The sequence below is a fragment of the Plectropomus leopardus genome, chromosome 4 (assembly GCF_008729295.1).
Source record: "Plectropomus leopardus isolate mb chromosome 4, YSFRI_Pleo_2.0, whole genome shotgun sequence".
In the NCBI taxonomy this organism is placed as follows: Eukaryota; Metazoa; Chordata; class Actinopteri; order Perciformes; family Serranidae; genus Plectropomus; species Plectropomus leopardus.
The window spans coordinates 23,153,661-23,293,845 of NC_056466.1; the positions used below are offsets into that span (position 1 = coordinate 23,153,661).

A 140,185-nucleotide genomic window follows, 5' to 3' on the forward strand; every position below is an offset into this window, starting at 1 on the left:
TCAGGAACTCCTTACCAACGGAGCAGAGGATGAGATCAGCTTTCATATAACAGAAACTGTAAATGATTGTGATGTGTGTTATTGTTCAGAATGCGCTGCCAATGCATATATTATTTGTCACACTAGAGGCAGAGGTGTGTGTTACAAGTCATGCCGATCATGACTCCCTGATCACGTGATGTTGCGATGCGGTTTATAATCACACACTGGAGCAGAATGATGCCGCTGTCGTTTGGTTCTGTGTATAAAGGGGGTACTTTGTTGCAGCCCTGTAGTTCAATATCTGCGTAAAAGATGCTTATATTAACTGGTTGTTTTTCTCACTCAGGTCTCAAAGGCGGAGGCGCACCAGGTGGTGGTGGAGGTCCTGGCAACTTTAGCTACACCTTCCAGGGCGACCCGCATGTCATTTTTTCGGAGTTCTTTGGCGGACGCAACCCTTTTGAACAGTTCTTTGGCCGCAATGGAGGCATGGATGAGGACATGGACACTGACGACCCTTTTGCCCGCTTTGGGATGGGGGGCAGTGGAATAGGCGGGTTCCCTCGTTCCTTCAGCTCAGGCATGGGAGGAATGGGCCCTCACACTAGCGTTGTCAAGAAGCACCAGGACCCTCCTGTGGTTCGCGATCTTTATGTGACCTTGGAGGAAGTTCTGTCGGGTTGCACAAAGAAAATGAAGATCTCTCGCAAAAGGTTGAACCCCGGCGGGCAATCAGTTAGAATAGAGGATAAAATCCTGGAAGTGCAGATAAAGAAGGGATGGAAAGAGGGCACGAAAATCACATTTCCCAAAGAGGGCGACGAGACTCCCACAGTTATTCCAGCTGACATAGTCTTTGTGTTGAAGGACAAGGCACATCCAGTGTTCAAACGCGACGGCTCGGACATTGTTTACACAGCAAAGATTCCACTCAGAGATGTAAGTAAAGAGGAAATATAACTTCATTTTTGGTCACTTATTGTTCTTAAAAACACCTTGTAAGAGTGCTTGAAGACTGACAGCTGAAAATGAAAAGCAGAATGAATTTTCCTCAGTGCCTTTTCATGATCTTTTTTTCACTTTTATTGTCCTTCTGTTCCATCAGGCCTTATGTGGCTGCACAGTCAACGCACCCACACTGGACGGCAGATCTGTGACTGTGTCAACAACAGACATTGTACAGCCAGGGATGAAGCGACGAGTGAGTGGCGAGGGGCTGCCTTATCCCAAACGCCCTGATCGCAGAGGCGACCTATTAGTGGAGTATGAGGTCAAGTTCCCAGAACGGCTCAGCCAAAGCGCCCGGGACACCATCGCTCAGGTCCTCCCGCGATCTTAAACAAGACCAACAGACATCTGCCACTTTAGAAACATGACACTAAGCTGCCAACCATTGTTTGTGTCAATCATCACATGGACATTCATGTGGCGTTACAAATCACATCAGACAATAAGGCACAGACTTTTGAGACAGACTTGTGTACACTGTGTAAAACCCTCCTTGGAGAAGTGCTCATCATGAATGACTGCAGCATTTCACAGGGTAGAATGTAAATATGACCAATATTGTTTGGTGTTTGGGTTACTGAATAAGATTAGATTTTTATGAAAAGAGCATATTGTAAAATATATGTGCACTATTTTCTGAGAACTGTTTTGTTGGTATTAAAGGTTCTTCCCTCGGAGATATGTTTTCTTTTTTGTATTAAATTGCAACATGAAGATTAAATTGTTTACACTGTTAATATGGAGCACTTGTGAAGTGTATACTGATGGAGAAAAAGATGTGTGAGCTGCATTGCAGCAGTACTTATTGTTGGAATGAATCTTCGAGCGTTGTTATATATAGAACAATAAATAAATCAAAACTGCCTGGTGCTGTAAACAGTAACCCAAGTGACCTTACAGTTCTTCAGTAAGATTGTGTGACTTTTCCCTGCAGCCTCTGCTAACACCAGAGAGTCAGTGAGGCTCCGCAGGCTACATCTTCGGGATGATTTCACTTTACTGCGGAGGGGGCTAAAGGGGACAGAGTTGCCATCTGCAAGTATGGGGTTATACATACAGTAGCTCATGAGTTCTGCAGGGACTGATGACATATTTTGGAAACACTGGATGTTTCATGTTTCCACATCACACTTATGCAAGTTGTATATTGAACTGTGGTTGTGATGTATCAGAATAATGCTCTTAAGAACACGTTAATGGAACATTTCAATATTTTTGGAAATAGGCTTGTTAAACATGCTTCAGTGAAGAGTTGGAAAAAGCTGATACACAATGTGCGATTTTGTTAGACAAAAGTTTTTTGTGAACTTTAAATTAAATAATGTAAAATGTACAATCAGCAGTGGTGGAGGATGTTATTCAGATCTTCTACCTGAGTAAAAGTAGATGATGCAGGGCAGCCACAGCTCTAACCTGCTTAGTTTTAGCAAGGTGCTGGAAACATCACAAAGTCCAAACTTGTAGAAAAGATTTCTGCTCACTTACATATTTTCAGTGTCTCACTTTATCATGTGACATATTGATGAAGGTCTGACAGGCCGAAAGCTCAGAGAAAAAGCACTGACAGATGTAAGTGTGTGAAAATCTTTTCTACAAACTTGAGTAAATGCAGCAAATACTACAGTGTAAAAATACTGTTACAAGTAGAGGCCCTGTAATCAAAATTGTATCTTAAAGTATACAAATATTAGCATCAAAATATACTTAAAGTACCAGTTGAAAAAGTACTCTTAATGCAGAATGCCCCATCTGATATTCATATATCACAGTATATAATTGGATTATATTGATGCATTTATGTGTCGATCAATTTAATGGTGCAGCTGGTAAAGGTGGAGCACATTTTAATCACTTGAGGCTATATGCTGCTGATTGGATTAACCTATAATATTACGAACCAAACTGTGCAAATTTATATTACTGATTTTAAAAAATCGATGAGAAAAAGAGAATTCCTGCACATTGTCCTATTAATTGCAATAAACTGAGCATTAAACTTAAACAATAAAAAAATCAAAAAAAGTCAACAACATTTTGGTCACCAGACCCTTATTAGGTTGAATTTAAAAAAAAGTATAAAAAAACTATAGTTAGTCATTTGTAACCAAAGTTTTAAAATAAATGTAGTGGATTACACACACACACACACACACACACACACACACATATATATATAGTATGTACAGTACTTGAGTAAATACACTTTGTTACATTCTGCCACTGAAAATCAGGGTTTCACTGTACGTCGCTGGTTTACACATTTTTGTGAAGGAAGTGCCATCCCATGGTGGCACCCTGCGATTTGATAAACAGGTCTGTTCACAGTGGAATCAAAACATGCTCCAAAAGGAAACCGGAGGAGGAAAGGGCGGGGGAGAGGGCACTCACAGTGAATGGGAGTTGACCGGTAACTGTTTGGAAACTGACTGACAGCCAGCTGGCAGCCGAAAAGCGTTTGGTGGGGATGGGGAATTCTTGGTGGCTGCATCTGTACCAAGCAGCAACCTCTGAAGGCTGAAAAATGACTCCAACACAAAAGTGCCAAAAACTGCAGTTCCTCAAATGGGTACTTGAGTTTGGCCCCAACACAGAATCAATCCCCATAGACCCCGAGGTGGTGATTTTTTTTCTCACCTATTTACATTTTACCAAGGCTTAAAGTTACACATATCAATGGGGCGGGGCCACATGAGTGTCAGGCTGTCTGCCAATAGTGTCCTCAGCTTCTCAGATCCACCCCTTGCTCCTCCTTAGTTAGTTCCTACTTATTTATGGTTGCACCGAAAAAACAAGATGGCGATGACTGAAATTCAGTCTACAAACCAATGAGTGACATCACTGTAGCTGTTTCCATTGTTTATAGGCTAAAGTCTATGTACATCTTCTGTATATTTTCCAAGTTTATTTTACTCTCAGTCCCACCTTGTCTCATCTCCACACATCATGAATACATTTTTTTAAGTCAGTCAATAGTCTTATTGACAAACTGAATAATACAGTAAATGATTAATGATGATTCATCACATAGACCAGACTTTTGTCCATGACAGTAAGTCATCAGGGTATTGCAGTCAAGCGGAGCATCCACAGAAAATGTCAACAACACTATGGAGAGTCTTGGTTTTTAATTAAATGAGATGTAAAATTCAGCTCCCAAGTAAATGCTGTTTCTGACTGGTGCATTGTAACACTGCCTTTCTGCCTGAGGTCAAACTAAACCTTTAAAACTAGCCTGATTAGAGCAGTAGATTGGTAACTTAAAAACTTAAACCTGCTGTAAAAAAACAAATAATACGAGTGATTTGCTGAAGTTGCCCTGAGGTGGCTCTCTGAAAGCCATGACAGAGTCAGCAGATGCCCTCTAGCTTCATGAACCGAAGTACTCAGAGCAAGAGCCTGAATAGTAAATGTACACAGAAGAGTTCATGGTGTATCACAGTCATGAGCTGGCTCTTCAGATAAAAGGGGGATTGAGAACTACAGTGCAACTGCATATTCTCTGTTTAACAAATGTAGCTAAAGGGGCACTGTGAAACAGACAATTATAGCTGTACAAACACATCTTTGGACTAGTTTTTAATTTTACTTTTTTTTTTAATCCTGAAGGATGAGGATTCTCCGTGTCATCGTGTTTTGCTGCTTCTCAGGTGAGTTTTGATGCATTTTTAGATTAACATCAATATCAGTATAGTTTATATGTAAAAGCTGCATTCTGAGTTTATTTTTAACTTGCACATGACTGAAAGGATATCCTCGACCTTTCAGCAATAAATGACTTACTGCTGAATAAATTTGTGAAAGTGCACATTTGTTGCACGGATAATTCTTGGTATGCTGTTTTCTTAGGTGTCAACTGTCTTAATAATCCATGACAGTAACTTTAAAGGTGTACTAGTTTTCTCAAACAATTCCTTAACCATGTGAAATAGATTAGTCTGAATATGTGGTTACTGAATTGCTGTTTTTAGGCTAACTATGGTTAAGTGAAAAGGTAAGAATAACACAATCAGCCATGGCATCAAAATGTGGTCTGCAAACTACTGTACAGGTAACATACAGATGGACCCATCAGGATGGAAATATATTTTTATGACTTCTTATATTAAAAAAAAACAAAAAAAAAAAGCTGGAAACAGTCCAATCTAATTGCAGCTTTTTATACATATTACATATATTAATATATAAATATTACAGGTTCTGTCTTGGCTAAAACCAATACCAATTTCATGTTGCGGTCAGCGTGGTCTTGCTTTACGTGGAAAGTTTGACAGGGGGTAATTACATGCCCTGTACATCTTGTGATGCAGAAAAATGTCATATGAGCACACAAAATTCCTCACCAGTCATCGCTGATCCTGTTCTCTCAAAGCTTCCTCTGTTCCTCTCGGATCTCCTCCCTCAACCACCATTGCCACCACCGCGCTGCAGACTGAAGCAAATACTCTGCCCCGAGGCAGATTTACAGTCAGCACTGAACGGTCACCCAAAGAATCAACCCTCCCTGATACACAAGGCAAGACAAAGTCAGCAGCAGCTACCCTCACAGGTATTTCACAGCAGTGTTACAACACAGTTTGATCAGAATGGCTTGGGCAGCTTGGATAACAGCTGTCCCCCTCAACTAAAAGAACAAAATGCTTTTTCTGCTTATTTTTACTTCACTTAGATGTTTGACTGTCACTGTGCAGAATGACGTGAGACGACTGTTTCCCCAGTCACGTGCAGAAGGTGGAAAATGTGTCTGTGCTAACCTGAAATCAAAGTTTAACAAGTGTTTTGAACAAGATGACTCTATGGCATCACAGCGAGTCTGAAAGTCAAGTCGGGTTCCACTATGCAACTAGTGTGATGTGGAGACTTGTAGCATCCAGGTCACATACACTAAGGCCCCATGTGTCTACCAATACAGTTTTTTTATTTCCCTGAAAATGCAAAGCTCTCCTCAGGAAATTCGATATGGGAGCGCTTGAGAGCTCTTTGGAGGTGCAACGTTTTTTTTTAGCAAAGACACTTTCAATTGTTTGGTTGAAATGATACAGATTATTCATGGGAGTAAAAAAAAAAGATAGAGTATTTGCGCTGGACGCATCAGATCTGTGTGAGGTCACGAGAAAACATTAACTAATGTAGAATACGATCATATTTCTCCATCACCGTTGTTGCTCAGCATTCGTGCGTGTAAGATGTGACAGCTGGACTTTGGAATATCTGTCCTACTTCTCCACTGTGATTAAATGTCTGGGAAAAAAAGTGACAGTGACGAGGGGCTGCAGAAAAAATGACAAAAAAAGAAGAGCTAAGCACAGAATAGACGCTCAGTCACCCTGCCATAAATATGGCGGCGCCCGCATTGCAAAGAACTTTAAAAGTATGCTGGCCTCAGAAAAAAAAAAAAACTTTGATCTGTTAGATCTTTGTTTAAGGCCTTCATCTTTCACTGTTAGGAGGTTATTACTTTAGCTAACTACTTCATTTTTTAGTTAGTATGCATTGCATAGTATTAGAATGGTTTAGATGAGGTATTTACTATTGTAACATTTTGCTACCTAAAAGTGAAGTTATGAAAATGAACAGAACATTGTTAAATGTGTAAATGTTGTTGATCTTTTATTGGCGTTAAGTATTGCATCAGCATTGTTTCTATTTGTAGAATAAGGCAGAGTTTCCATAGAGTGCTGTTTCAGTAATAAAGTGACCAGACATGTGGGTTTTTTCAAAGTAGGGGCAAAGCAGTTGTTTTTTTTTCCTCCCACAGCTGGAAAAAAAGAAATGTCGCTTTTTTGCTCTTACCCTAATCCCCAGCTGAATGTTCAGACCTTGTATGTGAGTCAAAACGTCTGAATATGTGTCATGGACGGCTTTGTCATTTTGATTGACGGGCCTGTTGTTGTAAAGTTGGCTGTGTTGTCACCAGCAAAAACGAACGTCTGCCTCTTGTGTTTGCAGACACCACGGTGGTCATCATCGTTTCGGTGAGCCTAGCTGTTCTGGTCTGTGCCATCATACCTTAATATTCTACGGACACTGCCGGAGCAGTGCAGGTGAGGTGACACACGCACGCAGACATACATTCACATACACACTGCCTTCACTCTATAGTGGGATTTGAAATCAAAACAGCACAATTATGTGTTTTTATGAATCTTTTTTTTTGTTTCAGAAGGCCACAACAAGGGTGAGGGTGAGGTGATTTTGTCATTTACTAATTTTAATTTTGATTAAAATGTGCTAAAGCATTCAAGTTTAATGCTCAGATCATGTCATTCTTAATCATGATTCTTACTGATTTACAGCCTGATTACTGTGAGGAAAATGCAGATGTTTCTCAGGCTGCAGTCAGGCTGCAGTCTGTTGAACCTGACGCTGTTTCAGTGTCCAGCATTCATGATGCCTCCCAGTATGCTGCCGCATACCAGGCACTGGATCCAAAAAGCCTGGGACTAAGCAAGGTTTATTCTGTCTTTGAGCTGAAAGCTAGTCTCACACTCTTCTCTGTATTTTGAATCAAATAAAGGACATATATATATATGTATATACATATATGTCTGTGTGTGCATATTCTTTGCTCGATTTTGTAAATTTGCAAGTTGATTCTACTTTTCCTAAATTGATAATTATGACATCCTGGCTGTGCTGTTCATCTTCCAGAACAGCAGTAAGTAAGTCACATTTTAACATATTGACTAAGCCTCGTTAGACACATCTGGTGCTGCCTTATGACGGTGAATACAGTGTTGTTTATGGGGCCACTAGTTTTGCAGGATGAGGCTAAAAGTGTACATGGCACACACAGGTATGGAAGGTTGAAAATGCCAAAATTAAAAACAAACCAAACAAATGAGGTGAAATGCAAAGCATGTTGTAGTATGCTTTTCTTTTTCTATACATGCATTTATTGTAACATAAATAAAAACGTGAATGAATTGTTCGTCACTGTGTCATGCATTTTCTACGCCATTTTAAAATCAAACTCAGTTTGAGTGTTTTCTTCTGGAAAAAATGCAAAGCAAAAGTTTTCATGTCATTATGACACTGTAAATGCATTCTTAAAAAGGAAATGCATATAACACTATACACTGTATTTTGCTTTATTTCTTAGTTTGACTTATTTTAATTTAGACATTTTAAATCTTCCATACATATGATTTGGAGATATATTAGAGCTGTAATGATGAATAAGCTCATGTGAATAAGACGATGCTTTGTGTCCAGAACAGAATACAACAAATAATGCACAATGCACAGAAACGATTAATGGTAGCCCACACGTGCTGCTGGCAGAGTTTGTGATGCTGAGCGTCATTAAATTCAAAGTAGCATTGCGGTAAGACCTGCAGAGGGTGCTGTGTTATGATTTAACATGTCAATTCTTCCACCTCACAACCACTTCCTGACAGTTCATAACTTCAGAAAAATTACAATATGCAGTCTTAAGGCGACATTTAAAACATTTAAAAGGAATGTTGTCATCCATTTAATATCTGCCTTCCACTGTCGTTGCTACATTGTTGTTAGGGTGTTGCAGGTGTTTTTTTTTTTTGTTTGTTTGCTGCTTAAGCATGATTAAGATAATGAATTACCTGTAGCTCATTTTTGGAATTATGAAACACTTAAAAGCAAGAGAGCCATAAAAAACAAAATGAACAGCTGATGTTAATATCTTGATTTCATCAGATCCGCCAGAGTTTCTGTTTATAAATAGATTTTGTGTTTAAATGAAGGTAAAAAGTTTAATATACTGAGTTTCATGTACAAGTCTGCTAAAGTGTGTTCAGTGCTTCCTATCACTCTGAGTAAACTTTCCAGGGAGAGATGAGAGAGAAGTTTACACTGTCAATCTATCACTGCATTCAAAACCTATGGTTTTAACACCTCCGCCTTACGGTGGAGAACAAACCAGAAGCATTCACACTCATATATTATAACTACTGACAGGTTGCTTTCCACTTAAGTTCCCCTACGTCTGTCACCTCTTCTTTAAATGACATTAAGGCTATTTTTATGCCTTTCACGTTTACTCTGTGAGTGTTGGCCACAGCATCAGAAAACTGATGTGAGCACTAAAATTTAACATTGCAATCTTGTGTTATAATTTTGTTAACATTTGGATCAAGACTTGTTCTTATAGCCTAATTGTGTCTGTGAATGAACTACTGTTAAGGCGATTTTTTACATTTTGAAAAATATGCTCTTTGGCAGAAAGACGAAGGCAACATTCAGCAGCCTGTTAGGTCAGCATCAAGTCTAACTACCAGCACCTCACTTCACTAATTAATACATTTCATTTATACGGCTCATGACCATGATAAATGGTATGGAGCACAAACATATATAATAACAAAAACAATACAAAGCCATAGTGCACAGTATGGTCATAATACCAATATATATACACATATGTACATACAAATGCATATTATGTTTAATAAATGTAAGGCTGGTGTTGGTGATGTCTGCTATCTGATAAACAGTATGTTTGTGTGTGTGTGCGCATATATATATATATAATATATATATATATTAATACACACACATATATACACACATATAATAGTGCATGATTAAACATTTCACCACTGTGTAGGTTTTAGGATAGACGGATGTTCTTTGTCTTCGTACAGGGCCTATATATATGTGTGTGTGTGTGTGTGTGTATTACATACAATCATACCGACATTCAAATGTATTGCAAAATTCTCATAATGACACAATAAACTGACAGTAGTGAAACTAAGTGTGGGCATGCATCAGAGACAGCTCCTCTCACTCCTGAGTTGAGTGACGGCAGCCCTCGCCTTCTGCTCTCATACAGTAAGAACCACAGGAAGAGGGTTGACATCTTACCTAGGTGTCATTTCATTGCACGGTGCTATATAGTGCATGATTAAACATTTCACCACTGTGTAGGTTTTAGGATAGACGGATGTTCTTTGTCTTCGTACAGGGCCTGGAGGGACTACCTAGGAAAAGAAATATTACAAAACTGGCACCTTATCAATCAGAATGAAGACCATTTCTGTCTTCTATTGTCTTCTTTATGGTAAGTGGCTTAATGAAATACAGACATTAATTGATCTAAACAGCTTGTACATGCTTTAACTCTTGTCACATGATTTAATTTTGGCAGCTGTTGTGATAGAGGGAGCAGACATCTACGCAGAGGGATTGGAGGGGGGAGAAGTCTCGTTCCGGTGTTCACACAGACTTGCTTGGAAAAACGATAAATACCTCTGTAAGGATCTATGTAAAGGCAAACAGGATATATTGGTTACTGTGCAATCTGGTGGAAGAGCAGTGTCAGGGAGGATAACTCTAGTGGATACAGGGGACGGAGTCTTCACTGTGACCTTCAGTCAACTCCAGCTGTCGGACGTAGGGAGATACTGGTGCTCAGTGGACAGGCCTGGCTTGGATACATTCACTGCAGTGCACCTTACCGTAAAGGAAGGTAGGTGCATGATCTGATTACTCTTACCTCAAATAAGATCATTGAGGATTTTTTTTTCTTTTCTTATGTATGTTTTAGGGCTGTCAGCATTAACATGTTCATTGCAATGCAGCTAAGGTCCATAATCAATGCGTTCATTTCATTAAAAAAAACAAAAACATTTAACGTCCCTCACGTTTCTTCATAAATCAACTCCACCACACTTCTGACAGAAGTACTAAGGGCTACGTTTTACTCCACAACATTTATCTGATAGCTGGAGTAACTTTCTAATATTTTGCATACAAATACACTTTTGGATAATAAACCATTGGTCCCCTATATTTTCAACTGTGACACCTTAGAAAGAAAGCAGTGTTTGTTTGGGGCCTTTTGTGACATGCTTAACAAATCCATTAGTTCCACCAAGAAGAGATTTCCCCTTTAACCTTCTTGGATGACTTTCCTGACAAAACAGTTCGAGCTCAAAGATGTGAAACCTCTTCTATATTAATTCTATATTCTATATGAATTGCAACACAAGTGACTTCCTTGACGCCATTGTTTCTTTCTTTATCATTGCTCTAAATGTCACATAGTTCTTATTTGAGTAGGATTTTGAATCAAGGACTTTTGATTGGAAATTTTTTTTTTACTGTGTTGTATTGGTACTTGTCCCCCATACAGCTCTTCCAAATGAGACAACAACTGTCATATCTAACCTTGAATCTGGACTGCCCACGTTGACATATCAGAATATTTCCAACTCAACAGAATTACCATCTGAAGTGGATACCAGTGGGCCTGCAAACCTTTCAACTGGTAGGAAGAAAGTATCAATAAATTTAAATCAAATGTAAATCATAGAGGGAAAACCTTACAGTAATATTCCATCCAACTTTACAGCCTCAAACAGCACTAATGGAGGAGGACAGAACACCAGCACAGGTGCCTTTCTACACTCAGCGTGTGAAACTGGTGCATGAATGTCAGCTGCCGACTGACATCTGCGGATATGTAAAAATTATTGAGCAATCTCTCTTGTGTCTGCTCAGGGGCTGAATTGTACGCTACTATTGGGGTTGTTGCCGTACTGACTATCTTGATGCTGGCAGTGATTATCAGGAACTGCAGAGAAACCTTGAATTCTCAGCCACAAGTTTGCTCCAACAGCAAAGACCTCAGCAGTGCAGATGTGAAAGAGGTACGAAACACAAGCTGGAGCTCAGCACATCAGGTGTCTCTTCACAGCCCAACAAATGGCTACCTAGAAAAACATGACGATTGTCTTGACAGCAAATGAAGTAAAACTGACGATGATCAAGTTTCCTTTCCTTGTTTCAGTTTCCCAAAAGTCCACCAGTACCGTTATCTTGAATTGTGTGGACTTTTTGTGTGGTGATGCTTTAAAACCCACGACTAAGCAGAACTGTCAGTGACACCGGAGTTGTGTTATTGTCAAATGAAAAGACAGAAGTGCAACAGGGTTTTTTTTTTTTTTTCAGGGTTCATAATTTTGTTGTTTTTTGATACCTCAACAGGTTGACTGTGAGTACGATGACATTGGTGGGGAAGTGCAGTTACAAAAAAAAATATCAAAGAGGCTCTCTTGTACTCATCAGCCAAAGCAGGACCCGGCAACACCTGCCTCTTCAGCAGCTGAATGTAACGCCTCCCTGCATATCTATGAAAACATCAGCTGTGCCAAAGGTACAGCACATTCAAGATGCTCAGCCACAAACAACAGAGGCGAGCATGACCCAAGCTCTGGGATCTACATCAAACCTTTGCCTCCTTTATCTGAAAGAGCTGCTGAAGGCTGTCTTAAATCTACAGCAACTACAAGTGCGACAAGCCAAAACACAGAGAGCTGCACAAGCAAAGCTCTCCACTTCCCGTCTCGCAGTGATTCCACAGAAGTGAAGCCCAGATCACTTTGGTTTGGTTTGGATTTATCAGGAGTAGTGTGAGTTACTCTCACTGGACAGCTGAACTGTACCTCTGCTTCTCCAGTCATAACTAAAAACTGCATTTCAATTTGAACTAACTTTCTATCCTTTACAAAATATGCTGATAGACAGGTTTGGTCTTCTATGCACTGATTTAATTTATTACATGTCTGTGGGCTTACAGAGAGACAATCTTAACACATGAGTACTCTACCAAACTATACTAAACTGTGAGACTTAAAATGTGGATTTTGCTAAAACTGCTACTTTTGTCTTTTTTGTTTTCTTCTGACTTTAATTATAACATCACAATATTTTTGCATGGCCTTTTGTTTATCTTTATGCACAAATGTTTAATTAAATACATTTAAACGTGTAAATGCTTAACCATGTGAATTCCAGTCAGAGGCTACAGAGGAGGTGGTTACTGCATCTCCACTCTGCCAAGCCAGTTATCTTTTAGCAGTAAAAGCTGTCTTTTTCTTACTTATGATTATTTAGATTTAACTACTTCCTTATTTATGAAGTATCACAAACTCAATTACTTTAAAGTGTTTTTCAGTTACAGGGAACTATAAGTAATTTAGGTGTAGCTCAGGCCATCTCGCCAACTACCCTTAACTAGCCAGAGTGCTGTTACTGGATTTTGGTTTCCACTTCTGTTTTCTATTTCTTTCAAAATTTCAAATATTATTTAAGAGTAATAAAGTGTTTTTATACACTAAAACACATTTCTGGTCTCTGTTTCTACTAAATAAAATAGCATTTCAGCTCTGTAGGGAAATGGCAAAAGAGTTCTTTTGATTTAGTGTGTGTGTGTGTGTGTGTGTGTGTGGTTTGAACCACCATTGGTTTTTGTTTAAGGTCTGGCCAAGCGTTGGGGTAAGGTTATGGTTTGGTTGCTTCCCCTTGCAGATAAATGGTAGCCAAAGTTGTCATCCAATTACAAAACAAGTGCCCTTGGTGGGTGGGTGTGTGTGGTGTGTGTGGTGTGTGTGTTGTGTGTGTGTGTGTGTTGGTGTGTGTGTGTGTGTGTGTGTGTGTGTGTGTGTGTGGCTGATATGCAAATACATATTTGAATGTGTGTTTGCAGTAACAGAGAGCAGGTAAGTATGGAGAGGGAGCTTTAACCTTTAATAAGTCAGCAGCAGTAATAAGACAAGTCTGTCCCTTAACATACAAATATCACTTTTTGGGCTCATATTGATTATGTTGAGTAGGTTCTTATGAATTTGGTGACTCCTGCTGGTCATATAAGTGAAGACACTGACAAACAGCAGTGACCACTGCAAAAACCCACCAAATTATAATTTCCAGCACATTATGGTAAAACTGTAAACATTTTATCTTGTGTGCATAATGATGCAATATCCAATCTATGAATGAGCCATAATTAAGTGGAAAGCAAAGGATGTTTAAGGTGTACGTTCTTCGATAATGTAGATAACAAAAGACAAACATCCAGTGGAAGGCAAGTCTTGCAGCCTGTTGTTTCACAGAACTATGTTATTAATAATGACTGTTCATATACAGATGACAGGAAAGGATAACAGGTTTTTACTTTTTAAAAAGCATACTTTATAAGGCATTAACACAATGTAATCTTCATTTTTCGGGGGCGTATTGCAGAAAAACAAGCTAAATGGTGAAAACACTAGTGATGTATGAAGGGAAATGGATCCAGCGTTGGAGGCGGGGCCAATGAAAGTTCCTCAGTGACACTTGAAGCCAAAAAAGTTCAACTTCCAAGTATAAAACTACGCTGATCTTCTGTGTCTTTGGGCCCATAGAGCAGGTGCACTAGAGACTTCATCAGCTAAACAGCTAACTTTAGGTTCAGCCCTCCACTAAATTAATGGGGGTAAAATGATTTGCATGGCTATTTGTGTGAAAAAGCTGTATGTTGTTGCTCTGCTATTATTGTGTACTGATGTTCTCTGTTTGTTGTTGCTTCGCACTGACTTGTGGTCTGACTTGGGAGTTCCTGTTTGTTGTTGCTGTTGATGTCTTTATGGTGTCCTGCTGCAGTTGTTATGTGAAATTTATCATTTTAAAGGTTTCAGAACATCTTACTGAAGGACTCCAGTAGAAAATTAGCTTGCTGTCTAACACTGGTACATTTACAGAAATGTTGATTGTCTATTCTCCTTATAAATAAAAATCAATGAAATGAATTGTGCAACTCTTTTTTCTTTGAAATGTTATAAAAACCGAATGGTTCAAATCCCAGTGGTGAAATGAATCATTTTGTCAATGTTTTGATGTCTCCAATGTCTCCAATGGGTGCCTTATGTCAATGGGGGAAAGAAGTCTTTGTGGGCCCCATGGCATCAAGTGAAGGACCCAGAAGTTTTAGTTACATGGTTTGGACACTAGATGTCAAACTGGCTTTTAAGTCAGGTGCACTTGCTTGGGGTTTGGCAAACACAGAGCAGCACTTGCTTTCTTTTGTAGTTGTGTTTGTATCCACCTGCTAAATGCTCCACCATGTCCACCAGCTAGTAACCAGTGTTAGGAAGTAACTAGTTGAACAAAATTAAATTCCAAAATGAATATAACTGTTATCAGTTAGAGTTACAGAGAAAAAAAAAATGTAATTAAATTACTGTTACTGATCAAAATGTTGGAGATTTCAAGTGGGTTAGAGCTGAATATATTCACATTGATAAAAAGCTTTAACGTAGAATGCATAACATTCACTCTTTTGTCTTGCATCTTTTTGCCATGCAGGAATGCTTTCTTTAAGCATAGCATATTTCTTTAAGATTATTTTTTGGGCGGCATTTTTCTTTTATTTACAGGACAGTTTTAGATAGACGGGGAAGGTGGAATGACACATAGCAAAGGGCCACAGGCCAGACTCGAACCTGAGCCGCTGCAGAGGCCTCACGCGCTCACACACTACCTGGTGAGCTAAAGGTCGCCCCGGGCACAGCATATATCCAGACATTTTTAGCTTTATTGCCCAGTTTAAAACATTTTTTTAGAAAAGTAATCAGATGTAATATGCTATATTAGTTGAGGGAAGTAATTAAACAGTTATAGCACTTGTTACACTTTAACAGGGTAACTAGTAATCTGTAAGCAATTAAGTTTTCAAAGTGATCATCCCAGCACTGCTAATCACTGACTGTAACCATATCATATTATACAAAGTTATTCAATCCATTCTTTAAAAAAAACATAAATTAATTGGTGGTTCTTTAATTTTTAATAAATATTTATGAATGCTTTATAGATTAATAATAACAACATTGTAGTAAGCACACCAAAAAAAATTCTTTGACCAGTGTTAAACCTCTTCACATGTGCATGTTAGGAAGTGGTGCAAAACCAAGTTGCGGTTTGTGATGGCACAGATGAACTGCAGCGGAGGGGATTAATTGTCTTGAAGAATGCAGGGTATTAAATCTGCATCCTGTTCTGAACTTAAGAAAAAGAAACAGATTTATATGATCTGATTTACACACCCATAAAGGTTATTTTTAAGTCTCTTGAGCCATTAGGATTTCACTTTCATAGGTTGAAGGTCATGTGTGGACAGGTTTGTTTACGAAAGAGGAAGAGGTTTAAACACATGGACACGAAAGCATCTGGTTGAACACCCACACAACCTTTAGTCTAGTTCGCTGCTTCATTGCACAGCTGGGGAAGAATCGGAGTGTGTGGACTGAAGGTAAACTGGGAGTGATGGGAGCAACCTGGATCTCATGGAGAACAACTACAACTGTCATCGTTACTGTATTACAAATCCAAGGTGGGCTGCATGCTATGCATTACGATTTCTTTAACTTGCTGTTAAACTTCTTATTAAAATGCTGTTACATGATTACACATCTAACACAGCTTTTTCTGGCTGACAGCTCTGATCAGTGTCAAAACCAAAACTCTTACTGGTGTGGAAGGCCAGAGATTTGACTTCAGGTGTGAATATGGCAACGGCCGGCAGAACAATGCCAAATACTTCTGCTATGACAGTGATGACAATATGTCTTTCACCCACCTGATACGGACAGAAAAACATGACCAGTGGGAGAGAAATGGACGTTTCTCCCTGTACGACAACACCACCGGAGCCTTCTTCATCGTCAGGGTGGACAAACTCACCTCACAGGACAGCGGGATGTACAGATGTGGAGTGGACATAAGCCTTTACCCTGATGATATCAGCTTCATGCGACTGAACGTTTCCCAAGGTACAGTATGTCATACAGCACAGGATCAGTGCCTATGCATGGTCCTCAGTTACACACATTTACACATAATAAGATCTGGTTTCTGGTAAGTGCCTTAAAGCTTTCCATCTCTGTACTGTCTGTCCACCTGGTGGTTTCGATCTAAACATATCACTCATACCATGAATAAGAACCGAGAAGTGTTACTTTTCCCAACCCAAACATGTTCCTCTTTGTCTATGAATATATACATATATAGTGTGTTTTTTGTTCAACAACAGTAAACCCTCCAGAGGACCTAATCACTTATCAAAGTGAGTCAGATCTGTGAAACTGCACAATACTTGAGATAGGTCTGTGTGTTTATTCTATTTTTGTATATAAATACTTTGTGCTTTTATGTGTTTATGTTTTCCAGTAACTGGATCACCCAACCTTCCAAAAGACCTCCCAGTGGACAGTGAGTGACAACGTGTGTGTGTCTGTGTGTGTGTGTGTGTGTGTGTGTGTGTGTGTGTGCGCATGTGCGTGCATGCGTGTGTGTGTGCGTGCGTGCATATTCATAGTATACATAATTTGATGATTTTATGTTTGTGAATCCTTTTAAACTTCATATGTTCTCTCCTGCAGAGCTTCACCTACCGCTGTTCATGACTGCAGTGATGTGTATTTCAGCAATGCTGTTTATATGCCTGTTTACGCTTTGTCTGCTGCTGGCTGTTAAACAACGAAGACCCAGCCCACGCACAAATAGAGAGGTTTGTAAAAACTTCTAAACAAAGAAGCAGCATGGCTCCAGGGATAGCAATGCTGTTCTGCAGACATTTAATGTCTGTGTCTTAGATTTATAGTTGAGTGACTGATGTCACCTGTTGATGATCATATGGTCATATTCCATATTCTTTATATTTCTGCTGAACATAAACATGTTAGCATTGTCACTGCGAGCATGTTAGCATGCTGATGTTAGCATTTAGCTCTAAGTGGCAATGTGCCTAAGTATAGAGCTGCTAGCATGCAGCTGTAGACTCATAGGCTATTCGAAACCAACCAATACTAGTAGTACGTACTAATTCGGCCAAAATGTAGCGTGTAGGATGTAAACAACGGCAAAATCTACAGTGTTCCAAAAATACCAGGATGCTGTAATGATTTAGATAAAATCCAGTATGCATCAGTCTGGACTACTCCGCCTACTGCATGCCAAAATGTTAAGCACTGAAACGGTCACAAATAATGTTTGTGTTACGGTTTCAAATACAGCGTTATTGGCCTCCTGAAAACACTGAATAAGGTGCTAATAACAAGCAGTTCAGTCTCAGCAGGTCTCTGCTGTTCCCACAGATATCATCTGACTACGAGACAATGATGCCTGGTGTGGCAGCTGAACCTGGACTCCGCTGCAGCTGTTCGACTCTGGACTGCACCGATCTTTCAGCCTTACCACCGCCACCACCTGACCTCTGCTCCCACTTCACACCAAAGCAGCGGGAGTCTAGCGTCACGCTCTGCCTTGGTGAATATGTTGATGTGGATGCACCAAAACACACCTGTCCGTACCAACATCTGGATCTCAGCCGATTTGAGGAGCACGTCTATTACAGCCTGCATGGAAACAGCGATCCTAAACATGGACCCATGGGAGTCAAAGAGCAGATTAACTGTTAAAGCATTATTCCAGGTTAATTAATGACACGTTCCCAGATCTCACCAGTTCTCATCAATGATGAGATATGTTTTATTATTAGGAAGGTTGACCAAAACTGCAACATTAAAAGTATTTAAAAAAAAAACCAGAATGATTCTTTAATGTGTATGGATGGTAGTGCGTTAATTGTTGCTGTTTTTTGTTATTTCTTGAAGAAACTTTTTGCGACGGCACAGACAAAATTACAGAGTTAGCTAACAAAATCAATGAAGAAGAACTGACTGGCTGTTTTATCCAGTGATTCAATGTCTCTCTCTGCTTTTTGATATATTTCACCAAAATAAACCAAGTGCTAATATCTAATGGTTGTCCTTGTGTTACTGACCTGCAAGCATTACTGATCTCTTAACATTTAAACAAGCAGGAGACGGGAGAGTTGTTTTGGTATGCCTCTCACATGGTTTAAGTGGTTTGATGGGGAGATATCGAGAGAGGAAGCTGGCTAAAAATAGGAAATGCAACAACAAAGAGGAACCTAAGATAAGTGTAGAGTTGTCTTCAACCGAAGAAAATTACAAAGACATGAAATTATGGTGAGAAAAGAACGGGCAAAAGAAAGTGACAGACGTACGAATCATACAAGCAACATGACAATGATTTTCCTCATTTCGGCCTTTCTTCTGGGAGGTAAGTTTACAGAGATACTATTACTTATGTCTCGCTGTTTCTCTTGCTTCTATCTAAATGTTTTGTGTCTTTGTGTTTGTGAGCTTTCTCAGGCGAATGTTTTTTGTTTTCATTTTCTTAATTGACCTTCATGATTTTGTGAAAGGGTCATAGAAGCTGCCTCTGACTCCCAATCATTTCTTGCTGTTGCTTTTGAGCATATTTCACAAATTTCATTGACTTTTAAAACACTCTAAGTGAGCTGGAGTTTTTTGAGATCTGTCAGTGAGATTTGTTTGCTTCAAATGGGGACAATTTCATCTGTGCTCATGTCGGTATTGCTTGTCAGGAAGGAACGCTCCAAATTGAGGCCAAATTTTGGTGATCCCTTAAAATCTCACCTGGAGATATCCAATGATTTCCAATGTATTTTTGTCTCTCTCTTTTTTTTTTTTTATAAAAAGGACGACAGGTCTATTTTAAGAGCAATGACTTGCCCAACACACGCTTATACGGATACATAACACATTAAAACAGGATTGGTGTGAAACTCAAAATGTTGTACCAGTCACAGTCTATACACATTGGATAGTTAGTGATGTTAACTGTAAAATAAAAAAACAAAGTATATCTGGTTGCCACTTCTTAGCTCTTCATATTGACGAAGTTTTCAACTAGCGGATATATTTTTAACAGCTCCTGTTAAAAAGTTCCTGAGAATTCAGTTATGGCTTTTAGTTTTGGTGTGCCACGCTTTTCACTGGCCCCATCTGGCCATCCCTACGAAAATTTGTGGGGGTGCGACTGGCGTGCACTTCTAGGGGAGCCTTTCCCAAATCCCCAGGGGCGAATGAAATGGTGATCGAGGTTAAAAAAATACAAAATGTACAATCAAACAATCAAAACAGAATAAACTGCCTACAACTCACAGAAACCCTGTGTCAAGAGGCCAGGAGGCAAGAGGATCAAAAACCTCTAAAATTTGCAAACCACTGTTTTGAAGAACAGGATATGCCTGTTTTGTTAATTTAGTTAGTAGTTGGTAATATACAGTGTAATCTAACCTCTATTGCTGTGTGTGTGTGTTTTGTGCAGGATTATGGAAAACTGAGGCTGTGACAGTAACAGGCATGTTGGGAGGAGAGGTCACAATACATTGCTCCCACACATTCGCATTTTCCAACATCAAATATTTCTGCAAGGCAGCATGTGGAAATGAAGACGTCCTAATAAGGAGCAGCAATAATAAGAAGGATTCAAATGGGAAATACAGTATCAAAGATACAGGAAACACATTTCACGTGACCATCTCTCGTCTGACGGAAAATGACTCAGGAACTTACTGGTGTGGAATAGACAGAGTTGGTGTTGACACATACATTGAAGTGAGGCTCTCAGTCATACCGGGTGAGTTGATTGAGCGCTGTCTATGAATAGTGTTTATGGCGTTGCTATTTCATCACTTAAAAAATGAATACCTATGTCCCATTTCCTTTTCGCAAGAAAATGGCCGCTATTTCACAACATAGTCTGCCCGCACATCTTCTCTTTTTTGCAACACAGACAGTACAGAAATGAGACTCTGACACAGCAGATGAAACGTGACTGAGAGACAAGGAACAAAATTAACATAAGTTTTGTTTTTTTTTTTCAGGGAACAGGGACCCTCAGGATGATGCGCCAAAGTCAAATTTTAAAGCTTTATCCTCTAGTAAGCAACTGTGTGGTTGTGTGTAAATATGTATGTGTGTGTGACACACCATCACTGAGACAGGATGTTGTCTCTTTTTCAGAGAAGCTGGTGTACATTGGAGCAGGTCTCGGGGTGACAGTGCTGGCTCTGGCGATTATCCTTCTAATATTCTTCAGGCATCGAAAGGCTGCATCTTCTGGTATAACACTAAAAGATTCATATGATAATATTTTTAAAATACCTATCCTAAACAACCTTGAAGTGACCTGGCAACACTCGGACCTGAGCACTACAACAAGCACCTTGAAACAGCCTCATGATGATCTAACAACTGTCGAAAACACCCTAAGATCCACCACAAGCATCAACCCCATGGATTATTATTAAATACTGCGGCCGTCAGTTGAATAAAAAATTACAGAGTGCATTAGTCAATAAAGGTTGCCTCCACATTGTGCAGCCCAATGTACACATGTACTGTGTTGCGCATCATGTTACCACTCCACTCGTAGACATCACAATGATGTCACATACATAAAAATCTTTTCCCAGACTTTTTTTAATATTGATGTGCAGGTCAACCCACATCCCGTGGGTTATGTTAAGCTTACTAGAAAATATCAGCCGTTTGGTTAGGTGGGTCAAAAATTGGCAATGCACCATTTTAAGTAAGTTTTATATAAACACAATAAAATTGCATGCAGTAGTCCACCTTCCACCTCTCTTCATTATACCAGAAAGATTTATAGTTTTTCAGGAAGTGAAATTAAAAAAATGTTTTCATCTCACAGGGGTCTAAAATTTTGTCAATGTATCATCACAGGAAAAGACCATGACACAGCCTATGCAACAGTATCCAGTCAGAAACAAGATGAACACCATGTTACTACTTCTTCAACAGCCAATGAGGATCAAGACACAGACAGCAGGATTAACAGCTCACCGCCCGTTCAGCACCAAGATACCAGCAGAGACCACTCAGACGATGTTTACTCCAACGTGGCCGTTTCATCAGAGGCTCACATCCAACCTGACGGCCTCTTCTACTCCACTGTTAGCTTCAACAAACACACAGACTGCAGCACTGTCACACCTCGCACTGCAGCGTCTACATACTCCACTATCAAACACACAGCAACAGATGAATCAAAAATCTACCATAATGTCTGACCTGGGTGCTATTAATCTTCAGAGCCGTACCTTCCTCTGCTGTAGGAGTCTGTGTAATGCTAAACAGCAAATCCAATAGATATTTTAAAAATTTGGAATTTATTTATTCATTTTTTAACATTCATGCAGGACAGATATTCTTGGAAATATGTAGATAACTCCTCTGAAATTATATATTATTGTTATTATATAATTATAAATAATTATACATCATGTTCAATAGATTTTAGAATGTTTTAATGAAATCACATTGTATTTTATTTTACAATGTGTACTAGATTTTCTTTCTTGTTTTTTTTTTTGTATTTTCCATGTGTCTGTTTGCTGTTGACAAGATGGTAGAGAAGTGCAACACGTTCACACCCACAATATAGCACACACACACACACACACACACACATACACACACAGTTTTAAACAGACAGAAACTAAGAAGGTGATGTGAGCAAAGAGGCCATCGTGTGACTTTCCCACACTTTGTGATCAACTCCAACACTTCCTGGTTCACTGTGGTGTTTCAGTAGTGTCTCTTGAAAAGGATGAAATCCTCAGATTGGTTTTCAACTAAGTGAAGTGGTTTAAAAGTTGGTTAAGTGTGGAGAAACGAGTGGACTCCAGGGAAAAGCGAAGGTGAAGTAACAAGGAGTGAAATGAAGAAAATGCTTCTTCTTAGCGTCTGGCTGTTCTCTGGTGAGTACACACTCTAGCTGCAGATTTGAAATGATCTCCCTGCTATAGTGTTAAGTGTTAATATCCTTTATTATACTGCTGGGAATATTTTGTGCCATTTTAGATAGAGACGATTGTGGAATGTCAATAACGGCATCTAGTTAAAGGCTGACATTGTTTGAGAGACAAAGCAAAATCTTTCTGCACATGTAGCCATGACCAAAAATATAATAATAACAATAATCTCCTGTATTTATTTTTGTTTAAAGCAGTCAGATGCCAACAACCAAAGGTGCATCAATCAGCCCAGGAGGGAGGACCGGTTCACATCTCCTGTCCATATGACTCTGGGTATGAAAAATATCCCAAGTTTTTCTCGAAGGGTGATTACGGTAAAAGGAAGACTCTCCTACGAACCACTACGAAAATGTGCAAAGAGGGGATGCAGAAAGGGAAATATGAACTCTGTGATGATACAAAAAAAAGGATCCTGCACATCACAATCTATAAACTGACCCTGAAGGACGCTGGGACTTACTGGTGTGAAATAGATGCAAACTTTTTTGATCCAAAAACAGAAATCGAGCTCAGAGTCTACAAAGGTATGTCAAAGTTAGCTGTTCTTTCTTTCACTGAACTCATGTTCATTCTTCCTTCCTGAACATCTGTAATCTTTTGTTGACAGCTCCTGCAGCTCCTAAACCTCCACTGGTCAAATCAAGTCCTCCTGTTTCAACCACAGTTCAAACTATCACCAGGAACCAGCAACAATCAGAACGAACCCCAGGTTATTTAAATGCTGTGTAATATAGAAATGTCCAGCTTGATTTATATACTCTATATAGATCTTCACATGCTATTTATGTAAACAAAAAATATATGGCTTTTTTTTTACACAATGACAGCGATGGCCATCAATACAACACTATGGTCCACATCACCTGCAGATGTGCACACAGGTAAAATGTCACACACAGCACTTTATTCAGGAAAAAATCTGAAAATGTCTGAGGAGCATGCTAGTTTAAAAAAACAAAAAAGGTTATCTAATGAGCCAGTTTAAAAAAAGGACACAAAAAAAGTCACATTTTCTTTTTAAAAAATCTGGGCAAAGATGCTATCTGTTTTCTGTAAATCACCTTTAAAAAACAGAGCTTTACGTACATTTTAAAATAGGTTTTATATAAGGTTTAAGATCATCAGGAAGTGGGTTTCATCTGCGTGAAGCATAGTGACATGCTGAAATGTCACCTAGTTTCTTTTCAGAGATTTGTATTTTTGTAGGTTTTAAATAGTGAGAGTTTATGCTACTTTGCTATTCAAATACTAAATGTGATTTACATATGTTTTTACTGAATTAAAGCAAGAATCAGAAATCATAATAAATTAAAAAGCATTTTCGATTTTTTAAAAAAATTTAAATTTGGTCCTTTAAATAAAAATTTCTGTCAAACTGTTAAACTTAAATTGTTAATAGATATGAGATATATAACTATAGGCTCCACTCTTTATGTACATTTTCTATCTTTTTATAGTTTTTTGCTTTGAGCACGTGGTGTTTAATGTTTTATTTCCCCTCGCTCTATGGTCACCATTGGCAGGAAATGAGCTGTACCTGATTGCGGCAGCTGCTGCGGCTGCTGTTGCTGTTGCAGTGCTGGGTCTGTTGGTGTTTTGGTTCTTTAGACCAAGGAAACACAGACATGATACAGCAGAAGGTGAGTGACCTTGATTTAGCTTGTATGTCTCTGTCTACATTATTTGTTACCAAATGATTCTTTGACTGAAAATCAAGGGAACTGTACTTAATTTATTCTTTAAGCAGTCATGAAAATTCATATAGGTTGAGATCTAATGAATGTTTTCGATTAGAAGACGCTCCTGCAGCGACGAGGTACGAGGAGAACATCTGCAGCGTCAGCAGCCCCTCCGATGAGGCTGGAGACCAGCGCATCAACGAGAACGTACATCTGCTGTACTCCACAATCTGCTTCAGCACAGAGGCAATTGTTGAGCCCAGGAGACTGAGCACATCTGCCGCTGGACCCTCTGACGTGTACGCCACCATCACACACCCACAAACATAGTTCCTGCTGCTGTTATTATTGATTTTTATCCTCATTTGTTTGAGTTAGTAGCTTGTCAATCATTCATGCCTGCAATTAAATCATTGTAAATATGATCACAGTGGTATTTTATTCATTGACTGTATTGTTTCATTTCTTTTTACATATAGAATTAAAAATAAAAAAATATAACAGCTTGGGGGATTTTAAATTGAATTTCCTCCACCATTCATGCTGTACCACACTCTCTAAAACACTGACTACCCTTTATCAAGCAGTTTAAAAAGTGTCATAAAAGATCCAATTCATCCTCAAGCTTTTTTTCCAGTCATAAGACATTCGTTTTCTATTTCGCTTCTTAGCGCTCTCCAATGACAAATGAGGCGAGAATTTTTATGCACAAATTAACTCATAATGTCTTTTTGCATGTCTACCATGATGGATATTTTCACTGAAATGTCAAAAATAAGACTATGTTACTTATAATAAACAGCAGCCCCTGTGGCTTCACTTGTACAGGATAGTGATAAATGCTAAAATTAAAAGTCCACATATTGTCAATTCCACAGTAATATATCTCTAAAGTTTGCTAACATTAAAAGCTAATGGTCCCCAGGGGAGAGCCCCGAGATAAATATGTTTGTTTATTAACATCTAATTTGGTGAATTAGAGATTTATTTCAATCAAACCAGAGCTGGTGATTGTTGGAACAGTGGAGTTAGTAGCTAGATTACCAGCATGAGTAACCAAGATGGTTTGAATGAGTTATTTTTGTTTCTGTTGAGTTTGAATGAAGTTGGTAAAACGCCGTCAAGCGATAACTGAGCCTTGTTAGTCTTCTGTGAGAAAGTTGAATTCAAAAGGTGTACAATTTTATTTTTCTATTTAATATGATAAAAAGGTGTGAGAATATTACTTTTCTTTACATTTTGTTGGTTTCTATAGTGTATTTATTAGTTTGAAAAGCTGAAAGTAAGTAGTGCACTCACCGTTGGGGGTCGTAGGGGGGATGAGTATTAGCGACGCATACTGATACAAAGACATATAGTATACCCTGGTGGAAATTTAGGAAAGTATTAAATATTACATAACGCTCTAATGTCCATTACAATGGAGCCTGGGTCTGAATGGTTTGAATCAGTTGATTGCATGTGATGTTATGAGTTTTTACAATAATATACTGTATTGCCAGTTGCTTTAATGAAAATTAAGATGTAAGCGGAAAGGAGGCTCACTATAAAAGCACTTTTTGTAAATAGGAATTCAAGGAAATATCAAAGTGGATTTCTTTTGCTATCTTCCAGGTGCACACATGATACCGGCATACCTACAGTATGTTCACACAGGTTTTCAATTGTACCTCAGACCAAGTTTTGAATATTCCATTGCGCTGCGAACCCTCCCTCTGGGAACAATACACATTAGTGTATTAGGCACATACTGAGAATATCTGCAGTCTTCATATAAATATATGGTACTATAATTATTCTGATCAAATGATAAGAGAATCATTGTGGACGTTGCTCTGTGAAGTAAAGCCGTACTGGGTTTTACATCTAAACAGGTGATGGAGCAGAGGGGAAGACCATTCTCGCTCTGTTTCACTATCTCTCTCTTTACATCCTCATTTTAAAATGCAAATGCAAATTTCTAGTAATGTGCTAGAGAGCAGAGGCTGACACACTAATATTTGCACAGAGAAACAGAAGGTGCGACAGTGGTCCTGACAGTACAGCACTGACGTCGAGACAAATGAGAGAATTTTAGCTTTAGACAATGAGAATATCTCTAAAAGTCATCATTTACCCAAAAACAGGTAATTACAGTTTTCTCTGTTTGTGTTTACTTTTGATGAGTCTGAAAAAAATATTTTGATGTAAATTCGTAGACTGTGTTATGATGAATAACTTTTTTTTTGCTATTTTTCTAAAATCCAGTGAGTTTAGTGTCTTGTCAGGAAATGAAGGGGAACATTGCAACATTAACTGTAAGTATGTAAAACATCATGCAAAATAATTTTGTAGAGATGCGCTCGCTTGTTGGATGTTATAATAAAATAATGGCTAGAAAATCATACATTTGGCAGCTCAAACATCGGACATGCTCGAGTGCAGCACTGGAAAACAATTCTGAGATTTTTCTATTCATGCTAATTTATACTTAATTTATACTACAGCGTAGAAATGTACTTTTCACTCAATATTCATCTAAAAGATACAGTTATATGACTTTATATACAAATCATTTAATCAGTCTATTAAATATGAAGCATAAACTGTCCAGTTATATAAACTGTGTGGTTAAAATAAGCTTCATCATAACAAACTGCAACTGTTTCAGAATACTTGTAATTGTTAGAGGTCATGAAAAGATATTTTCTCAGTCCGCTATGAGTGACAGAGTTGTTATGCTGTATATACACACTATTCTCTATATTCTCTAAAGCACTGAAAACATCTGCAGGTGATGTCACAGGAGCAAGCTCACCTTTTTTCTCTGTTTCACTGGATGGTTTGAACTGGGCGTGGCTCAGTAATAACATGCCCTCACATGCACTGAGGATTTAACAATATTGAATCAGAATCTATTGACATTTGGTTGGTTGCTTCTTTACTGTTTATCAAATCTGATCAAACTACCCCGATACTGTGCTAACAAAGCAGGCTAAAGTCATCGTTATTTTTAATCTATTTTTTTCGAACTGTTGTTTTTATGTCGTGAGTGCTTTATTACGTATAGTGAATAATACATGTCGTTAAAGCGAGGTAATGTTTTTGTTTGGAATAAGCTCATTTTTCTGAGCTTTTGTGCCGTAAATAATCCACCGATCATGTTATACAAAATGAACATCACATCAGAGCATCATGATGGTAGCAGACCTGTTGCAGCTGTAGCATATTTGCATTACTGTAGGTATAAATCATTTTGATTCAAGCAAGTATTTTACATATTCATGTAATTTATTGGTCACCTCCATTGTGCATAGAGGCCTTAAGTTTTGAGTGTTGCTGACCTGAAGTATAATACAGTGTTTAGCACAGCTGTGCTTTTATCCACAAGAATACATAAGTTGTGTAATAGTAATAGTGCCAGAGGAAAGGAATTTCTGACAGTAAGGTAAAGAGATGAAAATATTCTCCATATAGCGTCCATTTAGATGGATAAAGACTGTTTTTGGTAAGCCTTTGTTTAAGTGCCTAAAGTATGTTGGTACCCCTGTCTGCTTCTTCAAACTGGGAGCATGCCACCTGCAATCTACTGTATGTAATGCACTATGTATAAGTACCTCATACAGCCCGACTTCAAAAAATCTCAACAATCCCTTTAAGTAAAATACTAGAATATATGTCCACCACCACGAAAAAGACAGATTCTGTGTGCATTCACCAGAAAACTGTGTGTGTGTGTGGTGGGGACAGGATTGGGTTGGACATGAACCTTCAGGTACTGAATCTGAGACCATGAGATTTACGTTTGCTGCCTCACGTGCAAAGATCAGGCTTCAGTTTCATAATCAGGCTTGTTTGAACTGTCTGGCAGGTTACAAACCTCCAGTGAGCCTGAATGCACTTCATGGAAGCTCTGTTACCATCAACTGCAACTATCCAACGGCAGAGGAAAGCAACGTCAAACAACCCTCACTGCAAAAATCTGACAGCATCTCACACTTCAAGTTACACAATACAAAACACGTTTTCTCTGAGAGACGGCAAACAGCAAAGAGTCTACGCTGTGATCATTTCCAAACTGACCCAGGATGATACTGGTGCATACTGGTGTGTTACAGAAAGAGCTGACAGTTCCACTGCATGTTTGACTGAGATCCACCTGCATATTTTGAGTGAGTATTTACTTCCTGACATATACTGGTGTGTGTGTGTGTGTGTGTGTGTGTGTGTGTGTGTGTGTGTGTGTGTTTTGCATACAGTAATCTTGTTTGTTCTTTTTGTCACACCTCTAACCCTCTGGTGTTTTTTAACCTTCTGACAGCTAAAACGTGAAATCAAAACAAAGACATCAGACCCAAAGAGAAATTGTGCAGGAAACAAAATGGACCACTTGAAAATGGGTGCCAACTTTGATTACTACTGTTCAAACCTCTGCAGATAATAAAACTCTGCTGAGAGCATGCATTTTTCAACAGCTTCATTTGTCGTCTCTTGGTTGCAGGAGAGCTTGTCGCTGTGGTCGTGTGTGTGGTATTGATCCTGATACTTGTGCTTGTACTTGTACTGTGCAGACACAAACTCCCCAGGAAAGGTGAGGCACATAGACACACACACACGCACATACACACAAAAGTGTTAATATGAATTTGTAATTTTATAAACATTCTTCTTGTGTTGAATCCTCTTTTCCAATGGCAAAAAGTTATCTTGGAAGTCATTAAAATATTTATTCACAAAACCTATCATTTGATTTTAATGGTGAATGACTGCATAAAAGTCCTCACTAAGAAAAAAGCAATTGAATTTTTTTTCTTTGCATTTTGTATGTTCTTGGGGCTATAAATTCATGTTTAGTTTCTAAACAGACCTCATAGTTTTTTAAATATAGGCCTCTACCAAACGGTTGAGATGACCATTTATGGTAATGCTAAAACAGAAAGAAAAAAATCAAAATTACAAATCATTTACTGTTAAAATGTTTGTAGTATGTTAGCATGCCAAAGTATATATAAATGTGTGACCATAGAATTATAAGTTACCAACACTAATGTTATTTCCAAGCATGTAGTCTAGATATTTACTATTACAGTACTTAAAATATCTCAGAAATTGTGAAAAAATAGTATTTCTTTCATCAAATATATAATGGACTAACATTAAATATATGGTAGTAACTTCAGTGAATATTGATCCTTTTTTCCTTAATTTCATAAAAAAAATTTAATTTATGATCTTTGCATCAGTGCCTTGGCATGGTTTTAGTTAAAAAGAAATCCTAATTACAAAAATATTTCATCATATAAGTAATGGATAATATCAAATGAGTCATGTAACAACAAATATGAATGATCAGAATGTTTTTTTTTTTATTTCTTAGCAAATAGTCTGTTTTGATTTCATCAGTTTAGCTTTACTGTTTTCACCATAAAAGGCCAAGTCAACTTTTTGGTAGAGCATATTTTGTTAGAAATTATATGAACTTTATTGTGTGTGCGAGATGCTATGACTAAAAATGTGCTCCACCAAACAGTTAAGCAGGATGTTTAAGGGTTAGGGACATAAATGAAAAGCTGCACATGATTCCAACTGTAATGACTTTAAATACAGACAGTTAAAAATAACTGTCAAATGTTTGTTACTTTCAGGGTGTTGCGCTGCAGATAACTTATCAGAGGAGACGACAAACGCTCACCATAATACAGAGGTGTGTGTGTGTGTGTGTTTATGGGTTTGCATATGAGTACAATGGCTGCATCTATCACACCGTTCCCCTTGTTCCACTGTAGGAAAATCATCACTATGAGGACATACAGATGCGGAACCAGCAGGTGAGCTCAGGAGACGCGCTGCCATCACTTTATGCAATCGTCAACCCTCCAGCAGAGCAGCTCCACTATGCCAGCGTCAATTTCCATATGGACTCTGTGGGTGTCTCAACAAACGGGAATGAACTCTCTGACATGGATAAAAGCGTTTCCTTCGCCTGTGACTACTCCTCTGTCAGTAGGTCTCAGGGTGCCAACCATCCTCCAGCAGCAGAGCAGACTCTCTATTCTATTGTCACAAAGCCTCGGGAAGCGTGAGTTAGATACCTGTTGAAGTCTCAGGGATAGTTCTGATTTTTGAAGTGGGACTGAATGAGGTCATAGTTATATCAAGAGATGTCAGTTGGCGCATTACCAGTTTGGAGAAGCAGGCTAAAGTCCGACACAGAAGCTAAGCAATGTACTGCTGTGGATGTAGGCAGTAGCAAAACTTTAGCCACTTAAAAAAAGTCCTGCCTACCACATTTATAACAGATGTCATTCTGTATTGAGAGTATTTTTCAGAGCTTTACCTTCCCATCAGACAGTCCGTTCCAACAGGGAAGCCATTAACCAGCTCATTTCCAGTTAGGTTTATGCCCTTTTCAAAGCCACCAGACTCCATTCATAAAAACAATTTAGCTTGTTGAACACAGGAGCTGCTGGTCTACTACTGCCTCGACAGTTACTACGTTTATGTAATTGTGTGACTTTGGTGAATCTGAAGTAACCCTTTTAAACACCAAAGTCACACAATAACACAAACTAACTAACTGACGGAGGCAGCAGCAGACAAAGTGCTCCTGTGTTCAGCAATGTTAAATCATTGTTTTTCTAGATGGCTTTGAAGAGGGCAGTTTAACAGCTTTAGTTCCAGGTCAAAAAGCACTAACGTTAAGGATTTTGATTATTTTAGGTGGCTAAAATACATTTTGTTGCTGACCCCATCCACTGCAGCACACTGCTTAGCTTCCTTGTCAGACTCCAGCTTTCTCCCCCAAAGTGTGGTGTGCCGACCACCATCTACTGTAGGTAAGGTGGATAAGTACCCCATACTACCCTACTTCAAAAAGTCCAACCTATCCATTTAACTGTGGAGTTTGAGGCAAACCTGCTGTGAGGGAATTTCATTTGTCCTGTACATACATATCATATAACTAGAATATAGAAAAGTAGTTTTGTAGCATTTTTCAGTGATGCACCCTAAAATCTGACACAATGTAGAGTTTACAAGTTAGCATTTATTATGTATTTTTAGCAAATAATTTGACTTATAAACATGAATATTAATGGGGATGTGTTCTGAATATCATGAATAAATCTTGTTTTCTTGTTGCTTTATTTAAGGGATTTTACACTGAAAGGACTGTAACTTAAATTATCGAGCAGATATTAATCATATAACTATATTACCTGATTAACTTATTCTGCTGAAGCTTCAGATAATCCTCTTAATGCAATCTTGCACAAAGCCATTGCTATTGATTTTGTCTCCCATCACTTGAATTTAACATGCTAATGGTAGAAGACCAAAGACTACTGGCATAGGTGCGACCAGGTCATTGCTTTGCAAGTCACAAGTCAATACTCTTAAGTCTGTGCCCTTCACCAAATGTAATGTCCATTTAACAACAGAGTAATGGTATACTGCATTTACAAAAATTATAAATACTTTTTAAAATTGTACTTATTTGTTCAAAAGTTTATCTGAACTTTTTTGCATCTTTGTATTTCACGTTTCGCATGCTGCAGTTTTTTGTCGACAACCATGTTTTTTGTACATGATGAAATTAACTTTGGTAACAATTTTTCAAACTGGCGCGTACGTTTGTTCAGTGCGTGCTTGGCTCTGGAGTTAAGTGAAAAGGATGTTAGGTTGAGGAACGGCTACGGAAGGAGGAAGACGCCAGTGCAGAAAAAAGGTGGTGGTTTTATTAACTAAAAATCACAACTGAAACAGAGGGGAAGAACTTAAAATTAACAAAAAATGAGGTGAGAAACCACAGAAAAAAATAACAGCCTCACAGCAGGTTGCTTCTGACAATCACTTCCCCACAGTCAATGCCCCACTGGCCTTGTATAACCCCTCCTGGCCCCACCCTAATCGAACTCAACCACTACACGGCAGTTGGTTAAACCAAAAAGGGAATTCTAACAAGCAAATATCGACATATAAATGGCAAAAATATTTATAGCAAAGTAAGAATTATGATGCATTTTATGCTCCCACATCCTCTATCAGTCACCAGTGTTTGATCTCACAGCCAGAGGAACTCAGACGGCTGAGCCCTCCCCCTCTCTCCTCAGCCCAGGCTGCCAGCAACTACAATGAGACTGCTGCACAAGGGGCAAAATCATCATTACCCTCAATAAACTAGGTAAATACCTGAAGCAAAGGCAAACACACAAACCTGTGTCATGAAAGACAAATTGTTCAATTTAGACTAACAAGGCACTGCTGACAGTGACCGCTGTTGGGAATTCACAATGTGGAAACACTTATAGATTAAGTCTTAATGTTATCCAGGATTAATTATAGATAAATGTAAGTAAGGTGTTGTTGCTATGTAAGAAGAAGGCTTTCTTTTGATCTAACATTATCGACTTTATCTTTAACTTTATCTTCTGGGTGGAGAACGTACCAGAAAATGATCAAAGACCAGCACAGAAATTTCAAAATGTAATATTTAGCACCTCACTAGTATTATCTGCTCTGCAAAGCAACACACTGATGTGAAAAATGCAAGTCTTCAAAATCCTTATTTTCTGAAAATAAAAATTACAGAATTTAAAGATGCTCTCTTAACTTAAACATGAATCAGCTTCTGCTGCCACCAAGTGTAGAGTCTTTGAACGGTGTATCAGTGTGGTCAGCCAATAGTATCTATCTGCGAAGCCAACAGAAAGGGTTCATCGCCCTCTTGTGGTGAAAACATTTAACATTCATCCAGCTCTATCAGTCCACCTTTCATGAGACCCTCTATGAGTGTCAGCATGAATACTATATGTGAGGTTATCTATATGGGCTGCATGACAAGGTAGGAAACAAAACAAGTGTGTGTGTATTTGTTGCCCTACCTGATGAGCTGGAGTTTGACGGAAAGTTTCACAGCTGTAGCAGGCTTGCTGGAGCCAGGAGGCAGCTCCGACAGTGAGGTAGGTCACAAATTATGAATATCTTAAGATTGGTATTTTTTAGATTATTTGTTAACTGTGGAATAGGGCAGAAAATATGTCTCAATTCTATACACTGTGCTTTATCACCCAAGATTCACATTTTATTCTGGTATACGAATATGATTTTAAAGGAATGTACCCCACCTATGTAGAAACAAAGAGGCAGAAAACCTTTGTTTGCATAAACTTGAATGCAGGATTTATTCTGCAGCGCTCGCATCCATAGACTTTACGTGAAGATGGATGTTCCCCCAAAGTGTAACTTTTCAATCTTGATCGCCCCCTGGTGTCTGACTGCAGTATAGGTCGTAGAACCAGCCGCTCCAGGACATAAGCCAAACTAAAAACTCAAAGTACACGCCAAATTGATGTTTCTCAAAGATTGTTTCTGTCACTTAATTTAGTTCTCATCCTGATGATTGTTCAAGTTTTTGTTTTTATGATAAGATCAGTTTCAATGAGTTATCAAATTATACAAAAGGGGTAGTTTCTGCCATGATTGACAGCTGTGACAGCCAATCCATGCACTTGCATTAAACGGAGCTGCTCATGATTGGCGGGAACTCCCCCAATATCGGCAAAGCCCAATGCCAATATCGCTACTACGCAGAATCCAGCTCTCAGTGATATCACCACTGCAGGAGGGCAACAACGCATCTCAGCAATTTTAACCTCATTTAAGCATAGCGGTGGTTAGTGGGGGCACGTCGCCCATCTTTATATAAAGTCTGTGCTCGCATCTTACAAACTCAGTGCACCATCTAGTGGCCTGTTTAAAAATAATACCAACATGGTAACAAGTAGAGTAGAATGACACTGGCATTAAATCATTAGGCCGTATAGGACATAATAAAATTTTAAAAACATATATAGAGGTATACCAAAAAATGCATTTGAAAAATTCAGCAACAATGTCTTTTTTCCAGTTGCTAAAGATTATTCTTGTAACCGGTTTCATGTTACTACTTTCTCTCTACCGAGCTACAACCACCATTTGCATCACCATGCAGAAGGTCGTAGGTCTACGCATGGACTAGAGGCTCGTGCTCGTGACAGTGTGAGACGTAAACATTAACGCCGTCCTCTTCGGCTGAGCTGTATTGTTAGTGCACTGGTGCTTACAGTACATACACGCTTCCCTCTGCTCTGTGATACTGTTGGCAGGTGCAGGCCTACTTCAGAAAGAAACGTTTTTCAAATGTATTTTTTGAGCACCACAAGCTGAGTGCCATCTAGTTCCATTATAGAGAAAGCAGACATCTATACGACCGATACCCGAAACACTCAGAAACTCACGTCAAAATAATTAAGACTGATACATAGCACTGCAAGTAAAAAGGAAAATATAAGTTTTCAGTTTAGGAAGCGAATGGTCCCTTTAATGTTAAATCTCAACAGCGCAACTGCTCACTTCTTACTCAAGCTGGTAACTACATCATTAGTCATATCGAGGAAACTGCCTGTTCTGACCTTCCCATTGCTAAATAACTGTGTAATAAAAGATCAAAAAGTATCAGAACACATTTCGCAAAATGATAAGGGAGAGATCATGGAAGATCTTTCAAAGAGGACAATATAAATAATAGAAATAACAGAAAAACCCGGAGCAACAAACTTCATTCAGACAGCACACATTAACAGCCTCTTAAATCATCTGAAAAAGCCTCAGTCCATATATTCAATTATTAACAACAGACAGTAAAACCTGGTCTGCACATTCAAAAAACAATCACACAACCATTAAATTTAAGCCTCATGCTGCTTATTGGGGGTTTAGATCTTAAACTGTACAACTGTGTGTCTCTGTAAATCCAGAGAGACACACAAATGATCCACTTCCTCTTAAATGACAAAGAAAATTCTGTCTACATTTGCAGCTACTAAAAGTCAGCAAAAAAAACATGTCTGCAGCCTCACTGGGAAACTGGCATTCAACAATACAAATCATAATCAAGTGGTGGAAATACTCAAGTTCTGTACTAAGTACGCCTACAAGAGACACCAAGTACAAATTCAAGGCACTTGTTAAAGTTGAGTATTTCCATATGATGCTATTTTATACTTCTACACCATTGCATCTTAGAGGAAAATGTTGTGCTTTTACAGCCATATATTTGTCTGACAGCATTAGTTGCTATTCAAATTAGTTTTCCATCTCCTTTGTCCAGTAAAACCCACGTCTTTCTAAATGTACTTATTTTGAATTGTTTGTTATGGAAAAAAATGAAGTATCCCTTTGTGATAAAGGAGTGTTTTTCTGACACCATGAAAAGATGTCTTTTTGATTCACTTTTCTTATGTGGTTCTGAGTCATGCTTCAAACATAAGGATCTTTACTCATTAATGCAGCAGTAACATTCATTTAAGAGCACTGCATACAATAGTAAAACACTATTTTTCATATAATTTAAGTACATCTTGCAGACAATAGTCACATACTTTTACTTAAAGTTTTGAATGCAGGACTTTTACTTGTAAGGGAGCATTTTTAAAGTGTGGTATTATAACTTCTACTTAATTGAAGGATCTGAATACTTCTTTCTTTTTTGAGAAGAACCTTTAAGCAAAGGCTATCCATACTTACTTATATCTTAAGCATTAATGTGAAATAACAGGATGATAACAAACATATGAATAGGGTTAATTTTACGCCGACAGCAAGCAAAACCCGTTTCAGTGTTTACAGGGGTTCATATGTTGTTGTTTGTTTAAATAAGCAAGTCATTCAGTTTTTTGCAACAAAAAAAAGAATATACCAACTCAAGTTTAATTGCTATACCTTTATGTGTGGGTTTTTTGTCTGGCTTTTTTTGGTTTTTGTTTTTTTTTTTGCAAATAAACCCCTAAATTGTCTCAAATACTTCCACTCCTGTTTCCCAAACTGCACTCTAAAAACGACGACGTACTGGTTTACATTGACAGACGCCCCAGCTGACCAATGACAGAGGAGAGTGACGCCGGAGGCGGAGCCACGATCTCCGGCGGAGGCTGGGTGTCGCCTGACCGGATGATGACAGAAGTTTTCGGTTTAATGTGGCTACTTTTATCATGCAATCATCCTGCTAATAACCTCTGTAGTGCTCTGACCGCAGTCGGGACTCATGACTCTAATCTGCCTGGCGTTTTAATGAAATAACCTCATAGAGACTGTGGCAGACTGCAGTGCCATCTGGAAACTTTTGCTTTGCTGGAAGACCGACCCTTTGGCTCTTATTTGATCGGGGAGCAGAGCAGGATAGAGCCCGCTGGGCTGACCGAGGTGCCGCTATGGGAAACCGGGGAATGGAAGACCTGATTCCCCTCATCAACAAGCTCCAGGACGCCTTCAGCTCCATCGGCCAGACATGCAACTTGGACCTGCCGCAGATAGCGGTTGTCGGCGGCCAGAGCGCAGGGAAGAGCTCCGTGCTGGAGAATTTCGTCGGGAGGTTGTACCGTTTATATGTAACTTTGGATTAGTATAGCTTTGTGAATGGTGTTTTTTCTACTTTCACGACTGTAGACTGTGGCTGCTGCTGTTCTTTTAAGACAAACTGTGCCGAGCTGTTGCGTAAAAGTCGCCAACTAAGCACTTGGGTACGCGCTCTGTGTCGGTGCCTCCCAGTTCATAACGTTTTTTCTCTCCAAAGGATTCTTTCCATTTTGGAGCTGAGCTATTCACAACGCATTATTACGCATTTTACGCACGAGAAAACAGCTGTTGAATGAGAGACAAAAAACTGAGGAGAAAAAAATTGAAGGGATTTATAAAAGTAATTTTTGTCTTAGAGCTCCTCAGCCTATACAAATTTGACTTCCTCAGCAGGAATATCAGCACTGATCTGCTACTGCTTCATATTCTACCCACTCTGTCAAACATTTACTGAGGTTGTTTTTTCCTTGAGATTGCTTGCGGGCTGTAAATACATCTTTATAGGCCTTACATTACATAGGTCAGGTCAATGGTTTACTTTCCAGGGTGAGGTGCAAACAGACTGTTGGCAGGTTTGATGTGGTCTTTGTCAGATAGATGAAGTGTTGGAGTTTGTACAAATACCGACAGTGCAAATGAAAATGCAATGCTGAATAAGCTTTTGAGGTCGATGAATGAGTGTAAAGGAATCTGAATTTTGGATCCCCCTTTGATGACAAATAGAAGCAAACCAACTGCTACATGAATGCCATATGTTAGATGTTGAATGTGGAAAATAAGCAGTTTGTTTTGCAGTTAGAACAAAGAGACACACGCCTTTGGAGAATATCTATTCATGAGGAAAGGGAAGGGGAAGAAGACATGTCTGTGTTGCTGCCGCAGAGGCCTAAACTGCTTGAGATATCCGTGGCGTCTTTGTGTTTTTATCTCCAAACGAAGGTGCCCAGAAAAGGGATCGTTTTACTCTTCGACATGTCAGAATGATTTCACTTGTTGTCCAAGAGATAGGGAATGTTGATTAGCCAGCCAAGTCTCCTTTTTTCCTGTTGCCTTTTGTCTCCGGGTCCCAAGCAGTGGCTGGGGGAGACAGTAGGGGCATTGATGTGTTTGTGCTGGGGTCATCAGTGATGTCACCAGCTGCACTGTCATGTGTATATGACACACTGGGTACCAGATACCCACAGGAGGCTACTTAGCTGTTTTCGTGTTTGTTAATTCGCTTACTGACGTGCACAGGTGTTATACTGGCTCTGTTCATTTATTTGTTTTTAGTTATTTGGAGTAGGTTTAAATCAGTCAGGATTCAACTAACAATCATTTTAGATTTTGAACAATCTTTTTATCATTTTCCACTCATTGGTTCCTTAACTTGGGGGTAGGGACCACTTGAACGGGGCACATGATTTTTCAGAGTCACAGTATGATTAATAGGATACAAAACTACATAAAAGGCATTGTGTTTTGGATTGTTTGTCATTTTATTGTTTTGTTTGTGAAATATTGGATGAATTTACCTCTCGGGGCCTCTTACAACTATTCAAGCATATCAGTCTGAGTTGTATTGAAGGGAGATCTCTCTTTTGTGCTCATATGTTAGCTCCTACACGGGGTAGCCAGTAGACAGCTTCATTTACAAGAGGTCAAAAGTCAGAGAGGGTGGGGAAAAGGTTTCAACTCATTATCTATGGCATTGATTAATTTGATTATATATTTTTTTTTATTAATTCAAATGTCTTCACCATGATTTGTTCAACCAACAGTCCAAAATGAAAACATTTCCAGTTTGCAATGAAGGAAAACATAAAGTACCAAATTCTAAGTCAAGAAACTGAATATAATATTTGACATTTTTGACATATTTCAATGACTGTAACAATAAATGAATACTCAAAATTCTTGTAGATGAATTTCATTACAAATTAGTTAATCAGACCAGGTGTTTCAGCTCTGGTTGGGAACCCCTGATTTATACCATTAAGTGTGAAAACATAGCCCAAAGAACCCAAATCCTTATGTTTGAGCAAATGTTTGGTTGGGATGTTTACTAGATAATTGGCACAACGTTGTAATTGATTAACTGTCTTGTTGGCAATCAAATGGGGTATAACGATACATCAACCTGAAAGAATATATTGATTCAATAATCAATAACCCAACATCACTGACACAAAGTGAAAACATTGATACATATCTTCTTCTTCTTCTTTAAGACTCAATTATACTCTGTTTTCATACAAAAATAGATAACTTTGATTTCAGTCATTGCAATTATGACTGCTCACATGACTTTCATGCCCCCTTTATGTTGGTGTAGATAAATCCATTAGACAGCATTAGAGTGCAGAGCCAAATGTTTCTGACAAAAGCAAACAGTGGAAGAGGCTGTAATAATGCGTTGCAGACATCTGTGGTCTGTGAGGCCATTAAATACTATGAAACATGTCGACAGAGAATTATTTTTACGATCTTACAAATTCGCCCCCTTTCGCCATTCTTAAAATGTCTTCGTTGTGACTTACAGTTGCATCTCGCTTGGGCGCCGCTACATTGCCCCCCTGATCTGTGGTAGTATTCTGTCTGTATCTGTAAGCTTTCAGAAAATGTGCACAAATTGTGATAAAATGAATACACAGTATGCACAGAGGGCTCTGTCTGTGGCCGTATACGTATCTAACGTTGAGCATAATTGTGCCATTAAGAGATCCACCTTTATTTTAAAATCCGCAAAGCATGTCTGTGTCACCATTTCCGTCCACGCACACCTCCCTCCTGAACAATCAAACAGTGCTTGCAACCCAGTGCCAGGCACCAGATACCAGGAAAAGACAACTGAATCAATATCGAATCTTATACAACTGTCACACGTAAGCAAGCATACAGTCTAGTCAAAATTTAACACAAGAACCAACTGAATACATAAGCGTGCAATTATTGTATTGTTGTCCAAAGAATCAATATAAAATCGCATAATGATTAAACTTGTGATTTACACCCCTGTACTTGAATTATTCATGTCGTGCTTTCATAAGTGACAGGAAGAGATGAGGAAAGAGGATGGGAATCACTGTTGTGTAACATCCTGACTGCTCTGTCAGCAGCGGACAGCAGGCACAGGGTGTATGTGTGTACGTATGTATGGCCTGCTTACCTTACGCTAAAACTCAACTCAGTCTTTGCTGCTGACCTGGCAAATACACAGACAGAAGGACGGACAGACACAGACATGCTCTCACAGCCTGCAGAGATGGGTAGTCGGTGACCTGGAAATAATCACAATTCTATTGAACAGTTTCCATTCTGATGAACGTTGTGTGTTTGAGAAGGGGAAACAGGGAGACATGTTTCTTTCCCTTTGCACTATTTATAATGAATAGGGTTGTAAGGCAATCTTTGCCTTGCATCAATAATGCACACATGTACATGGGTGGACACTGGGGATCAATTTTAGAGCTTGTACTCCTATTTTCATAGAAGCGGACACGTATTCAGGACACGATATTTGAAAATAAAATGCTTTCAGACTTTTTTCAGTTTGTATTTATTTACTGAGAAGAAGCATCACGTTGCTAAATTATTCAACTGGGATCAGCGAGAGCACACATTTGATATGATTTGATGTGACATTGTTGTTATTTGATTTGACGTTGTTACAAATGTCTGTTAGCCAAACAGCCATTTGCTTGTCAGTACTCATGTCACTACGTCGTCTGTGTGTATTAAACTTTGACTGTCTCTCAATCTTTCAGGGATTTTTTGCCCAGAGGATCTGGCATCGTCACTCGTCGTCCTCTCATTCTCCAGCTGGTTAACAATAAAGCAGGTAAGTTGTAAACACGAGTCACACAGTCTGGAAAGGGTCTGCGCTCTTAAATTCAGGCTTTACAAGTCCTGGTCAGGTGTGTGATACTTGACACCTCTTTTTAAACCATGACAAGAGGAAAATGGTGGGTTGGTTGCTGGAGAGAGAGATTACAGATCCATCTGTTTGTATAGCTTCAATACTTTTGAACAAGGGGCAACCTGAAGCTGAAAAAAAAAATTGTAGTTCTTTGAATGGCCACTTGAGGCTGGATCCAAAAGTGAGTTGATCCTTTTAGACCTCCATGTTAAAATGCTCAACTTTACAGCAGAAAAAAACATGATTATAGCCTGAGACAAAAAAACAAATTTGTTCTCTAGCTTATTTTATTATTCATTAACTGCACAGGGTTGAATTTTTATAGAATTCATCTGTTTACATTTCATTAATGATTAAAGTTGCACATAATAAGGGCGCAGCTGCCTGAGTGACAGACTGGGGTGCAAATAGATCCACCCGTCAGTCCTCCATAGCTTCACTCTCTCATCCAAATATGGTCATTTCTGGCTCCAAAAAACAGAAATGTTGAAAATGCCCAACTCAAGGCTTTAAAACAGGAGTCCACAAACCAATGGGTAATGTCACGGTAGCTACTACCATTATTTTATAGTCTATGCCTTCAATACAAAGTATCGATACTTTTGACAAACTTACTAGCTAACAGAGAATGAATAAGAATTAGTAAAAAGAGTCAACTCAAGCGCAAAAAGTAATAAAATGGGAAAAAGTGAAGGTCGATCATCAGCACAGCTGAGTGACCATGTAGTTGTACAGCTATCCAAATGTACATGTGAACGTCTGAGCAGCTGACAGACGTAGACGCGACCGTTCTAAAAAAAGAAAGTACAGTAAAATCCACATTATCGACATGTTCTATGCAGCTAACTTAGTTTCACTCCCTCTAATTTCCTACACTGTCCCTCTTTGTGCCATCTTCCCCTCTGTGCCCCCTTATCTTATTACATTTGTTTCTATATTCGTCTCCCATCAATCCATTGCGCTCCTTCCTGTCTAAATCTCTCATTTGCTCCATGCAGAGTATGCAGAGTTCCTCCACTGTAAGGGACGTAAGTTTGTGGACTTTGACGAGGTCCGTATGGAGATTGAAGCAGAGACTGACCGGATCACAGGATCCAACAAGGGCATCTCCCCCATCCCCATCAACCTCCGTGTCTACTCCCCCAACGGTAACACACACACATACAAACTCAGCTTTCTAGGTGCAATTTTTCAGCCTCTGACTGATTCCTTTCCTTCCTTCTACCTCATCAACATCTCTCAGTGCTGAACCTGACCCTGATCGACCTGCCAGGGATGACTAAAGTTGCTGTGGGAGACCAGCCTCCAGACATCGAGCACCAGATCAGGGACATGCTGTTGCAGTTCATCACCAAGGAGAGCTGTCTGATCCTGGCCGTCACCCCGGCTAACACAGACTTGGCCAACTCTGACGCCCTCAAGATTGCCAAGGAGGTGGACCCTCAGGGTAAGAGGACTTTTTGAGAGCTTGGAGAAAGTTTATGTGTAGGATGGTGCCAATATGTATGTCATTTGATACATTTTCTTCTGGATATTTTTATAAATGTAACCATTTTTGGCTCTAATTTGGTTAAAAACTAATTACTTTTGCTGTGTCTTGCAGCTATTATCACTCTTCTTTTTATAAATCTTTGCCTCAGTGCAGGAGCCTGCTCGTAAGAATAATTAACAGCTGCATTATTAAAACACTTCCTGGCAGCGTAGATGTGTTGAATAAGATTAGTAGAGATATAATTACATTTAATCAAACCCACCTTTGGCCTTATTTTGTTCAATTCAGATGTTTTTAAAGGTTCAGGGTTGTAGTAATGGTAAATGGACAGCATTTATATAGCGCTTTTCTAGTCTTAGCGACCGCTCAAAGCTCTATACACCCTATTTATGCACTGGTGGCCAAGGCAACCATGCACTTACTCCCTGCTCATCAGGTAATCATTCACACACACTTAGACAAGATACCGAACCCTAAACTGCTCATATGACTTTGCATCAGTGTCTAAGGACAGATGTAGACTGCAGGGATGAGAGCTCAAAACACCAACTTTCCGAATGGTAGACTACCGCGCCACCTCCTGAACCCCAGTCGCCCCAGTAGATGGTTAACTTTTTACCAGCCAAACATCATCATGTTTGCATTGGCCATTGTGAGTATGTTACATGCTGATGTTATATAACATGCATATAACATACTGTTGGGTCTAATATCAGCCTAACTGAGCTACTAGCATGGCTGCAGATGGTAGTCTTGTTTTGATTTTTGGAGCAGTGTGTGCTCTGTGTAAGTTTGTGTAAGTTTGTGATAGGCCAGCGCAGACAGTAGTGTTGTTTTTTCCATTGGATTTTGAATTACTACAGAAAATAAGTCCTGTAGTAAAGAAATGTTTATGATTCTTGCACGTTTTGTTCAGCAAGATCATCTTCAGAAATGAACATCACTGTTAGGATGTTTGAAGTGCAAATGAAATCACCAGAAGCAAAACGCATTATGCTATAAACAAACAACACCACGGTTACATGACGTAACATCAACACCACAAGACTGTAAAGCCAGTTCAGTACGATGACGTTCTGTAGTCTTATTTAGCCACTTGTTACCAACTGTCTGTTTTAACACACAACGGCTTTAAAGTTTGCAAGTAGGGTACTGTCTAGCTATTTTATGTTGTAGAACAAAATGTGAAAATCTCTTCAGCTTGTGTTAACCACAGACAACTCACTGACATAATGACAAGGGAAATGCTGACTCATTTCCAGGATTTAGGACTCATTCCTGAAGCACTCTTTAGATTGCAATATACTGCTAACACACTGTTCCACTGTAGTTTATTAGAATTTAACTGCCTAAATAAAAGCATTACATTTTCTGTGTAAATCCTAAACTCCCCGTTCCATGTGTAAGTCATATATGCTCAGTCTTAGCAATGACACCTTTGTCTTTAGGTCTTCGGACAATTGGTGTGATCACCAAGCTGGACCTGATGGATGAGGGGACAGATGCACGAGACATCCTTGAAAATAAACTACTGCCGCTCCGCAGAGGTGAGACCACACACGCACAAATACTAACACACAAAAGCGCCCACACATACACATTTTGCAATGAAATTCACCAATCTCATTGCAAATATCCAAATATTTGCAGATATACATTCAACTACACATTGGCTCTGAAATTAAACAATGACAATGATCTTAAATAGACTGAATGAAATATCATCATGTTTACATCCTCAGCAGATGAACAGCTTTTCTGAAACACAGTTCTTCAATATTAGCAGTCATCATAATTTAATATTTGGTTGCAAATCCTGTGCAAATCAATTAATGTATTTAGTTTACCACCCACAGAGAACAGCAGACATTTCTTCTGTCTTTAGGTTACATTGGGGTGGTGAACCGCAGTCAAAAGGACATTGATGGAAAGAAAGACATCCGTGCCGCTTTGGCTGCTGAGAGGAAGTTCTTCCTGTCGCACCCTGCATACAGACACATTGCAGAACGCATGGGCACACCACTGCTGCAGAAGACCCTCAATCAGGTAACACACACAAACACACATATAGACATGTGCTGCAGGTCTTTTGCAAAACTCACATAATTGTTGAGGATTAATTTGATGACTAATTTCCAGGGTTAAAAAAAATTATTTCTGGCTTGTGTTCATTTGTACTTTAAAGTTTTTGTCAAGAACATTTCTGTTTCAAGTGAGCCCTTACCAAAAGAGCACACATTAACAAAGTATAAATACAAATCTCCTCAGCATTTAAATACTTCTTTATGAAAAAATAAGCATTAAAATACTTCTAAGTAAAAAAGAAAAAAGAAGTGAATTATTTTTAAAAATACAATAATTTTGTGTCTCTCCAGCAACTGACCAACCACATCCGTGACACGTTGCCCGGGTTACGCAGTAAACTGCAAAGCCAGCTGTTATCACTGGAGAAAGAGGTTGAGGAGTACAAGAACTTCCGCCCTGACGACCCCACACGCAAGACCAAGGCCTTACTCCAGTCAGTACATGCACACGCCGTCGCACAAACAGATGCAGACAAACAAATACATCGTTTCAAAGCATTTCCTGTATTCTATGTACAATCTGTAGGATGGTGCAGCAATTTGGGGTGGACTTTGAGAAGTGCATCGAGGGGTCTGGGGATCAGGTGGACACCTCCAACTTGTCAGGTGGAGCAAAGATCAATCGCATCTTCCATGAGCGCTTTCCCTTCGAGCTGGTGAAGGTGACTAGTGATGTGAAGTTTTAATATGATTATCACCATTATGTTGAATGTTGATAAGTAGTTAGATTTAAGTCACATATTTGTGTATTTGTAATTTTACTTGACAGAGAACTCTATTTTTCAGTATTTTTTTTTAACTGTGTCAAAGGATTGTCTGGCTGAACAAGTGGCTCAGGCACTCATAGGTTAATAACGTGCTCCACGACTGGTTTTATATTTACACTAACTGATGTGGCAATCTTTATAAATACCAGTGTCATACTGTTACTATGTTGCCCAAGCTCTCATAAATGAAACATTAACAAAGGGTACACAAACCCACAGACTATCCCTCTTGTTCAGCATTCATTTTGCATTGGACAAATAAAGTCTAAGCTTTTGCACGGTATTCTTAGATGGAGTTTGATGAAAAGGAGCTGAGGAAAGAGATCAGTTACGCCATCAAGAACATCCACGGAGTCAGGCAAGTCTGCAAACAGCACACTGCTCCGCACACACATTCCCTGTCTGTATGTCAGCTATCATGTCTGCCAGCCTTTTCTCTATTTGTTTTTGTCCATTCGGCTTCACAAAGACCTACAGTCTTCTCTGTCTCGAAGTGTCACTTTCTGTCTTAGTTTTCTTGTCTCCATTTAATGTGCTGTCTCTTCAGTCCATCTTTGTTTTTCTGTAAGCAGTTTTTAGTTAGTCTCCCTGGCTGCTTGTTAGCCTTATGGCTGTCTTCCACTCCACTGCTCCTCATCTTATCTTCCTCATCATCTGTCTGCTGATCTCTTCCCTCATCAGTGTGCCTGTGTGTCCATCTATCCCCCTCTTGTGCCCCATGTCTCTATGTCTGTCTTGTCTGTATGTCCTTCAGGACAGGCCTGTTCACCCCAGACCTGGCGTTTGAGGCCATAGTGAAAAAGCAGATCATTAAGCTGAAAGAGCCCTGTCTGAAATGCATCGACCTGGTCATCCAGGAGCTCATCAACACAGTCAGACAGTGCACTAATAAGGTATCGCTGCATGGTCTCCTGCCTGGCTGCCACACCTGTACATACACACCACAGAGACCAGCCAACTTAAGAGCTGCCAGGGGCCATTTTGGTGCCAAACTGTTTTATAAAGCAGCCGTTTTGGTTATGTTTTTTTAAAAGCTACAGTATGTGCTTTCGGTCATCGTTTTGGCATGCTGGATTGAAAAGTAAAGTGGCTGAATTCAAAGGGAGGGTTCAGTTTTAACAGTCCTGCTTTAAAGTTCACTTGCATGAACATTAGCGGATATACAAGGCTGTACTGCAGTGCACTGGAGTGGTGTCTCTGAAAGGCTGTGTGGTTAGGAACAGGCAGGCTATTACATGTTCCTGTACAGGTTAATTACAAAACAAGCTGCAGGCTTGGTTTTAGGCTTCAATTGAAGCAAGACTTAAAGGAATACTTAACCCACAAAATAATTTGCGTGTCAATCACTCACCCTGTGTTATGTGTAATATGTGGAGAAAACTTTGTTTTCCTCACATGGTTCCACGCTGAACGAGGAGGCAGGGGTTTCTCAACAGAAAAACTATATCAGCACATTCATACAAACTTAACACAATGCATTGCGCAACATTAATGCTGAAAGGGATCTACAGGTTTTGGAGCAACATATGCTGCCATCAAATTCAGCATAACGTGGAGCAAGTAACTCAAATACAAATTGTCATTTTGAGGCTTAAATATTATTTTAAGTCTCGACAACCATGCTGGCTGGATGGTGACACGAGGAAATTTAAGAAATCACCAAATCATTAAGGATTCATTGTCTGGGAACAATAAATGCCTTTACAAAATGCCAATCTATCTAATAGTTGTTGAGATATTTTGCTCTGGACCAAAGTGGTTGACTGATTGACACTAAAATCCATAAAAACCCTGCCGCTAGCATGAATAAAAAGCTATAGGCAGACTTTTAACATGCAAATGTATAGGAAGCTGAAATTTAAATGTACACTTTCTAGAACCTGCAGCTTGTTTTTGTTCTATACATGAAGTAGAACTAACTGAATACCTGTTTTTTTCTTGTATTCATCAATCTTCATCTTTTTTTTTCCTTTTGAAACTTTCTTTTTTTCTTCCAATTTATTCCATCCAACTTCATTTTTCTGCCTCCGTTCCCATTTTCCTCATCACGGCCCCATGCTACACCACCTCCTTTACCTGACATTAAACCTCAAACTCCCATGATGCCTCACCACAGGACAGGCCTGTTCACCCCAGACTTGGCGTTTGAGGCCATAGTGAAAAAGCAGATCATTAAGCTGAAAGACCCCTGTCTGAAATGTGTTGACCTCGTCGTCACCGAGCTTGCTGCCCTGATCAGGAAGTGCACTGAAAAGGTAAACAAGAAGAGTGGAGGGGCGGATTTAAAAGTGATCAATACAAAGAGACAGTGAAAGGAAAAAAGTAATACAAGTAAAAGGTGATGGAGGGCAATCAATGGAAGGAAAAGAGAGTAATAAACTAACTTGTCACTGTCTGTTGTTGATCGTTCCCCCTCACCGCTGCTTGCACTCAGCACCCGTTCCACCCACTTCACCCTATGGTTCCCTCTTTAATGACGAATCTAAAAGAGCCCTTTCTGATCCTGGACCTCTACCAGCCCACTTACCTCATCAGTACTGTGATTGGTGATTTATTTAACACCCCCTCACCCCGCCTCACTTATCAAATCAAATCCGTGCTCTCAAACTAATAGTCCTTTTCCATAGTCATGTGCTGGCTTGGCATGACTCGGCACTTTAGCCCGGCACAGCTGTCATTTTCTCTCCATACAGCAGTACTACCATCTCGAAGGCGCCAAAACGATCCACTCTTTTTCACAAAGTGAAGAAAAAAAAACATAACGCAGTTTGCATAAAAAAAAGTCATAGATACTTTTAAGCACTAATGACTAATTAAGATACAATTTAGCATTTGTCATGCAAGAGAGCCAATGAAAATACATGGTCAGTGTTACCATGTTGACATTTAAGGTATTTTGATTGACGGACGACAAATCATGCATTGAAGAAAACAGTCCACCTTAAAAGTTACAAGTAACTGCTGGTAGTCTTTAATCACAGTAAATAAAATATTTTTATAAAATATGTATCACTCTTCTTAAGTTTTTCTTTTTTGATTTGTGATGCATTTTATTTAAACATTAATGGTTTGGGTTAGGGTTATTGCCTGTGTCCAGAGCTCTGCCTTTTTTTGTGCGACAGCTCCGAGCACTTTGCGTTGAAAATCTCTGAACTTTTCAGGAAGGCGCGAGTAACGTCACTGCAGCTTCTTTAGCTAAGCAACTGTCTTTCCTCACAACAAAGACAGAAAAATCTATTTTTTGATGAGGTGCTGGAATAAAGCGCTCCCGAGCCACCACTTTTGTGCTGAAGTAAAACGCTATCTGGACGCAGGCCCTTAGATTGCAATGCACAGAGGGAGCTGAAACACACAAATTGATTGGATGACATTGAATCGTCACTGAATTTTGACACTGAGTAATGATAACGAAGCCCATCTGATGTCACTGCAACACAATTGGAGGCCATTGTACGTGCTGTCAGCATCACTGACAGCACGTACAGATGTACAATCTCAATTGTGGCTCAGTGTGTTTAAACTGGTAATGGAGACTCAAATCGACACAGCTTAATTTGATTCATCGCAGCAAAAGGTGCCGATGGAAAAGCACTACAAGAAATTTGTCTGCTTGGAAAATGGCTCAACTGTGTCTGTTTTTCACCCTGTGTTGTCAAGACAGATTTTAATGTATTTACCCTGTGATACACTCTTTCCTGAACCACACCAGTAAAGCACTCCCCACCAGCCTCCATCAAACCCTACTCAAACTTCATCTCTTTCTGGACTTTAACCTGATCCTTCTTTCCTACTTCCTCCCTGATTTGTTGAGACTCGTTATCAGCTTGAGATGACATTCTGCTAATGCACACTGTTTCCTTACACTTGCTATCACAACATCTATATAGCTGACAAAAAATCTCAAGCTGATATGGAGCTCATTAGTGCATGCCTTCTCAGTCTCCATGTGTGAAATGTCCTGCCTCATACTGTGTTTATATCGTATAGTAACTGTCAGTGGTCGGGTGTAGCTGCTTATGAGGATACACAGTGTTCACAGTGTTGTGTAAGGCTACACAGGTGTGTCCTGTAACGGTCCCTGCAGCAGTGCGTGTGTTTTCTGTGTGTGCTTCTACAGCTGGGATCGTACCCTCGGCTGAGAGAAGAGACTGAGAGGATCGTCACCACCTACGTCAGAGAGAGAGACAGCAAGACCAAAGACCAGGTGTGTGTGTGTGTGTGAGATAGAGAGAAAGATGCAGCCAATCTGTATTTCTGTACAGTCTCACTTCTTTGTGTACATAACATGTGTGATGTTTTGCCCCCTCAGGTGCTGCTGTTGATTGACATTGAGCTCTCCTACATCAACACTAACCATGAGGACTTCATTGGATTTGCCAAGTAAGATACTTAGTCAAGATACTTAAGCTTCATTAGGATTAGAGAAAGACGTCTATCCTAAAATTTTCCAAATGTGAAACGATAAGGGGCAGCACGGTGATGCAGTGGTTTCTTTTAATGACCACTGATAAAATTAATTAATGAAAATGTGTGCGTATTACATTGAGCCAACACCAGGAAAGGCAGTCTTCAATACATGCAAAGAAAGTGGTAAGAGGAAATTTTACTTTGTAAAACTTCAGGAACTATTTTTACTCAATTATTTTTTAGATTTAAATTTTTAATGAACGAAAAGTTGCAGGGAACTTGCTGTATTTGATACAGTACTGATATAGTGCTGTATTTCTGATTAAACATTTGCTAAAGGCGTTTACACAAAGTTTTGTGTTGGAGTTTGTTATATTCCAAATTCTTAATTTCAACAGAAATATTTTCATTTTTATTGTAAATACATATTGTTTACAAATATCGGTTATCGGTCCCATTAAGGACTAATAATCGGTATTGGCCCTGAAAACCAATATTGGTCGACCCCTACTTAAAATAACTCAAAGTTCACCGGGTTTGACACAGTTCTGAGCAATGGTCTCCTGGGAGAAAGTCGTGTGTTTGTTCGACCCATCCTCAAAAATCAACCTGCATCCTTACGCAGCCTTTCAGTCTTTATACTACATCCTTTTTTACTCCTATCAGTGGATTGGTCACAAGTGGGCAGCCCTCCTGATAATGTCAGATATACATAAATGACTGGCTCATACCTATGAGGGGTACATATGAATTGTGGTACCTTACTATCCTAGGTATACATACTAACAGTGCACAGTGCCGTATAAGCCTGATCCAAAAAATAATCAGCAGATTAATCAATAAATCAATCAGTAAGAAAAATCATCATTAGGTGCTGCCTTAATCTCTTTAATATCCAGTCAGTCAGTCAATAGGGATTGATCAGTCAAATGTTGAAGACCAATTTTCTGGCCAACTGATACTTTTAAAATGTTTTCTTGTGCTGGGAAGAAATTAAACAACAAAAGTTTAGTCACCATTAGCACAGCCCAACCAATATTAGAGGCCAATGCTTATGTCAGTTTTAGTTAAAAATATTCATTATCTCAAACATGTCTGACATTTCTGTACCGGAATTTTTTTCACTTATCTCAAATAAGTAAAATATTGGTTAATATTGGCAATTTTGGCTTTTACATTTACCACCACTATTTGTGTTTTTAAAAGTGCCAAGTCAGCATTACAGAGAAGAATTTGTAGAAGTGTTGTACTTCTGCACTACGAGTTCTTTAAAGGAATACTAATACATGTACAAAATCTCAACAGTTAGATTTTTTGCAACTACTATTCTCCATCTCAGACTTTAGGTACAGAAAAACATGAAGGCGATAATAACTTGTATGATAAAGTGTACTGTATATTATTTTTGAAATGTTTTGTTAGTAGCTGAAATGATGACTCAATTGTTTGGACAGTGGACCAAAATGAGTGGATTTGCTGCCTTTGATCATCAAATGTGACAATAAATAGACTGTCTTTGGGGTTTTAGACTGTTGATCAGACAAATCAATACGAAGGCATTAAGGCTTTAAGATATTATGATGGGCACTTTTCACCATTTTCTGATGCCTTCCAGACCAAACTAAGAATACAAAAGGCAGAATAATAAATAATAAATAAAAAATAGTCATTAGTTATAGCTCCAGGTAATAGTGACATTTGAAAAATATGAACAATATCATGTGGTTTAATTTGTGGATATTATACCACAGTTTATCTTGTTGAATGCCTCTCCCGCAGTGCTCAGCAGAGAACCGCTGCCAACGCCAACAAGAAGAGAGTCATGCCCAATCAGGTACCTCCCCGTTAAAACAGACCACAGCCACATAAAGCCCTCACACCACTGCAGCATCATAGCAGCTGCTTTCTCCTGCTGTTTGCTTTTTATTTCTTGTTCTTTGTTGTTGTCTCAGCCCGTCTTTCCTTTCATTGTTGCCCTCTGTTGCCTCACATTTACACACTCTTGTCTGTGCCTGTGTTGTCTTTTCTCTTCATTTCCCTTTTCCTCTTTCTCCTCCTCTGTTCCTCCTTTTTTACGGCCCAGGGAGAGATTCTTGTAAGTATCGTACCCCCTCCGCACCTCCACTGGTCACTTCCTCTTTGGGTGGGTGGGGGAGTCAACGGTCATTCAGGCCATGTCGAGAAACGAGATTTGATGAAGAAGAGGGAAGTGAAAAATTTACACTTACAAATTGATGAGAACTGGATTTTACCAAGATGGTGGCCATTTATTCCAGTTCTACAAGTTTCTCACCCAGTCATTAGGCTGAAAAAAGTTTTTTTCTCATCCTTTTTTTCTGTATTTTTTTGATTATGTGGGATATGTCTTGTTATCCATGTCTCTGTTTGAAACACAGCAGTATGTCACAAAAAGCAACAGCCAGCAGTTTTAGCTGCGCTTAAGCCCTCATTAAAACGTTTTTATACTGGGTCAGCCTGCAGACTCTCAAAATCAGCTGTATTTTGCAGTGAGACCATTGACTCATTTAACAAAGAAATGCATGCATGGGCATAAAAGGGACCTACTTAAAATTAGATTGGGTGAAATAAATTACCAAAGAAAAACTTCTCTTTGGTGCCTAGTTTGTCTGTGTCTGAACAGCCCTGATGATAACGGTGGCCTAGGAAGAAAATGCTTTTTAGGCGGCGTGGGAATGTTTTATTGCGGCACGTCACCTTGGCACTGAGACAAATTGGTGCGCGGCTGACTCTCCAACTTTATAATACATTAATCGTTACAAAAACCCATGCTGGGGTATTGCACATGTCCGCTTATTATCCCTGTGTGTCTGTTCCCTTTGCCTTCTTGTCCGTCAGTCTGACAGAGAGAGGGATGCAGAGAAGGTGACTTTTCATTGAAGCAAACGTTTTTATGTTTTTGTTCTTTTGTTGTTGTTTTAATGTATAATACTGTTGCACGTGCATGGCGTTTGTTCTGTATTTTGATGCCAATTCTCTATGTTTTTGTCATTTCATCTGTTTTTAGTCTTCTGTTTACTCTCTGCAGACATATATTACTCCTCTTGTGGGGTGTGTAGTTTAGTCAACTGTTGGGCTCTCGTGTGCAGGTGATCCGCAGAGGCTGGCTCACGATTAACATCAGTATCATGAAGGGAGGATCCAAGGACTACTGGTTTGTCCTGACTGCTGAATCTCTCTCCTGGTACAAAGATGAGGAGGTAAGACTGCTTATAGGGAAGTAAACGCTTGAAAAATGTGTTGTTTACTTAGAAAATAAAATATCACGTTAATTTTGACCAAACACCTTAATATCAACATTATAGAGTTGACTGTTGGTGCTTTCACAAAATATTTACACAATGAGATTTTTGATAAATATTCATCAGTAATGTGGACGTAATGACTAAAGACATAATAGAAAGAGCTAAAAAAAGGCTGACTTCACTCTTCTGGGGCTGTAATCAACCAAAGAAAATCCTGGTCAATTGAAATCAATAGTAATCCATACATTTGACACTAGATGTCGTCTGATCTTTTTTTAATCCATTGTCCGATTAAAAATGAGAGTTGAAAAATGTTTACTTTGAGTGAAACGTTGCACTCAAATCACGGTGGAGAAGGGGCAAGATTAATACCACAAAAACCAACCATCACAGAGAAGAAATACAAGTAGTGAAAAACAACTGCTGTTTTTTCAGCCGGGAAAAGAAAGACTTTGGTGGACACAAGGCTTTACTTACTATCCAAACAATGAGAATTTGGTCTGACAATCAACTGACCACAGGTTTACACCCGACATCTTACTGGAACGCAGCCTTTAAAACCAGGAAAAGACATCACTTAAAAAATATGATATCAATATATATCAATCAATATAATCCCCAGCCCTACTCATTTTTAATGTATGGAGAGGAAGTGGGCTTGTTTTTAAGGACAAAACTTCCAGCATCTCATAAAGTAATTACAGAGTTATCACTATAACACACCGGTAAAACTGTAGTCATCCTGTGTCCCAGGATAGTAAAATTTTACTTTGTACTCACTTGCTCTGGTGAGTTAATTGTTTATTTGCTATAGTCTGCCATCTTTTATAGTTGTCACCACATCTCTGGTTGTTTTAACAGGAGAAAGAGAAGAAGTACATGCTGCCTCTCGACAACCTGAAGCTGAGAGACGTGGAGAAGGGCTTCATGTCCAGCAAGCATGTCTTTGCCATCTTCAACACTGAACAAAGGTAAGGATGCTACGATCCTTGAAAACAATCATGTTTATGATGTTGTATCTGCTGTAATCTTTGGTCAATGTGTGTGTGTCTGACAGGAATGTGTACAAAGACCTGCGTCAGATTGAACTGGCATGTGACACTCAGGAGGATGTAGACAGCTGGAAAGCTTCGTTCCTCAGAGCTGGTGTTTACCCAGAGAAAGACCAGGTACGCCAGAAGCTAACTAATACTGTAGGCAGTTAACAAAAAGTATTTACAAAGAATTCCAGCATTTCTTTAAATGTAGCCTAAAGATATTTAGAGACACACAGCATATTGTGGGAAATTATGAGAGTTTTGTTTGCTTTTTGCATACACTCTGGTGAAACTAGTTTGCGGTCCAAATTTTAAACAAAAATTGTTTTACCTTTTTTTCTTCCTCAATGTGTCTGGAGTACATTTGTAGAGCACAAGAGGTGTTTTTTTTAGCAAAGCCCTGTTCCACAACCACACTGTGTGCAACTGCTCATTCAATTCACTGCCCCGCTGGTCTAGAAAGCACACTGGGGGATCCAATATCCAGGCCACAGCTATCCACTGTTTGCTTTCCACGCTATTATATATTCAGGTCACTTACTAAGGAGAGTGCATCCAAAAAGATCTATGATTCATGGTCAAAAAATATTGGTGTGGGGTGGATGGAAGGCTTAAATCGAGAAAGATGTGCCCTAAACTGTAGAGCTTTGCCTACTGTTCATTTAAAATGCAGTTAAAGCTCCTTACACTGCTTCAAATCCTTAGTACTTCTCTGTAAGAGTAAGTAGTCAATCAATCAACAATCAAAGATTAAAAAAGACATCTTAAGTTATTATTTATGTGACTTTAAAGTGCTGTACAGGAAATTCAGAGCATTAACATAATAAACCACTATTTGCCAAGTAAAGATAAAGTGGAGATCACTCTGTGAGTGTTGTAATCTGAGCTTCTGTGTTTGTTGTTGTGGTAACCAGTCTGGCGGTGTGCATGCAAGCATTTATGTGTTTACCACTGGCTAACTAATCGCTGCCGCTCTGCAATTTGCTCATGCAGTGCCGAAAACGCTATCCCAACCCACAGTGCCAATGCTGAAGCATAGCTTCCGGTTTCCCCCCATGTTAACACTGTTAGCTCTGTCAGCACTGTTGCTGTTATTAGGCTTCTTTTTGGAGTTAGCACCATTAGCTGCTAGCTCCTTTAATGTGAGAGTTTTGGACCAGAACAAATCTATAATAGTGAGAAGAATTCTTAAGAAATCTGCATACCACGATACCATCTACAACGCTGCCTCAGTTAAAGGTACATTATTATAACCTCTTCCATTGTCGCCTCATTTGCTGTTGTCAGAAACATTTAACCCTGCCCTCTATTGGCTGTATTATTTATATCTGTGGGTGCAGTGCCGTTTCCAATGTTTTAAACGTATATATATTTTTTTTATACATAAAGGAGGTAGAAATGAACCCTTACCATTATGTGGGTGTGCTTCAATCAGATGTGACTGACATTGACTAAACACCCCACCAGTTGCCATGAGATTCTGATTCAAATATTGCTTAATCCTGATGGGTCCTCAGAAGTGTGTGACATCCCATTTTCACTTTAAACCCATACTAAGTGCACCAACAAAACAGAAAACTAATTTATTTCAACCTATCACACAAACAAAACATCTCTGCTGTAGTACCCTTTACTTCTCTTTCTTTTGTCTCTGTCTACTCCAGCCTGAAAATGAAGATGCCATGAATCCTAGCGACACCGTGTCCATGGACCCGCAGCTTGAACGGCAGGTGGAGACCATCCGCAACCTCGTGGACTCATACATCGGCATAGTCAACAAGTCCATCAGAGACCTCATGCCCAAAACCATCATGCACCTCATGATCAACAGTGTAAGTGCTCAGCTCTAACTTTTTTCTTTTGTTAAACTATAGATCTAGAGAGGCATGATAAATGAAAACTTAGGTGGGAAGTCTTTCAATAATAACATGGGTCGCTGAACTTTCTTTTTCCTCCTATTTTCAGGCGAAGGACTTCATCCACTCTGAGCTACTGGCCTATCTGTACTCAGCCGGTGACCAGGGCAGTTTGATGGAGGAGTCAGCAGAACAAGCTCAGAGGAGAGACGAGATGCTGAGGATGTATCATGCTTTGAAAGAGGCCCTAGTCCTCATAGGAGACATCAGCACCACCACTGTCTCAACCCCAGTGCCTCCACCGGTAGATGACAACTGGATTGCCAAGGACCCAAGGTAACAAACATGAATAAACACAAATATATCAGCTCTTATAAGCTTACTGCAGTCTGTACTTGTGTTAAATGGCATGAAATGTCAGTGCAGACATGCCAAATTATGTTTGACATCATTTAGAAAAAAGTGTCACCATTACATAGTTTGACCACCAGAGGCCACTGACATGTTGAGGTTTTTTCTTACTGTATAATATCCTGCTTCATGTATCCTGGTCATGGTTCTTAAAAAAGTCAAGATCGTATCAAGAGTATTGTTAATGTTATGTGTTTACATGAAGAAAAATCACAACGAAATCTAGAATCAGCCAGGCTACAACAAAGGAAATCACAGACCACCTGTTTTCCACTGCACTCACTCAACTTCTCTGAGGAACACTACGCAGAGCACGTGTGGAGTGACAAGTCAGTTCTTTTGGTTGCACTTGATAATTACATTAAGACTGCCCAAGGGCAAGTCAGAGCAGGGACATTTGCACACGACTTTTGCACACTGACTTTTCCAAGCCTGGAAAATTAGACTGTCAAATTCCATGACTTTTCCAGGTTTTCCATGACCATGCAAACCCTGTATCACTGTAATTCCTCAGGTTTAAACACTACTTATTGCACTGACAAAGAGGAAAATTATGTGAAATTATGCTATTTGTTTACAAAAACAGAATAAAATCACATTTGGTGTTTGTTTATGGCTTCACTTATGGTCTCCATCTCTCGAACAAAAATATTTACCACAGCACTTTTTATACCACTAGTGAAAACTGAAAATCACAGGGAAACGCCCTTTAAACTGTCTGCAGGTAAACTCCGGACACCTTTAAACTCCAAAGTTTATGGCAAAATCGCATTTAACCTGGCCAAAAAAAATCAATGTGACACTATAACACATTGTCAGTGAACATGTTCGAAATGTATTAGGCCTAATTAAACTCATAACAAAACTATTGGCATCAAACAACAACAAATATAATGGTTTACTCCAGTGGGCAAAATTTAACACAAAAACCAGCAATAAGCAAAATAATAATCCCTGTTGCAGTCTGAACGCAGCTCGTGCGTGAAGTTAACAAATCTGTCTGAACGTCACTTTCACTCACCGGAGCAAAGCGGTTTACTCACAGTTCAAAAGTCTCCGAAATCCACGAGCAGATGTGAGTCCAGTCACAGTCCCAGTGGCGAGGATGAAGGACAGCAGCTGATCTCCCTCGGAGCCGGAGGAGCACCGTGCTTTCCTGGTAACACGGGACCTGGTGACCTGATCTGGTGACCCGGCGGGTTTCCGTCCATTCAGTCGTTAGCGAGGAGCTAACAGATATGCTAGCAGCAGACGATATCTTACAAAGCTGACAGCTGCTGGCAGGAGCACTGTACGGCTAACAAACTTTTAGCTGAAGAACACAGTTCTCGTGAAGGATTTTTAACTATAACCAATGAGTAACTTGGCTCACTTTTTGTAGCTAGTCGCTACATTAAAGGAAGAAAAACACATTTGTCGCAGCGGCGCCATAGCACCTCTCTCAGTCACTCACTCACGCTCTCTCTTAGCCCCGCCTATCGACCAATCACAAGTTCAGACACGTGACGTCTCTCTATATATTGACTAATCACAGGCAAATAAAACTTTAGCAAGGTAGTCTGTCACACGCAGGGTGTTAAGGGCTGTACGCTCAAAACAAACTATAGACAGGTTACCCTAGAAGGACTTTTCAAAACATTTTTGAAATGTCACACCAGACAAATTAGATGTATGCATTTTTAGAAATCCCTGTTTCTCAGCTGATGAAAAGTACATAATTAATTTAATTATTTTAGCAAAATGTTATAGACATTAAATTATTTGGCGAAAAAACTACCCTCGTTTTATATTTTTAGAGACACTGATTTTAAAAAAACAGCCCACTTGTTAACAATTGAAAATGTAAAACTAAAACAAAAAAAGATAAATTTCAGCTTTAATTCCATCTTTTTACCAGACCCTGAAGATTTTTAATTTTGTAATGTTTCTTTATTTCCCCTACATTTTAATTATGATACAATTGAATTTATTTATTTTTTATAATGAAATGTTCTTTTATTTTGAAAATATCCAATGTATAAGTTGAATGTTTCAATAGTTTGAAAAAAAAGGTTACTCTTAAAGGGAAATATCCATATAGCCAATATCCATTTGCAATATGTACATCAAGTACATCAAGCAAGTAATACATCAGTGGGTTCTACGAGGGGTTAAATGCACAGAACCTTACCAGGAAGTAACTATGATGATGGTGTCAGAACATATATGTCCTATGACATCAACATATAAAATAATATTAAATTATTTTTACCATTACCATTCCTTGTAATCCTCCATGATCCTTTTTGTTTCATCTCAACAGTCTATAGTGGATTTAGGAATTCTTTTTTTGAAATGTAACTCTTACCAATTAGCATTCTGTCTCTGTCTCAGTCCTCCACCGGGGTCCCGCCCCACCTCGGCAACAGCGCCCCCTCCTAGCCGACCCCCAGCGGCAAGGGGGCCCACCCCGGGCCCCCCACCCCCTCTAAATCCCTCACCTGCTTTCGTAGCACCGCCCGTGCCGTCTAGACCCCCAGGCCAGACAGCCTACGCAGGCGATCTCAACTCTGGTGTGGTGCCTCTTGTCCCTTCCAGGCCGGCCCGTGTGCCTCCTGCACTGCCGCCCGGGATTCCCAGGTAACATCACACACACACACACACACACACACACGGAATCTAATGCTTTTTTGTGCTTTGGTATTGGTGGACGTTGCTGGGGCATTTGAGGCTGCTGGTGAAGGGTTGTACTGTATATTCTGGCTTTTGGTGTTTTGGGAATCTTTGGTGCATGACTATCTGATAATTTTTTGCCTTGCATGTTTCTTCTCCCCCTCCTCCTCCTCCTCCTCCTCCTCCTCCTCTCTCTTCTTGCAGCAGAAGACCCCCGGCTGCTCCCAACCGACCCACTGTCATACGTCCATCAGAGCCCTCCCTGCTTGACTAGAAACAAACACACACACACATATAAAAACGCCTTTCTCCTTGTTTACACTTTTATATTTCTCTAGAGCAGATTCTTTTTTTCTCATGTATATTCCTATAACTACAAACTTTGTCCTACTGTAACTGATAATCTGATGCTGTTTCAGTCTGTGCATTTCAGAAGCATTATGTATGTAATTTTGACTTTATGTGTAGGTAGTTTTTTTTTTAACAAAGAATATGATGACATTTTCTGCATTCAGTATTATGAAAAGGGATAAATTTGATGATCTTATTGACTTTAAGGTTATGAACCAGCAAGTCACCTTTAATTTTTTTCATTTGAAATGAAATGTGTCTTAAAACAATATTCACAACTTTTATATAATGGTAAGAAAACTATATTAGAAGTAATTCTTCTGGTGAGTTGTGTACTTGTTAACGTTTTTGTCAGTAATCTTACACACTAAGCACCTCATTAAGTAAGCAGCACTTTTTTTCTTCTTAGTTGGTAGATTTTCAAAGCCCACAAATGAGCTTATTAAAATCAGACTGACCAGTGGAATTTGTATGCTTCAATATTTTTGGCTAATTACTTTTATTACAAGATTTTTCAAACATAATATAGTTAGATTTCTGTGTTTGTCTTTTGTGGACCAATTAAAAATGAGAGAGAGAGGGTGGAAGGGTGTTGGGAGAAAGCACAGCAGCAGTGGGCGTGCAGCATCTTCCAGATACTGATAATTACAGTCGTTGAGGTGACCTTGACCAGCGAAACGTCCCAACAGTTGCCTCCCACCACCAACGCCTCGAGCAAAAATCATTTTGTAATTACTTCTTATCACCTTAAAAAGCCATAATGAGAAAAAAGGATCATGGAGGAGAAAGTGTGTCTCTTTCAGAAGGTGTATAAAGTGACGGACTGAATAAAGGAACAGCAAAAGAAGGTGTGGTGGCTGTTGCTTGTTTTCGCATTCACTGCCTCATTTCTTTCTGAACCTTTCAATGATATGTTGTCGTTGGATCTGCCATTTCCACGCACATGACAGTAACCATGTAGTGCATGTACTTCCTGTCACCGTATGACGCCTTTAGCGTACAGCTCAGTGAGTACTATGTATACAACAGGTCACCTTTGACTTGCACAGCTGCCAGATGGAGACAGCCATGCAGAACAAGAACGTTTCACTTTACTGTGTGCAGCCTGGCATGACCCCACTCCCTTCCTTTGTGCCTTACTGTATGATGGAGCTGTGGGTTGCCATAGTAACCGTGGTTGCCAGTGGCAACACACAGCAAAGACAGTGTTACTCATTGCTTTTTGGGCTTCTTATAAAGCCAGGCAGAGATGAATAAAGGTATGCAATCCTTCTCGTTTTCTACAGATCTTTTCCCTGTCCCCTGTCAGCTGGCACTGATCCACTTGTGATCCGAAACTGAGCATAAAATTCTTATCATGATCTCTTTTTTTCATGGTCTTCTCATACAGGCGACCTCCACAAGTTCCCTCTCGTCCCAACCACTGGTGATGGAAACTCAGATGTCAAGCACTCCGACTTGTAGCCATGCAACACGCTCGGGCAGCACAAGCTGGAAGAATCCAGCTTTTTGTCCTGGTTCTGAAACTTGTTTTGTTTTTGTATAAAACATTTAAGGAGGAGAAAGATGCAGAATTATAACAATGGTTGTGACTTTTTCAATCCTGCCTATTGCCTCAGTCCACAACAAAAAAATGATCTCACTGCAAATAAATGACTTAATACACAAATACAGATATCCTCTGTACATACAAGTATGTTATTAAGCTTACGTGGTATCTCTACTGTATGATACATGCTGTCGATAAGGGGTGCTCAACTTGCTTTGACGGGGGCCTCCTTTTTGCAAAATGAAAAGGGGCCAGGGGTCAGTTGATAAACAAATATTAATATTTTTCAGATAAAATTAACATACATGCAGGATTTAAGGATATTCGGACCTCTGTTGAGGGATCCAGCAGATCCACTCCTCGCACTTTTTTTGTTAGCAAGCTCAATTTTGATCTGTTTTTATGCACGGTACCTCATTTATATCCAAAGTTAAAAAAAACAACAAAAAAAAACCAAAAACAAAAAAAGAATCACTTTCTTTTCAGTGTGAATAAAAAAATTGGTCAGTGGGCCACCTGGCACCCTTTTCCTGGCCAAATTCGAATTATCTGTTTATCTTGTTGCATATAAGTACTACTGAAATACTCTGTGTCATGATTCCTCACTTAAAATGTGTGCCGAATTTGAGGGTGGATGAGTCAGATGGGAAATGGAGGAAAAGCCGTTTGCCAACTTAAAACATCAAGAAGCTGTATCTTGAAACTTTCCAAAAAGCATAGACTAAACAGCATGTTGTTTTTTACTCCTTCGACACTAAAGAATAAAGTAATTCACACTTCTGATACATGTTTTTTTCTTTTAATTCTAGATACCGTATCATGTGCAATTAGTTTAATGATTTAGATCTAGCCTAGATCTAATGAATAAGGCTCTCTCTGGTAGCCACATTCGTCACTTCACACTGCGTTATAAAGCAGAAATTCCTCAATGTAGCTACAAAGTCAATATGCTAATCTCAACAAATCCAGTGTTTTTCAGACAGTTTTACTCACAGGCAAGAGCAATGTTTTCATGCTGATACTTTAGGTATCTGATCAAATATACCTGGTAGTTAACCTTTATACCAGCTTCAATTTAATGTCAGGTAATGTCAAAGTTGTTTTAGAAAATGTTGGGTTTTTTTAAGGTCAGACATTAGGGGGAGCTACATAAGCAGAAATAAAGTGTGTCTACATGTTTGGTTTCCTGGATGCTTCCTCTACAAGGGAAAAATACTGCACTGTCACAAGTAGGGTTTTGTGAAAAACAAATTCAGATACAAGAAACAAAAAATTATCAGAAGAAGAACATGGTCAAGAACATGGTTTCGTTTGTTTTTAAGTTGTGTCATTTCATCAAGAAATGTGGCAGTTTTAACAGCACTAAGGTTTTTCATGATTTACATGCACAATATGCAAATAGTGACAGATCACATTTAAAAAAGATCATTCTATGTATTTAATTTCTTTATTCGTGAAAGACAACTCACAACAAACCAAGTACTTCCTGTGTAAAAAAATGCATTTATTAATATCAATGACTCCCATGTAAACCTGATTTTTACTTTTTCTATCGAGTATGTAATGAAAGCCTGTTCTTACTAAAATAACAAAAAAAAAAAAAACGCTCAGTGGCTGTCTGAGCACAATGAAAATGTCACATTCTGTTAACACAAACATACATCTGGAAAAAAAAAGATGGATCATCGAACAAACGCACAATTAACACTCGGTATCTTCACACTGAATTACTCTGACATATATCTGAACAGACATACACATACATATTTATCTGGAAGAGTACTGACACATTGTACATTATTGGCAATCACACTGCAAATCATTTCTCTTTGTTAATCTACATTCTTATTCGTCAACACATCAGCAAGAACTGGCACATGAAAGTAAATCAGTAACATCTTAAAAGAACCAACCATTAACACGCCTGTAACCAAGGAAACGCCTGGTCAGATGGCCAAATCACTGATATAATGCTAAGACATTAAAGGGGACCTATTATGTTAATCTTCAGGTTCATACTTGTATTTTGGATTCCTGCTAGAACATGTTTACATCCTTTAATACACTTTATTTTCCTCATACTGGCTATACTGGAACATTTATTTTCATTCTCAGTTTCAAATGCTCTGTCTTAGTGCCTGTGTCTTTAAGTCCCTCTCCCAAAAAAGCCCAGTCTGCTGAATTCTCTGGTCTTCCATATCTTAGCATCTCTATACTGTCAGTGTTGCCATGGTAACAATTACAGAGAATAACACTTTCAACCCTGCAATTTCTCCTTTTAAACCAAAATCTTATCTAACAGTAATTTCCAAGCAAGAAAATTATCCGAAATCAGGGTGAAAATAAAAACTTCTGCACACAAGATTATCACACAAGATGTTTCCCTGATGTTAGCATATAGCTACATGTAGCATTGTACTTGTAGCTGGGAAATTACTATAATGTAAAAAAGCAGAACTTTCTACTGTGAAAAAAATCTCCAATAAAAGCCTCTACAACAAAGTTTTCACAACTGAACATGTTTAAGCAAGAAAATTGGCTGAAATTTGGGAGAAATTAACAACATCGGCGACTAAGATTACATGCTTCCCAGATGTTGTCATGTAGCTACAAGTAGCAGTGTACTTCCAGCCAGGGACTGATTGTTACATAAAATAGCGACACTTTCTTCCTTTAAAAATCACCAATGAAAGCTTCTAAACACAACCAGACAAGTTCCAGCAATAATATGATCTGAAACCAGGAAGATTTTAACAACATCAGTAATCAAGATGTTTCCGACATTTGCATGTAGTTAAATGTACGTTAGCATTGTACTTCCAGCTGGAAAATGACTGTAATAGAGAATATCTGCATTTTCTACCATAAAAAAAATCACAAATAAAAGCTTCTTAACATAACCCGACATGTTCTAGTAGGAATATGATGCGAATTCTCCAAATGTACAACCTCGGCAACCAAATTTAAATAAAACTTTAATTTAAATGACACCCTGATGATAGCATGTAGCTACATGTAGTCGTTTAGGCTATGCCGTGTAAACATTTGCAGTGGCATACATGGAGAAAATCTGTCACGATCTGATGTCAGCTCCGAGCCACAATACAAAGAAAACATTTGAATAATTGGGGTATTCATAACAAGCCTGGAGTGTTTGCTCACAGGGATTACTTTTACATACCTGTACCTAATTACTTCTAACTCTGGCCATCTTTAATATCATACCTTGTACAGGACAGAAAATTTGGAAAAAGCATAATAGGCTCCCTTTAAATTGTCAGGAAGAACAAATACGCCAACAACTCTATTGCACACTGTTATCCCTTGTAAACCAGCAGACTAGCAGTTCTGTGGGTCAGTCTTTCAGGTGTGTCATAAAACCGACCATTAACCTTTAGTAATAAAAATTTTACCTTGAATGAAAAATTCCCAAAGCTCTCACCAGTTTCACAAACAAAGCACAACTGTCCTACAAGGTTTATTGTTCCGTCTATGTGAGCAGTGCCTTTCAAAATAAATTTTCCTCACTGGTTTGTGGCAAGATTTGACATTAAAGGCACTAAATGAAATGAAATAACCAGCTCCAACTTCAGCTTCCTCATCTGGTTACCCTTCATGACCTAATAATATTAAATTATTGCTCACAAACTGATTTAGACGAGATTTTAGAAGTAAAAAAAGATTTGCTTAAATTGATGTTGAATGCTGCTGTGCTAAATGAAAGATATTAGGGCATAATCTGAATGGGTAACCAGGTGAACATCTTGTATTGATCCTCTGGACTGTTCTTCTTTAAAGGCTGTATTTTACCAGGACAAAATAATCCCTCTATGTGCAGACCCTCCGCTTATCATCAAATAGTTTACGGACAGTGTAGACCTGGGAATGGAGAAATGAACACAGAAAGCGTGTTATTGGCTATATGATTCAAACAGTGTGACAGATTCAAATAAAAACTAAACCCTCTGCCCTCCTTGAGCTTTTCAGTCTCTTGAAATGTAAGTGGCCCAAGCTTTTACCAGTTAAATTACCAGATAGCGCAGCATAGTGTGTCAATGCTTTTTACCTGTGTAAGAGCCACGCACAGCATCACCAGCACACTGGCGCAGGACCAGAATGAGACCCTCCACAGATTGTCTTCGAGAAGGTTTCGGTCCCGTGCCTCAAAAGCCCGCAACACGGTCTGCATCTGTCGACTGCGCTCCAAGCGTCTGTGCAGAGAGTCCATGGACTCCTGAGGAAAACGAAAGAAAGTTTTAGGGATTTCAAAAAAGTGTTTGCTGTAATGAGAGAGAAGTGGAAGTAAGACACAGAGAAGATGGTGTCAGAAGTACACAATATTTCAAATCGTTGACACATTCTCTATTGCAAATCTTGGTACAGAATTTAGCTGACTTGTTATGTTCTGTACTGGTTTTCATTTTGTGTCAGCTGGCAAACCATAATATTAGGCAATTTAACCACCACTGTGGTTTTGTATAGCTACTCTGACCCGCAGTGTAACTGATGTTTCCAGCTATTACGTTTTTTCTCATCTATTAGACACATCCTCCCAAAAGGTTAAGGCTGACGTGATTTTATGTTTTCCATATTGTCAGCAGATCCCAGAACCGAGACTGCGTCTTTCAATACTTTCCCACTTCCTCAACCTGTCTGTGGCGATCCGCCTCAAGCTCAATGTGTTCCTCCTTAAGACAAAGGAAAATAGGTCAGAGAGATATAGTTTCAAACTGAGGCTAAATGATTTACAGCACAGCTGGTCACTGTAGTTTTCAGCAAACATTACTTACAGGATGTAGTGAGTGTTTACGGCAACAGGGCAGCGTATGTGGGATTGACTCAAAATAAACTACAGAACATTTGCTCATTGTTACTGTAAGAACATGTCACACAGTCCAATGACGTGGCTCACTGATGTTTTTTTTAATTATTTTTGGACAACAATGGATCTCACTGGCACAGAAAAAAAGATATAAATATCAGGCTTTGGCTACACACACAACAATATGTGTTAGAAGGATCAGTTGATTGTTGGTTTTGCTATTCTCATGGGATTTGTTGATAATACAAAGATCCAAAATAATTCTAGCTTTATCCTTTGAAAAGCCAAATTTAAAAAAAAGCTCAATAGTTTATAATAAAAAGCTATCATCTCGCTGACTGTTTTCCAAGCATGGATTTATGGGGTGGCAAAGCAAAACTAGTCATGAGTTCTTTTTTTTTTTTCTCTCTGCAGTAGGTTGAGGAGTTTCAGTCGCAGAGAGGACAATTAATCTGTTGATCTGGTCAGAGCTGATCAGATCATTTGGAGAAAATCATTTTGGTCATGCATCGTGCCGACCTAGTGTCAGTGTACAGGTGTGTACTCACTGCTCATTACTGTATGTTAGTGTACTCAGTTTTATCACAATGCCCTGCTTCATAGTAGGGGCTTGTTTTTAGATAATCAAAAACAACATTAGAGCAAACAAACTCTAACCTCTGCTTAAGGATGCGTTCATTTGCAGCAAGATGCAACATATTGTTACAGTAATTTGATTCGATTAGCTTTATTGAAATAAATCAGAATTAACTTGTTTTTACTACAGAGGCATCTGTCATGGCTTCATGAGCAGGCAATTTCATAAACATTTATTAAGTTGGTTTTACTACAACTTTTGTGTGTAGTACATTTTGACAATAGTCAATGGTTACATACAATGTCATCAGACTTTAATTAAAAAAAAAAACTTTTTTATGGATCTGTCTGTGTCTCTATGTCCCTGATGATACAGTGATAGAGAATAAGCTCATAGTGCTGCTGAGTGCCATAAACTGTGCTGAACATCTGCTCTCAGAGCTGTTAATACTCTTTAGCTTGAGACACTTGTGCTTTATGTTCTTGGTACTTTACCAGCAGGAATAAGAAGAAAATGTTAGATGCACTGAATGCTATTCAGTCTCAAAGTTTCCCACACATTCATTTATGTGTGGCACCCCGACAAAATGAGAACATTTCCCATGTATTGAATTTTAGAATTTTGGAGCAGGACCGTTCATTACGAGCGCTACTGAAATACACCGTAGGTATGTACCATTCTGTTATTTACTGAGCCACACTCTCAGAGCGCAGAGCGTGCTCTGAGAACAGACGGAGTGACGTAACGCTAGGCGCGGTGAAGTGAAACTTAACCATCCATTGTGCTGATCTAAAAGTTTGCTTTTAGTAGCAGCTGCTTCTCTCATTCATTGATCTGATCAGCTCCAACCAGAACAACAGATCAATTATCCACCTTGCAACCCAAACTCCTCTAACTGCTGCTGAGGGAAAACAGAACTCATAACGAGTTTCACCTAAGATCTGGAAAAACGTCCAAATTTAGAGAGAGGACAAAGATAGATAAAAAAAAAAAAAAGGACACACGCACATGATTAATTTAAAATAAGGGAAAAAAACTTTGTCAGGTCAACAACTGCAACACATAGATTCTACTAATGTTGTGTTGTAGGTGCCTAAAATTGCCTCTTATTTTCTAGATAGATACATTTTTAAATTCATAAAATAGTGATTTTCATGCCACCCCAAAACGACCACTGGTCCGATCCTGGCCGCTTGGGGTGTGACTTCTAAAGGTTCAAACCATATCACCAGCCGCCGTGATGGACTCGGACATACTTCGGTCAATAAGTCGATTCCCCCCCGTGCTTGTATACTATTTTCAGTCTATAATTAATAGTTTTTGGTGCAGAGGCAAGTGCTACAGGAGCAAGGACAGATCTCAGTTGTCTTTATGCTTAATGAAAACATGAAAACGTTGATGACTGATCAGGGTTGCACCTACACAAATAACTTTTTACAGCTGTCTCTCCTCTTCTTGCCTGCTTTTTGTGTGGACGTTGGTGCCAGCAGCGGGGGTTAACAAGAGCTTAGCTGTACAGCGAACTAGATTTCCTTTTCTTTTTTAAAAAAAAAATCTAGATTTTAATTGATTTCTAAACACAAAACAAACATCTCACCCGGATGTCCTCCAGCTTGTACTCCAGAAGGCTTCCATCAGGCTCTTCTAACCCCGGCCACTCTTCATCTCCACCCACATCCCCTCCTTGACCCTCGATGATGATTTCAAAGAAAACCATCTTCTCTGAGAAGCGACTGAAGCTGTTGTCAAAGCAGATTTCATAGTCTCCCTCCACCGTGGTCTCCACCCTGTAACAACAGGAAATAAAATCAAAGATAAACAGACAGATCCAACAGCGCCGGCTCAGCGATATGAAATATGATCAAGGACTGAGAGAGATCGCACTGACACGTGGACTCCATCAGAGCGTCGAGACTCTGAGATGACCTGGATGCCTTCTGGGGAGATGATGGTGAAGTCTACATCCATACCTGCACCTGCTATAACCTGGATGTGCACACAGAAACACAGTGAGCAACAAGCTCAACAAGAGCATTATTTTTAACGTCTTGAACATTACTTTTGACGTATGACAACAGAGATACAGACAGGAAATACTATATGTAAAGAGAGACATGGGGTGTGACATGCAGCAAAGGTCCTCAGACGGGTTGGTACCAGGCTCGTTTCAGTTTTGTTGTGTAAGTTTGCACCGGCGCACCGCCAGGATGCCCCGAGTCAAACATTTCTGAGAGATTACGTGTGCATTTCAGGAGAGAGTGTATTGTCTGATCTTAGCTTGAGACTCTCCCACTAAACAAACAGACTGCTGATCTGACAGAAGTCCACATTATAAGATGTGGTAATGTGCAAATAAGTGTTCGCCCACATTCACACATTCAGTTGTTTTAAAGCACCTGGATAAAACCTTTTTAAAAAGTTTATTTTTCTGTGATATTGTTATCTACTTTGAATTTGGATGAAGTGAGGCTTCATTTTATGGCCCCATTATGTTTTTCAGCTAACATCTCCCAGTTCTAGTCATCTGCAGCATCTTTTTTAAGGAAAATATTTAGGCAAAGATTTAAAAAAAACACCAACAACTTTTATTTCAATAAGTTGAAGCGTATATAACTCAATGGCAGAGGCGCTTACATTGATTCTGGGGAAAAATCATCAGAGTGTAACCTTTCAAATGAGACCATGCATGTACATGTACGAAAAATAGAACAAAAATGGGTACACCTTGGATTTTAGGTGAATACAAGTGATTTTTACAGGATGCTAAGGAGGTTAATTGTTTTATATGGTGCTGGACCAAAGCAGAGCTGGAACGATTGGTCAATCAACAAAAAGTTAAATAAATAAAAAGCCCCTAATCTACTAGTTTCATCATTTCTAATGAGATTATTTGCTAATTATCTTTGACTGCTGTGGTAGTAATTTACATTTGTGATCTGGACTGTATTTGGGCAAAACAAGTGACTTTTTTTTTAATGATGCTCTGACATTGTAGATGAGAAATGGCGAAAATAATCAGCAGGTTAAAGGATAATGGAAATAATTGTTCCTTGCAGCAGCAGACTGTTGATTTCACCATGGCTTTGGAGCAGCAGCCCAAACCCACTCAAAGGGAAAATTCCCTCTGATGAGTGAGTGGACATCCTGTGCAGTTAATCAACACTATGAACTGACTTTAAGATCCTGCTGCTGACCTTTGGAAAGCATAAACTAATGCATGACGAAACCTCAGACAAGAGACATTTGGTTTCACTTTTCTAGCCCCAATGCAGTAAACATAACCATGTATACAGCCTAGGATTTACATAGTGACTCATTCAAACTCACTATGTGCAATGTGTTCTGTATTTTGTTATCTCTGATCTTTCTGAGTGAATTATTTGCGGCCATCTATAATAGGAAGTTGTTTTTTTATTGCACTTTTTTGGCTCTGGATAAGTTTGATTTATTATTTACCGTTTCTGGAAAATATGTCGTTAGATTTGTCACGTTACTTCAAACAATAACAAGTTAATGGAGGGATATGAGCCGATATTACAGCTGCAGAGTAACGCTGGCTTTTTGAAAATATGCAATAACGTGGAGTATGCAAATACAGTACCAGCAAGCACGTGAGCTAGCTAAAGGAATAACGGCTGTGTTATCCGTCAGTATCTCATTCCTGTGTCATCTTCAACAGATTTCATGTACATGTGCACACACTGAGTGATTATGTCTGCACACACACACTCAGCTACCTGATATTCGACCTCCATCGTCCCATTCTTCACTGCTGTCTGGAAGAAACACTCGGATCTTCCGGCTTGCAGCAGAAACGTGAACTCGCTGTCTAGACTCTGACCGAAACTACTCGCAGACCCCAAACAGCACCCCAACACGACTGCGAGGACAAACAGTCGTCCTCCGCACCCCTGTGTCCTCCGGGAAAGGTCCATGGTGAAGATATTTCCAAATACAGGGCTATCTAAGTTCAGCCATCTCCTTTGCATCCCTCTTCCGCAGCAGAACTTTGGGATGATGTGATTGGACGGAGGCGACAATGGCGCTGACCAATCAGAGGAGGAAGAGTAGCAATCCTCCTCCAATCACGGAGGGGCTGAGGACGCCTTCATTAGAGACATCTTAACCATGATGAAAGTCTGCTGTCCCCGCTCGTGCCCCTGACGCACAGCATGGCTCTGCTGTGATAAACATCATTATTAAATTGCATGTTATAGATTGTGACCAATAGCGTTTGTTAAGATTACATTGATAGATAGATAGATGTTTCAAACATGTGAAATAAACATAAAATAAATGGAATAATTTCACAAATTAAATGGCAAAAACAAAAACGGATGATAACCAATACTCAATGAAAATATTCAAAGAAGCAACAACAAATTGTATGTCACTTAGAACTGTAAAAAGAAAAACATTTTGAAAGTGTATGTCAGTCAGTTATAGCTTAATGATGAAAAATCCTAAAATATACTAATAGTATATACTTATATAGGGGAGATGGTCCACTGTGGGCTTGATCCCTTTCTTAATCTCTCCCAGACCCAAAGGACACCTGTTTATTAAGATCTCTGTTTCAGTTGTGGTTGAGGGGAGGAATGAGGTGACCTGGGCCTTCCCTTCCTTAGGATGTAAACAGTCATTACAGTTCATTTAATGCTTTAAATTGTTGTGTCCTGTGTCGGACATGTACCATAGGCAATGTGGTACTTTATTCAGTATATGCATTTCATCATTTTCAAATATCACAGCAGGTAATAAACTCAATGATGGGTGGGTCTGTTAGCTGACAAGCACTGACAGCAACAGTTTATATTGCCAGCGCCTGCTAACTGGTACAATAAACCTAGCCATGAAACATTTTGACAGCTGCAGCTGTGAAAAGGGTCCGGACAGGAAAATGAAAGTAAGTTTGAACCGTTAATGAATGGGTTTTTTTTAGCATGTTAACACCACAGCTCTCAGCTCTGGGGATTTCTGATTGCAGTTGTGAGATGACATGAGTTGTGGTTGTGACAATGTGACATGACGGGCATGTGCTGGCCATTGACTCATGATTATGGATATTATATAATATATTATAGAATTATAACAGTTGCCTCACTGACCAAACCTTTTTCACAGCAGACATTCTGACCGCTCATTTGGTATGTAAACATGTACACAAATAATCCTCTATTATTATGAATATGACAGTATTATGAATGTGATACAGGATGTCATGTAAACAGCAAATTCAACTTTGGATTCTCAGAATTGTCTTAATGAATCATTTTCTGATTAAGATGTAAAACATTGTTATCTTTTAGGAGAATTCTTTGAACATTTACAGCGCGTTCTGAAATATGTGTCTTAAGAGGGTTTTTCCCAGTTTGTGACACACGGCCTCTTGCCTGGTAACGGTCGACTCTGTGCGTTGTCATGGATGCGTTGTATGCAAAACAAACTAGTCAGCAGATGCAGGCCCAAAACAAAAGGTCATGTTCTTGTTCAGAAGGAGAAACACCCTGTTTTTTCTAAACACGACGAAAGATTTCGATAAAAGTAGGTTTTTGGTTATGCACAAATATTGCAACAGTGAGGGAGGCTGTGTTTGCATGGTCAAACAAGTCCACCACCAATGGAAAATATGAAAAAAAAAATCCTATTTTGATGTTACATAGAAAAATAGCACAGGTGGTTCCAGCTGTTTCACCTGTGCTAATGTTAGGGCACATTAATTGGAGTATTCACAGCTTGTGGGAATATTCTTTTCATTAGTCAAGTTAACGGCTTCATAAGATTTGTTTTTTCCAGAAGTAGGGGGAAAAAAGAATATTTTGTGCATGTCAACGTACTGTTGATAAAAACTAGTCCTGGGCATAGATTAATTTTTTTAATCTAGATTAATCTCACTGCAATCCTGTAGTTAATCTAGATTAATCTAGATTAATCTAGATTAAAATTATAGATTTGAATTTTGCCAAAGACATTCAAAATAATATCTATCTATCTAAATGATGAAAATGCATCACAAACTGCTTGAGAAAGCTGTTCTACTATAATATTTGGTAAAGAAAAATAATGTTCCATAAGATTTACTTTGGTGTTTAACTTTTTTTTATTTTGTTAAACACAGACATTTAGGAACACAGGTTCTGTCTCCATGTGGAAAAAGCTTTTTCCTGCTAACTGGAATGAACAGCAGAGGGCGCAGCCTCTGATAACATGACCCTAACTGAACTGTGGGCCTACATTAGAGGTCATGAAGAAGACCATTAACAGTCAGCAGCTTTGTGACACGGCTTGAGCCAATCACTCCAGTCACTCAGGCAGACCAGCTTCCGCCTTGTTCACGCCCCCTCCACGTAATTCGACCAGGTATACATCCGCGCTTAAACAACAAAGTGAAATTGGTGCCTTGCTCACTGTATAGACCCAACTTAGTGAATAGTTTATCATGCAATAATTTGCTTATCGCGTGATAAGAATCCCGCGTTAACGCAGCACGTTAACGCCGTTAACAGCCCAGCACTAAAAAACATTCATGATGGCTCTGTTCTATTCAACTGTCCCAGTAAGACAGTAACAGTGAAGCAGCTAAATGGAATTTGGCCACTATTATTTTTATAACTTATATCTGTGAATTACCTAGTGTGAAGTTTAAAATATTTTCCCAACAAAAAGAGCAAAAGTTTACTTGAGTAGTAAATTAAGATTTTGGACACTTTTTAATTATCGTCATTTTGTGTCATTACTGGCAGGCTATGTGTCACACAGCTGTAATTTTGACATATTGTAAATGAAAGGCAAAAAAATGGTAAGCAATTTTTGTTTCATTGTTGGCACTTTAGGGGGCCCTAATCAGGGGCATAGTAGTGGGAGTGAAATGGGACCAGTGACCCTAATGGGAGGAGGGCCTTCAAAATGCCTGTTGGTGGCATTTCACTTTCTTTTTTCTTTTTTAAAAATTTCTAATTACGTAATGTTATAATCAAATAAAAAACGTCTGAATAATCAGTAGAGAGACTGAACTTTGGATTAAAAAAGAAATAGATGCTTTCTGAGGCCTCTTTCACCCCTTGGAGGCACAAAATGGTTTAGTCCACCTCTGGACTTCGTATTTAAAGGCAGCTAAGGCCGAGCAAGTGACTGCTTATGCTGCTGGAGCACCAACCAACAAGTGAAAGAAATCAAACTGACTTTCTGAAAAACAAAAAAATGAAAAGGTGCGTGAGAGAGACATGGATCAAGAAAAGAAGTGTGGGGGGGCCCACACAGAAGGCTTATCCTGAGGGCTCATAATCTGGTGCAGCGCCCCTCGCCTGAATAAATACCCAGTTAAAATGGCGAAGGTTATGTAGGGCAACAGGTAGCAAACACAGTGATTATGGACACCCCCTGTAAATCACAGAGATAGACTCCTGGACAATAGCCGCGACACCGGTCACAGCATCATGACATTTAGTCAATCCAATGCCAGCCTCAGCCCTGGTATTGTGCACGTTGGTCCACTTTAATGACTTAATGGGATACTAAAATGGAATGGCTTTATCATATATGTTATTGGTTACACATATGCGGTTACACATATGCTGTTCCTGAGGTGTCAGTGCTGTTTAGTCTGTGTTGCTTAGTGAGAATACATTTTGCAACACAAACTCCTACTCTGCTTTCCTTTTGTATGAATGTCGGACACCCGTAGCCTAAACAAATCTTTGATGCAAGCACAACAGTCTCATAATTTCATGAAATTCATAACAAAGAAAAAGAGAGCCAGTTAGAGTAAATAGAAGAGTTTTTTCCCCATTTTATTTTCTCTTAAATGTGTTAACTATGAAATCCGTTACACAAAGTTATTTCTAGGATTCCACACATCCATCTCTTTCTCTTGCAATAACTGCATTAATCAAGCAACAACCACAGCGGCCCACGACAGCTTTACACTTCCGTTCATCCTCCCCAACTCTTTATCTCCACTGAACACAGTGTGTGTATGTGTGTGTGTGTATGTGCTTGTGCGTGCGTGGGTAGCAAGTAAGTCAAAGTGTATGCAGTGTGGTTTCAACATATGGAGTCTGTCATATCAAACTGTCTCCTCTTCTAACAAAGAAAAAAAAGTTTCACACTGAGCAAATCGTGAATCATCCTTTTTTCATATTTCAGATACTTAACTGGATCTTCATTACATCTTACAGCATTTAAACAGCAGGGGAATAACAAAGTGTGCAATATCATTAGCACATACGAAAAAGATATGTTTGATAAGGAGAAGGAAATGAAAGTATCTCTCAGAGTACTTGGTTCGGATGCATGGTAAAAAAAAAAAAATCATAAGAGGAAGAAGAAGAAGAAGAAAAAAAGACTACAACTAACACAGATTGCTCACATTTCTGTACTTCTGCTCAGCTGTCTACAGACATGGAATGACATTTGTGGGATGTTGTAACAAAGCAGGTAAAAGTACATTGTGCCTAAAAACAGAAAACAATTGCTGATAAATCACAGAAGTTTAAAACGTATGCGGGGGGAAGAGGAAGAATAATAAAAAGTGAAGCAAATCTTGAAGAAAATATTGAACAAAAAGACACTGTTGCTACATGAGGCCTCCTTGCACTTCTTCACTGTCTCCAATCCTCTGCAGCAAATTAGTCATATTAAATCACTGCAAGTTGTTTTTGCTGAAATGAGATAATAACCACAAGTTCCCGTAATTATTTTTATAAAGGAAAATGTGTAAAAAAGTCATAACTTGATGGTCTTTGTAAATATAAGCTTTGACAATCGGTGTATTGGAGCACAAATGAGTAAGACTGTTGACGTTTACATGCAAGTCTGTGGTAGCAGCAGTGGTCAAAAGTACAAGTGTGAATTTAACAACTTGAACCCCCCCTCAACTCAGCCTCAACAACCAGCTCCACTTTTTTAACAACACACTTCAGTGAGGTTTAAAAAAAAAGGTGCCAAATGCAAGGCTCAGCAAGACAAAACGATTGTGCAAGTTTCTCAGAAACTGACAAAAAAAAAAAGGCCACCGAGACAAACAAACCAAAAGTGTTAGGAGAACATGACACACAAGGAGTGAGAAATTGCCAAAAGAGAAAAGGAAGTGTCAGCTGAGGGATGATAATTATATTCAGTAGTTGCAGGGAGTGTCCCACACAAACACTCACACACTACTCACTCTCTCTCTTCCCCGTGTCATCTTCATTTCCTCCTTACATGAGCTTGCTTGGGGAGAAATTAGTGATAGCTGACAGCAGGCGAGCAAACACAAGAGGTGAAAGAGCACAGAGAGCTGTACTCGGTGGTGCAGAGGAAGGACTTTGTTCTTCTCAGAAGGTGAGACAGGTGAGCTTACACAGAGGTATATCAGAGAATGTTATTCATTTTATTTAAAGCATTTGAGAACATTTATGCCATTTGGTATCCCTAAGGAGTTTGACAGGAGTGTGTGTGGTCTGCCCTGTGCTGCTGGATGGTTGACTAATCTACAGAGGAAAATCTGGTGCATATTTAAATCCAAGGTAATCACTTTCTAAATTACTTTGAACAAAGCATACATGTTTTTTTAATATATTGAACATGTTGAGGCTGTCTCGTCTTGCAGTAATCAGGATATGAAGAAATTTGTTTCCCAGAAGTTAGTTGCATCGCATGTAATCTTGGTAGACAAAACTCCTGAAGTCCTGTCTGTATGTGTCATGTCTCTCTCTCATCCTGTCTGTTTCTTGTCTCATTCCTAACACGTTTTTTACAGCTTTACATAACTATAACTTTGTCTCTTTCAGCACCCCTTCCTCACTCACGTCAGGCCCTTTGACCCCTAGCATCCCAGTCAAAGTGTGATCTGGTGGGATGGCAGAGGCCGGTGTGGCTACATGCCCCCAGGTGTTTGTGGTGGACAGCCAAGCCAACTATGTCTCTGTGCCCGGTGGAAGGAAACAGAGATGGGCAAGAATAAGCCAGAAGTTTCTTCTTCCACTGGTGGGACTAGCCCTGTTGGGACTTGTTGTCGAGGGATTTTTCATCTACAGTCTGTATGAAAAAACTCAGGTGAGGCTCATGTTTGTGTGTCTCAAGGGAGAAACCTCTGTGCTTGGAGCACATGGAAATTCCTTTAATCGTGAATTTCCCTCTTTTCCTCTACGTCATGAGCAGATACTACAGGACAGCTAAACTGGTTTGTACGTGGGTGGTCATTTTCTCTTTAAGTTAGAGGTTCAAAATGACGAATGTGCCAAATGGACTCGTTCTCAAGTTCTACTTCCCTTTCTTTCCTCTCTAGTGCAAACCCACATTTTAACTTCACTTTTCTACAACAGTTTCACAATGTTGTTTATTACACACCTGCTGCTACTGTGTAGTATCTTCTGCGTCTTATGTAATATAGACTACAGTTAAAATTAAGCCAATATTGGCTGTACAGTGTCCCTAAATGACTCTCATACCTTTAATAGTCACTGGATTTCTCAATAGCTCACTTAAAAGGCAGAATTAAATCCACTACATTACTTTGTTTTCATGTTACCTGTATATCACAAGGCTGAGGCAACAATTTCGATTTGAAAAACAATCTCAAAATGTGTCTTCTTTAATTTTTTTTAAAATTTAAATAAGGGCCTGATTGTCTTTTTTAGTTTTTGGTCTCATATGTCAGTGTGCCTTTCTTTGTGTGTACATTTCTTTTGGGTTCCACCACACAGGACACTTCCTGTTCTTATGTGATCTTGAACTTTTGACATCATGCTTGCAAGCACTCACAGATTTTGTTACTCACCCACGTGTTCCTCCTGTATTTCTCACCCTCTTTTTTTACCTCCCTCCTTGTAGGAATTTTCCAACTGTAAGTCTCATCCTCTGTGCCGCAACCTGTCCACTCCCCAAGCATCTGCCCAGCAGGTGAGTGTGGGTGTTGAGGATGCATATTTTTGGGTGCTGAGTCACAGGTTACACTGTCCCTCCGCCTGTTTTCTGTTGTTATTGTTGTTGAGTTTTCAGCTTTGAATAAGTATTTCACACATTGTTTTGAGACACAGATTGATGAAAGTCAGCAAAGGATCCCTTTAACACCTTCTTTTTTTCTGTTTCAGGGTGGCCCCAAAATGGGTCAAGGGGGACACAAAGGTATCAAGTTATTCTCTGTTACATAACCGATTACGATGAGTCACAAACATGTAATGTATGAATGAATGTTGCCTCTGCAAGAGGTTTTACATTGATTGATTGGTTGATTGGTTGAACCTGCTTTCAGAGTCCAATGAGATTCCCACAGTGAAACCACTTCGGGAGCAGGTCCAGCAGAGGCCCTTTGCTCAACTCACAGGTAAGAGCCCTCAACACCCAAAGTATTGTCAACTAATCTACTTTGTTTTCTTCATTTACAACAACTCCCCCACAACTTCCCTCTCTCCTCTCTTGTCTTAATCCCAGGATCCAATACTCCTAAAGGGGCAAACAACGTGGTGTTGTGGGAAAACATACATGGCGATGCCATCACCTACAACATGAGCTATGACAATGGCCATTTGGTGGTTCAGCAGGAGGGTTACTACTACATCTATTCTAAACTGACATTGGATGCTACAGAGGAGTGTTCACTCATCCAGCATAAGGTCATGAGAGACACAAGCGCCTATGACAAACCATTAGAACTAATGAGATCAAAAAGGTTTGTCAGTGCACCCGTCCTTACCTCCTAACCTCCTTACCTCCTTACCTCCTTCCTCCGTCACTGCACATGTGCTCACAAGTGCTTAGTTTGGGGGCAACCATGTTTGTATCTCTGCTTCTGTTGATTCCAGTGCAAGTTGAAATCAGTGCTGTCTTTATTTTGTTGTGGTAAGTTTGCTCTCTGAAATTTCGGCCATGTTTTCTCCAGTAACCGCTGCTTGACCCGGGAACACTTGAGTACAACGCCTCCGAGAGAGGAAGATCTGTGGAACAGTTTCCTGGCTGGGATCTTCCACCTGCAGAGGGGAGACAAAATTTTTGTCACATTGGAGGATATTAATAAGCTGCGTCCAGGACCTAAAGACAATCTCATGGGGGCGTATTTGATATTTCCAGGCAAGATGCTGCAATAATACCTATGTCCCAGATCACACACTCTGTGTTAATTTACTCTACGTGTTGTGGTGAATTTTATATATCTAATATATACAATACATATAATTTAAATTATACTGTACTCATTGAATGTATTTCAATCTCTCATGAAAGAGCAACAAATAGTTGTGATATCATAAAAAGTACCTGATATTCAGGTTATATATTCCTATGAATTGTTTGTTGAATATTTTGTTGTGTGAATAAAATATAGTGTCTTATCAAACAAAATGTGAGATGGCATCATTTCCAGATAAGGTCATATCCTGGACAGATAAAATTAATGAGAAAATGTTTTTAAAACAATCTGTAGTAGAATCAGAACAATTTTTTTTTCTGGAAGCAGCCTGAATGGTTTAAGCACACTGAAACAAACCACAAAGCTGATTTACAGATACATACATATAGAAACGCCTGTATGTATGTGTGTGTGTGTGTGTGTGTGTGTGTGTGTGTGAGAGAGAGGTGAAGGATGTGGTTAAGTAAGGATGCACTGAGGAGAGGATGGAGAGGAAGAGCTGCTGAGGTCGGTGTTGCTGACTCGGCGATTCTCACTGTGCACTCAGGGGAAAGTTTTGCAGCCATCGCAGCAGCGTCAAATTGGAAAAAAAGACATGTACAGAAGGTACAGAGATGACAAGTAAAGGAGAGTTTCAGCAACTAACACAGGAATTCTGCCATGGAATTAGGGTGGAAAAAGAAACGCAAAAATGCAAGTCTCAACAAATGCATGAGAGTAGTGTGAAGACACCGGAAACCATGTAGAGAGATACACAGGTAGGTAACTAAATGTACAAGTGGAAAGACTGACCTCAGATGCAGCAGAGACATTTGGGTCATTTCCTGCTCTGCAACGCAGATAAGCGTCTGTGTGTCTGAGTGAAACAAACACACAACAAAATACTGCTCCTGCAGCTTGAGCATGAAGACTTTGCACCTAAAAATCCTCATGTTGTTGTTGTTGCTCAATATTTGCACCGTTTGAAGGTATCAAGTTTATTTACTCAAGTACTGTATTAAGTGCAGTTTTTAGGTACTTGTGTTTTGCTTTGTCTGTCTTGAGCCACTTTATATGTCTACTGCACTAGAAGCACTGCATTTTTTAGTCCATTAAATTCATTTACCAACTGTAGTTATTTACTTTGAAGATTCAGATTGTGCATACATTACATATTTAGCTCATGAAAAATGATGCATTTTTCTAGATTAAGCTGTATTTATGCATAAAACTGTTGATTAGTTTGGGTGTAGTTGGGGTTTACTGTACATTGCATGGGTGCACATCACTTGCACGTGCAATTCAGTCCACCGCAGAAAAAAAAACAGGGATGTGCCATCAAATGAGGAAAGAAGAAAAAACAAAACATGTTGACAGCATGATTTTTAAGTCCCACTTCACTAAAAAATGTGCTTTTCTTATCTTTATGTCCCCTAAAATTTCTTCTACTGAAGGAAAAATAAATAAATAATTTGCTTGCAATTTTCAAGAATTTCAGTAATACATTGGTTGTGTCCATGTTTACTAGCTTGTGGTGCGTGTGCCTGCAAATCTGTTGATTAGTGGGAAACCATGATGTGAATTGCATCAGTGTGCATGTCCACGTACAGACAAACAAACAAACAAACAAACAAACAAACAAAAGGACCTATAAAAAGTGCCTGTATAGCACCACTAAAGGTCAAACACTCCACGGGGAAGCTTTTAACCTTCAGTGATGCAACACTGATATCTCATCACCTTCAAGCTGATAAATCTAACTTGTTGGCAAACACTTTCAACATTGTGATTTATTTAAAGTTGTGTTCACCTGATGAATGCAAGTCTAATAATTCCTTCCTTTTAGCCCTGTTTTTGGTCTCTACCACGCTGTGAGGGAAATATGGAGCTCTTTAGCTGCAAAATGCTGCACCATGTCCACCAACTAGATGCCAGTAGTATCAGTCTGCTGTTTCGTGCTGAGCAGGTAGTAAACAGTGGGGTTTTAGGGCTTTGCCATTAAAAAGAGCTGCCTGCTATGGCTGGAAGTGACACAGCGTGAGCAGTGCAGTGAGCCAAAGCTGAACTAACAGCTGAAATTCTCCAAAAAGCTCTACAAAGAGCTTTGAAGATGATTGATAATTCTCTGTAGGTTCATCATCATGACTGACCATTTTCAAAATGTCATTTGATGCACCATTATAATAAAAACTGATTGTAGCAGTTTTAAGTAAAGGATCTAAATTCACTTTTAGACCACTGATGTGTAGCTTTGAATGTGAACGATGAATTGTTCTTTCGTTTCTCAGTTCGGGAATCAATAGTTTTGAAGAGTGCGTCACCATGAAGAAAATAAAGAAAATAAAGAAATTTTGAAAAGCGCAAACTACACACACTTTTCAAAAGTAATGATCTGATTAAACAAATTGCATGTTGTAATTCCCCTTAGATATTTGAGCATGTCTCGAGTGCACTGACAAAATAAAAGCTGTAACTCGTGTATCATAATAGAGGGTGATATTTGTTTCACTTAAGTTCAGATCACAGTGGAGGTATAATTGTGTTTGTTTGCTGGCCCACAGTTTTTTTTTCTAAACCACTCTGTATGGTAAATAAACAGGAAGTGATGTACATGCAGTTCCCGGTATGTGCTGCGTAACAGCACGGAACTTTCCCTTACCTATATTCCGCACAAAACTTTGTCACAATCACTTTCACACTCGTCATTTTCTACTTCTCACACCAAGGTGATCTCAGTGTTCATATCCACGTTTAATATGGATTCCGATAAAATACATTCAACAGTTTGTAGTTTGTCCACAGGACTTAAATATCTTTCAAACACAAAACATTTTCTTAATTGACAAGTTCACGTTACAGATATTTCAGTTATTCTGGTCATGTTTTGATTACAGAAGGATCATTTTCATGGGATGTTGCTGTTACTCATCATTTGCCAGAAGAGATAAAATGACTTTAACAACATCGGATAAATGAGGGTCCTAAGGAGGTTGTTGGAGTTATGGAGCACAATAACAATCACATTTTTTGAAAGCCTCAACTTTATGCCCCTAGTCATTTATAAAATGAAAACAGAGCTACTGGTAGGCTGATTAGACTTGCAGTGTATTGCACATCAACACTAATGTAGTGATATCTACATCAAAATAAATGTCTATAAAAATATAAATATAGATACATAAATAGTTTCATATCAAATAAATATATCAGATACAGAGTAACATATACATATTTACACAGAATGAGTGTCCAGTCTTTTCCATATGCTGTTTGCATCATCGTAAATGCAACTTCTCTTCAGATTCCACCTTAAAGTCCTGCTGAGCTTCATCGTCTTGCACTTTTAGTATGCAAATCTAATCATAGCTTTGAAAGTGGTTTTGGCAAATACCCATTTTCACCACTTGTACTTAAAGAAAGCACATGCTGGTATTGTTCTTTAGTCACAGCCCAAAGGTCATGGCCGGATCTGCATCTTGATGATGGAAGCAGCTCTGCAGATTCCATATTAGTCCACGTGGAACATCCCTAATCCTGAGCCACTCATCTCCAGCTTCCAGTTTTGGAGGCCCTCATTTGGTACAGACAGCTGAGCGATCAGTTTCTGCCCATCCAGCTGGCTCACTGTCCAGCACTTCCTGCTCACATGTCTTGTATGAGCTGGAAGATCCACCTCACAGGTAAGCTTATCGGCCATATCATCGGCCACACGTATGCTGAGGACGCCAGCATTGCAGGTAGAGGTGCAGGTGAGGTTGAGCTCAACATATATGAAGTAGGTCCCCTCTCTTACAGGCATAAGGGAATGCTGCTCCTGGTCAAACACGAAGTTGCTTCCCACAGAATTCCCAGCACCGTAGTGGACTGGAGCCCACTCCATGGTGGAGGTTTTTAACTGGCCTGCAGGAGGAGACAAACACATCTTATTTAGATGACATTCACACTGTGTAACAACAGGTTAAATGGTTGCATTCCTTTGTGGTGTTATCCTGCCTGAAATCTGGCATGATTTTGCAGACGTAAAAACTATACAAACTCTTCTTAGTGATGCAATTGAAGGATCTTTATATCTTTAAATTTTGGACATTGCACTTTGTTCATGGAAAGGACAAAAAAAAATCTACATGATGGCATTATCCTTACTCCATATGATATTTTGAGTTTATCCCTAAACACAATGTTGTTAAATGTCTGCTTTTAGTAAGGAAAAGTAGACTTACATGAGGTGGCTTCAAGATAGGCAAAGTTCTCCATCTGTTGACAAAAGGTGAAAAGATAAAGTGGGTTAAAATGTGCACAGGGTGGCTCAAAGTTTTAAAAGTGTAAACAAAAACAGTAAATCATTCAGACTGTAATGATAACTACCATTTCTTTACCTTGTATGTTGGGTTAGGGTTGTCTCCTGTCAGCTCTGAGGTCTGAAACTCAAAAGGCGGACGCGGGGGCTCCAGTTTGGACCGCAGCTCCATCACAACCATCACTCCGCCGGCAGCCACAGCTGTCACCGCCACGAAAAGAATAATGACTGAAACGACGAGAAAAACGTCCAGGCAGTTTCTACGGCGGCGGCCGCTCTTCTGGAGAGACTCAATGTCCATTTCTTTATCTTGCTGTCCCATTAATTGGCAGTTTGATGCCTGAGCTTCAGAGAGGTTGTCCTCGCCGTCCAGTTTAGAGCGAATAAAAGACTTGAAAAGTTGTACAGCTCCAGATGTTCAGTGGTTTACAGCCACAAAACAGTCCTCTTGATATCACACAGCCCACTCTGCGTCTTAATGTGAATGTCGAGTATGTGAGACGAGCACCATGATGGCTTTTTATAGCCTGCTGTGCGCACGGTTTCAGACAGGGAGGAAAAACGCGGAAGTCATGGATTTCCCTCTCCACACACGCCCGCCTTCCTCGCGGCATGAACGCGAGGTGAGAAAACTAGCAGACTTTCCGCAACTGTCTCTGCGATTGCGCAACTGCGCCCTTCAGACAGCGCGTGCGGTGGAAAACAAATAGGTGCGAAAACGCTGCAGCATCCTCTATAGCTTCACTGCCTTCCGACTCAGTCAAACACAGGCTCACATTTCCCTCTCCACTCTGAAACTCAACACGTCTGACAAAAGTGCCACAATGGAGATAATGAAACACAAATTTGAATTTGGACTCAATGGTCTTATTGGAAAAGTTTCTTTGGGCATAAGGAGTGACAGGAGTGTGCGCGCCCGCACGTGTGGGATGTAATGGGATAGGGTGAGGCAATTGTAAAGACTGTTTCATCATCGAGCTAAAGAAAGCTGCAAGTGTCAAAACTCCACCTTTATATACCTGGCGTAACTTTGGCATAACCACGTGCCAACTGACGAACAAATCAGAGCGTGGGTTTTACAGTTGTGCAAAAACAAACAGAAATCCCCCAATGCATTTCGTGTGTGTGTGCGAGAGAGAGCGATATCTTACAATCTTATACAAACATAGTATTACGCACACGCACACGTAAACATTTGCGATATGTATCATATATGTATGTCTAAATACAGTATGTATTGTATAAATATTATATTCTATTTTCTTTGGTGGTTTAATTATCTATTGTTCTCTATTGTTATTCATGTGATCTGTTGTTTATTTCATTGACTGTGTTTTAATTGTAATTGTGCTTTGGGAATGCATGTCAAATGTCTTGTCAATAAAGCCTTTTGAAATGAACTGAAGTGAACTGCACTTGACTGAGGAAGAGTGAGGTGGGTGTGAACAGGCCGGAGGAGCTGGAGCAACAGGTATCCCAAGACATTACAGCAACCCATAAGTAGTACAGTTTAAAGGAGGCTGATGCACGGGAATTCCCCACATGGTGTGTGGGTGTGTGTGTGTGTGTGTGGGGGGGCTCAACACTGAGAGGGAAAGGAGAATAGAGGGAGAGCTGTTTCCAAACAAGTGTTTCACTATTTAAATGCTCATATTAGAGAGCAAAAGATGGAAAATAAGTTATTGGTGTTGCATAAAGTCAGTCACATTAACATGCTGGAAGCTATGTTAGACTTGACATTTTTAATTAAGTAGCAATAATTTCTTCATATTTTTAAGTGTTTTTTTTTTTTTTTACACTTGCTGAGTAAGCAGATTGTGTCTCCATTTTTGTACATTTCATATGAGTGCTCATCATGAAAACAGAAAAGCAGTAGTTGCAGTTTTGGAACTGAGCATGTGACTGTAGGCTATAAGTGTTGTGATGTAGAATTACATCACCTTGCATCACAGTCACGTCAGGGACATTTTTGCGTGGCTAAAAATATTTTGACACATTTTTACCACATACCTTTTAGGTACTTTTGGGTAAGAGTTAAAGAGTCTGCCTACTGATAGTTTAGAGACTATTTGTAACATTCCAACACCTTATTAACTAAGATTCAACCATTCAATTGCTTTGCTTGGTTTGTAGATGTTTATCTATAGAGTATTTGTAACAATTAGGCTGAGTGAATAGTTGAAGTTGAAATAAACTGTTCTGAGAATATTTTGTACATTTTTACATATACTCTAAATAGACATCTGCAAATGAAGCAAAACATAAATTGTTAAATATCAACTAATAAGCTGCTGAAATGTTACAAATACTCCATAGACTGTCTGTAGTTGGATCATCCAAACTAAGTGTTACCTACTTTTGTTCTTGTGCTGTTTTTCATGGTTCGGCAAAGTCCGTTAGCTCCAATTGAGGGATTTCTTAAAGGTCCAACGTGTAGGATTTAGAGGGACATATTGGCAGAAATGCAATATAATAGAATACACTTTCTGTGCGTACAATTATCTCAAAAGTAGAATATTTGTGTTTTAGTTACCTCAGAATGAGCTGTGTATATCTACATAGGGAGTGGGTCCTTGTCCAGTCTGCAATGTTGCATCACGTTTCTACAGCAGCCCTGAACAGACAAACCAAACATTGGCCCTAGACAGGACTGTTCACATTTTTATCCCCTCAATAAGAAGCAACCCCAACAAACTGAACAGCACAAGGAAACCAGTGATCTGAACTGCTTTTTACAGTGTTTTTACCAGTTTGACCCACCAGCTCCAGAAGTTACGGAGAGGAAAAGACCTCCTGAACCATGAATAGCCTACTGAAGGAATTCTCAGTTTCAGCTGGCTGCAATCTGCAATTCTACATGTTACTAAAGTCAAGACACTGCTCCTAAAAAGCTGCATCATACAATGATTTAGGGCAACAGTTTGCTTCTAGGTTTGAAGCAAAAGTCTGGATGAAGGCATTTGAACTTGATACTGCCCCTGTGCACAAAGTAAGGTCCAAAAAGAAATGTTTTTCTCAGTGTGGTGAGCAGAAACTTGACTGGCCTGCAACTTCACAGAGCCCTGATCTAAACCCATTCAACACCTTTCAGATGAATTGTAATGCCAGGCTCTATCAGTCAGCATCAGCCAGACCTCACTAATGCTGTTGTGGCTGAATGGGAACAAATCCCTGTCGATGGGTTCAAAAGCCTTCACAGAAGAGTAGCAGCTGTTTTAGCAGCAGATTAATGCCCTCAAGTGTGACACCTTCAATTTTTGTAAGAGGGGAACTGTGGCAAAAAAATGATCAATGAGAATACTGACAGTGACAAAAGCCTTTCAACTGATAGCTTAAAAGTAGACCAGCCCAGGGTCAACAAGACAATGTGTCCCTCCACTTTATATCAACCCCTGAGTTTTTCTCCAGTTCCACCAGGAGACTGATAGTTGTGGCTTTCAGTGAAATGTTTTTACTGAATGGATTTCCTTGAAGGGGCGCATGCCCCTACTAAAATGAATTAATAATTCTGGTAATTCTTTTCATCTAGCATCATCACCAGGTCACAATTTGAAGTCTAGAATAGTTTTGTTCATATCCAAATACCTGTTATGGCCCTGACACACCATGCCGACAGTGAGCCACTGTTGATTCAAGTCAAGTCATTTTTATCAATAAAGCCCATTATCACAAATCACAGCCCTCTATCCTTAGACCCTTGCAATGATTAAAGGAACCCCCCCCCCCAAAAAAAAAAAAAACCTGGGGGTAAAAAATGGGAGAAACCTCAGGAAGAGCATCTGAGGAGGGATCCCTCTCCCAGGATGGACAATGTCGATGTCGAGCCGTCGGTGAGTGTCTGTTGCCCTAATGCTTTTGTGCTGTGTCCCACACCATTGGCACAAATCAGCCCTTGTCATCTGTTTTTTGGCTGATTCAGCATGTTGAAACAAAGTTGCAGTCAGTTCCCATCAGCATCAGTTGTACTATGTGTTTATGCTTATTGGAAAATGCTAGGTGTTTCTAAGTACAACCTCACAAAGCTGCTAGCATGGCTGTAGACTTGTCTTGATGTGTTTGGATCAGTGCAGACAACATGCAGTGAGAGAGATCACTGGTAACGCTTAAACTGTAAATTAATAAATGAATAAATGCATTTTGAGTCTGTACATTTCTTCCAAGTAAGCAGAGCAAATGCCTTGACTGGACTTTTAAGCTTTGGTTATTTTTTACTGTAAGATTCAGCAAGTCACGAATCACTTGGGTTACGGTGCAACTGGTGTAATTGATAGGTCAGGGCTTCCCCTGCTGCATCAGTTGATGATCCACACAGCTCCTGACCTCCTACAGGAGAGTTTACACTGGGGTTTTTGGGGGTCATACCCAAAAGCTCCATACTGATCACAACATGACCAGCTGATCAGATCCGCACAGTTTGCAAAGACAGAAATGTCAAGGGAATGTTTGTGGCTGTTTCTGAAAGGGAAGTGCTTGGTTACATAAAGATAGACACAAGATGGGAAGTGACTGTCACTGGCCGAGAGATGCGTTTACGCTATGAGCTGACTTTTCTGCTGTGAAAGCTACACATGTAAAAGCTGACACCAATCATTTGACTATGACAAAACAGTAACATCATGGATTTTCTGTAGATATGTACAAATGGTGAAGCCATAGTACCTTGATCTGTCGCAACGTTAAAACCACTGGTGAAGACTGATCATCTCGTTACAGTGCAATGTTCTGCAGGGAAACCCTGGGTCCTGGTATTCATGTGGATGCCACTTGACTCACACCAACCAGCGACACACTGGTACGCCACCTTGCAACCCACAGGACTAAACGGATCTAGCTCCAACGCCCTGATGCCACACACGACACCACCAGAGTTCCTCCGTCTATGCCTCGACAGGTCAGAGCAGAGTGCAATCCAAGGAGGTCCCACCACGGATCGGGGGTACCTCTGTGGCACCAGCATGTCCCATGGATGTTTGATCAGATTGGGATCTGGGGAATTTGGAGGTCAAAGTGAAACCTTGAGCTCTTTGTCATGTCCTTGGGCCATTTTCAAAGAATTTCTGCAGTTTGGGTTGGCATATTGTCCTGCTATGGGGGAACTGCCATTGGGAAGTGCTGTTGCCATGAGGGGTGAGTGGTCTGTTGGGTAGTACGTGTCAAATACTGTTCACATGACTGCCAGGATCAAAGGTTTGTCATTCATCAGTAGCCTGCTCTATTTATATATATGTATTTGTTTTGGGAACCAGTGCTGCAATGCTGCTGTATAGCAGGAAATTATTAAGCAATAAGCAGTTATTGCAATATTCTTGTCTATGCTCTTGAAATTTCAAGTCCTCACCAAGTAAAAAACATGTTTTATTGTCTTTTGATGGGACCCTGAATCCAAGTGAGAAAATAGTCTTCCCCTAAATGAAGGGTGTCCAACTGTCCAACTGGGGCAGCTGTTTCTTGCTTTTTTAAAAGTTTAAAAAAAAAATCATGTCTGTTACCTAAGAGAAAATATCTGGTGCTAGGTAATTGTTAGCTTGCTTGTTTAACATCTGTTTATGAAAACGCATTAGTTCGGCCTGCATGATTCCCTCTCGGTGCATGTCTACAAACTGTACAATAGTCCTGCCATCTTGAAGTACATTTAAAAAAAAAGGCAAAGTGATCTTGCTTGATTAACCAATACTGTGTTAATCATATAGTATATTTTGGAGGACAAGCCGAGGGCCCTTTAATATTGGTCTGGGGGCCTATTGTAACAGACTATGGACACGACTGGCATATGGGAGAAATGCAGTTATACATTTTTATAGACTTTTCTGTGTAATATAAGGTTGGGTTGCAGTTGTTCACATAAAACATGCAGTTACAACAATGTTGAGCAACTTAGCAATAATTACATCCATCCAGGTAAATTATAGTTATTTTTATTTGGTTTTGTTCCTCAGGAAGTAATTATTGTAATGAATTATCACCATCTATAAAAAGAAATTTGGTATTGCTACTTCTTAAGTGGTAAAGAATATTCATTATTTAAGTTGCAAAAGAATCAAACATGTAACCATAAAATCTGTATTAAGGGATTCATCTTGAAAAATTTGCATGTAATGACTATGAGTACAACATGAGTATGTGTCATTTTTGGCCTATTCAGAATAACAACTGCAACGCATTAAAGCTATAGTTAACTATAACTAACTGCTAATTATAGTTAAAGGTAACTTTTAGTAAAAAAAAACAACACCATAATCTGTGAAAAAAATAATGCTTCTCTGTGAAAATATTATACTCCTCTGCCTACTCTATTGCCTTGTCGCATATGTATAATGGCCTTATTGCACGGGAACAAAAACAACCAGTCAGAGCCGACTCTGTCTACAACAATGATAATGTGTCAGTACTGTTAATGGTATATATATTTATACAGTGTTTGTTTTTTGTGTGATATATTTCATGCTTATAATCTTTTTTAACTTGATATATTGTAATGCTTATTTGGCTGAAGGTATACTGCAACAAGAATGTTTCTTATTACCATATAAATTTACTCTTTCAAGCAATGTAAAGAGATGGAAAGCAACTGAGTACATTTACTTTTGTGGTGTACTTAAGTACCTGGAGGCACTGGTATTACAAGGGCAGTATATTTTAGGTTAGCCTGATCCAGTTCCACCAGGTTTCCTGCTCTGACACCCTCCATCACACTGCATGCCTCTAAGCTATTAGGTGTTACAGATTCATTCTCTGTTTCAACTTTGTTTTCATGTTATCTAATTTCCACTTTCCTATCTCAAGTATGGGTCCTATCGAGAGGGGGAGAACCACTCTTTAAATTTCCTCTTCTGAGGTTTCTACAATGTTTTCCCCTCCCGTGCTTCGGTTTTGTGTGTGTGTGTGTGTGTGCCCCCTCGGTTTTGTTCTCATAAAACATAATTTAACCCATGCAGACATGCAAATTGCCAAAAAAATGCTGCACTTTTTAGAATGTCATGAGGAATGACAAGTGAGAAAAGGCAGTGGGTATGATGGGAAAGAATGTGGGGACTGTTTCTGTGTGGGAGGACTGAGAAGGGGAAGTCAACATGAAACAGAGAAAATGAGAATTTTAGCGTATAACATTACAAGTATGACATACAGTCAGCAGAAGGTGAAATGCTCCTGCAGGGCAAAAACCCATGTCTTCTGTTCCCTAATGAAACTAACAACAATTGTTCAAACATAAGCACACCACCAGGCAAGACCACACACACAGATAAATTCCTCAAAAGTTTCCAGATTTTTTCATGACAGCTAAACCTTACCCAAAACTAACAGCATATCTGATTATCAGGACATGCTTTCATTGCCAGTACACAGTGCTTATACATTCAATATATTGGACTGCTGATGTAGTTTATCAACCTGTTAGTACAACAAATCAAGAGTTCTCCCAGGCCACTGCTTTTCCACCTGTCATCAAGGGACGTGACATACGGCATTACTCAGCCAGCTGCTGTAATGTGTCATACAGAAGAATGTTATTATTTCATAAATGGTGACATATTTCCTAAGGCTGACGAAATGATGAAACACTGGAAAGAAGCTGGACAGAAACTGCGTCATTTTTTTAATGGCTGACCTGAGGCAATCAGTTACTGTAATTAAAAATCTATAACCTTACACACACACAAACACGGTGTGCACAAACACTTGCAGTTTTTGTATCCATAGTCGGGTTTTCTCAGCATTACGTTTGGGCCTTTCTGACAAAAATAAAACCCACCATCGTGATGTGCTGGGCTTTCTCAAAGGGAAGTCGCTGCCTCTGTTTTCACTTCAAAATTACCAAAGTACAAGTACTTAACTCTCTTTCGTTCCCTCTCTCTCTTTCTGTCCCTCTTGTGCTCTCTTTCTAATTTCCTCTAGTATAGAAATGAAACAAGAATTGCTCACCAACCGCAGAGGAGACAAATGAAAGCTCCCTCAGTGCTTTTGCTGCCCCCTACAGCAAAGAAGCCATTAGTCCTAAATGTTGTGGACTGCAATTTCACAGTCAAAACAGCTGCAAACACAGTCTTCCCCGCCATTAACCATGATTGGCCGTATTACAAACAACGATGAGAGTTCATACCGGGAGGAAATCAACAATCTTGCAGAGTGGTGCACAGAGAACAACCTACTGCTCAACGTCAGTAAAACCAAGGAGCTGATTGCTGATTTTAAAAAAGAAGGAAAGACACACACCCCTGTCTACATGAGTGGAGCTGAGGCGGAGCAGGTGAACAGCTATAGGTTCCTTGGATTTACTAACACTGAGAACATATCTTTGTCGTCACACATCACCACCCAGATTAAAAAAGCACAGAAAAGGCTCTACTTCTACAAAACTTAGAAAGGCTGAATTCCAGAGCAAGATCCTGGTTAACTTCTACAGAGGAGCAGTAGAAAGCATACAGACTGGAAACATCACAAACTGGCATGGTTCGTGCACGGCCCGGGACAGGAAGGCTCTACAGCGGGTGATTAAAACTGCCCAAAACATCACTGGTTTCCATGTACAGAGCATCAGTGACCTCGGTGAAGTGAGGCGTCTGCACAGAGCACAAAGGACACTGAAAGACAGCAGCCACGTCTGTTCACCCTGCTGCCATCTGGAAAAGATACAGAAGTATCTGCTGCAGCAGAACCACCAGACTACAGAGCAGCTTCTTTCCCCAGGCTGTGAGACTCCTCAACTTCGACGCCAAAAGATGTAGCAGGATTAAGGATCACCTTAAAATTTCATTTCTTCTTACACTACGTTTAAGAAAAATGACAATAATGTTACCTTGTACCTTGTATTATATTGAGTTATACTACAAAACCTTTCCAGTCTCTCAGTTTTATTCCTGAACTGCTAAATAAAGGAACCCACAGAGATATATCACAATTTTCTTTAACTGCAACTCACTCCTTTATGGCATCAGCTCCACTTCCATCAATAGACTCAAACTAGTCCAGAACCCAGCTGGCCGACTCCTCACCTGCACCAAATCTTGGCACTACATCACCCCTGTCTTAAAACACCTTCACTGGCTCCCTGTCTCCCATTGGATTACCTTAAAGATCCTGGTCCTCACCTTCAAAGCCCTTCACCTTCTGACCCCCCCTTACCTCACTGCCCTCCTCTCCCCTTACCAACCCTCACAGTCCCTCAGATCAGCCTCCGCAAATCTCCTCTCCACCCATAAATCCATGGGTCCACTTCTTGGGACAGAGCCTTCTGCAGGGCTGCTCCCACACTCTGGAACTCCCTCCCCAACAGATCTGGGACTCTGAGTCCCTCGCCGTCTTTCAGTCCCGCCTCAAAATCCATCTCTTCTCCTCTGCCAATTCCTAGCCCCCCACCTTCTTCTTTTCGACTTTTCGTTTTGGTTTTTTGTTTGTAACGTGGCCTTGAGTTCAAGAAAGACGCTATATAAATCCAATTTATTATTATGATTATTATTATTGTTGTTGTTATTATTATTATTATTAATAATAATAATAATAATAATAATAATAATAATAATAATAATAATAATAATAATAATAATAATAATAATAATAATAATATAATATTATTGTGTCCCATTTCTTAGCAAGCATTTTTTATCAGGGATAACATGACAAAGTCCAGGACTTACTTCCATCATGGTCCCTGTTGTTCCATCAGTCTGTCCTCTTCACAATAAGATGGAGACAGCCTTTCAACATTCAAAGCCGCAGATAAAAGACCACAACGTCCCACATCCCAGCACAACAATCCACTTACAGATAAATGTGCCAATAAAAATATGATAATATATATACAGTATGTGAAATAAAAAAAAAGAATGACTTCAGTCTATTAAAATGACTATGACCTTATTTTGAAATGTTGTCTAGTAGCCTCTGTATGACAGTTTTCTTAAAGGTTTGTGGGTTCTCTGTGTCCTTTATTACACAAGGCAGTTTGTTCCACGCCGTAGCACCAGCATGGATGAAAGAAACCTTCCTGATTTTGAATTGCTAAAAGTTGGGGTTAGCTACGCTAGCTGAGGTGGTGTAATTATGACCTTCTAACTTTATAAATAAATTGTTGAAGTAACTAGGGGCTCTTCCATTTAAGATCCTATGGACCACATTAAGTTGGATATGACAAGCTCTATGCTAAAACTGGGAGCCACTGGAGCTGAAAGAACTGAGACCCAAATGACTCTCATGATTCAGCTCTAGCACCGCTCTCACTAATTTGTTTTAGTGAGAGTGCTTGAAGTTACAATTTTAAGGCTGAACTAAAAGTGCAGGCAAATGGCACTATCCTAATGTAGCCCTACTGTCTGGTTATCTTGTTCTTGCTTTTACCTTGCCGCAAACCGTCAAGGCCACAAAAGCTCACCTTAAGTTCCTGTCAAGGATGCAACCCATGTCACAAACAGAGGACTTCAATGTAATAAATTCCTCTTTATTATTAATAGCCAGTGCAGAGTCCTTATTTAAAACTGGCTTTGAACCAAATAAAATAAACTCAGCATTGCAGACGTATAGTATAAGCATAGCGTCTACATAGACACATCTTTACTCTCCTTGGCTCATGAACTAATATTCCTGTTTTCTGTGATTATCTTCATGTGTTAAGTATAGCTGAGTTATCTGCATATTAGAATAAAGTGCTAACACAAGCTGTTTTCAAGTGATTACACAGTGACAAAAAATCAGGGGACCCAGCACACCGCTCTGGGGCACCCCAACATGTTCTTCAACCACTGGCCCAACTGCCCAGAGCAAGTTGGTGCTCTGGTTGGAGGGCCAGAGAGCCCACCAGCTCCAGGCCACTCTGCGCTCAACTCAGACTTCTCTCTTCTCCACTCAAATTGTTCCCCACTTGCTTCAAAACAAGAGAAAAGCTGCACTGTATTTCAATTTGAGTTTAAACATTAGCCAAAACACTGATGCATTCTGGATTGGGCATGCTTCGAGCTGATGGTATAAGTGAGATGGAATCAGATGGTACCAGACCGAGCAGGATGAAGCAGGAGGTGAGGTGATGCTCAAACTTTTTTAAAATGTTTCTAACATTCAATGTACTCCTTGGGAACTTTTGTGCTCCATCTAAAATCCTTCCACTCCCACTCGCTCACATGTTCTGCTATCAACCTCAACCTGCCTGTCCCTTTCTGACAAATATAGTAAGAAGCCATCCAGCTTAGAGCTGTGCCATCCATTACTAAGGCCTTTAACTTACTTAATTCTCTTCAGCCGAAGTATGACATTCGTCATAGAACAATGAGCTCCTGGCATTGGTGGCAACATGTTGACCTTCGCCCCGAGGTCATTTTAGCTACCTTACAGCGGACACTAGGTGGCAATATAGTACGTTATAAATCAGAACAGGGCTGCTCTGTTTTGAGTCCTCTGCTTTGTTTTCTGCTTGTCTGTTGGATACTGGAATGACTTTGTGCTAATGGGCACTTTGTACTCTTTAATGTGTATGTTTGGACAGTGTAGTAATAACATGAATTATACAGTAAATCAGATATAGGTGTAAATCTGCCCTAAATTATTATTACATTATTTAACCCCCCCCCCAATTCAATCAAATCTTAATTTGTATGGCACTTTTCATACAAAGAGTAACACAAAGTGCCTAACAGAGATTAAAAACAATAACAGAAATGAAAAACATCAAAGACAATCAAGAAAAATACAGACATCCTGACCCTCCCACCCCCACATACGTACGCAACAAAACACACACATTCATGTAGATATTCCCACAACTATTCGCAAAGGCACCCGAACACCCCCCCCTCACCACCCACACACGCACACATACACCAACACACACCAGCTGTTACTAAAGAGACATGGCTAGAGAGACATGGCTAGGCACTGAGACCTGAGGCGAGGGAGAAACACCTTTGGGGGGCCAACCTCACTGAGAGAGGTCACGGTCCAGCACCGCTGGGGCGCCGCCACAGAGACCATCCCAACCCGGGCGGACAGGAGTGTGCCCGCACCAAGATGCCGAGCCCTCTAGCCACCCGGGCCAAAACAGTCCACGGTACAGCACCCCCAATGGTGGACCAGAGACAACTCCCAGTCCGGTAGGCCCCGATGAGGAAACACTGGAGCTAAAAACTAACACAATAAAATAAGGTAAAGAACATATAAGCTAAGAACATAAGGGACTAAAACAGTAAAATAAGACAGAGAATACAAGTGGAATAAGATAAAAAATAAAAAAAGTAGAATAAATAAATAAATAAATAAATAAATAGTTAGTTAGTTAGTTAGTTAGTTAGTTAAAAGCCTGATTGAAAAGATGGGTCTTGAGCCTCTTTTTAAAAACCTCAACACTGTCTGTGATCCTGAGGTTCTCCGGCAGGCTGTTCACACAGACGGGGGCCATAGTAACTGAAAGCCGCCTCCCCATTTCTTTTAGAGCTAACTTGTGGTATGGTTAAAAGGCCAGTGCCCGGAGGACCTCAGGATCCGCGAGGGTTGATAAGGTAAAAGCAGCTCAGTTAGGTAAGAAGGCCCAAGACCTTTGAGACACTTAAAAACAAGTAAAAGAACCTTAAAATCAATCCTGAAGCGCACCGGGAGCCAATGAAGCGATTTTAAAACCGGTGTAATGTGCTCCCGCCCTCTGGTCCTCGTCAGCACTCGTGCGGCTGAGTTTTGCAATAGTTGTAAATTGGAAATGCTGTTTTTGGGAAGACCAGAGAGCAGGGCATTACAATAATCTAGATGACAAGAGATAAAAGCATGCACCAGTACCTCCGTGCTGGCCTGAGAGAGAAACGGGTGGACTCTGGCTATATTCTTTAGATGATAAAAACCAATTTTTGTTGTGTTTTTGATGTGTGGGATAAAAGTAAGCTCAGAGTCAAAAATCACACCCAGATTTATTACAGATTGTGATGTTCTAAAAGCCTGTAACTTTGGTAAAAGTTTCTCTTTCTGGCCTTCAGGACCGATGACTAAAACCTCTGTTTTGTCCTGGTTGAGCTGTAGGAAATTTGCTGCCATCCATGACTTTATGTCTGAAATGCAGTTAAAAAGGGCATCAATAGGCCTGTGTCATCAGGACACACAGCGATGTACAGTTGAGTATCGTCAGCATAACTATGAAAGCTGATGCCGTGACTCCTGATGACGTCCCCAAGGGGAAGCATGTACAGATTAAAAAGAGTTGGGCCTAAAATTGACCCTTGGGGAACCCCACACTTTATCTCATGGATTCCTGAGGAACATGTATCCATACTTACAAAGAAGTGTCGATCTGTGAGGTAGGAGTCAAACCAGTTCAGAACAGTACCAGAGAGGCCGACCAGGTTCCTCAGTCTATATTTAATAAAATGTGATGGTCTACTAACTGTATCGAAGGCGGCGGTTAGATCCAGTAGTAGTACCAAGACAGTGAGTTTATGGTTATCTAAGTTGAGCCTGATGTCATTTAAAATCTTTACAAGGGCCGTCTCGGTACTGTGGTTCATCCTAAAACCAGACTGACACCTCTCTAAAAATGTTATTTGTGATTAAAAAGTCATTTACTTGGTTAAACACAAGTTTTTCCAAGATTTTACTTAAAAATGGTAAGTTGGATACAGGCCGATAATTATTAAAAATGTTGGGATCTAAATTGCTCTTCTTCAGGAGGGGCTTCACCACCGCCGTTTTAAAGGAGTTGGGGAAGACACCCTCTGAAGAGAGCAATTCACCATGTATAACAATTGTTCCTCAAAGAATGCATGAAACGTTTTAAAAAATGGAGTGGGAATTGGGTCTAAGAGGCAGGTTGTGGGCTTTACTTGGGAGAAAACTCGACCAAGTGTCCTCGCATCTACCAGGGCAAAACTCTCCAGTGTTTCCTCGGTAAAATCAATGATCTGGGTGAGTCAACACTTAAATTAAATTAAATTACAATTAAATGTGTAATGTCCAATGCAAAGCTCTTTGCCCTAAGGGTATTTTTATTCTAAACTGTTTATATTTGTAATTAATAGCTTTATTACTTCTTGACTGGGCATCAGCGGAGATCCCTGGAAGTTACTGGGCCCAGCCAAGAAATAGTTCACCACAGTTAAAACCACAACCTTCTTTTACATTTATATATATATATATAATATAATTTCATTTGAAGGACACACTTTAACTACTGATGATCAGCTGATTTTTTTACATTTGGACAGAGTTGTTCCCTGTTTTCTTAATGCTAAGAAGCTAAACTGGCTGCTGGCTGGGCTGTAGCTTAATATTTACAGTACAGACACGAGAGGAATACTGATCTTTTCATCTAAGTGTGGATAAGCCGGTTTTCTCAAATGTCAGAATATTCCTCTAGTAATTTATTAGAGCTTTACAGATCAATTTTAAGCTTTAAACTTTTGAGTTGCCAGGTTGTTGAAAATCCATTTGACAAACTAGAATTACAACCTCCATCCTGGAAAACAGCTGTAGAGGATCTGGATCAAGTTACTTGATTTGATTATTTCTATTCATTAACAATTTTTTAAGCATGTATCAGTGGATTAGCAATATTTCCCAACTGCATTACCAGACAGAAAGTATAAGTACTGGCTGAATATTGGCCTATAATTGTTTCTGAAGTTGAATTTGGATGTACATGGCATGTAACCAACAACTAGCCTTAATGTTGGTTATATGCCACAATGCTTAGGACGGAAATAATGCTGGAATCAGAGGAATCCGATTTATTGATAGCAAAAATGTTAGTGTCTTAGGCTACTACATGCTATCTTTGAGTTACTCAGTAAAGAGTTTAGGGTAGTAAAATTGTTCTCAGGTCAACTCTGGATTTTGTGAATGGGATTCTTACAGAGAAAATGAAGGTGAAAGGTGAATCATAGTGATGGAGAAATATCTCTCAAATTACATCCAAGTTGGTCAACCACCGTCACCATGACACATACATCGTGCACTTCATGCTCTGCCTCTCGTGTTCGTGGAAATTATAGTCACACCTAATCATCATGCAGCCTATGCAATGCGCTCAGAGAGAGTTGGGAGTGGGAGAGAGAGGCAGATCTGACTTCTGAGTGTGTATTGCGCAACCACTGAGAAGTTTTCCGCTTCACCGTGGTGCATATCTTCAAGGTGACGGATGCCCTGCAACGAGTCAGGGCGAGCCCGCAGACTCTGTGATGAAATTAAAAAATGCGTAAAAAAAGACACTGTACTTTGACAGCGAGGCGCCACGTGCCCCGGGAGCATCATAAGTACTGTGTCAACTTGTGGACTCACTTACACTCTCTCCGCAGCTCTGCACATGAGTAGTCCAAGGGCGCTCCTAACTTCCTGATGCCAACAAGTTTTTTCACTCCGAGCGTCCACCCGCAGTCAATCGTCATGTTGGATAAATTTGGGCCGCAGAGCGCCGGGTGTGGCCGTGTCCAGCGCGGAGCTCCAGCTCAAACTGACGGACAACAAGAGCAGCCTGGCCGCAGCAGGGATGGGGATGGAGAACGGCACTGGGAAGAAACTCATAGAGATAACTGGTCCGGCTTTGTCCAAAAGAAAACTTCTGGTGGGGTTAGACCTCCTCTGCCTCTTCCTGGGTAAATATAAAAAAAGTTAATAATACATTAGATCTGTTATTTCACTTGTTGGGTGCACCTGTATTACATTCACCCCAGCAAAATAGTGCCATTGTAACATATGCTTGAGTTTTATAATCGTGTAGTGTGTTTCAAAGAGTGCTGATATGTGGTGCATGTTGAGGCCATGTGGGTTATTGTTTGCACTGGATTACATTATAAGGTTTCTGTTTCTTTGTCCATCCATACATGTGAGTATCCTTAAATTACTAATTCCATACTACGATTTGCCGAGAGGCTATATATATTGAATTTAAGTCTATTTGTCATGTATTCCTTCACCTATGTACTTTTTTTAGCTGAAACAAATAGATAAATAGCTGATTATTAACAATTTCAATTATTTTTTAAGCAAAAAAACAAAAAAAAAACAAACAAATATCCTCTGTCTCCAGCTTTTCAATTGTTAGGATTTTCTTGCTTTTGTCTTATGTGAGGAAACTGTAGATGAGATCATCTTTCACTATTTCCTTACATACATGTTATTAATCAACAGTGAAAGTAATCACCGAGTGCATATTTATTTATAAAACAGCCATTTATTTTTCACTTTGAGGACGACAGGTGAATTCCCTTAAATGCTGTTATTCCCTGCTATTTAGGCTATCATTGGTCTGCTGCGGGTGAACTTGTTGAGTTGTGTTCTGCTTTGTTTTAATCCCTTTGTACTGAGTCAACAACGCCAGTCAGTGGCTACATTCAGATCAGGCATGTGGGTCTGCAGAATATGAGCGGCAGATTAACACCCCGTTTGTAAGGAGATGGAAAAAAGAAAGTTTTTCAAGTTCTCTCCATCTACTTGTATTCCTGGCTCTGTTTTTCCACTCGTGCGCGCTCTTGAGCGCTCTGTGCCAGCTGGTTCGTGCATTGCCTAGGGAATTCTACAGTTTCCATGACAACCTCCAGTTCTCAGGGTAGAGCCAGGCCAGGGGGAGTTGTATTTGGTATAAATAAATAAATGCACGATCCACTGTGTGCATGCGTGCGTGCGTGTGTATGTGTATGTGTATGTGCGCACATGGCTGTAATTGTTGCTCCCTCCCATGGTCCCTATATGTGTCAGGAGGGGGTTATATAATGTCGGCTAATTGGAAAAAGCTGGACGGAGAGGTAGCCTGTTTTGTATTAACAACAGATTGGACATGTGCAGAAGGGAGGGAGGCTCACTCTCTCTCCCCTCTCCCTCTCTCTGCTGTGTGTGTGCAGGCATGCAAGACAGAGAGAGAGAGAAAGAGAGAGAGAGAGGGAGAGAGAGAGAAAGAGAGAGAGAGAGAGAGAGAGAGTGAGGGGGAAGGACACCCAGAGACAAACAGAGACAGTGTGAGACTGGTTCTGGCTCTGGTTTGCTGCGGCATTTGCTTTGTCTTGTCGGGAAGACTTGAACTGAAGTCACAAACAACCCCCCTTTCTCTTCTCATCAACAGAAACACACACACGCGCGCGCGCGCAATCCAAGCTGGGTCTCTGGTGAGGTCTGCCTGCTTTCCAGAGAAAAACTCAGGGTTCCCACCCTCACTTTCCTGTAAAACTATTTTGCGTTTGACCTTCCCATAGTCCCCCATGACATACTCCCTGTCAGTTTTATTTCAGCATTTAATTCCTGTTACCTTCTCTTTTAAATTTATATTTTAGACCTCATTACTTTCATCTGTGATCAGTGAGATACAGTGTGTCTCTTGGGTGTGACAAGGATGAAGAGTCAAAGTAATCATAGCTGCACTGGTGCTGGGTATCCAACATCAATGCTTTTGGGGATCTGAAATATCAAAACCTGTCACATCCTGAAAGCTGGTATGTAAAAAACTGTACTCCTCTTTATTTTAACAGATTTAAATCATGCTTCTTTTGTTTTTTGGCTGTATTTTCCCTGTGCATTTCTTGCCCGGCTGCTTCGACAATATGACAGGTTTTAGAAGTTTGCCTTCTTTAGTTTTACACATCCACAGCCATGTTATTGGCTCTGTGAGGCTGCACTTTGCAATGCTTTAAGCTAAATGCTAACATTGCTCATAATGTCGATGTTAACATAATGATGTTTCGCTGGTAAATGTCCATTTTCACTGTCTCTGTTTAGCATGTTAACATTTGCTCTAGATGAAGCCGACCCCCAGAAATTTTTGAAGGGCTGGCAAGAAGGGTCCTCTTTAAATATTGTGGTGGCTCAACAAAACCAATGGCCATGACTGCTATTATAGGCCTATAAAAGCTGGTTTAAAACTATCTCAATATGAGAGTTAAAGAATTGCAAACTGATAAAGGCTACTTTGGATTTTTTATTTTACAGTTAATATTACTAGTGATCTGATGTAAAGACTAATACTGGTAATGCAAACGTTTTAATTCCACAACAGTCAGTTAATGTGCTATGTATCTGTACATGTTAGGTGATTCATTATTTCACAAATAGGCTGGCTGTACTTATAAACACAAATATGCAGCTTTGATTTGAAAGAGTACATTGATTGCCACGAACAGAACATTTACTGGAAACAGGCCTTCTCAAGTTTAGGGGAGACTCATTTCCATTCAGATAACTTGAGGTGAGAGTTCAAGGGACCCCTCTGGAAATTGCCATGCCAGTTTTCCCCTCACTAAAATGAAGCTCAGCATTGGAATATTATTTAGCCCCCTTTCCCAACAAGCTTTATCAACATGTTTGGATGCTTTTGGGTTGTCTAGTTTCACAAGATAGCACTACCTACCCCCATTTGAGTTGGCTGCAGGGAGTTTTGCAGGTATTTTGTCATAAACCAAAGTTTGGGGCAAATTAAAATGTCAACCTAATGATGATGCTGGATGAAAAGTTAGGGAATCACCAAACTCAGTGGGATTCATCCTCAGGGGACAATGAATGTTTGTTAAAATTTGATAGAAATCCATCCAATAGCTGCAGAGATATTTTATTTTGGATGAAAGTGGTGGATACCAACCAACCAGCATTGTCATCCCCAGAGGTACGCTGCAAACATGGCTAAAAAGCAGTAGTGTAGTGGAGGGTCTACCCAGCTGGCAGGGAACGTTCCCACAACATTAGCCAATGTTACCTACTAGTTGCAATACTTTTTTATAGAAAACATTTTAATCTAATGTTCAAAGAACGATTTAAGAATGTGTAACATTTCAATTAATGCTCCTGTAAGGTTAAATGCTAACTAAGACGTAAGGTTTTAACATCAACATTTTCAGGATGTTTTGGTGATGTTGAGAGGTGACGGATCTTAGAATGTACTTTCTATAAAACGCTCCCACAATGTTACATGTCAACAAAAGAGGAACATTTTCAAAGCAACAATCAGAACATGTTATTGAGGCCTGAGATAACGGACCTTTTTTTATGAAAATGTGATGTAATGTGATAGATTAACAAAAAAAAAAACAAAAAAAAAAGTTTTAACATTTTGATGTGTATGGAGATTGTTACCCAAACTACCCAGAGAAGAACGTTCTGGGAACTTAAAGAAAACTTGCCACTGAAATGTTGATAAAACATTGCATTGGTTGCATTCTCAGAACATTTTTAGAACCAAAATTGCTGGCTGGATATGCAGATATATGGGGTAACCCACCTCTTTTTCTGGTCATTTACAGTATACCCGCCTATCAGCCAAAAAGCCACAGAAATACATAGTATTATACCTACTTCCTCCTCAGTAACCTACCCACCTAGTAGTTCAACCACCTCATTAACAACCACTACACCAGTGCTGTAAAGTATATTGTAGGGAGACATTTTTAATTTTCTCAAAGTATTGAAAATATTACTGCTTTTGTACAGAGCCACAGGTTTTATTTCGACACTAGTAAGAATTTCACATGATAACCAGCACTTGTCTACTTGCATGTATTGGTAACACACTGCTAAGAGCTGGAAAAACAGACATGCATATTTTAGGTTTTTCTTAAATCGCCCCCACTCATCCTCTGGTTTGCTGGTCTCTTCTCCTCCCACACATCATCTCCACTTTCCCATCACAAAGAGGAATGTCTATACTCCCACTGGGGATTGCTGGGATATCAAATCATCTCCCTTCTCCTCTTCCTGCAGCTTCCATCCCTTTCTTTGCGTGTGAGCTGAAAGCAGTGAGTCCTTACAGAAGGGGCTTCATGTGCGGGGACACCAGCATCACGTACCCTTATCTGCACCGTGAGGCCATACCGGACGAATTACTCATCGCAGGCGGCATCGTCATCACTGGCCTCACTGTGAGTCCTTATCATTGCTGTGGCGGCTGTCGGTCCATTATTAATTTGACACAATGCGAGGGTGCGGAGGATGCATTGTGACGTTTCTAATTACTTGTCCACCTCCAGATCGCCCTTGGGGAGTGTTACCGGGTTCGTTTCAGAGGCGTCAGCTCCAAGGCTTTTGTGAGGAACCTGTATGTATCCTGTTTGTACAAAGAGCTGGGCTGCTTCCTGTTTGGCTGCTGCGTCGGCCAGTCACTAACCAACATGGCCAAGCTAAGTGTTGGGCGGCTGCGACCGCACTTCCTGTCTGTGTGCGGTGTCACCTACGCGTCTCTTAACTGCACACCTGGAACCTACGTTGCAACGGTGAACTGCCGGCAACCTGACCACCGGTTGGAGGAGGAGGCCAGGTATGTGTGTGTGAATGTGTTTATGCACGTGTGTTAATGCATTGTGTTTTTGTCCTAAATACTTCTCCATTTTTTTTAGGAAGTCCTTCTTCTCTGGCCATGCTTCCTTTGCGATGTACACAATGCTCTATTTAGCAGTGAGTATTTCTATCTATTGCTCTCTCTTTCACACATTTTCTCCCACACACTCAAACACACGCAGACACTGGCAAACACAATTTAGTGTCTCTCCAATTTCCAATTACCATCTCTCTATAAAATGCAGAGAGAGGATGAATGAAACAGGGAGCCATCATCAGTCCAGTTAGCAGCAGAAAGTGAGGGAGTGAAAGAGGAGAGGGGAAAAAGAGAAGGACTGAAAGGAGAAATGGGACAAACAGAGACAGCTTTGTTCTGCTGTGGGAGGAGTGTGACCTCGCCTCACCACCTCACTGCTCTCCTCTATTGTGTGAGAGTGAGTGTGTGCAACCTCCTGCATTTGTATGTGTTTACGGTAGCATATGTGTGTCCCCGTGTAAGTGCCTATGTGTCTATGGACATTTTAATTCATTAATACTCTCATCCATTCTTAGATAAAAGCCAGTATTTAAATGAAGACCAGACCAAAACAATAAATCAACAGTAGAAAGCATTTTTGTTGAAAAGAGAGACTCAATGCCAAGGCCGGATCACAAACTGGACAAAGCAGGCAGCTACCCCATCAGGGTCCTGATTTTGATCCTCAGGGGGGGCAGAAGGCCTCAGATTCACCATGTGGCAATTAAGATGGTGGTATATTAAAATCCTCCTGATCCTACAGCTCATCTTTAGGCGCTGTAATGTGATTTTTGATGATTACGATGCATAAAACATCCGTAGTATTCATTATTTTTTCATACAGCATATCATTCAAAAGCTACGCTTCTCGCTGTGCTATATATGCTGATCATTTCAAGATACAAACCACCGCAGCGGGCTCCATAAACCGTTCTGTCAGACCACAACGAGCACAGTTCACACAGTGCTGAAAATGTAAAGCCCATACAATGTAAGAAAAATGTCCTTATTTTGTCATTTTACCTCGTATGAATAACCCTAAATGTGGATGCAAATACCCAAAACTCAATTTTATACAGCACAGAAAATATAAAGCCCAAAGTGAGAAAATGTTCAAAGTTATCAAAGTCCATTCATCTTATAGATAACCATAAACATTGCAAACCCACAATAAACACAATTCACACAGGAAAGTCCACAAATGCAAAAATGTCCTTAATTAGAAATAATCAGTGTAGTTTGTGTGAATGTGTAAATTAAACAACAGTCCCCTTTTTCTTTTTTTGCTGTAGATGAGTAGACTATAAAATGTGCACTCAGTTTAGGAAACAGTTCATCAGTCGCTTACTTTCATTGCAAATGGCAACATCAGACTGCACTGAGGCATAATACTCACAGTTCTGCAACCATGTCAGTGAAAAGACCGCACTTGACCATTGCACCAAATCTGACTGCTGCCCAGATCGCCAGAGTAGATCAGGTGCCGGTGAGGGGACCGTGTGCTGCCACCAGGATGGCACGTGATGACTTTAACTGCAGCAGGGATGCCGTGCATGTCTCTCCTCATGGCACATCATTGAGGCAATCAGTCGTCAGGATCGATGAGGGTCAAGCTCTTACTGTAGCGGACCACAGGCCAGACAATGGTTGAGCGTACTGATGGTTTTAAAAGGTTTTTTTTTCTTCTATCACATTCAGTTGCTCATTCCTTACAAACATGTCAAAACATGCCTTTCAAAACACAGCTTCCAAACCACGGTAAGAGCTGCAGGAACAAACACAAATAAATAAAATCAGTGAAACATAACCATAAACCATATAAATACTGTATATACACAAGCAAACTTAACTACTATTTACATGATTGAAATACCATAAAACTTCAAATAAAGTAGCCTAGTCCCATTTAGGCAACCAGTCCCTTTGACTACCCGGCTGCACATTATAGCTGTGTTCCAAACCGTTCACTCACTCACTCACTATTCTCTATGTAGTGTGTATTATATAGTGAACTACGCAGGGAATAACCAAACGAGATTTTGAACCCTAAGCTGGAGTTTTCTTTCGCCGGAAATACATAACTGCATTGCACTGTGGTATACAGGAGTAAAATGTAGGGTACATCCTATGTATACTCAAGTGTACTGTGCATTGTGGGTATTTTATAGTGCACTATACTGGCCTAGTGGATGAAATAAACAGCTGAGAATTTGAACACTACTGCAAAATGGCAAAATACAATATGTAGTGCACTATTTCTGTGACAGGGAACAGTTTCAAACACAGCTTTTGACACATAAAAGCCTGTCTCAATTAGAAGCCTGGTCTGGTTGCCATGGAGTTCATTTTTGTAAAAAAAAAAACAAAAAAAAAAAAACACCACCACCACCACCAACAACAACAACAACAACAACAACAGCAGCAGCAGCAGCAGGTTGTTGGCTACCTGCTGGAGTCAACATTAGTTAGCTGCTTAGACCACGTATACAAATATAAATGTTTTTCTTTTTTTAATTTTTGTCAATATGGATATACACCACACAATATTAGCTTGGTAAGATTATCCACAATTTAATCATTCCGTTTATTTTACTGAAACTATGAGCACCAAAGAAGACAGTATTGCCGGCATAGTAAAGAGAGACGCAAAAAAGTTGTAGATTTAGAAGACTGTTTTTACAGGATTATTGTCATGTTTTGTTTTACAGGTAATTTATCCGTAAATTCGGGTAAGTTAAGCAAATAATAGCGCGGGCTATTAATCGAAGTTTACGGTAAGAATATCAGCATCGGTGACGTTAACGTTGATGTACGTCAGCAACTATTTTTACAATGAACGGCGCGACAGCGAAACACCTCAAAATTCACTAATTTACCACCATGTCGGTTAAAAACACTCACCCAACAACACATGTGAAACTACAGCATACCTTGCACCCATTTCAGCGCGGTGCTCTTCTCAGCAAGAAACAGAAACCTCGGTACAAACATTTCGGTGTTTTCCTCCATTTTCCTTATACGTTTGTGCCCTAATGATCTGTTTCCGCACAGACGGTTTCAAAATAAATGTCCTGAAAGACAAAACCGTAAAATTGACTTTCGAATTAAGAGGTCAGCAGAAGAGAATTCAATTGGAGTTTTTACCTGATTTACGGAAATAATTTACCTTTCTTCAAGGGTCATTTACTACATGTGAAAAAAAGGTTTATTTGCTGTGATATTGTACTGTAAATTTGGAATCTGTGATGCTTCATACTATGGCCACATTGTTTTTTCATTCTAGTCATCTACATCATTAAGAAAAATATTTAAGCGAACATTTTGTTTCAGTATGTTTAGGCTGATATTATATAAGTCAATTATTTAATAAGAACATGCATACACATGTACTAAACAGGGAACAAGAATTGCCTCTGAGTAGGCCTTGGATGGGTGTTTTAGTTTAATTTAGGTACAGGGTTTTAATGAGCTTTTGAGTGCACATTTTATATGCATTACTAAAACACAGTATGAACCAAAATTAGGGCCTTGAAAAATCACATTTCAAGGCCTTTCATTTTAGAGCTGTATTGCATTATATCGACTCAAATCACCATGGTTCACATGATATCTAACTAACTATCTGAGATTGCCGTCTTCCTGATTATGTTGGATATACATGAAATACTGGTTCATGAATAAGGGATTATATTGCCTACGAATTTTGGTGCATTATTTTTCATTGGTATACGGTGTACGAACAGTGCATGAAAACAACCTGACACTTTGATTATTCTGAGTTGTCCGAGAGTTATTAACAGGATGTTTTGATATAGTTTTACTGCTGTTAAATATAATGTCAAATCAATTGATCAGCTTAAATCAATATGTTGACCACTTTCTTCACAAATTCAAGGTAACACGGCATGATTAACTTAACAGTGGTTGTTTTTTGGGTGAAAAAAAAACGTATTTATTAACGAATGGTCTCTTCTAGGAGTGTCCTTGTGTAAGATACTGAATCCCAAATTGCAAATTGCTGAGAAGGAAATGTTTAGGTGAGCAGGTGGCACCTTGTATGACAGCCTCAGCCACCAGCGTGTGAATGGCTGAATGTGGCGTGTGATGTAAAGGTTAGAAAAATGCTACACAAGCTCCATTTACATAGGCACAATTTCAAATTTGAGCGGATATAAGACTGGTCTAAAATATTCCTACATAATACCAATCTCTCCACTAAAGATGACATTATATTAATAAAGAATGACACTCCTTCCTATGTGCAGATTCCCTTCTTATTTAAGATTTTAGCTGTTCTTTGGGGGGTCTTCAAATTTGTACTCAGGATAAATCCATAATTACAGTTACAGATTACCTTATTGTTCTATATAATAAATGACATTGCGTCCATTTGTGTTATTCAGTTTTACCTGCAGGCGCGGTTGACATGGCGTGGGGCTCGGCTGCTGAGGCCAGCGTTGCAGTTCTTCCTGGTTCTGCTGGCAGTCTACACAGGTCTGACCCGCATCTCAGACTACAGGCACCACCCGTCCGACGTGCTAACAGGCTACGTACAAGGAGCCCTCACTGCCTACTGGGTGGTCAGTATACCTTGCCTGCTTGTTTTTGTGCATCAGTGCGTTTCCACATGTCAGCCGTTTGTTAAAATCGTGTTTTTGTGTTTTCCAGGCCTTCCACATCTCCTCCATGTTTAAAAGCTCATGTTCAGATCTGTCTCCGACTGAAACCCTGGACAGCCCCTTGTCGCCCCACCACACCGTCTGCTAAACCTCACCTCCACCAGCTCTGCGTGCACCAGCATCCACCTGCTGCCTGTAGTCTAGCTTGGATATAGACAAGAGACTTGAAGAATGTGAGACCATTTCCTGTGAAGTCAAACCACATACCTCAGTACTGGGACGGAGTGTGAGAGAGAGGGAGAGGTGGGAGAGTAGAGCGTGTGAGATACTTTATGTGGTATGAACTGGGAGAAAGGAAGAGGGAGGGTGCTGAAAACCATAACGGCTGCTCGTCTGGCGCGGCGTGTAAGCAGCCTGTCCTCATGACTGACCTTAGCTTCACATGTGATACGTACCTGCGAAATGATATGACTGAATCCTGAACACACAGCAACCACTACGTCACCTGTAAATATATACAGATTTTATACAACTTGAATGATACTGTAAAAGCACTTTTTTGACTTTTATGTTAGTATTATTAATTACCACTTTGTAAGGACTGGTTTTGTAGGATGTAATATATTTTATACAAACATGTAAAATATATTGTACTGTAGCTGTTTTTTTTTTTTTTCATAAAACCATTGAATGTGATAGTGTTGAAGGTAAGCACAAGTAGCGAGAAAGCAACTCATTTTCTTAATGTGTTGTACCATTTGGATGTAGTAGGATGTGTCCGTCCTTCTGTGTGCAGCATGCTGCATACATAGTTTAATAATGAGAGGATGACTATGAGAATGTCTATAGATATAATCCATGTTTTAAAAGTATAGATGCTACTAGCTCTCAGATTTTTTTATATAATGCTATGTATGTTGCCAGACTACTTAACCTTTCCACGAGCACACAGATTATTAAAGGAAAATGTGATATGTATTTTTTAAAAGCATTGTCTCTTTAAGTTAAGTTTGTGACATTTCTATTTTGCATACAAACTCTGAGGATAACATTTTTACGTGTAATTACATAATCCTTTAAAAGATAATTACTGTATGTCCTGAGGTTAATTAAGTTATTCAAGTTTTTTGGGCAAAGCAACATGCAATGTCAGAAACAGCTGTCTGTTTGCGGATTTGAAGGACTGTCTCTGGCCACCTGAAAAAGTCCAATATTTACCCTCTTTTAAGCTCTGTTTTTGGTCCCCACCAACCACCAGAGAATGAATCATAATACTCTGTCCTGCATTCAAAATAATAATATTAGCAACAAAATATACCATGTATCAAAATTTAAAATACTAATTAAGCAGGCCATTGGCCCCTTACTACTGTAATTTTATTGTCCTTCACAACATCTGTCCATCCAGTCCAACCCAACCAGCTGGTTGAGAGTGAGCTAATTTTAAATACTTTATAAACTATTGGGTTTTTTTGGGGGGGGGGGGGTTAAAAAGGTCCAGTGTGTTGGATTTAGGGGCATTTATTGGCAAAAATGGTATATAATATTTATGACTATGTTTTCATTAGTTTATAGTCACCTGTAATTAAGAATTGGGTTTTTGTAACCTTAGAATATGGAGTGGGTCCTATTCCACAAAGTCTGCTATCTTTCTCTACAGTAGGGCCGTTCACGTTTTTTGCGTCTGCATCTGTAGTTGCAAAATATGTTTAGAACAGGAGGAGCCGAGTCAATGTTTTTGCAAGTCACAGGCAAGTCTGTAGTCTCTGCTCTCAAATCCGAAACTTTTGAGTTTCAGGTCCTACAAAAAGTCCTGATAAGTTTGTAAACATTTGATAAAAGTTTGTTGGACGTTGTTGCATCTCTGTCTTTAATTTTCATCCTGCATGTTTCGCATACTGCAATTGATTTGCGATCACATAGGCTTTGTATGTGAACAAAATTATATTTGGTATATCTTTTTCAACTGCCGATCTTTGACATGATGTTAGTTCTTCGTGGCTCTCTCATGCAACTTGATTGGATGTTGTTAGATTGGTTCAGACTAATAGGAATTAAGCGTTAATTTGCTGGAATGAATAGCATCAACGTTAGTCGATTCAGGAAATTAATTGATTATATGGAACACTTTTTAATCGACATATTCAATCTCTGGACATGGAGGAAGGTATCATCATCTGTTAAAGTTCAGGTCTAGTTGCAAGTCTTTGTTTTGTTTTTGTCAAGTTGAGTCTAAAGTCATCAAATTTTGACTCAAGTCTTCACCTCTAATGTTTAGAATGTAAAATCTACAAACTGTAGCGAATAGATAAATGTAGTGGAGTGCAGTGTTTCAAAAAGCGTAGAGTGAAATGATAATGTGGCAAAAAATGAAGGTACTCAAGTAAAGTACACTACATGGACAAAAGTACTGGGCCACACCTCTTAATCATTAAATTCAGGTGTTTCATTCAGTCCCATTGCCACAGGTGTGTAAAATCAAGCACCTGGCCATGCAGTCTGCCTTTACATTTGTGAAAGAATGGGTCGTTCTAAAGAGCTCACTGAATTTGGACATAATAGGATGCCACCGTTGCAATAAGTCAGTTTGTGAAATTTCTTCCCTCTTAGATATTCCACGATCAACTTTAGGTGGTATTATTGCAAAGTGCGTAAAAGTCTCCAACGCTCTGCTGACTCAATAACTGCAGAGTCCCAAACCCCCTGTGGCATTAACATCAGCACAAAAACTGTGCGCTGGGAGCGTAATGGCAGGGGTTTCCATGGCCGAGCAGCTGTGTGCAAGCCTTACATCACCAAGCACAATGCCAAGCGTCGGATGGAGTGGTCTAAAGCACACCGCCACTGGACTCTGGAGCAGTGGAAACGTGTTCTGTGGAGTGATTGATCACACTTCTCTATCTGGTCGTCTGATGGACGAGTCTGGGTTGGGTGAATGCCAGAAGAACGTTACCTGCCTGACTGCATTGTGCCAACTGTAAAGATGGTGGAGGAGGGATAATGCTATGGGATTGTTTTTTGGGGGTTGGCCTTGGCCCCTTGATTCCAGTGAAGGGAAATCTTAATGATTCAGCTTACCAAAACATTTTGGACAATTCTATGCTTCCAACTTTGTGGGTACAGTTTGGGGAAGGCCCTTTTCTGTTCCAGCATGACTGTGCCCCAGTGCACCAAGCAAGGTCCATAAAGATATTTTTGGATCACTCTGGTGTGGAAGAACTTGACTGGCCCGCACAGAGCCCTGACCTCAACCCTATCAAACACCTTTGGGATGAACTAGAACAGAGATTGCGAGCCAGGCCCTCTCGTCCAACATCAGTGTCTGACCTCACAAATGCTCTCTTGGATGAATGGGCAAAAATCCCCACAGACACCCTCCAAAATCTTGTAGAAAGCCTTCCCAGAAGAGTGAAAGCTGTTAAAGCTGCAAAGGGGGGACCGCCTTCATATTAATGCCTATGGATTTAGCATGTGATGTCATAAAAGATCCTGTAGGTGTAATGTGTAAGTGGCCCAATACTTTTTTCCATATAGTGTACCTTACATACACTATATATACTGTGTAAATGTGCTTAGTTACATTCAACCACTGTGTGTAACAGCATTTTTATCTTTTTATTTCTTTGCCTTCATTATACGCATCAACAGTCTTTCTTCCCCTCCTTTTCCACTGCAGATATCTTTCTCCTTTGAGTAAAACCTTCCCTCTCTCTGTACATCCACACAAAGAGAAAGACAGTAACATTTATTTCACATGTTTACTTGAACTTCAATAGCAATACAAGACAATCAGAACACTTGAGGTCGATATGTACAAGGGTCTCGGGGGGTTGCAGAAAAGTTTTGAGGTTTCATATGATCTCTGGCTCTGGAGTCAAGAGTTCTGTTGCCATGACAAACTCCATCGCAACAAGTTCTATCACCGACAGTTTTTGGCGGGTGGCGGGAGAGGGGGCGGGGCTTTTGGTTTTGATGTGAAATGGGGATTGGTCAAGAGTTCAAAATCAGTAGGAGGGGATGTGTGTAAGAGGCCCCCCGGTCGATATTGATAAAATGCTTCACTGTGATACATTAATTATACAAGAATGATGTTTATACACGCACTCGCACTCACGCTCGTCCTGACAAACACGCATGCTCATCAAGCTACACACGCGCGCTCTCACATACGCTTGCACACACACACACTTTCATACAGTATGTAGCCTTGTAAAGCCACTATAAAGTCATGCACATGTTCTTTGAAAGGATTTTTTTGGCAACACACAAGTGCTTCTTTGACACACTGTTTGCTTGCTACAGGGAAGGGCGACACCCAGCCGACGAACCAATAGAAACTTAGACGATGGGCCAATAAGGATAAGCACCAATGAGACGGGAAGACACAGCAGGGTTTCGGGAAAGACGTGATAAGGAGAAGAAGTGGAAGAGGAAGAGTTATAAATGGATCACAGTCATAGAAAAGTAACAAAACATGAAAAGGGGGAAGTCTCGTGGTGATCGGGAGATAGAAGCAGGGAGGAGCCATCACTGTTACATCATCACATTCATCCTACATCATTGCCATCCTCTTTGTCATCATTTCCATCAGTTTGATCATCAATATTTGCTATAACCATCTTTTCCTCCTCCTCCCTGGTTTCTATGCCCCGATCACCACCGCCCTAGTCACAGGCTCGTCACCCGCTGCATCTGTCCGTCGTCTCCCTCTGAGGCGGGCTCTGGTGTGTACGCGGCCTCTCCATTGGATGCCAGCGGCGGCGGCTGGTAGAAGGTCTGCAGGTGATTGGGCCGCGGGCCCAGCGGGGGTCGCCCCAGGCTGTAGGGCAGCTCCAGGGCGGGCCGTTGGGGCTGGCCGCTGGGGCTGACCTCTTCTGGACCTTCAGGGCTGCTGTCGGGGTACGAGAGGGTCGGAGGGGAGGTGCGGGTGTAGAAGCGAGGAGGGGAGCTGCTTCGGCTGTACACCTGGGGGGAGTGGCGGGAGTAGAGATTGTTTGGAGGCGAATTAGTGTCTCGGGGAGCAAAGATATTCGTTGGGGGAGAGCTTCGGGGGAAGATGCTGAGAGGAGGCGAGCGTCGGTCTCCGGGGTAGAGCGGGGACGGGTTTGAATCTCGGGCATAGATAGGCGAGGAGTCAGGGTCAAGGTCAAGGTCAGGAGTCAAAGGCAGAGCAAAGCTGTCAGAATCCTCCCGTTCACCGTGGAATCGAACGGACCCTCTTTCTTTCCCTCGTTTCCTTCCGTCGAGACCGCCATCTTTGCTCTCGAACAGGAAAGATTCCTCCCTGTCTATATCCATCCCTCCTCTCCACACATCCAGCGCTCTATCCTTCTGTTTCTCGTTCTCCCTTTCAATCCCTGCCCTCCATCCATCTCTGTCCTTTAAAAACAAGGATTCATCTTTCTCTCTGTCCATCCCGCCTCTCCATCCGTCAATCCCAAAATCTTTCTTCTGAGTTATAAAAGTCTCTTCCTGGTCTGTCTCTGCTCCTCCCCGCCACACCTCCATCCTTCCACCTCTTTTCTCCAGCAGATGAGACTCCTCTCTCCCTCTCTCCATTCCAGCTCTCCATTCTTCCATCTCTCCATCTCTCGTCTGAGAGGTAAAAGACTCGTCCCTCCCTCTCTCGGTTCCTGCTCTCCATTCATCCATCATTTCGTCTCTTTTTAAGAGAAATGTCTCGTCTTTCTCTCTGTCCTGGCCGCCTCTCCATGTCTCTACATTTGCCTCCCTCTGTTTCATCAGAAGCGGCTCCTCCAGAGCTTTGTACAGGGGCTCAGACTCCTGTGGCGGAGGGGGAGGAGGAGGCGGGAGGGGCCTGTCCCGGTAACGCTCCCTGTCTCTCTCTCTTTCCCTCTCTCTGTCTCTGTCTGAGCCTCCGCTCGGCTCTACTGCACCACGGTGGCGGGACAAAGTACCAGGTGTGCGGCTGAGGGTGGAGTAGGGCCTCGCCTGAACATCAGGGGGACGCGTTTGCTGCCTGTCCTGAAGGTTGCGGCGACTAAGAGTGCCTTGCAACGACCTGTCCCCATCTTTAAGCAGCTCGCGGGACTCCGAGTCTCCAGAAACTCTCGAGTGTGTCCAGCTGTCTTGCAAACGTGGCGTCGTGGTGTGATCTTGTCCACGGGTTGTGGAATGTGTCTCAGTGTCCTGTGTGTGGTGCCGCGTATGCGCCCATCCCTCTTGTGCGTTGTGGCGTGTGTTCGGCTGCATGGTGGCAGCCCAGCCTTCTTGGGCTGGTGGCTGTGCGTGTCGAGTCAAAGTGGCAGTGTGTGTGAGAGCCGCCCTGTCGTGGTGGTGAGGCCTCGCCAGGCTGCCGTAGCGTTCAGGAGGAACAGGCATGGCGACTGAGGGCCTCAGATTGCTCTGCACCAGCTCTGAGATGATCATCTTTTCCAGCGCCGCTGCGTCAGAAAGGTTGCGGCGCATTCCAGCCCCGCTGCTCAGATCTGTGGCCCCGTGGGGGGTGAGGAGGGCCGGGGAGATGTCGTCACCTCCTATCCCAACTCCTCCCTCCCGCAAAAGGTCAGTGCTGCCCACCACTCCAGCTCGGGACCCGGGTGTGGTTCCCAGTCCATGCAGGGTGAAGGTGTTGGGGGTGTAGCCTCCGTTGAGACACACACTGTCCAGACCACAGGACTCCTGGCTCTGAGACACACCACCCTCTGTATAAAGAAACAGGAAGAAGATGACAGTTACCAAACAGGGACAGCATGAAAGATTTACATCAAGTAATTTACATGAATGAACGTATGGATGAATGAGCAGAGTTTAGGGTTCATGTGTGGGTTTAGATCTGGATAGTAACGATACTCTTTGCTGAAATGTTTGGTAATGTGGCCACATGGGAGAGATGTATGTTATGTCTTCATGGTCTATGGATAATACTGTGTGCAAATGTTGCACAGATAGTCTATGAACTGCACAAGGAAGTGGCGCTCAATGATTCGAGTGAGCACAGTAAAGAAGAGCTCATACTCTGCTTGTTTCTGAAGGTTCCTACTGCTCCACGTTTAGACAGAGAGACAGAGAGGGAAAGGGTCAAAAAACATTTAAAAGACAAAACATTTCAAGGTCAAAAATGAAAAACAGAAAACCACACTGTCACAAAACAAAAACATTTTGAGGTTTAATTTCAAACATTCAGACTATACAGAAACAGAAAAATAATTAACTGGGCTTGCCAAAAGTCTGAGGCCACATCAGAAAATTCATACAGCAGAGCCAGTACCGTATTTTGGATGCCTGATATTATCTTATCACAGATATATAGACATCAGCGCGATAGTAATGTACGCTGGCATAAAAAATATGATTTAGAAACAGTGTTGCCATCACATAGCTGGTATATAAGAGAGCACTTAAAGGTCCAGTGTGTAAGATTTAGGATTATTTAGTGGCATCTGCTGGTAAGGATTACAGAACGACCAGCTGAAACTTCTCCCAGTTAGAATTCATTCAGTGTTCATTGTACAGGTTTTTACCGGGAGCCGAATTATTTCAGAGGTCCTCTTTAAAATCAAACAGACCCTGTGATTTATTGTGTTATGTTAGAATATGTAAAAAAAAAACATTAGTGTCACTCCAATACTGTCATATGCCTTGTCCACAAAAATCAAGTACAGGTCAGACCATATTTTCAAAACTATGTCATTAAATATGAAACTTCCTTAATAACTGATGCTGTGCACACTTAAATCTAGAAATTGGTGGATTTACTGCTAGATATCTGTTTTTGAATGTATCTTTCTGAAACCTTGTTGTGACAAGTTATTTTATTTGCTAACAAAGTCCTCTTAAAGTAAAACTTTCTCCTTCATGCTAGAATACTGACAAACACAGAGAAGAGAGAGCACATTTCTTCGACTCTTAGATCTTGCGGCGGCTTCCAGTCAAATACAAAATTGATTTCCATGCTCCACTTATTGTCTGTGGGTCACTCAGTGGTGTGGGCCATAAATATATTGCAGATACGTTTGCTGAATACAAGCCAGGTATCCCTCAGATGTGCAGGGACTGGTCAGTTAGAGGCGCCCAAGAGTTCAATCCAAACGTGGTGAAACAGCTTTTAGCCATTATGCTGCCCACAGTGAGTCCAACAAAAAAAAAAGTGAACCAGTGACCCAGTAATAGACTCCCTCAGAAAATTGCAAAGTTTTGTAAGTTGTTGAGTGGTTAGGGTTAGGGGTTAGGGAAGGGGATACAAAATCTGATGGGTCACAGAAGTCGGTGTAACACTGGAATCGACTTGGAGCTAAGATATGCCCCAGCTGAAGCCATTTTTTAAAACGAAGCGAAAGACTTTTGTCTTTTCCACAGCTTTAAATAAATCAGTTTTTCTGGTCCTTTTATTTATTTTATTAAATTGGCTTTTAATTTGTAATTTTTATTGATCTTATTTTATACTTAAAAGCACTTTTAATAACCACTGTACATGAAAAGACGTTATATAAATAAACCTGCCTCCATAAACAGTTACTATATACAGTACGTAAGAGGCCATTTTTTAATGTGGCATAAGAGTTTTGCAAAGTACTGGAAACACATAAGAAAAAGGACATTCAAAAGACATCAAAATAAATCGGGATAGGGAGTTGTGTAAAAAAAATTCAGAATAGGAAGACTGACAGAACGTTGCAGTGAATTGTACCTGTGGAGGTGAAGGGTTGGTTGTATCCCTGTGCGAGCATCGTGTCATAAGGAGAGGCTCCAGCGTGAGTCTGCAGCACTGGATTAGTGAGGAAATGGTTCCCCAGAGCAGCTGAGGAGAGGGAGAGAGACACATAAATACGGCATTCTTGAACAACAAAGAAGCAGCCCTGACATTTTCAAAAAAAAAAAAATCTTTACCTCTGTTAAGAGTAGGTGTGTTGTTAACGTCTGCGGCGATGAAAGACGATTCAGTCTGTCTGCGAACAGTGTCGTTCCACATCCTCCTGATTCGACTCTGGAACAGAAATAATCCACACAAGGTCAAACTGACTCAGACACAGTGAGAGAGAGACAAAGAGCTTGAGACTGGGAGGAACAGTGCGCTGTAATTTACCTGTCTGTTAGCAGTAGCTCTCCGACTCTGACTGCTGGTGTAGCGGCTGTTGGACCGCAGGGCAGCACCCTTCACCGAGTCCGGAGAGCTGGACGAGGAAGTAACGCAGCACTGCGAGAGGCGTAAGCATCGGCCATAGTCCTTCTGACCCTACATGAAATATTCAAACATGTTTTGTTACGGTTGTTGACGCCACACACAGTCTTTCAGTTACATAATGACACATGAACAGACACGGACCTTCCTGGCGAGGGTGCAGTGCAGTATGGTGATGAGGAGGCCCTGGGCTGTGTTGAGGGAGGAGAAGAGGTAAGCCAGGAGGAGAGACGGAGCACACAGGAACATCAGGCCTGAGGACCAGGTGACGCTCTGCAGGAAGAGCAGCGTCAGGGAGCCCACTGCCCACGCCCTGGAAATCACATTAGATGATTTAGATGATGATTTTGTATTGTGATTTTTTTTTAGGTCCCACAGCTTTACATCACAGAGAAGGTTTAAAAGGTAATTTTGGTATTCTTTAACCTTTCTTGTGTTTTTGGGTCTGAGTGACTGATGGGAACCTTTTTGTTAAAGAGTAAGACCCTTTTTGTTTAACTAGAATTAGCCCAGAAAAAAAAAACCTCTAAAACACACACACACATTTAAAGAAGACTGAAACTAAATAAAACCCACAAAAGCCATCTTGGTTAATCCTGCTGTTCCAACAATCACCAACTCTGGTTGGGTTGAAATAAGTCCTTAAGGGATCTTTTCCATATTGTTATCAGACACTTACAATAATATTGCGAACCTGTCAATGGCAAAAAAAAAAACACTTTTAGTGGACATAAACCGACAGTGCACATATGCACCAAGTGGTTACACTGCAGCCTGTTTTGCTGCTGTCGGCTGCATCCCTCTTGCCCAATACTGGACGAACTAAAAAATGTTTTCTCCAATGGTTACACAGACACAAAAAATAGGAAAATAAGATACAGCTTGAAAGCTTTTAACTGTGTGCCCCTGAGCTTAAATAACAAACAGAAAAAACTACAAATAAAGGAGCATTCTTACAAACTTTCGGTTTACACTTTGGGTTTGGATTTATCTGTTTTTCCCCTCTGTTTAGTGCTGGTTCTGGTTATGGTTTGGCAAAATGAAAGGAATGCAAAATAGTTCATGTTGCTGTCAAAACTGCTAAAGTGCATTTCATTCTGGTCTTCCAAAAGCTTCCAATGCTCGACTTGAGACCATTACAAATGTTCAAGCTTAACCATATTACATCTGTTTTGTGTAAATTGCATTGCCTACCTGCCTCAGCCAGAAAGAGTCTTAAATTTCTTAATTAACTACAAATCTCTACATGCTAGCTGCTTGACACAAAACAGACTGCCTCCTGCTCAAGAAATTTTGAAACTTGTTTTTATATAATTCAAATTTCATTTTTATATATGGTTATATCAGGTTTGGATCGCTTTACAGCCTTGTAATAAAACTATGAAAATAATAGTAAGAATAGTACAAGTGAACATGCAACAGAGAGATGAGGAAAAATATCAGTTAAGTTTGTTTCAGTTTATCAATTCAGTTTACTCTATTTTTCTAATTACTGTGTGATTAGAGCCAGAGCTACTGAAACACAATGAGCTCGAATAATCACCCAAAACAGATCAGCATGAGACATGTTACTTACCTCAGGTTGTCATGGCGACTGGAGTCTGGTTTCAAAGCAGCAGTGCTGTGCATCTTATGTAAGGTCATCACCAGGACAACCAGGTTCAACTAAAGGCCAAAAAGATTGAACAGTACACACTGTTTAAAATCTATTCAGTAATAATGAATCAGCGACGATCGAGAATACAGAAATGCATGAAGAGAATACAGAAATGCATGAAAAGATTGGTATATTTATCAGAGCACGAACTCTCACCGTGATGATGACACCGACAGGTCCAAGGAAACTCCAGATGAAATAATTGTCTGTTCGGAGCCAGCATCTACACACACACACATGAAAAATGAAAAAAACAAAATTAGACCATCCAAAACAACAAAGTTGCAAAGATGTTTAAAAGTGTCTGTCTCCATCCAGAACATGCACAAAGACACATGTACACACACAGGCACACTCACACACACACACACACAAACTTACGCAGTTTTTGAGCCATAGCCTCTGAAGTCTATGGCTGCAGACACAGCCACCACGAGCCCAGGAATGGAGTAGCCACACAGGTAGAAATACTCCTCCTCCTGGAGTTGCGTCCCTCAAACACCTCCCGCTGCAGCAAGTACAGTTCCACCCCCTCCAGACACAACCAGCAAAACACTGAAAGCAGCGAGAAGTGCAGCAGGCCAGCAATAATGGAGCACACAACCTGTAAATTCAAGCAGAGAGGAAGGGATATTTCACAAAATGATATCTTAAACAAACTGCAATAATATGCAGTAGGAATATCCGAGCACTCACTGTGTATTGCGTCTTGTTGGCACCAACAAGGAAGAGCAGTTCAGTGAGGAGCAGGTTGGCCCACAGGTTGCAGTGGATAGTGCTGTGGTCTGTGTGCCAGGGCGCCCCCTGGCAGCACAGTGTGGTAAGACAGGTGGCCAAACACACCAGCGCTACAGAGATGCCAACCCAGGAAACCACATAGACAAGAAGCTCTTCTACACCGACCCCGAACTGATGAAGACGGAAAGTGCAGAGCGATTAAAGAACATTTGATATCTGATCATAAAGAGTACAAGTATGAATGTAGGCACAGGTGCAGGTTTGTGAACATATTTGTGGTGTGGAGCGCCCTTGTGTCTTTGCCTCTGGGTGCGTGTCCCTGTGTGTTATGAAACATCTATTCAAATGAATAAAATCACACCGAACAAAGAGAACATCTTGCAGAGAAAACTTAATTCAATTTCATGGCAGGACAAAATAGCCTGCAGGATTTATCACTCTCTCTCTCTCTCTCTCTTTTACAGCTACAACCACACAATTATCACCCCCTCTGTGCTTGATTTTTAAACATTTTGGAGAGCACAGTGGGGGTGAAGTCCAACTGTGCTGCAGCAAATGGGTGCATAAAGGTGGAGTCACGAAGCCTTTGTTAGTCGAGGATGGAGCTGGATTTATGAAGTTAGAGGCTGGCACCTGGCCAACTAAACAGAAAACTATAGCAGTCATCATGTGGGCCATAGGCCATTCATACCATTGAACAAATGCTTAATGCACAAAAAAGAAAACTTGTGCATGGCTGTTTCCATTGCTGACTGAGTTTTGTCTCAATATTTGCAAAATTAAACATACTGAAAAGTAAAAGTGAGTGAGAAAGCTCTACATTTTGCTACACCGTCACTCTTCTGTACTGTGCAAGAGAAGATTCATGCCAATCACACACACACGCACACACACACACACACACACACACACACTTTAAATCTTTAAATCTGCTTTCTGTCTGCAGTGAAGGTGAATCTTTCTGTCCTAAAAACAATGTATAGACTCAAACAAAAGTAATCCCTCTTAATCATTACTTATGACCAACTAGAAGAGTGCCGCAGTTAATTTATTTGTGAGGCTCTGCCTGTATTTATTTATTTTTCTTCATATTTTACTTTGGCTGGGACATATCTGTTTGTGTAGCCAACTGCCAGTAACAACACACTGGTGAGGTCGAGACTTTATAAAAAGGTTGTGATCAGGTTGCTGTCATACACATCCAAAAGGAAGCTTCAAAAAGTACAGGGAGAAAAAAAGCAACAAAACAAAAAAAAAGGTCTAAAAAAATGTTGTTGTTTTTTTAAAATAAAACAGCACTGAAGGAGAGGATCAGGATGAAGAGCGATGTGGAGTTGGCAGGCAGTTAGCTAAGTTAGCTTTCCATTACGACAAATTTTAAAGTCCTCCAATAGTTTGCATTGTGTGTACAAGCAGTTTAGGGATGAGAGTCAAGATTTGAATTTTGTGTTTACAAAAAGTCATCAACAATACCTTCATAATAAACCTTTAAACTTGTTGTTTTTGTGGTGTGTGTGATACTTACCGCAGGTTGCTCATATGTCATGAGGACAGCATAGCTGGACAGGTGGTTGCAGGCGCAGGTAGTGTGAGTGTTGTTGGTGTGTAACAGCCGGCAGCCCTGCGTAGACCACCTGCCACTCCCAGAAACCCCTGATCCGTTCCAGAAAGAGCAGTTGGGTCCAAAATGGTTCTCCAGCTGTGGAGACAAACACACCAAAACACAAAGTGCACTTAACAACCAGTTTCTGTGCAAAAGAATTTGCTCATTCTGAACATACATTTTAGGCAAATTGATTTCCAGACAGACCTGTAGATGCCTGAGAGTGAAGATCACTGGGTCGGAGAGGTACACTCTGTTGGATCCTCTGTGAACAGAGGCGGAGATGACGTGGGAGTTGACCACCAGGCTCCTGCGCCTGGCCTCTGATCCCTGGCCCAGCCCCAGCCCGAGCCGAAGAGTTGAGTTCTGGGTGGTCAGGAAGGACCCCAGGTTCTTATAGAGAGAGAGGACCAGCTTCACCTGGCCTGCAGAGGGAAGGGGGACATAGCAATGAGCACCTTCGGCATGAGACAGACTTTCATCTGATTCTTGGTAATGTTTGGATTTCTGATACACGGAGAAAAACTATTCTTACTTTCACAGCCTATTTACCAACCTAGGCAATAAACTTTAAAATACTGAGCTGTCACTGACACTTCGTTAAATGCTGATTAGTTTGGTGTGCGTCACAGACCGTTGTTGCTGTACTGTTGCAGAGCCAATGCGGAAATCTGCAGGATGCTGTCGCTGTCGTAGGAGTGAGGGAAGGTCAGGTCCTGTATGTCTGCCTCTGTGTTTAACACGTACACCTCCAGATCTGCAAAGGAAAAAAATTATACTCAAAAGATTAGACAAACTGCTGATTTCCAGGACGTGGAGAGCAAAAGAAAAAAAGACCACATACCAACGTTTGGTGCTCTGTCACTGAAGCGGCCTTCATAGAGATTGTTAGCCAATAGGAATGCTCCTTTCTCTACTGCGTCCAACAGTAGTGATGCTGAGCGGGACTGATCGGCATTGCTCATATCCGCCCAGGACACCAGAGCCTCAGGACCCAAAAGGTTATCAACTGTCTGAACGACCGCCTGACAGAAAGACAGAGAGTGTTTCATTCTTACTCCTGATTATTATTTAACTATTTATCTGTCTGTCTGTCTGCCTGTCTGTATTACCTGAACATAGGCTTTGCAAGTGCGTTCCCTCTTCTGAAGCTGAAAAGAAAAAAAAACAACATCATTGTTAGAATCATCATCGCTGACATTTCCGCTCTCATTTCCAGGAAAGGTCAAGTACATGTACACTTCTGTGCTGACAACAGGAACAATCTACCTTGTTGTAATTGCGTGCTGCTGACTCTTTATTGGCTGGTCTCAAGGCCTGGAGCTGGGAGTCCAGGATGTCCAATAGCTGTTCAATTAGCTTGACAGACATGCTGACATCACCGGCATAGATCCGCCCCCGGGTTAGGTTGACCAACTCCCCGGCGATGTTGGCTGCGTTCTCTCCGCTCTTAATCTGGAGTGAGGCGGGGGCGTTTGTAATGTCAAATGTTTTGACATTTAAGAGAGAACTGCTTGCTGACTGGCTTTAGGGCATTTGCACAGCATGTATGTGTGTGTGTGTGACTAACCTTTTGTGCAATTTGGCTGACCCAGGGAGAGGTGCAGTTGGAAAGGTCAGGCCCTCTGGAGCTCCAACCCACTGGAGACTGCATGCACTGATAGGAGGCTATACCTGCAGAGACAGACAGGGTCACATAGACTGTCAGACAGAGAAAGGACAGCTCAAGTTTTAAAGGACCTGAGGTGGTTTGTCAGGTCATCTTCTCTTTCTCCTCGCACATGTTCTCCCATACAGGCCAAAAACACTTGCTCTGTGAGAATCAGGACTTTTTCAAAGTTTGACAACTGCACATAGATTTTACAGCCAGATAGGCAGCTTAGGGAGCTCATGGTTGATATGCTGCATTGTAATGAGTTTGTTACGTATGGCCATATATGAACATATTTAGCTTTCCCAGGCCAAATTGTTTTGTTTTTTTTTAATATGGCACAACTTTCCTACTGTCAAAATGGCAATCAAAACATGTAAACTGTTTTTTTTATATTTAATTTTTTATCTTCCTTTTTTACTTATTTATAATTATTGCATTGTGTTTATTTTTTTATATTTTTTAAAATATATTTAATCTTTTGGCTGTCAATGTGCAATTAAATTTTCATCTATTTTTGTGAACCTCAAAGAAAACTTTAACTTTTACTCTAACTCTACTCTAACTTTTTTAAACTTTTAGCCATTTCAGATCTTTTTTTTGTTGCAGAAAAATGTGTTGCTTAAAAGAATTTCCGCCTGATTAAATGTGGATTTTATCAAAAATTACTTAAAGTCTATATTGTCAATAAAATTAACATTTATTTGAATGTATTAATGAAATTGTCTGAGTCCGCCTAACGAATGAAAGTACAACATTCACTCCCCTTTTATCTCTGTTTCGGTATTCATTAATCCTGACAAAAACACCTGGGTAGCTTTGAGACTAAACCGTACAGTAATCTTAAAACTGAAAAAATGTTAACTGCTACTTTGCAGAGATATTTCATGAAAAACTAGACTAGAGCGTGTTACACACTACCTCTGAAAATTAAATGTATTTATAAGGCAACAGCCACTCCTGTGTTCAGTAATAAACAAGATTTAATATTAGATTATCCGTCACCCCTGTGCTAAAACCATGTCCAATCCATTCAACATGATTAAAACGAGGCAAAATGCACCACAGGCTTATCTCCATAATCTGCATAACAGCTTTTGCGTGGAGGGAGTGCTGGGCTGAGGAAGACAGCTGCACAGCGAGAGGAAGAGTTGTCGAACCCTGCTTCTCTTGACTCTATAACCTCTTTCTTCTTCTCTCTCTCATCTGAGGGCAAGTTCAAAGAGGGGACATCCGACTACATTTCAAAGGGAAACGAGATACAGACACACACATGCAAATACCACACACACACACACACGCTGGCATGCTCACATCTGCACCCACCCAAACACACACACACACACACACACGCCACACCTACCCAGTGACCCTTTCGGGCAGGGCCTCTCCACTGTCTCTCCCTTCAGGGTGGGCGGCCACTGCACCCCTCGTGCCACTCGGCCCTCACATCCGCCCACCTGACCAGGGACCCCGGGAGCCAAGGGGACACGCAGAGGTGGACGTGGGGTCAGAGGGACCATGGCTGTGATCGGCCGTTGGTCAAAGGGTCCTCGGTTGATGACGCCAATTGGGTGAGAGGCCGATGGCCGCACTGGGGTCAACGCGACTGTGGCCGTGTACGATCGGACGGTCGTCATCAGAGACGAGAGGGGACCTGGAGGGATGGAAACACTGTTGATTCTCTAGTTTCATCACATGTGTCCAAACACACAAGTGGACTTGTTGCACAAACCTTTAGTGGGCGGCGGCGGTGTAAACTGTAGCGGGTATCTCAGAACGTAGTAGTTGTTCCACACATACAGCTGGTTGTCTCTGGGGTTGTAGTCTATGGAGGAGATGTACTGGTAAGGATTGGGGAATGGTATTTGAACGGGAAGCTCCTGTCCACGACTAGTGTCGTAGGCATAAACCACCATGTCACTGCCAACTCGGCCGTCCGCCTGCCCTTCATCATCCTGGAAGACGGAGCGCACTGCATAGAGCACGCCACAAGCCATGAAGGCATTGCTCGCCCCACGCTTGTCAAAGCCGGTGGCCCACGTACCCTCAAAGCGCAGAGTATACGGGTTCACCTGAAAGATCACAGAAGTACATGGTAAGATGAGAGAACTTGGTAATAAAGCCCTTTTTTTCTTTCTTTCCTATCATCGACCTGTTTTCCTTCCTCCCACCGTACCTGGCTGACCACGATGCGTCCATTATTGGCTTCAGTAGAGTAGATCACCCAAAGGCCGTTCTCATCCACAGCCAGATCGATGTCTGACTTCCCTCCCCAGCGGTAAGGCGAGGTGTCATGGTAGTTGGCATTGACCACCACCGCCTCGCCACTCTTGATGCGTGTCCGCAGGTCGTACTTGACCAGGTTACGTGTTCGCTCCTTGTTGTAAAACACTGCACCGTCATACACCACAAAGCCTGTACCGTCCACACGGCTAGGCAACCTAGGAAAAGGAGTGATCAAAAGCATGAGGTGTGCATGCAAATTTAAACTATAAATATGAAGATGTAATTTATATTTATTAATCAAAAAAGAGAGTTAAAGGCACTGAAAAACTTTTTTCAAATTATAATTCTACAGGACTGGCATGCACACACTATTTTCCACACGACAGATTTCTCTATCTGCACTTATGTCTGAGCTGTCAGTTTGAAAACGATGATTTCACATTCTTCTGTGCACCAATAAAGATTTAACAGTATTGAATTCTTGTGCATGTGCATGCAGCTTTAAGCCAGGGTGAGAGTGGTAGACTCTGCCACTGACAATGCAAACTAATATATGGCGAGGTAATAAAGCAATGTTTGACCAGTTTGTCAGGGGCTTTAATCTCTCAATTAGAAAGTAAATGTTGCTCTGTTTCTATATTGAATTAATTACACTACATGCAAAATTACTGCCCGACTGACATTTATTTTCATTATAAATGACACCATTTAAATTCATTTTAAATGGCTCTGGATGAATTGATTAGTTTAATCAATACATTTTCCAAATGCCAACCATAAGTGTCCAGAGCCCAAGGTCACATCTTTAGCAATGCATCACTGAGTACACAGACATCACTCACTTGTAAGTAGTGGTGACTCTGTTCTGGCGGTAGTCATCCCAGGAGGCATACTCATACAGCACCTCTGTCCTATATGGTGTCCACGGCATGACGTACAGCCTGTCACCAGCCTGCAGCGGGTCCTTACACCACGCCCCCGACTGATGTTCCGCCTCCAGGAGAGAGGAGGCCGGCTGGATGCTGAGCAGTGAGCCGGGACACACGAAAACTGGAAGGCGGGAGTTAGGAGGGGAAGACAGCAGGATGTAAGAAAGAAGAAGAAGAGGCAGGGAAGAAGAAGAGCAGGGAGGGAAGTCAGGGAGGGAAAAGAGTGGAAAGATAGTGAAGGTAGGTGCGAGGAGAAAAATGAATCGATGCATGAAAAATGGATTGAATAAGATGCAGTTGATGCAGCAAGAAGAAAAAAGAATGAAGAGAAAAAGAGAGAGAGAGAGATTTAAAACACCTGTGCTGATCTCGAGAGGCAAGCAACAGAAGAGACGTAAAAGTGTTGTATATCACACACTGTTAGCGTGTGTGTTTGTGTGTGTGGTGAGTAATACAACAGGGACACTGCAATGAAAGGTGTATTTATGTGCTTTGTGTGTGTGTGGTTGTGAGTGTGTGAGCGTGTGTGTGTGTGTGTGTGTGTGTGTGGGTGGGTTAGTGCAAAAAGAGTGAAAAGAGTGTGAGGTAGAATCAGGGACGCAGAAGGCGGAGCTAAATTTTGCCTTGAAGTGAAGTGAGAGGGCAGGTTAGTTTACGCCGAGCACAACGATTGGTCCACCCACATGTCAATAACTGTATGGACACATATGTTTACTGTACAGTCTCACACTGGCATGCAGATAGGCATGCACACACACACTCACACACAGAAGCAGTGCTTGGTAAGCACACATCCAGAAGGATATACAATCACACACATTTGGTCTTATTTTTCCTATGAAGATAAATAAGGGGCTCTTCCTATAAGGGAAGAAAAAGGGAAAATAAGCATGAAGAGGATGATCAGACAAGTTGGAAGGAATGATTGGAAGGAAGGTAGGAAGAAAGTAAGAAAGAATGAAAGCAAGAAAGCAGGAAGGAAAGAAAGAAAGAAAGAAAGAAAGAAAGAAAGAAAGAAAGAAAGAAAGAAGGAGAGAATGGTGCTTGTGTGTGAAAATAGAGCCAAGAAAAGGTAAGAAGATTATGTTTATGTTTGTGTTGTGTTTATGTTTGTGTGTACAGAGTGGCCGAGGGAGAGAAATAAGAGACAGAGAGATCGACCAGGAGCGAGAGAGGAAGAAAAGGGGAGGAAACTTGAGACAGAAAGAAAGAGAGAGAAGAGGAAGAAGAGAGACTAGGTGCAGAACCTGGATAAAATTGGATAAAAAGGACGGGTTTCAACAAGAGATGGAAAAAATGAGGGGCGGGAAAACAAATAACCGAGTAGGAAATGAAAAAAGGGGGGCAACATCCAGCATGAGTACGAAACAACGTCCTAGGGTTGGAGGAAGAGAGAGATGGCAGGAGAGAGGAAGAGAAGGAGAGAAAAGAGGGGGGGTTGGGGGTAAGGAGAGATCAAGATGCTACAATGTTTTGTCTTTACCTTTTTGGTCCACTTCTACTCAAGCATAGGAAAAAAAAGAGGGAGAGAAAGAAAGAGAAGTCAGAGGGTGAAAGAAGGGAAGTAAAGAAAAAGCAAGAAAGCAAGCAAAGAGAGGAGGAAAGGAAGAAAAAAGAAAGCAAGAAAAAGAAAGAAAGAATTGCACAGATAAAGACTTTGGAACTCACTCTCACCACAAACTTTATAGTTCACATAAAAGAAAGAAGAAGAAGCACAAAGGAGACCCAGCATACTCCCCCTCCTCTCCTCTCCCCTCGTCTCCCTTCCCCTCCCGCCCCACCCTCCCCCATTTTCCTGCCCTCCACCTCCCCCCAGATCTCTCCTTCCCTCAATCAGGCTCCTGTGGAGAAAAGAGAGCAACTCCCGTGGCGTGAATCTGAAAAAGAAAACACACACACGCATGCACGCGCAAGTGCATATGTGCACTCTCGCATCCACTCACACACACACAGAAGACATACAGTATGCAAATGTTCTACAGTTTCCCTCTCTGTAATCTCTCCATCCAACTTTCTTTTTAAAATTCACACACACACACACACACACACACACACACACACACACACACTCCCTGAGAAAAAAAAAATCTATCCATCAATCTCTCAGTCGACATCAGAGGTTATAAGAACAAAAAAGCACCATAAACCTACAGTGTAGCTCAACAAAAATAGGTTAATCTCCGTGTTTTTTGCGTGCACATGCACATATATGTGTGTAATCATGTTTGTGTATGTATGTGTATATGTGTGTGATTATATATATGCATACTCACTGTAAGGGACACACTCATACTGGATCTCCAGGTACTTGTATGTTCCAGGACAGGGGTCTGGGAAGACGTCAACCCCTGCGACCACAACACACTGAGTCCTGTTGTTACACCCTGGAGGACAGCAGAGGGATGGATGGATTGATGGACGGAAAGGATGATTGAAAGAGAAAACAAAGAAGGAAGGTAAAGTGATTAACAGACAGGAAAGGAGAAGCAAAGGACACTCCATTTGTCTTTTCTCCCTCTCCCTCTTGCTGAATATTGATCAGTTCTTCTAGGAAAACACTGCTGAGTACACAGCTAATGGTGCAGCCAGGCACTCAGACTCAGCTGGAGAGATTACTGCGCTCGCACGCTCACATGGCTCCCAACACGAGTATCGGCTTTGTCTAACGTTTCCTCTAACATGAATCCACACGTATGTTGGACAGCAGTGCACACATACAGTATGTGCGAAACAGTAGATTCTCTCATTGATTGCGTTAACTGCTTCCAAAATGTTTGCAGATACTCAAATAGCACAAGAGTGACATTCCAATTTGCGTCTTTGCTGTATGATTTAAGATCTTACACAAACACAGCCAGCAGTATACACGTAAACAAGCACATACACACCTCTGGGCCATAATCTTGAGTGCGTCAGGGAGGTAACACTGTGTGTTCTCCATCTGGAAGGGGTCTGCGTCACAGATCTTGTCATCGGTGCGTCCGTAGTTGGCCGTCTCCACCATAACCACGTCACTTCCTGGGCAGCGCAGCTCTATTGGGTAACCCTCGCACGCCAGCTCTCTGCGCAGCAGCCCAAATGGCATGGCGGCCCGGGACATAGCTGCTTATGAGGGGTGGTGGTGGGAAGGATGGGAGGGATGAGATGAGACAAAGGGTAAAGGGTGGAGGCAGAATGAAAAGAAGACAGGAAAGGGTTGTTTTTTTTAGTTCAGACTGCATAAACTGGAGAATCCAGGTGACAGAAATCATTGTGATGTTTTGTGAACTGAAGGTGCACAGTGTTAAGTAGGTATATGAACGTGGACGGAGCCTTGCATCCATACTCTGCGTCCATTTTACTGATTTTCATGCACAATCCCTGAAAGCTTACAGATATGCAATGTTTGAAATGATCAGATAGGATCAGAAAAAAGGAAGTATAAATGAGCCTGTATACAGCAAATGAATCTGTTTTTAGTTTGATTTGTAGCAACCTGTATGAAGTGCTAAAATGGCGATAAAGCAGTTTTGTATTGCGTATTCATACAGCTGGGGGTATCACTGGGGGACAGATAATAAACAAGACTTAGCCGTACTAGCAGCTCTGTCAGGATCAACCTCCTGATTCTTGGTTCACAAATGTGAATCTTTAGTTGTCACTTAAGTCGAGGGAATACCAAAGTCAGAATGATTAATCCTCTGGGGATCATGAATGCCTGCAAAACGTTTCATGGCAACGCATTATTTGTCGAGTTATTTCAGTCTAGACCAAAGTGATGGACCAACATTGACACAAAGAGAGCCACGCCTCTAACTTGGCTATAAAAATGGTCACATTTAAAGCAGCAGAGATCGGTATATCCCGACTGTTAGTCTGTTACACATTTGAGTATAAATTTGGGTTGTTTTTCAGACTTTGGAAAGATCCCTCCAGAGACACAGAAAACAAGTGTTTCCACATGCTGAGCAGCACTCCTGATGGTGATTATGCAGACCTGTATATGCAAAATGGATGAGTACCCCTTTAAATACTGTTTCAGGGATGTAATCAGACATAAGCAGATACACACTGTAATAATTTAGCAATTACAGCAAATGACATCTCAGCACCATTCTCTGATTACCTCAATATAAACATGACAATACCTGTTCTTGATATAAGCACAACACAGTTAAAACATATTACTGCACTGCTTACACCTCATGTGTGATTTAATTAAATCTTTAAAATGCAGACATGTGTGAACAATTACACTGGAAGGATTCCCAGATGCCAGCAGTGTTATTGTTGACATAAATCACACCTCAACTCCACTGTGACACCTGCTTCCGATGCAGTGTGTGGGTACAGCACAATATCTTGTGTTTTAATTCAGTGGGGAGGATAGCGTTTATACAACTGGCTGTCAGATGCTCAATAAACACAAATTGACAAGATTTTATTTTCTTTCTTTGAAGGCTGATCTCTCTATGCCACATCTGTGTGTGTGTGTGTGTGTGTGTGTGTGTGTGTGTGTGTGTGTGTGTGTGTGTGTGTGTGTGTGTGTGTGTAAACCCGACTGACTGTCATATTAATCCGTGTAAACCAGGGTTATTGGAGAAAATCACATTACCATTACCTTAATCCTGTTGTTCACATCTTCTCGAGTATCATGTGCGCGTGGAAAGGTGTTTGCTGCGTCAGGATTAAACCCACATTCAAAGTGTGCACGCTGGGTGATCAGTATGCTGCTGGTGTACTGTAACTGTCCGTGGTGCTGAATGACTGATTGTTTATTAACTAGAAGCTACAGGCAGCCTCTGAAGCTTCTCCCTTTGGCAAGCTGCACACTTCAAATGTTTAGGCTTTGTTTATTTAGGTCACAACATGACTTTGCTTTTCTCTAGAGGCATTGGGATGAGTTCCACTTTTTATGACGACTTTTCTCACTTTGCAAAACAGTGACTTATGTTTGAGTCACCAAAATCTACGCAGCAATACCATCATCCTCTCCTTCTCAATTTTTTTCTTTTTTGTGATTCATTCTGCTGATCGCAGCATCAGGATCAACACCTTGACATGATACCACCTAAGCCACCGTGACGCTTACCTTGGTCGGAGGGGGCGACATGAGCCAGAGTGAGCACACACACCCCCAGAAACCACAGGGACGAAGCCATGCTGGGCAGGAAGAGTTAGGGATGTCACACCACCAGCCGCGTTAGGAGAGCCTGGGGAGGAAACAGTGGAAGTGTTGGATTGTGAGTGAAGAAGTGCAGCATCTTTTTGTGTGATCAGTGTGTGTGTGTGTGTGTGTGTGTGTGTGTGTGTGTGTGTGTTGGATGGTCTATAACACACACTGACAGTGAAAGGGTGCACGTGAGGAAACACAGCAGGGTGGGAGGGAACAGCATAATAGAGAGACAGACAGAGAGGAGAGAGAGAAATAGATAACAATTGAGCATTCGGTGCAGCGAAAAGTCCCTCAATCTGCTGTTACCATGGTGATAGCACAGTGCAGTCTGAGGAAGAGAGAGCGAGAAAGAGAGAGATATGCTGGGTGTGTGTATCTGTGTGTGTTTGTGAGTGAAAGCACACACACATGTGAGTACGTGTTTTAAGTCCATAATTAGCTGGGAGCAACGGTGGCCACTGACCCACAAAAGAGTCTTAATCTTTCTATCCTCACACACACACACACACACACACACACACACACACACACAGAGGCAGAGGGCTGGGCTCAGCTTAGGCCACTTTTCAGTAATCCTAAATAAATGATGTCGTGGAGACGATCTCTCCCCCAGCAGGGGTAACGAGGTAAACAGCTGACTGAGGGCCCAGGTGATCAGAGGGCGATGCTGTGCTGTGGAGTTTTACGAGGGAACATACGGGACGCAGGCGGGCAAGATACAAGAGAACAACAGTAATATGACTCCTTAATATAGACTGAACTCTTGGCCCTGGACAGAAGGGAGGATGGAGGCTGAACTGCATCATGCACGGCATTACATTTATTTATTTCTTTTCCTGCTGAGCAGCCCCAATCTGCTGCTGCAGTGTGTGCACAACATCCTGTATGACTGTCTCCAGTCTGTGTGTGTGTGTGTGTGTGTGTGTGTGTGTGTGTGTGTGTGTGTGTGTGTGTGTGTGTGTAACAGTGCGTGCATGCATGTATGCGCACAGATATACATATGTGTGCTTGTGTGTGTTTGTTTGGGACATGCTTTTCTCTCCGTCTTCTTGTTAGGTAATGATGGCAGACAGATTTAGGTCACTCCTCAACAAATGTCCAACATGCATTCAAAGGCTTGTGCATGTACAAGGCACACACAAAAACACACGCACACACACACACGCACACACAAACACACGCACACATACACATATGAAAGAGACCTCTGCCTTCTTGAAGTCCACTGAACCAACAAGACTGTAATAAAGGCCTCAGGACTATCGCGATACACATACACATACACACACACACTCAAATCATAGCACATAAAAGACTTACCAGAATGAGGACCATTCCGTTTTTCATCACTTACACACACACACGCTCACACACACACGCGCGCACACACACACACACACACACACACACACACACACACACACACACACACACACACACACACACACACAATAATACATCTCATCTCATCCAAAACCCTTATGGCAGCATGTTCTTTTGCTTGCAACCCCTATTGCTTGCTCTCTCTCTCTCTCTCTCTCTCCCTCTCTCTCACACACACACACACACACACACACACACACACACACACACACACACACACACACACACACACACACACACACATGCACCCTTAAGTGTTGATGCAGAGTAAGTAGAGCAAGGACACTGATGGGCCTTGACAAAGCCACACACCCAGTCCCCCTGTTTGCAGCACCATGCTCCCCGCCTGCAACCAAAATCCAGCCCCTGCAACCAAAATCCAGCCCCGGGCCACCGGCCGGCCTACTTGGAGGAGCAGCAGTCTCTAAGTGAGGGTGTTTGAGTTGAGGGCCTGGAGTGAAATAAATTACACACACATACACACAGGCATTAATGTACATACATATACACACAACCATGTGCACATACAGTACGCACAGAAACTGCATGTATCTAACAGCGGTAATAGTAACTCAATAGCAACAGAAATTGTATCAGCAACTATTTTGATCATTAAAATTAACCCCTTAACATACAGTGCCCTTTTAATACCCACTAAGTGGCATTAAAATAGTAAAGATTACCTTATTTCCAACTGTCTGTAACAGCTTGTTCCAACTCTCCATGAAGTGAAACATTCAAATGCAAGACTTTTTATGCCCTCAATATTTAGTCAAATGGGAATATTCTACATGTCTTGTACATCATTTTACACAAATTCACCCTAAAGTCATGCTAGTATATTGGTATCATGGCAAGGCTGAAAACATGGTGTCAACATCAGAGGGACCAAATCTGCCAGGTGGTTTGGGGGGTACCTGTCCCCACAGAAAACATTTCAACATTTAAATACTAATTTTCTATTGTTTTAGATTATTTATCAAATGAAAGTACAGATATACAGTATATATACATATGTGCAATAAAAGAAAGCTCTTACTGTCTAGAAAGTTCTGCCAGCAGCGCAACATAAATGACATTGACATTAATGTTTTTATTTTGTTACACGATGTTTGCTGGGGTAGCCTACAGGTTTGTTGGTAGGTCCCAAAAACAGCCAAAAGAAAATTGGGGATGCAGCGGTTGTCAGTGGAGCACACTGCTCAGAGAAGCCACCTCGCTAAATATTTTTAAAAGAAAACTAAAAACGTATCGCTTCACTTAACTGCTTTGCATTTTGCTATGCATTTACACACTGCAGCATCTTAAAATGTTGCATTTTCCTTAATTTTATGCATTTTATACACATATACATATTAATTTTATCTCAAGGGGTTTTATTTCCATCTTATGTTATGCATTCTGTGCATTCTATTTTTATCCTTATTTTTATCTTACTTTACTAGTATTATCAAGTGGGTTTTATCCATGTGAAGATGCACTCTATGTATTCTTTTATGATCTTATCTCATTTTTACATGCAGGTTTTATTGTGTCTTTATTTCTTCTATGTTTTTCTTTTCATGTAAAGCTTTGGTGCATGTAATTTCTTTATTGTAAAGCACGTTGGGCTGCATTTCTTGTATGAAAGGAGCTAAAAAAAAAGTTTATTATTATTACTGCCAGTTTTGGGCAGTAACATGTTGCTGTGAAAATACCACTTTTTCCAGTAGCAAGTAGCAATTGTAACTTATGCCATATAAAATTCCATTGACCCCCAAAATAACTACCTCGTAACTGATAACAAAATAAATAAAATGTTACGTTTGTTATCAGAGGAGCCGTTTTGGTTATCATGTTGAAGTGTATGTAGGCTATAAAGCAGCAAGCTAGCTTGTATGATGAAAACGCTTATCTTCACCTGGAAATATCTCCATTACTTAGATTTTTTTGAGGAAATTTGACAAGATTACTGCTGCTGCGGGTAGTGGTACTATGACTTTTCCCACATCCTGAGACCCCCTGAAACACGTACTGCGACAGCACAGCAACGTTGAGTTCCAGGAAATACACCCCATAATAATAATAACAATAATAACAATAATAATGATGATGATGATGACGATAATAATAATAATAATAATAATAATAATAATGATAATAATAATAATAATAATAATAATAATAATTATTATATTATTATTATTATTATTATTATTATTATTATTATTATTATTATTATTATTATTATTATTATTATTATTATTTGTGATTATAATTACTTTTGCTAATAGATATTTTATTTTGTTTTTGTTTTTCATATAATTTTGGGGGTTGCAGGAATTTTAGCATATTTTAATATATTTAGGCCTAAATAATAACTATTGGTGGGGGGCAGGGTTGTCGTCCCACACAGTATATGTAGGCCTTTTAATTAGGCTACTGCCTTGTATCTTTGGAAGCTTTGGGATTTACACTATAATTTAACATTAAGTCATGCGGGTTTGAACATTGCTTGGCTTTAGGGGGTGGGGGGTAAATAATTCATAAAGCAAAACTGACAAATATTTGCTGGTAAGCTTCTCAAATGTGACAACTTGCTGTTTTTTCTATTTGGGAAAATGAACAGACAAAACAAGCAATTTTACTGTAGGGGTATTGTAGGACACGTTTTCACTATTTTCTGATATTTTTTAAAAAAGAAATGTAACTTTAAACAGCTAATCAAAAAACTATCTGCAGATAATAAATAGAAAAAATGATCTTTACTTGCAGCCCTTGATGGCAGAGATTTCAAACAGGAGTCTGCCAAGCGATTCCTGTGTGGTTTGACTCGTCCAAAATTTAAGCAATAAATAAGAAAGAAAATTGACTGACTCACTGCTGTGGGAAGCAAATGATACCTGAAAGCCATTAAAGCCAGCCTGTCGGAGATCATTCAAACTGACGTGAAATCATGCCAGGTACAAAGACTCACACTAGGTGGAGGCCATAAAATCAACAAAGAGAGAGAGAGAGAGAGAGAGAGAGAGGGAGAGAGACAGAGAGCAACCTCCCCCTCCTTTGGTCTGAGAGCTATCAGTGCCTGAGGGCAGATCACTATAAAGCACAAAGTGACAAAACAGCCTTGTAGTGCTATGTTCCTAATGGAAGAATGAATGTGTGTGTGTATGTGTGTGTGTGCGTGCGTGTGAGTGATGGAGAGCAATCAAGAGACGAGGGAGAGACAGAAAGGTTAGACTTTTAGCTTTATTGGCCAAAACACTTCTTTAGTAACAAGTGTTGAGCATTTTCTTGGCTGCGTCGATAATATTTAAGGCTTAAAAAGAGGATTTTAAAACACACTACAGTGCCCTCTGTGACTGCGAGCCTGTTTCAGACCATTGACCTCTACAGCTCCCAGAGGGCTGAGGCCTACTCACCACAGTCAAAGCCACTTACAGGGTTTTAGAGCCTGTGTGTTTGTCTGGTCGATGCGTGACTCTGGGGAATGGAGGTGTCGCCCTCTGTCAATCATTCGCTTGTTGCGGGCAGGAAACACAGCGGCGCTCAGAGACAGGTTCAGAGTATTTTGACCCGCACTGCATGCTGGACACTCCTGAGAGCATTAGGATTTAGACTGCATGAAGGAAATGGTGGTAAAGTGCCTGCAGGTATATTCAGATCATGTTTTAAAAGTAATTTTCAAGGTCGTCCTCTGTTTTTTTACGTTAGCCATCCCTTTTCACATATTAGTCTTCTGCTAAAAGACCTAATTAAACAAATATCTATAATCATAGCATATATATATATAAATATAGATATTGACTATTTAAGTATGGAATATCACAGAGGCCAAAAACCCTCATCTCATCCTATTTTGCTTGCGTCTGCATCTGTTTTGCGCGAGAAGTCATTAGATTTTCTTTCACCTAAAGAAGTGAGTCTCTTCTAAAGACTGCAGGAAGGTTGATTAAACATTGATAAGTTTCCTCACATATTTATCAAGATCGTAATCCTGCCCTCAGCACTCGCTCTCTGAGTTAAAAGCACGCTGTGACTTAGTGCCCTATAAGCACTTTCTGGGTGTATGAGAATTTCTGGGGTGTTTTGGTCATTTATCATTGTTTTGCTTTTACCTGATCACCATTCATTGTGAAGCAGAATGGATTACCATGCACAAAGGGAAAAAAACAACCCTCAGGACTACAGAGTGATCTTAAAAGACAGGTTCACTTTTTTTTTTTAAAGTCTGTCTTAAAAAACACACCAATATGTGATAAATATGTGATAGATTTCAGGGCGATGCAGAGGACACATTCACCTCATTATTTCCAACATTGGCATTTATCCGATGAAAACAATAAAGTAGCAAAGAACTTTCATTTTGATGAATTAAAGACATTTTCACCATAGATACAGAAAATGCAACAATGGGTGCATAAAATTTCACCAGAATGCTGAAAATGATGTGTCTAATGTTAAAAAAAAAATGTTCCTATAGGGGACCCTAAACCGCAGATTTCATATATGTCTCCATTGTTGAAATAAAATTTATGCCCTTGCCTATAAGTACGATGAAAGAGTTATTTGTCGCTATTTTTGTGCCTCCTCTGAGCTGATAAGTAACCCATGCTACGTGGTGGAGATGGGAAAAAAATCTCATCTTAACGACTTGCCAGCGCTCAAGTCAACAAGACGGTTGTATGATTACACAGTTGGTGGTGTGAGGATTAAAATACTGAGCAATATAACACCAAATCCAGTAAATCTCAGTTTAATTACATTGAACTGGGGACTTTGGCTGATGTGAGACGTCCACATTTGTTTGGCTTTCAGGCACTTGCGTATAATTAAGTGCCAAGTCTAATATATCAGAGCTCTCAGAATAATCAAATTTTCCCAGTCGTAATTTCAACTGAGCTGCAACAATTAGTGAATCAACCAAAATAATAATAAGGAGCTAATATTTGCTGATTTAAACTTCTCAAATGCGAAAAACTGATGCTTTTCTTTTTTTGCACATGATAGTAAAACTTATATCTTGGGTTTGTTCTGTTGGTCATAAAAACAAGACGTCTGAAGACATCACTTTGGCATAATGGTTTTATAAACAAAACAATTAATTAATTTAAGGAATATTGGCCACATCCAATGATATTTATTACCTGTTTCATAATCATACCAGCCACAGTATAAAATTATGATGGAAACCCAGTGGAGACCATAGCACCTAGAATTTATCCAGTACTTCACAGCAGTATATAACAATAATTCTTCATTATATAATTTAATTAATTTAATTAATATACCCTGGACCCAAATAAGCAGCAGAAAATAGAATGAGCATTAACCGGTGAAATCTTTATTTTTATTTTATTTTAGGACTATTTTAGGACTATCTCAGCTAACAAGAGTTCACAATAATGATAATAATTGTCGCAATATCTAAAAAATATCCTAAAAAAATGTGATGTTAATATTTAACTTTGTTTATTGTGTAATTTGTTTTTTTGGCAAATGAATTACACTCAAAATACGAGTGTAGAGAGGTGAAGAGTCTGTAACCGTAACTGTCCAAATACGTACAAAAAGATCAGTCACACTTCATGGATGGTGAAAGGCAGCCAGGTGACGTTAGAGGGACGGAGACAAAACAATGTCTGTGTAGCTATTTAGCTAAAATTCACACCTGAGTGGAGGAGTTTCGCAGCCACTGTGGCTAATGGTGACAGTGTTTGCTGCAGCTCTGAAGGTGACGGATGAACAGTCTCTTGCATCCACAGTTCTCGTGCTTTAGCTGCTGCGTCAACTCAGAGGCTCGTTAACTCAAGCTAACCACCAGAAAGCTTTTCTTACAGTCTGAGTTATGCCAATTAAGCGGCTATCCTCCAAAGGTTTGTCCTTTTAGTGCAGAATGACCTCTTTGTGTGGACCGGTGAATCCTCATGCTTGTTTTCAGCTGAACTTCACAATGCATTTTTGCAAAAGACGAAGACTGCAGATTTTGTTTTCATCTCTTAAACTGGAGTTACACTAAGACAGGATCTTCTCGTGGCCAGTACGGACAGGATCAGGGTTTGTCAGGCATTTTGCCACACTAAGTGTTTCACTAAGTGTATTATGCTATCATGAACATCACTGCAAATCAAAGAGCAGAACTGTTTTGTTGAATATTAGATTATCTGAAAACAGATATTTAACAAATAATCATACATATTTAAAAATCTCAAAAGATTCTACAGAAAAGGCACTATATCAAGTTATATGTCAATATCATAAAATTACATATTCTATGACTGAGGACTTTATTAATATAAAAGAGCAACAATTACAGGCACTAACAACTACTAATGTACATAAGGGCATGTAAATATGGTGTTCCCTGAGACAGATGTGGAAAAAAACAGTGATTCATCCTTTTAAAATAGCACACTGTTGCTGATTAACCCCCACACACTGCTTGCAGTTTTCACAATAAAACCACAGAAAAAAAATGCTGCAGTAAAGGTCAAAAAGATGTTGCAGTTCCAGGAAAATATAAATTCCAACAGCTGAACTAACCAAATGTCTTGGATTTTATTAATTATTCATTATGGATTTCTAATGTCAAATACATGACACAGATGTAGTAATGTACGAACAGTTTAGTGCAGGCTGAATGCGTGTTGTCATGGAGAGGTTGAGAATTTAGCACAAATTGGGAGTGTTTCTGGTCTCAAAGCATTTTAAGAGACTGCGTCATCTTACTGGAAATATAACGAGATATACTATATATTTATGTTTTTTCTGAGGTTAACATTCACAGAAGTATAAACATGTATTTAAAGCAGCTTGTACATCGTCTGTTGCACTGTATGTTGTGTCCTGCCTCTTTGCACTAAATATGATTGTGTATCAACATAAGCTGTTACTATACTATGAGCTGTTCCAACATTTCACCGAGACAAAGACAAAGAATTGGACTGTGATCCTGAGGTGTGACTAAAAGTCATGACTACAAAAGCTGCTTCTGCTTCCTCTGAAATCATTTATGGAGGTGTGACGGAGCAGAGCCGAGTGCATCCAGCTGCCTTTGTTTGCACGTTGGCAGGACAGGCCAGAGCTGGTCAATGGCTTTGAGCTATAGGAGAATATATATCCAGCGAAATTAGAGAAATTTGTCTCCAGCCATAGATTTTGCCACAGTGTTTGCAAGGATAGAAGCTTATTGTCTATGGACCGCTCTATGAGCTGAGTCCTTAATGAAGCTTTGAATTGAATTGAATTGAATTGAATTGAATTGAATTGAATTGAATTGAATTGAATTGAATTGAACTGAATTGAATTGAATTGAATTGAACTGAACTGAATTGAATTGAACTGAATTGAATTGAATTGAATTGAATTGAATTTACTACACTTTGAAAACACGTATGGCCAAAATCAGACATTCCTTTCTGGTTATTTTATCAGGTAACCCTGTACCTGACGAGGGAGCAATATGGGCTCTAAACGCTGTTTTAAAATTATTTTTTCCAGGAGATTCAGTAGTGTGATTCTTTGGTTAGAAGAAATCACTGTGCAGTTTTTGGGACGAGCACATATTTTGCACACTAATTGCTTGGTTATTTTATCTCACAACATCGATATCATGTTTTTTTTTTCTACAGTCTGCAGAGTCTACACCTATACCATACTGGCATAGGTGTAGACTCCTGTGGGAGCACTAGGGGGGAAAGCAGGGGGGGACGTCCCCCTCAATATTTAAAACATTTGACCCTCCACCCCAATAAAATGAAAGTATACCATAAATTGATGCCGAAAAATTCCCCAAAATACAGGAAATTAAGTGTTTGATGCTCACGTTTTTCTGGCAAAGGAACCCCAAGGCCCCCCATTTCATTTCATGTATGACAGCCCCTAAAGCTGAAACTAAACCCAGCATGATATGGATATGATGGTCATCACAGCTAATTTTTTTCTACTACAGCAGTCTAATAGGCTCAGATAATTATTTACCTTTTCTGTAATACTGCCATAAATCCAAAGAAAAAACATCAATGCTGCTCTGCATAAAAATTACAGCAATTAGTTGATGGAATGATGCAAAATCAGTTTGCAGCTATTTTGATGTGGGATTACTCATTTCAATAACCTTAAAAGCAAAAAGTGCTTAAAGATCCACTGGCTGCTGCGTCTCAAATCTCAAATATATTTTGAAGGTTTTTTTTAATTGAACAAAACAAATAACCTGACATCAGTTTAGGCACTGGGAAATATTTTGTCACTATTTATTCTTTCGTTTCATAGGCAAAAGATTCACTCTTGGTTAATCAGACAATTTATTTTCAATTAGTCGATAATGAAGATGCAATATTGAAAACCCAGCTGATGTCCAATCTCATTTGACAATATTGATAAAATACTGATTTATCCACCCCTGGCTCTGAACTGGCCTGCATACACACTCACAGCACAGCACGGGCAGACAGACTGATTCAGTGTGTCTGACCGATGCAAAGAGACATGATGGGAACCTGTGTGAGGTGGTCCGAACAGAAGAGACAATTATGGTGTGTTTTACAAGTCAAATCCATCCAAATGGTGTGTGTGTTTGTGTGCAAGTGTGCATGTCGGAGTGGTTTAAGCAAATCAGTTTGCCTTTTTTTGTCCTCACTGGTTGATGTAAATGATTCTTACATGGAAACAAACCTCACTACCTCTGTTTTCTCATTCCCATCTGTATGCACGGCACAAACACACACACACACACACACACAAGGCGAGCCAGCTTACTCAAATGTGTTCACTACGATATAAATCAGATCAAATCAATCGTCCTTTTCTCTCT

General features: G+C 40.3%; 9 protein-coding genes and 1 pseudogene across 15 annotated transcripts in view; 7 read left to right on the plus strand and 3 right to left on the minus strand.

Moving 5' to 3' along the window:
- dnajb1b (DnaJ heat shock protein family (Hsp40) member B1b) overlaps positions 1–1,667 on the plus strand; it is a 3,432-nt gene extending 1,765 nt beyond the window's left edge. Inside the window, exons 2-3 of the mRNA XM_042485833.1 lie at positions 329–921; positions 1,088–1,667. Of these exons, the coding sequence (XP_042341767.1) occupies positions 329–921; positions 1,088–1,321 (827 nt within the window). The 3' untranslated portion in view covers positions 1,322–1,667. The remainder of the gene's footprint in view (positions 1–328; positions 922–1,087) is intronic.
- An 8,153-nt stretch (positions 1,668–9,820) lies between these two features.
- LOC121941665 lies at positions 9,821–12,387 on the plus strand. The gene is made up of 6 exons (XM_042484492.1): positions 9,821–10,030; positions 10,118–10,438; positions 11,105–11,239; positions 11,324–11,365; positions 11,473–11,621; positions 11,959–12,387. The coding sequence occupies exons 1-6, from the start codon at positions 9,994–9,996 to the stop codon at positions 12,385–12,387; spliced, it is 1,113 nt and encodes a 370-aa protein (XP_042340426.1). The 5' UTR covers positions 9,821–9,993.
- A 3,606-nt stretch (positions 12,388–15,993) lies between these two features.
- Positions 15,994–18,552, plus strand: LOC121942531. 2 transcript variants are annotated; one of them, XM_042485759.1, is made up of 6 exons: positions 15,994–16,123; positions 16,230–16,562; positions 16,823–16,855; positions 16,960–17,001; positions 17,172–17,299; positions 17,886–18,552. In XM_042485759.1, the coding sequence occupies exons 1-6, from the start codon at positions 16,057–16,059 to the stop codon at positions 18,207–18,209; spliced, it is 927 nt and encodes a 308-aa protein (XP_042341693.1). In that variant the 5' UTR covers positions 15,994–16,056; the 3' UTR covers positions 18,210–18,552. The 2 variants fall into 2 exon arrangements, with proteins under 2 accessions (XP_042341693.1, XP_042341695.1); XM_042485761.1 differs by lacking the exon at positions 16,823–16,855.
- A 109-nt stretch (positions 18,553–18,661) lies between these two features.
- Positions 18,662–21,876, plus strand: LOC121942485. The gene is made up of 5 exons (XM_042485702.1): positions 18,662–18,876; positions 19,951–20,262; positions 20,510–20,566; positions 20,649–20,747; positions 21,372–21,876. Exons 1-5 carry the CDS (start codon positions 18,780–18,782, stop codon positions 21,716–21,718), a joined length of 912 nt encoding a protein of 303 aa, XP_042341636.1. The 5' UTR covers positions 18,662–18,779; the 3' UTR covers positions 21,719–21,876.
- Positions 21,877–36,108: 14,232 nt separating this feature from the next.
- LOC121941810 (dynamin-2-like) lies at positions 36,109–59,581 on the plus strand. 4 transcript variants are annotated; one of them, XM_042484690.1, is made up of 20 exons: positions 36,109–36,532; positions 40,263–40,336; positions 41,413–41,562; positions 41,658–41,861; positions 43,355–43,453; positions 43,792–43,952; positions 44,282–44,424; positions 44,517–44,652; positions 45,048–45,115; positions 46,874–47,012; positions 48,875–48,961; positions 49,067–49,137; positions 50,944–50,998; positions 52,272–52,382; positions 53,289–53,398; positions 53,485–53,596; positions 55,129–55,296; positions 55,430–55,656; positions 58,105–58,350; positions 58,591–59,581. In XM_042484690.1, exons 1-20 carry the CDS (start codon positions 36,372–36,374, stop codon positions 58,655–58,657), a joined length of 2,589 nt encoding a protein of 862 aa, XP_042340624.1. In that variant the 5' UTR covers positions 36,109–36,371; the 3' UTR covers positions 58,658–59,581. The 4 variants fall into 4 exon arrangements, with proteins under 4 accessions (XP_042340624.1, XP_042340625.1, XP_042340622.1 ...); XM_042484691.1 differs by lacking the exon at positions 46,874–47,012 and adding an exon at positions 45,512–45,650 and having other exon boundaries at positions 36,110–36,532; XM_042484688.1 differs by lacking the exon at positions 46,874–47,012 and adding an exon at positions 45,512–45,650 and having other exon boundaries at positions 36,111–36,532; positions 58,588–59,581.
- Positions 59,582–61,716: 2,135 nt separating this feature from the next.
- tmed1b (transmembrane p24 trafficking protein 1b) lies at positions 61,717–69,678 on the minus strand. Its single transcript, XM_042485722.1, has 5 exons — positions 69,420–69,678; positions 67,571–67,668; positions 67,280–67,469; positions 64,350–64,517; positions 61,717–64,162 (listed from the first exon to the last, which is right to left on the minus strand). Exons 1-5 carry the CDS (start codon positions 69,669–69,671, stop codon positions 64,112–64,114), a joined length of 759 nt encoding a protein of 252 aa, XP_042341656.1. The 5' UTR covers positions 69,672–69,678; the 3' UTR covers positions 61,717–64,111.
- Positions 69,679–74,854: 5,176 nt separating this feature from the next.
- On the plus strand, positions 74,855–77,960 carry LOC121942271 (tumor necrosis factor ligand superfamily member 14-like). 3 transcript variants are annotated; one of them, XM_042485425.1, is made up of 8 exons: positions 74,855–75,012; positions 75,099–75,188; positions 75,453–75,717; positions 76,495–76,563; positions 76,755–76,788; positions 76,916–76,987; positions 77,095–77,332; positions 77,543–77,960. In XM_042485425.1, the coding sequence occupies exons 3-8, from the start codon at positions 75,520–75,522 to the stop codon at positions 77,745–77,747; spliced, it is 816 nt and encodes a 271-aa protein (XP_042341359.1). In that variant the 5' UTR covers positions 74,855–75,012; positions 75,099–75,188; positions 75,453–75,519; the 3' UTR covers positions 77,748–77,960. The 3 variants fall into 3 exon arrangements, with proteins under 3 accessions (XP_042341359.1, XP_042341360.1, XP_042341361.1); XM_042485426.1 differs by having other exon boundaries at positions 74,855–75,003; XM_042485427.1 differs by lacking the exons at positions 74,855–75,012; positions 75,099–75,188 and having other exon boundaries at positions 75,212–75,717.
- A 2,512-nt stretch (positions 77,961–80,472) lies between these two features.
- LOC121942441 lies at positions 80,473–82,981 on the minus strand. Its single transcript, XM_042485643.1, has 3 exons — positions 82,144–82,981; positions 81,988–82,021; positions 80,473–81,667 (listed from the first exon to the last, which is right to left on the minus strand). The coding sequence occupies exons 1-3, from the start codon at positions 82,384–82,386 to the stop codon at positions 81,276–81,278; spliced, it is 669 nt and encodes a 222-aa protein (XP_042341577.1). The 5' UTR covers positions 82,387–82,981; the 3' UTR covers positions 80,473–81,275.
- Positions 82,982–97,276: 14,295 nt separating this feature from the next.
- Positions 97,277–107,319, plus strand: LOC121942248 (annotated as a pseudogene).
- Positions 107,320–110,540: 3,221 nt separating this feature from the next.
- On the minus strand, positions 110,541–130,008 carry LOC121941984 (adhesion G protein-coupled receptor L1-like). The gene is given in 25 exon segments (XM_042485046.1): positions 110,541–113,572; positions 115,558–115,668; positions 115,758–115,854; positions 115,954–116,103; positions 116,194–116,362; positions 117,626–117,714; positions 117,863–117,929; positions 118,088–118,176; positions 118,179–118,310; positions 118,403–118,615; positions 119,970–120,143; positions 120,255–120,472; positions 120,682–120,804; positions 120,892–121,072; positions 121,160–121,198; positions 121,317–121,502; positions 121,618–121,721; positions 123,062–123,355; positions 123,434–123,773; positions 123,878–124,142; positions 124,770–124,977; positions 126,340–126,354; positions 127,130–127,240; positions 127,743–127,958; positions 129,928–130,008. Coding segments are annotated over 25 exon segments (5,658 nt in total). The 5' UTR covers positions 129,998–130,008; the 3' UTR covers positions 110,541–111,575.
- Between the last annotated feature and the right edge of the window lie 10,177 nt (positions 130,009–140,185).

Bases quoted from the DNA above. Each gene is read 5' to 3' on its own strand.
- LOC121942271 (XM_042485425.1), top strand. From the start codon at position 75,520: ATGGCAGAGGCCGGTGTGGCTACATGCCCCCAGGTGTTTGTGGTGGAC. The intron at 75,718-76,494 runs GTGAGGCTCATG...CCCTCCTTGTAG, and splicing joins GTCTGTATGAAAAAACTCAG to GAATTTTCCAACTGTAAGTC. The intron at 76,988-77,094 runs GTAAGAGCCCTC...TCTTAATCCCAG, and splicing joins GCCCTTTGCTCAACTCACAG to GATCCAATACTCCTAAAGGG.
- LOC121942441 (XM_042485643.1), bottom strand. From the start codon at position 82,386: ATGGGACAGCAAGATAAAGAAATGGACATTGAGTCTCTCCAGAAGAGC. The intron at 82,022-82,143 runs GTAAAGAAATGG...TTTTGTCAACAG, and splicing joins ACCCTAACCCAACATACAAG to ATGGAGAACTTTGCCTATCT. The intron at 81,668-81,987 runs GTAAGTCTACTT...CTCCTCCTGCAG, and splicing joins CTATCTTGAAGCCACCTCAT to GCCAGTTAAAAACCTCCACC.
- tmed1b (XM_042485722.1), bottom strand. From the start codon at position 69,671: ATGCAAAGGAGATGGCTGAACTTAGATAGCCCTGTATTTGGAAATATC. The intron at 67,669-69,419 runs GTAGCTGAGTGT...GTGCACATCCAG, and splicing joins CGATGGAGGTCGAATATCAG to GTTATAGCAGGTGCAGGTAT. The intron at 64,518-67,279 runs GTGAGATGTTTG...CGTTTTCCTCAG, and splicing joins ACAAGCTGGAGGACATCCGG to GAGTCCATGGACTCTCTGCA.
- LOC121941810 (XM_042484688.1), top strand. From the start codon at position 36,372: ATGGGAAACCGGGGAATGGAAGACCTGATTCCCCTCATCAACAAGCTC. The intron at 49,138-50,943 runs GTAAGATACTTA...CCTCTCCCGCAG, and splicing joins GACTTCATTGGATTTGCCAA to TGCTCAGCAGAGAACCGCTG. The intron at 55,657-58,104 runs GTAACAAACATG...TCTCTGTCTCAG, and splicing joins TGGATTGCCAAGGACCCAAG to TCCTCCACCGGGGTCCCGCC.
- LOC121942485 (XM_042485702.1), top strand. From the start codon at position 18,780: ATGGTGAGAAAAGAACGGGCAAAAGAAAGTGACAGACGTACGAATCAT. The intron at 18,877-19,950 runs GTAAGTTTACAG...TGTTTTGTGCAG, and splicing joins TTCGGCCTTTCTTCTGGGAG to GATTATGGAAAACTGAGGCT. The intron at 20,748-21,371 runs GTATAACACTAA...GTATCATCACAG, and splicing joins TCGAAAGGCTGCATCTTCTG to GAAAAGACCATGACACAGCC.
- LOC121942531 (XM_042485759.1), top strand. From the start codon at position 16,057: ATGGGAGCAACCTGGATCTCATGGAGAACAACTACAACTGTCATCGTT. The intron at 16,124-16,229 runs GTGGGCTGCATG...TCTGGCTGACAG, and splicing joins TACTGTATTACAAATCCAAG to CTCTGATCAGTGTCAAAACC. The intron at 16,563-16,822 runs GTACAGTATGTC...GTTCAACAACAG, and splicing joins GCGACTGAACGTTTCCCAAG to TAAACCCTCCAGAGGACCTA.
- LOC121941665 (XM_042484492.1), top strand. From the start codon at position 9,994: ATGAAGACCATTTCTGTCTTCTATTGTCTTCTTTATG. The intron at 10,031-10,117 runs GTAAGTGGCTTA...TAATTTTGGCAG, and splicing joins CTTCTATTGTCTTCTTTATG to CTGTTGTGATAGAGGGAGCA. The intron at 11,622-11,958 runs GTACGAAACACA...ATACCTCAACAG, and splicing joins GCAGTGCAGATGTGAAAGAG to GTTGACTGTGAGTACGATGA.